The sequence below is a fragment of the Ascidiella aspersa genome, chromosome 2 (genome assembly GCF_963924565.1).
Source record: "Ascidiella aspersa chromosome 2, kaAscAspe10.2, whole genome shotgun sequence".
Taxonomy (NCBI): domain Eukaryota; kingdom Metazoa; phylum Chordata; class Ascidiacea; order Phlebobranchia; family Ascidiidae; genus Ascidiella; species Ascidiella aspersa.
Window position 1 is genome coordinate 22790327 of NC_139448.1, and position 121896 is coordinate 22912222.

The 121896-nt window shown below is 35.0% G+C and overlaps 3 protein-coding genes across 7 annotated transcripts; all 3 read right to left on the bottom strand.

The window, feature by feature from the left end:
- Nucleotides 1–5840: 5840 nt before the first annotated feature.
- Nucleotides 5841–30917, bottom strand: LOC146164346 (cyclin-J-like). The gene is made up of 7 exons (XM_083382379.1): nt 30808–30917; nt 30079–30289; nt 29881–29954; nt 25455–25553; nt 21523–21634; nt 6976–7135; nt 5841–6278 (listed from the first exon to the last, which is right to left on the bottom strand). The coding sequence occupies exons 1-7, from the start codon at nt 30874–30876 to the stop codon at nt 6071–6073; spliced, it is 933 nt and encodes a 310-aa protein (XP_083238505.1). The 5' UTR covers nt 30877–30917; the 3' UTR covers nt 5841–6070.
- A 14992-nt stretch (nt 30918–45909) lies between these two features.
- Nucleotides 45910–46808, bottom strand: LOC146164347 (uncharacterized). The gene has a single exon (XM_083382949.1). It carries the CDS (start codon nt 46806–46808, stop codon nt 46014–46016), a length of 795 nt encoding a protein of 264 aa, XP_083239075.1. The 3' UTR covers nt 45910–46013.
- A 7716-nt stretch (nt 46809–54524) lies between these two features.
- Nucleotides 54525–101603, bottom strand: LOC146164348 (erythroid differentiation-related factor 1-like). 5 transcript variants are annotated; one of them, XM_083383202.1, is made up of 25 exons: nt 101391–101603; nt 99156–99414; nt 89204–89315; nt 88236–88359; nt 87005–87061; nt 84055–84127; nt 81373–81494; nt 77723–77884; nt 76089–76185; nt 75858–76019; nt 73679–73835; nt 73111–73179; nt 71238–71393; nt 70509–70673; nt 67059–67139; nt 65658–65837; nt 64919–65218; nt 64768–64853; nt 64536–64664; nt 58478–58651; nt 57954–58094; nt 57718–57871; nt 57559–57653; nt 56451–56656; nt 54525–54833 (listed from the first exon to the last, which is right to left on the bottom strand). In XM_083383202.1, the coding sequence occupies exons 1-25, from the start codon at nt 101492–101494 to the stop codon at nt 54641–54643; spliced, it is 3558 nt and encodes a 1185-aa protein (XP_083239328.1). In that variant the 5' UTR covers nt 101495–101603; the 3' UTR covers nt 54525–54640. The 5 variants fall into 5 exon arrangements, with proteins under 5 accessions (XP_083239328.1, XP_083239329.1, XP_083239330.1 ...); XM_083383203.1 differs by having other exon boundaries at nt 54668–54833; nt 56461–56656; XM_083383204.1 differs by lacking the exon at nt 56451–56656 and having other exon boundaries at nt 54668–54833.
- Nucleotides 101604–121896: the final 20293 nt, after the last annotated feature.

A 121896-nucleotide genomic window follows, 5' to 3' on the forward strand; every position in this document is an offset into this window, starting at 1 on the left:
CCAATTAGAGATAGAAAACAGTTGTTTTCACTAAACTTCGGAAATTTTATTGGAAAGGTGAATACAATTTTAAACATATGATGAATTTTGGATGTTAATTGCGCAGCCCTTTGAAAACTTTTAGAAAAAATGAGTTATCCTTAATGCAGCTAGACTACTGGGTTCGAGGCAACCTGGGAATAAACTCAAAACAAAGCGAAAAAATCGCCCCCCTGCAAACAATACGAAAAATAATATCAGACCTCAGAGCCATAATACAAATTGTCCATCAAGGTAAAACGCACAGCAGGTCACTGTGGGTTTCAAAGAGCGTCAAATTTAAAAACCAAGCATTTTACTTGAAGCCTTTTATCGATGCGGGAATACTCGAACACTCAGACTTACTCGATTCTTAGGGAGAATACCAAGTATGACCAATTGGCAATAAAATACGGCTTTAAACCGAATAACGAAGACTTTAAATTCTTCATTAAAATAATTACTGCCTTACCACCCGAATGGGACCATACTGACGACGTTTCGAAAACTAAACTATGTTTAGTTAACAAATGTACTAAACTATTTCAAATATGTCACACACCAAAGGCTCTTAACAATAAAATTAAGCAGTATGCATCGGTTAACCCGGAAAAGCAACAAAAACTGGGAGCGGGACTTGGGCCTTTTGTCAAATACAACTCCTTGGCAAAAAGCTGTATTGTAATGCCTTTAGTTCAATAATTGAAACCAAGCTACGCTCTTTTCAAATCAAACTTAACCTACGTGCTATTGTAACTAACCAAACATTACACTCCTTTGGGAAAACTGACCGACGATTTATATGTTTGTTTTCATGATCAAGTCTGTAAAACACTCTGAGTATATCTGTGCTTTAAATTCTAAAAATCTCGAAATTCCTAAAGTTAAGTGGGCTGGCCTTTAGCCCAACCTGTCGCTTCTTGATAGGTGCTAATTTTTATTCTCGTCTGCCTTTTTATTTTATTGTTAAAGTGCTCTAAACATCCATTAAACAAACTGATTCTGAAACTGTCCTCAGTTTCTTGCAGTAGTGAATTTACTTTTCGAGATAAAGAATTTTATAATTGAATAAACTTCATGCCGATGTATTATTGTTGTTTGAACAAGTAGGCTTCGTACATTACACAGGGGTCCGCAAATAGGGGGTCGCGACCCCAATTTAGGTCGCGGGACCATTCAGTTTCGGTCGCGAAAGCCTTATTAATTATAGCTGCCATTTGGTAATGTTTTTAATTGTTTCCATTAGTACACTGAATTATATACAAGAGAGTCGTCTTACTTTGAGCGCGACTAGAATTGTGCGAAGTATATACATTAAGCCCCGTAAAATGTCGTGAGACCTTCGTTCGATCCAGGTGACGGGAAAGAGCGCTTGCAATCCAACACTATTTTGGCCATTAGGGGAAGGTTGCCCTAGATGGGACGTTGCCTGAGTCGGGACTTGGCGATTACATCGACGTTCCATTAGATAGCGTCAATTCTTAATTATTTTTTGAAGCACCCAATGGTAGCCATCATTTTAACACAACCACATTTCTGTAGGCTGACGGCGTTTTTACAACATATCAATCTAAAGAAAATAGGGGTGTTCTTTTGCTAGTTTCATTGTTTTTATATCTATGTTATTTCATATTTGTTGAAGTTGTAAAATATACATTTTTAACTGATATATGGGTAACTTACGAGGCTTACGTATACAAGTAAGTTGTTTATATTATCTTGTACCTATAAGCAGCCAGTAAATCATCTTTATATGGTGATGTGGGGTGCGTAAGATGGGACAGGCCGTTCCCAAGGGATGAACTATTTGTTGCAACCTACATTTTGGGTTATTGTGACAAAAAAATGGACTAGCCATTAGGCTTACCTCTTTTTAAGAAGCTAACATTTTGTTATAGTTCAAAATTTTTCAACTAACAAATTTTAATATAGTTAGTTTTAAATTTTTATTGCAAATGCAGGTAAAACTTCACTAAACAAAAACCATACATATTCGAATTAAAACAAAATTATTGTTTAAAAGTCCACCGAAAAACAAACGAGCAAACAGACAAGATTTGGCCTTGGTCGTGTGAATTGAGAGCTATCAACACAGGCAGAATATTTGTATAATGTATTCAATGTAAAAATATAGACACAACACAACTAAAGTTCCAAGACAGTCACTCTTTGCCACGCACTTGTCCTGTTAATTTAAAAATATTAAATTTCGCTTACCACAGCAAATTCGTTCTAAGATTCTGTGAAATTGTTCTAAACAGGCTAGTTTTAAACTTATGTAAGTGTAGCAGGTGGAGTTAAAGTTGTTTTTATTGCTTGTGGCACAAATTGATCAATTTAAAACAGTGGATTCTTTCTGTCCCATCTTGCGAATCACACTGTCCCATCATATGAAACTCTGGTTTCCAAAGACGGGACACAACAACATTGTTTCTAAGATGATTTAATAAAAAAGTTGAAAAGCTAGAGGCAAAGTTATAAGTGGGCAGAGGTATCACGTAGGCATGATATTGTTTAAAATTATTGTTATAACTGAGAACTATAATCATTTGAAAAAAACGTGTCCCATCACGGGCAACCTTCCCCTAACACACCCAACTGACCTGCTTACCGCAATCTGGGTTTACTTCCTATGAGTGTTTTTAAAAAACTTTCTTTTGTTTACAACTTTTTTTTTGTTTGTTTCTGTAACCAAAGCGTCGTGACCACGTTGTTCTCTTAAAATTTGAATAGGGCCTATGCAAATTTCAATCCAATAAATATTTTTTTTAAAGTTTCCGGAAAATCTAAAAAAAAATCTTTATGTTTCCGGAAATATATTTTTGTGTGGTCAAGCGTCGTCCATCCTCTTAAATGAAAAGTTTTGCCAATCTGGTTGTTTGGCGCATTGAGTTAGGCTGGATAAAGCAGGTTATTTAACCTTCTTGTATTAAAATATCGCGTTTTGGTTGAAATTTGTTACATCGTCTTAAAATAGAGGTCGGCAACATACGGTCGCAGGCTGGATCCGAGTGAAAATCATCGAGCACGCAAACTCTTTTACAAACTGTACACAAGGCCAATATTTTTAACTGTTTTAACTATACGAAAATGCTAAAAATTTTCGCGCCCCGCGCGTATTTCGTTTGACTTTGAATCATATTTGCGTTTTGATGGAATCTTCCCAAATCAAAGGTGACTTGCGCATGACAACTATAAGTAGCAAATTTTTCGTAGCATGAAACCCTCTAAAATCCATTTTTTATCCAAATTACTTCGCTTATGTTATTTTTTTTATGATAAACATTAACAAAAAGAGTAGGCTATAAGAAATATGTTTGTATTTTATTTTGTGTGTGGAAAATGCGTCACGTCTCCTTGTAAATTAAAAGGTTTGCCAATTTAAGCCAAACTAACGCATTTTTTCGCGCTACTCGCGTTGCTTTCTGTTGTAGTATAACTATAGACTCATTTTCACTGCATCAAACATTTAGATCCGTCCCTCATTAAGAGTTATTATATTTAAGTGTTTTGAGCTTATAATGTTGAGTCTCCTAAAACGATTGCGAGACGTCGGGAATTTTTAGTGAGTCGCACTCAAAATCATTATACACCTTGCCAGTAATCATTGCACTAAGTTAAGTAGCGGACGGGGGGTTTAAGGGGTTATGGCGGGGAGTTGGTGGGGCTGCAACCCCTGGAACCCATATGGGTTGCTAAATCATATTTGTCATTCGAATGAGACATCACAAGTAGTAAAACTCAATACTTCTTTTTAGTTGTGTTACAGAACCCTTTCTCTTAAAAAATAAACAAAACGCATAGGCCTAACACAGATTTGTCTTAAAAAATAGAACCACAATAAGTTATTGTGTTTTTTTAGCAAAGCTATTGCATTAAAAACAACTCGAAGTATTTGGGTCGCGAGACCTAGGTACCAGTAATCTTGGGTCGCGCTTAAAAGTATTTGCGGACCCCTGCATTACACTACCGAGAAAAAAAATCAATTTTTGTTTAGTATAATTTGTGTAAGATTTGTTTATTACAGATTTTATCAACAATAATTATTATTTGTCTTGTTTAATAGATGGAATTATGTCATGCTTTGATCGACTTCCAGTGTTGTAATGCTTAAGTCACTGTTTTTAAATGACTTGACTTGACTTAAGTCAAAAAAAATATATAATACTTGACTTGACAAAAATACTTGACTTGAATTAAGTCTTTTGGGCAAATGACTTGATAAAGTCATTTGGACAAATGACTTGGGTTAAAATAAATTGTTTTAATTAAGCAATTAATTATAAAATTGCGTTATTTAGCCCAATCTTTGCACATAAAATAATTTGCTTGTTATATGCTGCTTTTATGTTATTTTTGACTTGAGTTTCTCATAATAATCGGAGGAGTTTGCCGGTTTTCATAATTTAAAGTTTTATTTTTTTAACAAGCGCTGGACTTCAAGTTGACTTGCTCTAATTATGACTTGACTTGGGCAACCGATGACTTGGACTGCGACTTGTTATTTATTCAAAAAGACTTGACTTGTAAGTTATTTTACGAATGACTTGACTGGGACTTAAGTCATTTCAAAATGACTTGTTTACAACACTGTCGACTTCTATTATAAAGCCAAAGAAACTGCTAGAACAATCGTAATTCCCGTCTTTATTACATTTGTGGGACCAAAAACCAGCAACGAATAATCATTGGATATATTGAAAGTTGTAGAAATCGTACCTTTGCTGTCCATTAAGACACGACACGACAAAACATGTACGCGGTTATGCCGTGAATTCTACTCCTGGAGATCTTCAAATGTCCCTGGTAGCCTATATCTAAAGGTGCTAGTAAAGAGGGTTTAAACCAGTGAATCTTGCGAGTCCGCATGAGAGTCAAACGTCAGTACGAAACCAACTCTTTCCCAGAAAGCTTTAAACAACCATATTGTAGAACAGTGGTTCTTAACCTTTTTTTAGCCGCGCCCCCCTTTGGTAATTTTCCTATGCCTTGCGCCCCCCTATGAAAAGCCATTCGGCATTTTTCAATTAAATATCACTGAGGCAACATGAAAATAGTGAATGGTACTGTTGGTCGCGGGAAGCGCGAAAACAATTTTATTTGGTCGAATACCAAAGAGCGTTATATCAGAAGAGATCGGACTATAAAGGAATCGAAAGTTGCGGACATCGAAATTATTTGTGGATTGTTGTACAAAAAAGTCATATGTTGGAAATTTTTCCGCACATCTTTTACAGTTCTGTATTGTTTTAAATGCGTTTTACTGGAAACAAAATTTGACGATATCTTCAAAATGCGATGTTATTGAGAAAACTAAATGCAGGTTCGGAATCGGCGAGAAAATTGCATCTAAAATGAAATTAGTCTAACTTTGTTGACCAGTGTAACCAATAACAATTGCTACAGATTCTTTTTATTCGAATCAACAAACCAGGGATTTGAACATCTTTCAGCCTTTGTACGACGCAAAGCACAATTTGAAAAATCTGCGAAATACATATTTTTTTTCGCCGGTATAAATTTTACCCAACTGTGTGTAACCGACCAAAAAACTAACCACACGACTGTTTCTTAACAGAATTAAAAATTAACTGGTTAATATCAATTACATTTTTGAAAGTGGCTACTTTAAACATTTTTTGACAAACTATATACCAAGTAAATGACAAAGTTAAACAGAAATAAGCAAAGATAAGCATAACAATTACTCAATGTTAACAAACGTGTGCGAAAAAACTACAACTCAAATAACATAACAAAAATGGTGCTTTGTGCAACTGACAATTTCATTAAGCAAAATTTAACAAAATCACAGTGGAGATTAATATTCGCGTATACACAGTGGAGACTAATATTCGCGTATATTTTAAGGAACAAAAACAATAATGGCAGTATATTTAGAAAGATCATTGTCGCTCTTAGTTTCATTACTGCACTCAGCCGTCAAAATGATTTCAACAAAAACACACCGATTTTGAGCAGGGCACACAACGAAAACTTAACGGAAGGCAGTGTAAATTTTCAAAACAAGAATAAATAAAGTACAGTTCAATCATACCAAGTAGCCACGGTTGTATCTGTAAGATGGCACAACGAAGTTGGCGCTGGCGTGCTTTAAATGGTCTGTAGAAAAGGAAGATGGAATTGGAGAGGTTGCAGGCGTATTCCCAGTGCTGTTTAGGCCTTGTTGAAGCAGTGCATTACCGGACACGGTCGCTTTAACGCTGCTATTCATGGCCTTTCTGTCGTCTTCGTGTAACCTAGATAAGAGTTTATTAGTTGGTAGAAGTTTTTTATGAACTACACTCGCGCACCTGGGTATTGTTTTTTCAAAGTTACATTTTTACCAACTTATAACTACGTGATGTACTTTTCGTAATTTGTCCATTCGGGATTTATTACGTTCTAGAGCGCCACAAAGCTCTACGTGCAATTTTTACCGATTACTGTGTACTTACTTTGCGTAAGTTGAAAGGAGTCAGTTTTTCTACGAACTTATACTGCAATGTCAAAATAAAAAAATAATTGTGCAATGTTGTAAACTTACTATTGGTGCAAGATTAACTTGCTTCACTGCTAATCAGTTTGAACAAATTTCATTTTTAAATCTGCAATAGTCACAGATAAATATATTTTTTGATTGTTACAAGCGTACACCTTCGTATATGGTAATCTAGAAATACATATATGGTTTTCAAGCTATGTCATGATATTATTAAAAACGTCTGTGTCATACTTTTGGCATTTACCAAAACAATATTAGAAAAAATATAAAACAATGATTGGCTAAAATTGACTTAAATATGGAGCATAATACTGTAATCTACAAGAACTATAACTATTGTCAATATATACTATGCAATATTTATGTACAAATTGAAGTATATTTTAAGCTGAATTGTTAAGCAAATATCTGCAACAAATATTGTTAATATATTATAAATCAAAGTCACTTACCGTAACAGTACTTCTATACATGGCACAAGATGGTGCCACATAAATGAAGTGACTTTATGCAACTCAATGGTCCACGTTGGAGCAATATGCAAACAAATCCGTGATGCAGCCACACATGATGCTGTAATAAGTGAAGGCTTGAAAACAAGAAATGCTTGGTCTGAAAGAATATAAAAATGTAACAATATGAAGCTGTCTCATTCTTGTTTGGGTAAATAGAGGATATACCTTTTTCAAGATACAAGTCAAATTATTTGATGTGCTTTGTAGGGTTCTGTTTCCTACTACAAACTTATAGGCACAATTGAAATAAAATAAATAAAAAACGCATCGTGAATTGTTTGTCTTTAAAAAAGGACCACATCCGATTTAGAGTGATTTTTTACCCCCTAGTTCTTTTTTGCCTTTCAGATAAATACCACCCAAGGACAAAGCCTATGTCACAATATTCTACCTCAAACTATATAGTAAAAAATCAATCGTTCTTGTAGAGCCATGTAAACTCAGGAACACAATACACGTTTTTTTAGTAATTCCAATAAAAATATCAAAGCCATAATATTCGATAAAATCAACATTTCGCAATTTACAGACGTTTCAACAATAACTCATGCCATCATCAATGCAAAAATCAAGTGTAAACTCAAAACAGAAATAAACAAGTGTTTAAGGAGTTTAAAAAGTGAAAGTACAATTTTAATGTATAGAAAAGCTCAGCTATTGGGTTTTGTTTTGTCAGTGGTGAATTATTTTAGCTGGATTGTTATTTTATTTGTGTTGGACTACAGTCTGACAGTTTGTATGAGAAGGGACTGGGAGTAACATAACTTTAGTCACTATTGCAAGGTTTATGCTCAATAGGAAATTCTAAACCAATAAGGCTCCACAGTGTGAAGATGGAATACCATGAAGAACTGAGTTGCACCCCATGAGTGATTGCTGTATGTACCCCTCTTTTTGAGTCAGGCCTAATGTGGAGATTAGGCCGGAAAGGGACTCAAAAAGTTGGGTAATTTGGCTGAGTCAAATTTAGGGTTGTTTTATATAGATTCCATCGGACTGTATATCTAAGCATATGTTTGACTATTTATCTAAGCAACAACAATGGGCATTTAGAAATAGAAATTCATAAAATTGCAAGAGGCCATGGTATCTTTGTTCCCCTCACTACAAGACCTAAAAAGCAACAATTTACCAAGCAGAAAAATATATAAAACCATAGTATTATGACCAATGACATAAAAAAACAAGTATGAAGTAATTTCCAGAGTAGAATAACATAGAAATTGTCTGAATAGGACCTATCTGTCAGAATAAGTTCAAATTTCATTGGAATTAGGCCCAAATAACCCCTCAAACTGTGGGAAGAGGGTGTGGGACAATCGGGGCCATAGGTCTGACATCAACCATTTTGGAGGCGACGTTTGGATGCCCTAGTTTGACAGGCCCCAATAGGGCGCCACTGTTTTGGCACCAGATTTTTAGCCTTGTTTGGGGTTATTTGTGGGAAATGGGTGGGATTACAAAATGAGTTAAGGTAGAAATTTTTGGGGTTAGTGATGTACTTAGAGACAGGCTTTGGGGTTAAGTTAGGTAAAGTGTTGTTGTTTTGACACCAGATTTTTAGCCTTGTTTGGGGTTATTTGTGGGAAATGGGTGGGATTACAAAATGATTTAAGGTAGAAATTTTTGGGGGTAAGTGTTGTTCAGGCCAGATTTTGACCATTTAGGGACATACAGACGGGTTTAGGACTTATTTTCGATTTAGACCGTACTACAATTATCAGGTACTAGCAGGGCTGGGGAGCCGGAGCTGGAGCCCGGGGCTAAGCATTTTCTCTGGAGCCAGAGCCGGAGCCATTGTTATTATTTTTGTGGAGCTGGAGCCGGAGCCGGAGCCATTTTTATTATTTTTGTGGAGCTGGAGCCGGAGCCCTTTTTATTATTTTTGTGGAGCTGGAGCCATTTTTCAATTTGTGGTGCTAAAGCTACGAAATTATATTTTGTTCCAGCTCCAACGTTAGTTAGCCAAAAGCAATTTTTAAAACTTGCCATTGAATAAGTGACTGGTGGCACCGGAGCTGGAGCCGGAGTCATTGGGTGTGTGTTTGATGGCTCCGGAGCTGGAGCTGGAGCCAAAGGATTGAGTTTTACGACTCCGGAGCTGGAGCCGGAGCCATTTAATAATTGCCTGATGGCTCCGGAGCTGGAGCCGGAGCTAATACTATTTTACGGTGGCTCCCCAGCCCTGGGTACTAGTACTAGGCGACGTTGATGTTTTTCTTATCTCTGTCCTATGGCTAAATTCCTTACACATATGTATGTGACAAAAACACTAGTAACTAGATGGGGGTGCGGTTGTTTTTTTTTAATTTAAAATTTAAAATTTCTTTTTACTTTGTATTTTATTTTGTATTGTATATTTTATATTATATATTCTTTTCCTTAACTTGTTTCTGCAAGCAAAAACAGATATGGGCCGAAAATTTCCCCACTCAACTTCTGGCTTTGATGCGAAAGGGGTTCAAATATGGCGTTGTAGTACTTGGGAAATGATCGAAACATATATTTGATAAATATAATTTACGTAGATAATGCGTACAAGCATGTTATTACACTTTGGCCAGCTAACCTATTTAAACGGCAAATATTATTGTTCTCTTAAAATGGTTTAATGTCCATGGTTTGCTATACTTTTTGCCAACTTTTACTGGGTAAATTTTTACCATGGTTTGGTCCGAGCAATCACAATTATAACAGACTTTAAATCTGTAGTTTCGAGCATTATGCAAAACAAGTTTATGTGCTTAATAAACCACCTTTTAAATTGAAAGTTTTGCCAATTGAAATCCAATAAATGCAGTGTTCTTAATATTTATTTTAGTATGACGCCATGTTATAACGTAGCTTTGTAGCGTCCTCCCTAATAATGCATTCAGCTTTATGTTTTGCTTGCTGCGCCCTTGCACAATTTTAATTTGTTAAGGCCTGGTGTTGATATGTTTGATTGGAGTAACAGGTGCAAATAGAGAGGCGTACACTGCAACCAGATTTCGCATTTATATTTGCGGCAGTAAAATATACTGTTTTGTAAGAGTAGTAGGTTATTTTACTAAGTGAAGCCTCTTTCTTAAATGCAAGTCGCACGCGCCCAGTTTTACTAACGCAGCCACTTCGAACAATGAACGTTGCACGCGCTGGACAATGAAGCGCAGCATGATGCCAGCAGTCACTTTGCGAGCTGAATCAAGGAAGCGATATGAACGAATTATATGGGCCGAAAATTTATTTTCGGGACATATCTTGTTTTTGCCGTTATTATATGGGCCGAAAATTTATTTTCGGGACATATCTTGCTTTTGCCGTTATTCTTTTTAGGTTTCCTATGGTATGTTTCAGACCGAGTTTTGTCCGAAGCTTTATAGAAAAAGTAGACATCGTAGAACCTTCAAATTTTCAGACATGGCGTAGAGTGGTATGTAGGTGCTTTGTAAAAGTTTATGAGGCTGCACTCCCAGGGGCCTTTGCTTGGGAGGTAAAAACTTGAAATATTGCGTTTTAGCACTTTGTAGCTAACGACAGCCATCTAGCAGCAGAAAAACTTTCATACAGAATTCGTTCATATTCGCTTGCTTTGTCCAGCTCGCGTCGCGACGAGGCGGCTGCTGGCATCCCTGCTGCGCCCTATTGTCCCGCGCGTGCAACATTTGTGTTGGAAGTGGCTTGCCTAGTAAAACTATGCACATGCGACTTGCCTTTCATAAAGAGGCCTCTCTAAGTAAAAAAACCTATTGCTCTTACAACACAAAATATTTTACCACCGCAAATTTAAATGCGAATCCTACAGGCAGTGTACACATCTCTGTTAGCACATGTTGTAATTGTTGCACCATTCAAACATATCAACACCAGGTCTAAGCAAATATAATTATACAAGGGCCGCAACAACAAAAAGCTTAAGTTTAACGCATTCTTAACGACGACGTTACAAAGCTACGTCATAACATGGCGTCATAAATAAATAAATCTTGCGTTTATTGGATTTAAATTGGCAAAACTTTCAATATAAAACGTGGCTTATTAGGCACATAAACGTGTTTGCATATTGCTCAAAACTACAGATTTAAACTCTGTTTCAACAGTGATTGCTCAGACCAAGGCATGGTAAAAATTTACACAGTAAAAGTTGGAAAAAGTATAGCAAACCATAGACGTTAAATCATTTAGAGAGAATGAAAATATTGACTTTTTAAACATGCTAGCTGACCAAAATGTAATAACATGGCCGTAAGCATTATCTACGTAAATTTTTATTGATCAAATGTATGTTTCGATCATTTGCCAAAATCTACGCCATATTTGAACCCCCTTCGCTTCAAAGCCATAAGTTATTATATTATTATACACAACTTATAATTGTGTGTAGATATGTTGGATTGGAGTAACATACAGAACAGGTGCAAATAGCAAATATTCTCCAAATACGATGTTTCCAATATTCTCCAAATCGTATTTCATCGTATTGTCGCGGTAATACACAAAGAGGTAAGGCCGTGAATCAAGTTTCACCCACCGTACAATTAACGGAGGGAAGCATTTCGAGTAGGGATGTTCAAGGCAGAATATCGGCGACACATTTATAATGCTTGCTTTAAATGCGGCGTCAGCATTTTTTGGGGCGACCAATTACTTCGCGATAAGCTTCGCCTAATAATTAAGTGTCAATAGGGTGTATTTACCGCCGCAAGTTTAAATGCGAAATCTTAAGGCAGTCTACGCCTCTCTGTTAGCACCTGTTGTGCATCTTGCTCCAACCAGCATACCAACATCAGGCCTAAACTTATCTAGCAAAACTTTCGATTTAATAGTTTGCGTATTAGGCACGTAATAGTGTTTTTCATATTGTTTGAAACGACAGATTTAAAGCCTGTTTTAACAGTGATTGCTCGGACCAAGCTATGGTAAAAAATTACCTAGTGAAAGTTTGCAAAAGTATAGCAAACCATAGGCGTTAAACCATTTTTAGTCTTTAAGAGAATGATAATATTTGATTTTCAAACACGTAAGCTGGTCAAAATTTAATAAAATAGCCATATGCATTATGTAAGTAAATTCTATTTATCAAATATATGTTTCGATCATTCCCCAAATTCTACGCCATATTTGAACCACTTTCGCATCAAAGGCATATTTTAAGTGGGGAAGTTTTCGGCCCATATCTGTTTTTGCTTGCAGAAACAAGTTAAGGAAAATGAAAAACAAAATATATAATATAAAGTACACAATACAAAATATTAAAAAAAAAATTAAAAAAAAAAAAAATTAAAATAAAGTAAAAATTGAAAATAAACACTAAGCCCTGAAAATATATCCCCTGACAAAATATACAACAACCGCACCCCCGTCTAGTTCTTTTTTGGTTTCCTATGGTTTCCTATGGTATGTTTCAGACCGATTTTTGTCCGAAGCTTTATAGAAAAAGTAGACATCGTAGAACCTTCAAATTTTCAGACATGGCGTAGAGTGGTATGTAGGTGCTTTGTAAAAGTTTATGAGGCTGCACCCCCAGGGGCCTTTACTTGGGGGGTAAAAACCTGAAATATTGCGTTTTAGCACTTTGTAGCTAACGACTGCCATCTAGCAGCAGAACAATTTTCATACAGAATTCGTTCATATTCGCTTGCTTTGTCCAGCTTGTGAAGTGACGAAGCGACTTACCGCCTGCTGGGCTTTATTGTCCCGCGCATGAGACTTTCATTGTGCGAAGTGGCACTTCCTAAACTGGGCTCGTGCGACTTGCATTTTAAAACGAGGCTTCTCTTTAGTAAAATTACTTAATGCTGTTAAGAAACAACTTATTTTACCGCCGCAAATTTAAATGCGAAATCTGGTGGCAACTCTAATCCAACATATCAACACCAGGCCTACACAACTTAAAATTGTGTGTTGATATGTTGGATTGGAGTAACATACTATACAGGTGCAAATAGCAAATATTCTCCAAATACGATTTTTCCAATATTCTCCAAATCGTATTTCATCGTATTGTCGCGGTAATACACAAAGAGTAAGGCCGTGAATAAAGTTTCACCCACCGTACAATTAACGGAGGGAAGCATTGCGAGTAGAGATGTTCAAAGCAGAATATCGGCGACTCATTTATAATGCTTGCTTTCAATGCGGCGTTAGTTTTTTTCGGGCAACCAATTACTTCGCGATAATCTTCGCCTAATAATTAAGTGTCAATAGGGTGTATTTACCGCCGCAAGTTTAAATGCGAAATCTTAAGGCAGTCTACGCCACTCTGTTAGCACCTGTCGTGCATCTTGCTCCAACCAGCATACTACCAACATCAGGCCTAAACATCTAGCAAAACTTTCGATTTTATACTTTGCGTATTGAGAACATAATAGTGTTTTTCATATTGTTTAAAACTACAGATTTAAAGCCTGTTTTAACAGTGATTGCTCGGCCCAAGCCATGGTAAAAAATTACCGAGTAAAAGTTTGCAAAAGTATAGCAAACCATAGGCGTTAAACCATTTTTAGTCTTTAAGAGAATAATAATATTTGCTTTTCAAACACGTAAGCTGGTCAAAATTTAATAAAATGACCATACGCATTATCTACGTAAATTCTATTTATCAAATATATGTTTCGATCATTCCCCAAATTCTACGCCATATTTGAACCCCTTTCGCATCAAAGGCATATTTTAAGTGGGGAAGTTTTCGGCCCATATCTGTTTTTGCTTGCAGAAACAAGTTAAGGAAAATGAAAAACAAAATATATAATGTAAAGTACACAATACAAAATATTAAAAAAAAAATAAAAAAAAAAAATATTAAAATAAAGTAAAAATTGAAAATAAACATTAAGCCCTGAAAATATACCCCCTGACAAAATATACAACAACCGCACCCCCGTCTAGTTCTGTATTGAGCTTTTCTGGCGCTGGGTAGGAGTAGATAGCTACAAAGAGCTAAAACGATGACGTCACAATATTTTAGGTTTTTTGTACCCCAAGCAAAGGACCCTGGGGGTGCAGCCTCATAAACCTCGACATCGCACCTTCATTCCACTCTACGCCATGTCTAAAAATTTGAAAGTTCTACGATGTATACTTTTTCTATAATGCTTCGGACAAAAATCGGTCTGAAACATACCAAGCAAACCATAAAACCCAAAAAAGAACTAGACGCTCGCTCACCCAATAACACCCTATTGACACTTGATTATGAGGCGAAGCTTATCGCGAAGTAATTGTTCGCCCGAAAAAACGCTGACGCCGCATTTAAAGCAAGCATTATAAATGTGTCGCCGATAATCTGCTTTGAACATCCCTATTCGCAATGCTTCCCTGCGTTAATTGCACGGTGGGACGGTGGGTGAAAGTTTATTCACAGCCTTACCTCTTTACCGCGACAATAAAATGAATTACGATTTAGAGAATATTTGAAAAAAACGTATTTGGAGAATATTTGCTATTTGCACCTATTTTGTATGTTACTCCATTCCAACATATTAACACACAATTTTAAGTTGTGTAGGCCTGGTGTTGATAGGTTGGATTGGAGTAAGATACGAAACAGGTGCAAATAGAGAGGTGTATATTGCCACCAGATTTCGCATTTAAATTTGCGGCGGTAAAATATGTTGTTTCTTAAGAGCATTGAGTAATTTTACTAAAGAGAAGCCTCTTTTTAAAATGCAAGTCGCACGCGCCCAGTTTTGGCCGAGTGACAATGAAAGTCTTACGCGCGGGACAATAAAGCGCAGCAGGCGTCCAGTCGCTTCGTCACTTCACGAGCTGGACAAAGCAAGCGAATATGAATGAATTCTGTATGGAAGTTTTTCTGCTGCTAGATGGCAGTCGTTAGCTACAGAGAGCTAAAACGCAATATTTCAGATTTTTGCCCCTCAATTAAAGGCCCCTGGGGGTACAGCCTCATAAACCTTGACATCGCACCTTCATACCACTCTACGCCATGTCTGAAAATTTGAAGGTTCTACGATGTATACTTTTTCTATAAAGCTTCGGACAAAAATCGGTCTGAAACATGCCATAGCAAACCATAACAACCAAAAACTAGACGGGGGTGCGGTTGTTGTATATTTTGTCAGGGGATATATTTTCAGGGCTTAGTGTTTATTTTCAATTTTTACTTTATTTTAATTTTTTTTTTTTTAATATTTTGTATTGTGTACTTTATATTATATATTTTGTTTTTCATTTTCCTTAACTTGTTTCTGCAAGCAAAAACAGATATGGGCCGAAAACTTCCCCACTTAAAATATGCCTTTGATGCGAAAGTGGTTCAAATATGGCGTGGAATTTGGGGAATGATCGAAACATATATTTGATAAATAGAATTTACGTAGATAATGCATATGGCTATTTTATTAAATTTTGACCAGCTTACGTGTTTGAAAATCAAATATTATCATTCTCTTAAAGACTAAAAATGGTTTAACGCCTATGGTTTGCTATACTTTTGCAAACTTTCACTAGGTAATTTTTTACCATAGCTTGGTCCGAGCAATCACTGTTAAAACAGGCTTTAAATCTGTCGTTTCAAACAACATGAAAAACACTATTACGTGCCTAATACGCAAACTATTAAATCGAAAGTTTTGCTAGATAAGTTTAGGCCTGATGTTGGTATGCTGGTTGGAGCAAGATGCACAACAGGTGCTAACAGATAGGCGTAGACTGCCTTAAGATTTCGCATTTAAACTTGCGGCGGTAAATACACCCTATTGACACTTAATTATTAGGCGAAGCTTATCGCGAAGTAATTGGTCACCCCAAAAAATGCTGACGCCGCATTTAAAGCAAGCATTATAAATGTGTCGCCGATATTCTGCCTTGAACATCCCTACTCGAAATGCTTCCCTCCGTTAATTGTACGGTGGGTGAAACTTTATTCACGGCCTTACCTCTTTGTGTATTACCGCGACAATACGATGAAATACGATTTGGAGAATATTGGAAACATCGTATTTGGAGAATATTTGCTATTTGCACCTGTTCTGTATGTTACTCCAATCCAACATATCTACACACAATTATAAGTTGTGTATAATAATATAATAACTTATGGCTTTGAAGCGAAGGGGGTTCAAATATGGCGTAGATTTTGGCAAATGATCGAAACATACATTTGATCAATAAAAATTTACGTAGATAATGCTTACGGCCATGTTATTACATTTTGGTCAGCTAGCATGTTTAAAAAGTCAATATTTTCATTCTCTCTAAATGATTTAACGTCTATGGTTTGCTATACTTTTTCCAACTTTTACTGTGTAAATTTTTACCATGCCTTGGTCTGAGCAATCACTGTTGAAACAGAGTTTAAATCTGTAGTTTTGAGCAATATGCAAACACGTTTATGTGCCTCATAAGCCACGTTTTATATTGAAAGTTTTGCCAATTTAAATCCAATAAACGCAAGATTTATTTATTTATGACGCCATGTTATGACGTAGCTTTGTAACGTCGTCGTTAAGAATGCGTTAAACTTAAGCTTTTTGTTGTTGCGGCCCTTGTATAATTATATTTGCTTAGACCTGGTGTTGATATGTTTGAATGGTGCAACAATTACAACATGTGCTAACAGAGATGTGTACACTGCCTGTAGGATTCGCATTTAAATTTGCGGTGGTAAAATATTTTGTGTTGTAAGAGCAATAGGTTTTTTTACTTAGAGAGGCCTCTTTATGAAAGGCAAGTCGCATGTGCATAGTTTTACTAGGCAAGCCACTTCCAACACAAATGTTGCACGCGCGGGACAATAGGGCGCAGCAGGGATGCCAGCAGCCGCCTCGTCGCGACGCGAGCTGGACAAAGCAAGCGAATATGAACGAATTCTGTATGAAAGTTTTTCTGCTGCTAGATGGCTGTCGTTAGCTACAAAGTGCTAAAACGCAATATTTCAGGTTTTTACCCCCCAAGCATAGGCCCCTGGGAGTGCAGCCTCATAAACTTTTACAAAGCACCTACATACCACTCTACGCCATGTCTGAAAATTTGAAGGTTCTACGATGTCTACTTTTTCTATAAAGCTTCGGACAAAAGTCGGTCTGAAACAAACCATAGGAAACCATAGGAAACCAAAAAAGAATAACGGCAAAAACAAGATATGTCCCGAAAATAAATTTTCGGCCCATATAATAACGGCAAAAACAAGATATGTCCTGAAAATAAATTTTCGGCCCATATAACTAGACGGGGGTGCGGTTGTTGTATATTTTGTCAGGGGATATATTTTCAGGGCTTAGTGTTTATTTTCAATTTTTACTTTATATTAATTTTTTTTTTTTTTAATTTTTTTTTTAATATTTTGTATTGTGTACTTTATATTATATATTTTGTTTTTCATTTTCCTTAACTTGTTTCTGCAAGCAAAAACAGATATGGGCCGAAAACTTCCCCACTTAAAATATGCCTTTGATGCGAAAGGGGTTCAAATATGGCGTAGAATTTGGGGAATGATCGAAACATATATTTGATAAATAGAATTTACTTAGATAATGCATATGGCCATTTTATTAAATTTTGACCAGCTTACGTGTTTGAAAATCAAATATTATCATTCTCTTAAAGACTAAAAATGGTTTAACGCCTATGGTTTGCTATACTTTTGCAAACTTTCACTAGGTAATTTTTTACCATAGCTTGGTCCGAGCAATCACTGTTAAAACAGGCTTTAAATCTGTCGTTTCAAACAATATGAAAAACACTATTACGTGCCTAATACGCAAACTATTAAATCGAAAGTTTTGCTAGATAAGTTTAGGCCTGATGTTGGTATGCTGGTTGGAGCAAGATGCACAACAGGTGCTAACAGAGAGGCGTAGACTGCCTTAAGATTTCGCATTTAAACTTGCGGCGGTAAATACACCCTATTGACACTTAATTATTAGGCGAAGCTTATCGCGAAGTAATTGGTCGCCCCAAAAAATGCTGACGCCGCATTTAAAGCAAGCATTATAAATGTGTCGCCGATATTCTGCCTTGAACATCCCTACTCGAAATGCTTCCCTCCGTTAATTGTACGGTGGGTGAAACTTTATTCACGGCCTTACCTCTTTGTGTATTACCGCGACAATACGATGAAATACGATTTGGAGAATATTGGAAACATCGTATTTGGAGAATATTTGCTATTTGCACCTGTTCTGTATGTTACTCCAATCCAACATATCTACACACAATTATAAGTTGTGTATAATACTATAATAACTTATGGCTTTGAAGCGAAGGGGGTTCAAATATGGCGTAGATTTTGGCAAATGATCGAAACATACATTTGATCAATAAAAATTTACGTAGATAATGCTTACGGCCATGTTATTACATTTTGGTCAGCTAGCATGTTTAAAAAGTCAATATTTTCATTCTCTCTAAATGATTTAACGTCTATGGTTTGCTATACTTTTTCCAACTTTTACTGTGTAAATTTTTACCATGCCTTGGTCTGAGCAATCACTGTTGAAACAGAGTTTAAATCTGTAGTTTTGAGCAATATGCAAACACGTTTATGTGCCTAATAAGCCACGTTTTATATTGAAAGTTTTGCCAATTTAAATCCAATAAACGCAAGATTTATTTATTTATGACGCCATGTTATGACGTAGCTTTGTAACGTCGTCGTTAAGAATGCGTTAAACTTAAGCTTTTTGTTGTTGCGGCCCTTGTATAATTATATTTGCTTAGACCTGGTGTTGATATGTTTGAATGGTGCAACAATTACAACATGTGCTAACAGAGATGTGTACACTGCCTGTAGGATTCGCATTTAAATTTGCGGTGGTAAAATATTTTGTGTTGTAAGAGCAATAGGTTTTTTTACTTAGAGAGGCCTCTTTATGAAAGGCAAGTCGCATGTGCATAGTTTTACTAGGCAAGCCACTTCCAACACAAATGTTGCACGCGCGGGACAATAGGGCGCAGCAGGGATGCCAGCAGCCGCCTCGTCGCGACGCAAGCTGGACAAAGCAAGCGAATATGAACGAATTCTGTATGAAAGTTTTTCTGCTGCTAGATGGCTGTCGTTAGCTACAAAGTGCTAAAACGCAATATTTCAGGTTTTTCCCCCCAAGCAAAGGCCCCTGGGAGTGCAGCCTCATAAACTTTTACAAAGCACCTACATACCACTCTACGCCATGTCTGAAAATTTGAAGGTTCTACGATGTCTACTTTTTCTATAAAGCTTCGGACAAAACTCGGTCTGAAACATACCATAGGAAACCAAAAAAGAAACTAGACGGGGGTGCTGTTGTTGTATATTTTGTCAGGGGATATATTTTCAGGGCTTAGTGTTTATTTTCAATATTTACTTTATTTTAATTTTTTTTTTTTTTAATTTTTTTTTTAATATTTTGTATTGTGTACTTTATATTATATATTTTGTTTTTTCCTTAACTTGTTTCTGCAAGCAAAAACAGATATGGGCCGAAAACTTCCCCACTTAAAATATGCCTTTGATGCGAAAGGGGTTCAAATATGGCGTAGAATTTGGGGAATGATCGAAACATATATTTGATAAATAGAATTTACTTAGATAATGCATATGGCTATTTTATTAAATTTTGACCAGCTTACGTGTTTGAAAATCAAATATTATCATTCTCTTAAAGACTAAAAATGGTTTAACGCCTATGGTTTGCTATACTTTTGCAAACTTTCACTAGGTAATTTTTTACCATAGCTTGGTCCGAGCAATCACTGTTAAAACAGGCTTTAAATCTGTCGTTTCAAACAATATGAAAAACACTATTACGTGCCTAATACGCAAACTATTAAATCAAAAGTTTTGCTAGATAAGTTTAGGTCTGATGTTGGTATGCTGGTTGGAGCAAGATGCACAACAGGTGCTAACAGAGAGGCGTAGACTGCCTTAAGATTTCGCATTTAAACTTGCGGCGGTAAATACACCCTATTGACACTTAATTATTACGCGAAGTAATTGGTCGCCCCAAAAATGCTGACGCCGCATTTAAAGCAAGCATTATAAATGTGTCGCCGATATTCTGCCTTGAACATCCCTACTCGAAATGCTTCCCTCCGTTAATTGTACGGTGGGTGAAACTTTATTCACGGCCTTACCTCTTTGTGTATTACCGCGACAATACGATGAAATACGATTTGGAGAATATTGGAAACATCGTATTTGGAGAATATTTGCTATTTGCACCTGTTCTGTATGTTACTCCAATCCAACATATCTACACACAATTATGAGTTGTGTATAATAATATAATAACTTATGGCTTTGAAGCGAAGGGGGTTCAAATATGGCGTAGATTTTGGCAAATGATCGAAACATACATTTGATCAATAAAAATTTACGTAGATAATGCTTACGGCCATGTTATTACATTTTGGTCAGCTAGCATGTTTAAAAAGTCAATATTTTCATTCTCTCTAAATGATTTAACGTCTATGGTTTGCTATACTTTTTCCAACTTTTACTGTGTAAATTTTTACCATGCCTTGGTCTGAGCAATCACTGTTGAAACAGAGTTTAAATCTGTAGTTTTGAGCAATATGCAAACACGTTTATGTGCCTAATAAGCCACGTTTTATATTGAAAGTTTTGCCAATTTAAATCCAATAAACGCAAGATTTATTTATTTATGACGCCATGTTATGACGTAGCTTTGTAACGTCGTCGTTAAGAATGCGTTAAACTTAAGCTTTTTGTTGTTGCGGCCCTTGTATAATTATATTTGCTTAGACCTGGTGTTGATATGTTTGAATGGTGCAACAATTACAACATGTGCTAACAGAGATGTGTACACTGCCTGTAGGATTCGCATTTAAATTTGCGGTGGTAAAATATTTTGTGTTGTAAGAGGAATAGTTTTTTTTACTTAGAGAGGCCTCTTTATGAAAGGCAAGTCGCATGTGCATAGTTTTACTAGGCAAGCAACTTCCAACACAAATGTTGCACGCGCGGGACAATAGGGCGCAGCAGGGATGCCAGTAGCCGCCTCGTCGCGACGCGAGCTGGACAAAGCAAGCGAATATGAACGAATTCTGTATGAAAGTTTTTCTGCTGCTAGATGGCTGTCGTTAGCTACAAAGTGCTAAAACGCAATATTTCAGGTTTTTACCCCCCAAGCAAAGGCCCCTGGGAGTGCAGCCTCATAAACTTTTACAAAGCACCTTCATACCACTCTACGCCATGTCTGAAAATTTAAAGGTTCTACGATGTCTACTTTTTCTATAAAGCTTCGGACAAAACTCGGTCTGAAACAAACCATAGGAAACCAAAAAAGAATAGCGGCAAAAACAAGATATGTCCCGAAAATAAATTTTCGGCCCATATAATAACGGCAAAAACAAGATATGTCCCGAAAATAAATTTTCGGCCCATATAAGAATAATGGCTAAAACAAGATATGTCCCGAAAATAAATTTTCGGCCCATATAATAAAAGTGTCAGATTGGCAACTGTATCAAAAACACACACAACAAATTATCATCTATAACCGAGATTTAGTAGTCAAAATAGTGTTAAGTTTGTTCTGCGAATACCTTGCAACGAAACTTCCAAAAAATAATTGACGTTTTTCTCTAAATACATAAATGCTTGCTCGCGGTTTTCAAGAGGTTGACCAGCATGCAAATCTCTTTCACCAAGCGCTACCTGATGTAAAATAAAATACTGAATTAAAAAACAATAAAAAATAATAAAAATAGGAGTAATCGAAAAGATATTTCTGAAAAACTTGCAACGTGACTGCTAAGTATATATATAAAAAAATGTTTATTGAATTTATAGGTATTTCTACTGTTAAAGAGTACTAATTTCTACTCTTAAAAGCCAATTTTGTAAATAGTTAAACAACCTAATAACTAACTTCCTAACACTAAAGCATGTTTTTGGCCAATTACCTGGAAAAATAAAGTAATAGGACATCCCTATATCTTATCTTCAATTAAGCCATTGTTTAGTAAGAATAAAGCTCTTTGTAATTTACCCACGAATTAAAATTAAACTGCACACTTTTGTATATTTCTGTTAGTGAATATTTTGACATGGGTAAAGATGTTCATGTAGGTCAGACCTGGGCAACATACGGCGCGCGGGCCGGATCCGGCCCGCCGAGCAGTTTAATCCGGCCTGTGGCGTATTTTCCTTGAAATACATAGGCTAAACGAAAACAAGGGTGAGTTTCTACATATGTTTGGTTGTACCGTAAACACTTTTTCAAGGGACGAATCTAGTCATGACCCCACCAAATTAGATTTTTAGCCTGTTTCAAATCCTTAACGGAAATAGTTTTCTCTTCCGTCTTTCTCGTATGTGCCACGCGATTTTTTGCATCTTTACAGACAAATAGCGTCCTCTGCACTGTGACACTCTTTCCAACGAAAGTTTAACAAATTTAGCCTAATATTTATATATTTCTGCACTTCGGTTAACAGGATTCCGTCTTTAAGATATGAACGAAATATTGACCGTTTTCTTAACTCTGAAATATACTGATTCACATTTTGTCAACCTAATTTAGTTAATGCCATTTTGTGTGTTTCTTCCGATTTATATTGTCTTTGCAGTATGGCCGTTCTACCGCAGGTGACACATTGGTAACTTCAAACCTCAAGAAACCAGAAAATTATTTTTTGTGCAAAATTTTTACGTATTTTAATCTTAATTTTTGGGTCAACCAACTTAATAAACGTCAATATATAAAGCAATAGATATTTTTTATCTGTGCTCAATGCGTTTTACCTGTTCTCCATACGCCCGCTAAATCTAAATTAAAGTTTGCATTTTAAAACGAATATAGTCGCAATTTTTTCGTCATGTGGCCTCCTTTAAATTTGACTAAAATTGCACATTTTTGCACAACTCCAAACGTAATAACAAGTTCGTTAGCTTATTTCTTTTATACCGTCAGAGTATGACGTCATATTGCATGTATTTGAGATTTTATTTTGGATCCGGCCCGCCACATCATTTTGAGTTTCTCATGCGGCCCGCGGTTCAAAATAATTGCCCACCCCTGATGTAGGTGCATCAAGCATTCTTTGGGATGTATAAATTTTACTTTCAAATAGGGTAAAGATTTTTTTAATTTGTTGCTTTAATTAGGGCCTCCATTAAACGTACCCAAGAACAATTTGAAACATTTGTATTAAATATTATGTTGCATAATTGCGGCTTTAACACAAGTTGTATAAGTTGTTCTTTTAACACAATTTTCTACCAGTTATAAATTAATTTTACATAAAATTTTACAGGGGCGAATGTCATACAGATAATAGGCGCTGTTTTTGGTTTACAATGTATGTAGGCTACAGTTTCAACACAAAATACAAAAAAAATTCAATATCATAAAATTTCTATTTACTGAAAACAGAATTCTGTAGTGAAAAATTTGGGGATTTAAAACAACTAGTTTTCTTTTGTGGCAAGTAGTCAACTTGACCTTTTGATAGCATGGCAGGCTATTTTTTTGTCTGATTGAATGATTTTGCAATAAATCTAATAAAAAGAATGTAACACTCTATGTAACATAACTTTTGGATACATTTTAAGTTAACACAATCATTTGTTAGAATCATCGACTATAACATGGGGCTTCAGACTTACACGGACACGGTATATACATAATAAGAGTATGGCAGAATGTTGGCGACTTGGCGACTATGTCGGCCGAAGAATGAGCCAGAAAACCGAAATAATTGTTGCAAAAAAAATTATATTAAAAAAAAATTAATTTTTAAATTTAATTTAAAATTTTTTTTTTGAAGGATTATTTTACAAAAAAAACTTGTCGTTTTTACAAACATTTTGCCACATATATTTTTGAAATGTAGAATATGTGGGAACATTACGCACTACAATTGGTAGAAATTAATTTTGTTCTTCCAATCTAAGTTATTGAAGTGCGAAGCAGGTTGTTTAGTGAGGAAAAGCCAGTGTTAGGCATATAGATTGTTTATTATTTTAAAAAATACTCAATTTTGATCATAGAATAGTTGTGTGTTTGCTGTATAGTCGCCAATTCTGTTAAATAGACAGGTATGGCATTCGCATGGGCATAGAGAGATGTACCAGGCAATGCTTCTCCATCTAAGGCTTAAACAACTTTTTGGTGTTAAAAATTAAGTAAACGCAAAAAAACTAGTGCTTTGTCGAACTTTGTCCTGCTTTGCTATGATTGTGTCTCTGTTTTAAGCAGAGCTGTTGAACTCATAACCACCGTGCATACCATGGCATGTTGCACTTAACTGCGTGACTCTAACCTCGGGCAAACAATTTATATTAAATTCGATTATAAATATCGTTATTTCAAGCAACATATATTAAAAATCTATGTTGTATTAAAAAAAATTAACTGATTTTGAGCTGCAGGTTTCCACATTAGTTCGCCTGAAAACAGCTTATCCATGTCCTGTAAAACTGTTAGAGTAAGAAAAGCAGACATGTGCACCCCCAGGCCCTATGTTGCACTGTAGCATGTCCCTTATATATTTGTTTATGTCACAAAAATATTGCGCCTACGTTTTTGTTAACTAGGCGCACGCTTTTGTTAACTAATTAACTTATTAATAGCCTTGTTTCTCGCCTAAACATAGCAAGGTTAGTACATTCCTTAGGCGAACGCATCATTTAAATTTAGGAGTGCAACCAAAAAAACGAAGAATTTAGGCCCAAAATGCTTGTCACCAAAAGGTTGTCAAGATTCTACCAGCCTGCATAATAAACCAGTGGTTCTTAAAAATGTGCCCTGGCACACTGGAATGCCAATTCTCTAGCTCAAGGGTGCCAGAATATATTCTAGGTTTTGTAGGTAAATTGTTTGTTTAGGTTTTGAGTAAAATAAAAAAAAAATTTGTGCACATTGTGTACAGGTATGTGTTGTTTCAATATATTGGAAGGGTGCCAAAAAGCCAACCACTGTAATAAAGCAAGCGCGAAATTATTTTGTGCTGAATCAGTATGTTTTTTATTTATTTGTTTTCTTATTGTATAGATAGGCCGAATGCCACAGGGTGTTTAGGAAATGTTAAGTCACATGGAAGCGGTGTGTTATTCGGCGTATCAAGGTTAGAAATAAACAGGTTGACTTTATGTCTATTTCAGGCTCAGTTAATGAGCTGATGGCTACTAACAATTAGGCCCAGTCACACTTTAAATTACAGCACAACTTTATTATACAGTTCTACAATGTATGCATGTCAGGCTTTTTTGTTATGTAGTCTGGAAAAACAAATTAATTTGGTAATTAAAAGGGATAAATTGCATCCGCCCAAAAACCAAAAAATATGAAGGTGCGAGAACGGTTCACAAAGACTAAGAAATACAGCTCACCTCTCAGTTCCAAAAAAAGTTTAAGTGAATTTTGTATTTTTGTCAATAGTCATATTTACTTTACATCGCCGGACCAGAAGTCCAAGTAACTTTTTTTATCATACTAAATTGAGGATGAAATATTATGAAAAAGTTTTTTTACCTGCATATAAAAATCCTTGAAATGTGAGGCTGTAGGAAATCCAATATCCCACTCAAATGAGGAAAGAAGTCTTATTTCCATAACAAGATAATCACCTGGCTAAAAATAAATTACACTTTATTGACAAAAATTAATTGAAACTTTCAACAATTAATTATTTTAGTTTGTGCTTTCAAATGCTAAGATGATAAATCTTCTACAAAATATATTAAAATGTTGGAGAAATAAGACTATTGATTAAAATTAATAAATCTAGCTGTCGCTGCAGTATGTGATAAGCTGTGACGCGACGGATTTATCCGGTGCAGAATTGAACCGTCGGACAATGAGCATTTATAATGGCTACAATGACGAGTAGATAGCCGGATACCACGAATCCTTTTTGTTCATGGTGTTACAACATTTGTCAATCCATCTAGATCAGGGGTGGGCAAGCTTTTTGAACCACGGGCCAAATTGTTTTTTTATTTTGACAAGCGGGCCATGTGACTAAATGAAAAGACAATAGTGTTAAGCTACAGTTTATTAGAAACATTAGTTACATTATTTAACATGTTTCTGAAATTAAATGACATGATAAACAAAACACGGCAGTCTGAACAAAGTCCTTAAGCAATATTTTTTTGGGGGTTGAAATTTGGGGTTAATTTGGTTGTGGCGATTGTCAGAACAGATTTTAGGCGTGAATCAGACAACTGAGATCTATACTCAGATTTGTTGAAATTCATCAGGCTGAAAGTCTGTTTACAAATGTATGTTGAGCCAAACAAAACCAACATTCTCTGCGCCATTTTTCGAATTTTTGGGAACCTGGCACTTAACGAAGCGTAGAAGTCAATCAGTTTCAGGGCTTCGAATTTGTCTTTTAAAAGGTAGTCACTCTGAAGATCGATCAGTTCCAGTTGTAACTCCTGGTGCAGTCGTAGCAAATTGAGACAGGGGAGATGAGACGATTTGAAATGTTATTTTGAGTTTTTCAAAATCAAGAAATCTACGGCAGAATTCTTGGTGCAGATTATCCAGTAATTTGCTGTGTTTATTCGCATGTTTAGGGGCTTCTTTCATCGCCGCTAGAGTAGGGAAATGCACAAAAGAATTGTTGAAAATCTGTTCTGAGAATAAAGTTAATTTAGATTTAAAAGCCTTAACATTTGTGTACATTTGGTGGGCGAAGAGATAGTTTCCTTGCAGTGTTTAACTCATTCATATGTGTTAATATGTCCACAGAAAAAGCAAATTTATGTCTTCTAGCTCAGGGAAGTCATCAGTTTTTCCGATTAAATTAAAAAATGAGCTAATGGCATCCTTCAGTTCCCAGACACGTTTACATGCTTTCCCTAGACTTACAACCAGCGAACATGAGAATGGTAAAGCAAGTCTTGATGGTCAGAATCTATTTCCTCAAGAAACTTTATAAATTGTCGATGATGAAGTCCTCTCCCTTTTATGTAAGTAATTGATCAGTTGCACCACTGCCTTCACTACATGATTAAGCTGCAATACAGACTTACATAGTGCCTCTTGGTGGATGATGCAGTGTAACAAAGTTATATCCATCCCAGGGCTTTCCTCTTTCATCTTACCTTTAAGTCTTTTCAGCAGTCCAATATTTTTTCCCGTCAGATTTGGTGATCCATCTGTGGTGACATTTGCAAGTTTGCTCCAAGGTAGCTTCAGCCTGTCAATCACACGATAAAAAGGTCCTCTCCTCGTGTTTTCCCCTTTAGCGATTCCATGGCTAAGAGTTCTTCTATTATCTCAAAATTGGTATTAATCCCTATGACAAAAACCAAAAGCTGGGCGGTGTCCTTAACGTCATAACTTTCGTCCAATGCCAAGGAATAAAATATAAATGAATCTGCTTTTCCTTTTAACTCTCTGGCTAAGTGCTCGTCAATTTGTTCTACACGGCGAGTTACTGTTCTTCGTGATAAACTAATTTGTTCGTATTTGCTTTTTGCATCTGGACACAAGAGATCTGCTGTCATTGTCCATTCCTTTTTGAATGTTCTGCGCTCACTATCCACTTTTCGCTTCTTTAATGCACTTATTGAATATCATACAGTGATAATTTAGCTAGTTATCAACAAGTTTAACAACAAATCTTATTTAGCTTTCACACTGAAACTGTTACGACACGTTAGCATAACTTGATTAATGTGATACTCACAAAGCTTCAAAAACTTTACTAAACGAGCTATTCTTTAAATCTTTAAGTAGGCTAGCTCGGCAGATTAATTTGTTATTAAACAAAGTTTCAACAATTGAACTGTGATGTAACAATGAACCAAATTAACAATTAAACGAATTCAACAATAAATGTTTTATCTGTGGGGTTAATGGATACGGTAATCAATAAATATTAATGAATTGGTTTAAGCCAATTGTCAGACGGGCCAGATTATGCAACCCAGCGGGCCGGATTTGGCCCGCGGGTCGTAGTTTGCCCATGTCTGATCTAGATTTATTAATTTTAATATATAGTCTTTTTATTTTTATACTTCTTAGTATATAAGCATAAACTGTGCTACTGGCTTTGAAAATTTATTTTACTTTTTTAAGAAATGGTATTTAAACACTAATTGCAACTATGTCAATTCCCAGGCAAAAAAATGCTTTGTACACCCACATTAGGCGCCTGTGTATCTACCTATTTAACTTTACCAGCCTTATTTTGTCTATTAATTATATTTTGCATCATTGTGACATAATACAAACATTTGAGATATTATTTGTTATTTTAGTATATACATATGTTAGCCAATTGTACGATTTATTGATGTGACTGTGGGCCCTGTAGCGCAGGGTCGGCAACCTTTTGCATACAGTGTGCCAGATTATGAATAATTTTAAAATATCAACAACTCGCATGCCAAACATTTTTCTATGTTTGGTATTGCACTGGCAACGAGGGCTGCGGAGTCGGTTAAAAACAACCCGAGTCCTGCTCAGACTCTACAGCCTGTATTTTACCCATTTACATAACAAAAATAAGAATATATTTAGCAAATCCAATCATTTACGTAACTAAAATAAGATGGATAATCCGCAATCCTTCGTAGAGCTCATGGAAAATATGCCACCATATGCTATTCCACCAACACAATACTGTGCCCACTATTTTGGAATATACTCCAACGTTTTTCAGCCTGTACCTAGAAGTGTTAACCATCAGTTTCGCTTTAAGCTAGGTTTCTCAGTTGCACAAAAACAGACATGCGTACTTTAATGTAGAATGCCCTGCTTTACCGCAGTAAAAATCACGCCAATTTTAGAGCATTGTGACATAATACAAACTTAGTCGTAGACAACAAGTATAACGCCCACAAAAAATAATATTAAATACAGCAGTTAGACACTTATATATCTTATCTGTGACACGAAAGGGCGCTTGTGCTTTTATGTGCATTTTAATTGTTTTCATTTACACTTTGACCTGATGTAGCACGGTTGTGCGAAAGCTTGTCGAGAATCCAATACAAATTGATTTTATACAGTGCCACATGATTCCTCAGTTTAGTTAGCGTTAGTGATGTAATAATAATGTTAATGATGTGATAGTGATGTAATGGTTGCATTTTTTAAAGTGATATAACATGCGCATTAAATCAATTGGCATGCCCTGAAAAATCATCTCGCATGCCACTTTTGGCATGCATGCCATGGGTTGCCGACCCCTGCTGTAGCATATATTAAGATTAAAACCTCCCCCAAACAAAAGCAAGGCTGAATAATTTATTAATATATATTAGGATGCAATATTCTGGATTTGTTATCCTAAATCAGAAACCTAAAGCTCTAGAATACCCTGGGATTCTACTTTGGACACCCCGATAACTTCTAGAACAATTTTTATATTTTGTGATTTTAGCACTTCAATTTATATATCTGCATGTGCAAACATACACTTATCCACGATGTAAGTTTTGTACTTTATTTTAGAGAAACATAAACTGTGCTACTGGCTTTAAAAAGTTATTTTACTTTTTTAAGAAATGGTATTTAAACACTAATTGCAACTATGTTGAATTCCCAGGCAAAAAAATGCTTTCGACACCCAAATTAGGCGCCTGTGTATCTACCTATTTAACTTTACCAGCCTTATTTTGTTTATTAATTATATTTGCATTAAGCTAAGCACAGTTCATTAAAAACTATGTTAAAGCAATCTGCCATAAAAATGAAAGCAAAGAACAAATTTTAAAGTTAAAAAAAAGGAAATTTGCTTTGACAAAAAACACTATATAATATTTTAATTTGTCTATCTCTAATATGGTATAAGCACTTTTAAATAATTCTACAACATTAAATAAGAAAAAAAAATGCCACTTTAGATTTTTTACAACTAAATTATTTAATAAATAAACAAATAGAAAAAGAGGAATTTTACAACATGAACGAAACATAGACTTCAAAGATAACATACATTTAAATTGAGATGAAGATGTTCCATCAGAATCTTAAATTTTGGAATTTTTTCTTCGCGCTCTTCAAACTTACCTAAATAATAATATGAATTAGTAACACCTAAAATATGGCTAAAAATGTGCAACTTATTTTGTACTAACAGAGGTAAAGTCATGATAAATTAAAACTTAATGTTTAATAAAAAAAAAACACCTACTGGCCACCAACAAACAGCAAAGAATCAGCATTTGTAAATCCTCAACGACTAGATCACTTTTATCAGTAAACCTATCATACAAGCACACAGAAAGATGTTGAGCATTGCAATTAAGATGAAATTTCTGACAAGTTAATGCAAGCCAATCCACCAAATATCTTCTCCAGTACATAAGTTTGGAACTTCCTTTAAGTTGCAACATCTCATTTTCCTAAAAATTAAATAGGCAGATAAGTAGTTTAGATAAACCTGCAAACAAAATCTAACGCAACATTTGTTGTTTTCCAAGTTACCAAAGGGTAGAGAAAGAAAATAGAATATCAATCAACATGAAATTAATGAAAACTTGTTTGCACAAACAGCTAGCTACTACTATGCTATTGTGGAAGATTTGAAGGTGGTACAAATGTAATTGGCTAATATAACAGAGTTTTACCCACAGTCAGCCTTTAATGGGTGGCTAAATGAAACAAATACTCATGTAAAGTTACAGAAAAGGAATCAACATCTTGCAATGTTGATGCAACTGATTACAGCTCAGATGAATATGATTAGGACAGTGGATGTGACCAAACAAGAATTGACAAGTATTCAAGTGAATAATTGATTTTATCCACTTGTGTAGAACTAATATAGGGATATATATTGTTAGTGTGATTCCTACACACTAACAATATTTTTCAGGACTGGTGTGTACTTCGCGATATTTAACAATGTTGAGCTACTTACACGACTCTTTAAGGTATCATGAATATCTTTGGCCAAGTCTCCCTTCCATTCCCACCATTCGCAATCCATTCAAGCGTGCTAACGCTTTTTTATGTTGAACTTAATGATGCTAAAAAACAGTAACCAATAAAATTTATTAACTTCACTAACAAAGAAAAAATGTCACTCTTCTTGCTTATATAGAAAGAAGGGTCATGGAGGGTCACAAAACAACATACATGATTTACTGACATACACTTAATACAGTGGTTATATGACAATAATAATGATTGGCAGGTGAGTTTAAATTACAGTACCAAGTGCTACAACACAGTATTTGTAAAGTAATGTGATCCGATTTGATACCAAATAGTCATTACTATGCTTAAACAAGCAAAATTAAAATCAAAAAATAATATATAAGTAGACAGGTGTTCCAGGTTATTAGGCCACAATTTGCCTATTTGACAGGAGCTGAAACCACCATTCCAATTTGTAATTAGATTTAATTTATTACCGTACATCACGAATGTGAGGACATCAAATCACTATTTGTATATAATTATCGTGAAGATTACAGCGCAAAGTGCCATAAATGGCAAACTGGCTGCTTGTCATATCCAAAATTTAACTTTGCCTTCCAACTACCACAATTTAATATCACAAAAATATTTTTGTAATAGGTTTGGTTGTACTTTAAATTCAGGGGGTTGCAAAACAAACATAGCACCACTTGAGGCAAACATGAACAAGATTGCAAGGTTCTATCAACATTGGGTGAATTCCTAGCTAATCACAAATTAGGTAAATGATATTATTTTTATTGTTAATGTTCGGATTTAAGCCTGTTTCTACACTGCCAGATTTGGGCGCTAGTCTAGAATCCTACCACAGCGATAAAACAATTATTAAACCAACGTACAATATTTGGGTTTGGGTTGGTCAAGTGTTATTATTTATATTTAATAATGATACTTGACCCACCCAAACGCTCTAACTCGGACCCTAACTCAAATAATAATGTGCGTTCAGATTCCAGACCAGCCCCTTAATTAACAGACTTATCAATATCATAATAAAAAAATAATGTAAGTTATGTAATTAATTTAGTGAGATTGGTAATTTACCGTAGAAGTATAATAACAAGGTGTACGCTGTTTATTAAAAAACATTCTTAATATCAAAATTCGCTCAAATCACAGCTCCGTGCAAACTGCAAACGACATAATACCGCAATCTTTTCAACACAAACTTCTGCTACGTTTGACGTATTGACGTTGAATGAAAACAGTGGGAACCAAAGTCCATAGAAATCACAAGTTGCGCAGCTAACTCGCTCTTAGTTATAGCGACATGGACGCCATCTTGTTTCCCAAATGACAATAGACGCTTATGGCAGAAAAGCAAAAAATCGCAATTTATTAACGATTTTGCCGAATAAAAAACATTTGGATGAATGGCAATAATTAATACTAGTCAAACTAAACATTTTAGATCAGAATAAATAAAATTTGCTTAAAAATGGCCGAAATATACTCGATATTAGCGTGTCATGTCAGGATCATACTTTGTCGTCCACAATACTTTAGTTAACTATGCAAACAATAATATCAGTAACTAATGTAAAGTGTAATGAAAATAAAGAAAATGTTTGATTGTTACTATTGGTTGAACAAGCATTTACATTTTAAAGTAACTTTCCCACTTTATAGCCTGCATTAAGGATACATCATACGTTAAAAAAAAAACTTTGTTGTCCATTGGAATAGACTCTTAATTACTGGTTTGTTAATTTGGTAATAGATAAGAGCTTTGTGTATGTTGAAAGCAAACATTTATTTCCCATCTTTTTACAGCGGGATTGTAAAATCAATGGATTTACAACTTGATATTAGGTTGATAGAAACAATATTTTTTATATAAAATTTGTCTAAAAATGAAACAATTTTGAAAACTGAATTTATGGACGACATAGGTCTGAAGGTTAATCACACAGTGTCTTCTGTTCCTAGTCAACCTTTGCAGCATATTTTTCTGTCTAACAAGACTTTTATAGTTATTGGCATAACTTTGCCCTTTGAAGTTTAAACTGAGTGGAACTTGCACAGCACAACACTTCTGTACAAGGGTGTGGCTAAAGCAAGCATCAAGTAATGGAACAAATAGACCCTATCACTAGGAAACATTTTCTCAACTGAGGTCTGAGGGCAATGTTAATTTCTCCTACACCAAGCTGAAGTTTCAATTTTGTGGGTTTACTTTGCCAGCTATGCTTGTTGTCAACAAAGTCTGTTGCAACTGACTTTATCCCACACCACTTCTGTAGGCCTAGTCTTTTGGTTTCCCCTTTTTCAGTATGTTTGTGTTGCATTTTGTTTTTATTATTTGTGAAAGAATGAAATTTATAATAAAACAAACTAAAAAAAATGTTTTTTTATTTTCCAAGCACATAGTTACAATTATTAACAGTCTTTGGTAAGTGTTTTTATATTGGCAAGTTTTAATCTTTAAGTAAATAAACAAATTATTATAAATAACTACAAAATTACAATAAAAAACTAAAATCAAGGAAGTTTATTTTTCACATTTACAGTGTAGCTTAAAAACAAAGTTGAACATTTTTTTGTTAAATTATAATTTTCTTTAAAAAATCCATTGGATGCAGTGAAGATATCTTGCAATGCTGGTTCACACTAGACGCGTTAACGTCTAGCGTTAGAGTCTGGCGTCTAACGTCGTCCAGTTCACACATAACGCGTTGCCAGCGTTAACGGCAAATTTTCTAGCATTCTAACCGAAAACGTCAAAGTTGAAATGTTTCAACTTTTCCGCAACCGAAAGCGTTTTCTAAAAACGTTTTACGTTAACGCTAGACGCGTCTAGTGTGAACAAAGAGATTATAACCATGAGGACAAACTCTCACTTTTGCCTTTTTTCTTTTGCCTTTAAGCAATGCATTCTACTTTCGACAGCCGTCATGGTCTGATTCACAATAAGAAAAACATCATCTTTTCCATTTAAGCCTGTTATAAAAATGTACGCTTTTGGCGTAATTTGTTGTTTAATGACCCCTAGTCCTAATTCAAACCGTTTTCTGTTTACAAAATTGATTTGGTAGGACAGGCAAGGTTATCACAAGTTGCGTGACACTTTCTTAGGACCCTACTGTACATTTTTGAAAGGTGTATTACTGTTAAAGTGTACGCGATTGAGCTATGTCGTTGATTTCGGGGCTCTTTCCATTTGGTACGTAGAAAGTAACGCAAAAAACGGTCTACAAATGCCGCTTAACGCAACGCACATCATTATTTTATTATTAATAATAATGTTTTACCAACCCAAACTCAAACCCGCACCGTAACCCAAATAATGTGCGTTGCGGTATGAGGTATTTGTTGACCGTTTTTTGCCTTACTTTTTACGTACCAAATCGATGGAGCGCCTTGGTTTCCACTTCTAGGCGTTAAGATTTATGTGAGGAATTGCCTTATAAATTAAATTAATACCACTTAGTTTATTGTTAGTTTCTTAATGTAAATCATATAGGTATTTTGCATTGTACACTGTACAGAGCCTATTACAGAAAAAGCAACTTTTGGTAAACCAAACCCATAAATAATTTGGCTTTAGTGTACAAATTTTAGTAAAAATTGTAGAATTCCAAATTTGATGAGTGTGCCGCAAATTAAAATTTTTTTTCGAGGGCGTCGCAAAAAAAGTTTGCGAACCACTGCGCCTTACATTACTATTGGAATACAAATGTATCTATTTCTATACTACTGTTTAAGATCCCAAATTTAGCAGTGGGGCGCAGTGGTGCTATGCAGCTTGCGAACAATTTTTTGAAGTGCAAATTTTATGTGCCCCTCGGTGGTAATTAAGCTTAAAAATTAGTAATTTGCCAGCTTTTCTTACATGAAGTAAGTTGGAATAATATTTGGTTGTATACCAATTTAATTTAAATAAACAAATTTGCTGTGCTTGGTAATAGCCATTGCTAAATTAGGAAATGTTCTTTACGCAAATATTTCCTTATCCTTAAGAATACTTTCCATTCGGTAATTTTTCTTTAGTATGCCAGTGCTTCTTGCGCAAATTAAATTTATGCTGTACTGCTGCTCTAAATAGTCTTCTATATACTTGTTCCAGTGTTACAAATTAAGACACATTGAAATTGATACCATAAACTGAAAATTAATACCAAATTCTTTGAAAACATCGTTCAAACGAAAAGTTTTTACACCTCAGTTTGCTGTGTGTAATATTTAACTAGCAAATATTATTGGTGGTGTGCTGTTTGTGCGAGTGAAGCAAGCAATTAGCATTTGTAAGGTAGTTACATTTGAAATCGGTAGTTACCAGATGTCGCTGAATTCAGTTAATAATTTTGCAAATTATATTATATTTGATTGCTCAGTATTGGAGTATGATATTATAATGTTAAACTTATTCACTTGGTTTATTTTTATAAAACTTGCTCATATTTACTAGTTAAACTATAATAACAACACATATTCGTCTATAACTGTGATTCAGCTATTCTGGGATTATGTTGGACATTGCTTAAAAACATATCAACAGTACACTGAGAAAAAAAAAATAGTCAGTCTATTCCTCAAAGATACAACAAACCTCTGGTAAGATTATTGTGACAATGAGATCATAGTGTAATGCAAACCATTTTAGAGTACTTATTTTACTTCAAAACTTTAAACTGTTAACTGTCCATGGGTAAAGTTTTTCTAGTTTAGGGCTACCCAAAGTCTTTTATTATATTAAACTTTTTTACCCACTAGGTTTAACAGTTTAAAGCATAACATTTCTCAATGTCTGTCTGCTTTGGCATGCATTTATTGAAGTAATGTGCGTTACATAATTTGCCATTAATATACCAAACAGAAAAAATAACAATTTTATAAATTTAGCACTTTGTATAAAATTTAACTCCATGAGCAACCCCCAGTTTGGAAAGCCCTGGTCTAGTTATACAAAACTTCCGAGTCATTTTACCAATGTTTTGTTTGTGACTTGCTGGCAGATTTTAAGTATTTATTTATATAAAATATTTTTTTTAATTTAGTATGTTACACCATTTTTTTATTATACAGGTTGGAAAACTGTTTGGGAACCTCCACTTAAAAAGTTCTGGTCACAGAATGAGCAGGTTATTTAAAGAGTAAAACACAATAAATTCCTTCAAATTTTCCACACTTTTACCCTTTCTTTTGCTGTAAGAAGCTTATCAATTAATGTGAAACTCTATTCTCTTGTGGATAACGTATGACACTGCTTTACACAAATTCCTATTGGCAATTGTTTGGGCTTTTCAGTGATTATGATTTCTTAAGTCAGGGTGGTCCAAGGTTGCACAATATTCCTTTCATATTCTTTACGGGCCACAAAGCACATGCGTGCCAGGAGCGGATAAACGATTTTCGTTAGGTCGGAGCATGAAGTGTTTAAAGATGACGGCACAAAGCATTGTCAAAAAGTAACTGTCGAAAGATATATAAGCTGCACAAACTTTATGCTATCACCAAATTTTGCACAAATAAAATCGATCGATAATAATCAGACTGGCAGATTGGTGCGCTCCAAACATGCAAATGTGCATATTTGACAACACTTAATTTTGAAAAAGACTGCATTTATAAGTGAACACAAATATAACTTGCATTGCAAAACAGCCATTTTAGAAAGTTCCATATAGGACGCACTGCGACTTTCAAACCTGTCTGACACATACAAAACATTAGGCTTTTCTGCCAAGTCATAGTAAACTGGTTTATTTGTAGAAGCCATTTTGTCATATTGTGTTTACACAGAGAATTTTTGTTTTAATCGATGTGTCGTAACGGAAAATTTTCAGTAAAAATCTATGGCCTAAATTCTTTGTAACCATATTCTAATGTTTACGTTACTCCTTGCAGCCAATGTGCAAACGATAAGCGGAAAGTTTTCGGTAAAATTCCGTTACGTAGATTTCTTGCAACCACATAATATTTGCAGCGAATTTGCAAAATTCAAATTGTTGACACCAATTTTTATGCGTCAAGTTATTTACATCCGTTTTTTTGTATATGTTTCAAAACACCGCGGTCTGAACATTAGTCGGTTTCCCCGGTTGTGTGATTTTTAAACTGTTGACATTTTAACTGCAGACAGAGGCTGTTTCGCAATCGCATTTTGACGTAAAATTTGTATGTTTCGCGTCAGAAATAAGTGTGAAAAAGGTTTAGACCACGCCTTGTTATCACGTGATATTTTGTTAAGTATTATAAGAATTAATGACGTAAATCTTTCTTTATCGCAGAAATTTTCTTAACTGATTCTCGTCTATAAATAGCGTGTTCAATCAATATGAACCAGAGAGAGAGAGATAGAGGCTTTTATAGCTTCTACTCAGACAGCAAAATTGACTGTTCATGTATCTGAACTAAAGGAAAGAATTGGACCTGTCTGGCCTCACGAAGACAGGCCATCTCAAATCTTGTAGGAGTGTGGTCGATTCATCTTGGCAATTATATAAATGAAGACTCATTAATCCCGACGCATACCCCCTACAAATTGATGCCCGCGTGTGACGAACGAACCACCTGCAAACTACTTTCCCAAGAAGACTGAAGAAACGAAGCTCAAAAAAAAAAAATATGTGCCTTAATCTGTATGGACCACCTACAAACGGCCGCATAAAAACTGTCATGTTTGGAACTTGCAAGAAGCCAGCTTTAGAAGAAAATAATCTCATCGAAAGATACGTGAAGAGACGCTCCATAGCGTCAGCAAAGCATTTGCTTGGAATTCGAAACACGAAATACAAACAAGCGTTGCCGATAAAGACATCACCACCGTTTGGAATCATGGAAAACGAAACGGAATTATGGATTTCACAATAACTGATTCTGCCTGGTTTATCAGGTGAAAAATCTGTTATACTTTTAAAATAAAAACAAAATTATATATATAATAAGTAAATTACCGACTGAAGCGTTTGTAAATTGTTTATGCGACATTTTTTTGAGCCATTCAAATGTGTCCAAATTTTGCCCGCGTCAAAGCACGCGTAGCGGAAATACTTCGTAAAAGCATAGTAATGTCATTCACAAGCGAAAAATATGCTTCAACTCGTGTAAGTCTATAAACACGACTTTAGGGATAAAACCCTGCTCGCGTTCGTAATGTGTTAAATGTTTTATGTAAATATTTTCAATGCATCGCTTGCCTTCGTGCTTTTCAAATGCAACCCCAATTAAATAGGCGTAAATCAAACAACTTCCGTAACGGCACTCTACGTGGAAACTGAACTCGTTTCCAACCGCATTTTCCCTTCCTAAAACAAGCAGCGTTTCTATAAATGGATCCGCAGCTACTTATAAAACGCAAGCCAGTCAAAATGACTAATTTTAAGTGTACACTTCTATACGCTAATATATTATATCTCATGAACCATTTTGTGAAACTCACTCGCAAAAGCTTACTATTTTAACACGGATTGCCAGTACGCGTTAAGACACTTGACCCTACCTAAAAAGTAGCTTGTTCATCTGTAAACTTACGCCCAAGGCGTGCCTGGCTTACAAGGCTTAGTTGCCACTCGATCGCTTTTGAATATGTCGGTAAGCTAGCAACCGACAAACCCATTAGCGGTGTTTCCGTAAGTTAGCGCTTTTCAACGCCGGTACTTAATCCCTCCAAGCGAAATGTAAAGCAAAATTTCTACGTTTCCAGATAAATTTTACTTATCTTTTCAAAAGAATACATAGCATACGCATTAGTTCTCAGCGAGTGCTATAAATGTATTCCGCAAGTTACCAATGATATTCGGTAACGTCAAATATCCTATAGCTTGCTAGGTCACGAGTTTTCATCGCTAACGTGTTGTTGCTACGTTGACCCTAAATATATCATGGTGGTTAATTCTACCATTTCCACGATAAGAAAATCCCCTTATCCGACCAAGACCTATATGCGGTCGCAATTACAAAATAGCTGGATAGAATTTCCAACAATGCCTGTCCTACTTCACAAACCCTAGAGTTGCCACGCCAAAATGAAGTTATGATAAACTTCGACTAGCCAGTCGAATGACGATAACCAATTTCAATGAAAATGCACGTTGCTCGCGAAATGCCCCACAAATGTTCACTTGTTGCAAAATTGTTATAACTATAATCATTGTATGTATCGCTTTTGAAGCGAAGGAATGTAAAAATGTTACCATTATGTATAAGTTACTCTATGTATCGCGTATAATGTAAATTAAATAACCATGTAATTGCTATAAAGTATATGTCATTGTATGAATCGCAAAGAATATAAATTTGAATGAATATATTGCAATAATTAATTGTCTCAAACTTTAAGTGTAACCTGTCGCGCCTATATATATATATAAGTATAGAAAATATGTGTGTCTATAACCAAAATGTTAATAACCTAAGTTTTAAGTGTTGCAATAAAAATGTTCAAGACATACGAACACACATCTGCCGAAAAATATTTCGCATTTTTCAGAATACAAAAGCACGTTGGACAGCGAAAGGTCACAGCACAGCGCAGCGCACAATGAATGGCTTTCCGGTGTCGTCAAAATTACAACGCACCAAACAGGGAGTTTCCCCTGCTGCCGCACAGATCGCCTGAAAAGCTCAATCCACAGCAATGCAATGGTGTGTCAAGCACACAACAATTTCGAGCAACTCAGCGAACGCTGACATCAAAGTCCTCGGTTGCTAATTCAGGCACCAAAGAGAAAACTTTCTCGAGGAATCAGGAATCTGACTAAAACAATTGCGCAAATGCGTTATGTGATCGAACAATTTTCGCGTCCACGTGTCCACACACATTTCACAAACAAATAACCAGCTTTTAATATGCAAGCTGTTCCAAAATCTAGCGTGGGAATATTTGTAGAAGCCATTTTGTCATATTGTGTTTACACAGAGAATTTTTGTTTTAATCGATGTGTCGTAACGGAAAATTTTCAGTAAAAATCTATGGCCTAAATTCTTTGTAACCATATTCTAATGTTTACGTTACTCCTTGCAGCCAATGTGCAAACGATAAGCGGAAAGTTTTCGGTAAAATTCCGTTACGTAGATTTCTTGCAACCACATAATATTTGCAGCGAATTTGCAAAATTCAAATTGTTGACACCAATTTTTATGCGTCAAGTTATTTACATCCGTTTTTTTGTATATGTTTCAAAACACCGCGGTCTGAACATTAGTCGGTTTCCCCGGTTGTGTGATTTTTAAACTGTTGACATTTTAACTGCAGACAGAGGCTGTTTCGCAATCGCATTTTGACGTAAAATTTGTATGTTTCGCGTCAGAAATAAGTGTGAAAAAGGTTTAGACCACGCCTTGTTATCACGTGATATTTTGTTAAGTATTATAAGAATTAATGACGTAAATCTTTCTTTATCGCAGAAATTTTCTTAACTGATTCTCGTCTATAAATAGCGTGTTCAATCAATATGAACCAGAGAGAGAGAGATAGAGGCTTTTATAGCTTCTACTCAGACAGCAAAATTGACTGTTCATGTATCTGAACTAAAGGAAAGAATTGGACCTGTCTGGCCTCACGAAGACAGGCCATCTCAAATCTTGTAGGAGTGTGGTCGATTCATCTTGGCAATTATATAAATGAAGACTCATTAATCGGACCCATACCCCCACATATTTAATGGTGTAATCGGAAAAATGTAACCCCAACCAAACCATTGCAGTATGCTCGCTTATTCTTGGTCATTTATATTTCTTTAAAATAAACCCTGTACGCATTACAATAATTCAACAGTGCTTCGGGCCACAAACAATGATGTCGGTAAGTGTCATTATTTTCCTACTTCTTGGTACACCTTATATGCAAACTCAGGCAAGCAAAACAAAATAATGTTTATTTAAAATTTATTTGGTTAAACATGGTAAGAATCAATCAATTTAAAGAATAAATAAAGTTCTTTATTGACACCAGATTCCAGAGGCCACTTCAGTAAATTGTATTCTTTTGTGTAGTACCTGGTCAACAGCGTCTGTAAGAACACAATTTATCGACCAATATATTACAAATGTTTTTTTATACTTTTATTAAATTATCTCTTTGCACTGATTTATTATCTTTATATTTCAAAGTGTGTATTACAAAGTAAACGTTTTGTTTTATATGAATAAAATATTTATAAACTTTTACTTGATCGTCAAAAGAGTTGTTGAGTTATTACTTATTGTGAATAATTTTCAGGAAATAAATTATAGAAAAGTTTAGTGGCTTAATTTAGAGTAAATAAAAAATCCACACAAAACTAGGTAGCATATTGAACAGGTTTAAAATCAGGACTGCGGAGTCGGTTCGTTTTGCTGGAGTCGGACTCGGGACTCGAGTAAGACCATGTAAAACTACCCAAGTCCGGAGTCTGACATGCGCAGTAAACTAATATGACCGCCAACTGAAAATTGTAACGGTGGAATAGCATGTGGTGGAATATTTTCCAACCATGTATGTATTATGAGTGAATGAATTATACGGCACCCCTATAAGTGGATAGCTGAATATCCATGTTATTTTGGTTACGTAAATTGGCAGAATACAGGCTGTTTAGTCAGGGGTGGACTCAGGACTCGACGAAATGCCACATTTAAACGGAGTCGGTCTCAGGTTATTTTTAACCGACTCCGCAGTCCTGTTTGAAATAGATATTTTTTGTCATTTTCAATGTAAGTTTGCGAAAAGTATTTTTTACTTCGAGTGCATCTCATCGTTTCTCCCTAATAGCTGATAGCAAAAGTTTGGAGCTAACTGCTGGAAGTTGTAGTTGAATGAATATTAAAGCCCATGTATAGAAGTAGGTGACATCTTGTAAACAGCTTAAATATATATATCTTTATTCAGTTTAAATTTGATTGGATAACTGGTTGTAAAAGAATAAATGTTATTTTTACATTTAATTTCAACAGATTACAAAGCTGCCTAATCTGGTGCTTTCCTTTTTTAAATGAACAATATTACATACTAATGTGTTCACCGAACCCTATCCACTAAACTGGTACCAAAATGTGTAATATAAATATTCCACCAAAACTAAAGAATAATAAAGTATATTACAAGATCCCTACTTTAATTTTCTTTAAGTGTTTTACTGTAATGCTAAATTAAACGAAACTGGGGCAATAAAAATAACTTTAAACAATATTGTAATATATTGCGAACACAAAAAGTTGTACCAAAAGGCTTATTAGTAATAATAAAAAAATGTAAATTCCTCTCTGGCACCCCGGTTTGGAACCACTGGTCTACTCTACAGCAACGCGTTGTACGCTTCCGCAGTCATTAACTGGACGACGAGTGTGTTACCATATTATATAGTACTTATGGTCAGCTGATATTGTATGCCATACAGGCTTTTTTAAGTGTGTTTACACGAAACTCGGCAATGAAAGTTTGACACCTAATTCAAACATAACTTTTAACCTGTCAGAAATATCGAAAAAAAAAAAATTTGAGCTCACCAAACATGCAAGTCAACCCCAGTTGTTTACGTTTTACTATTATGCATTAGAGCGGAACGCTGTCGAAAGTAGAACAATGGGCTACGCCACAGTTTGTCCTCATGGTTATAATCTCTTTGGTGTTAACCAGCCTTTATAGGAAGGAGTCCAGGAACAGGAGGATTTTAATTATTCTGTTAAAAACAGGGATATATCACCTTTAAGACAATATGCTAGGTTTCATTTTGAACATATTCCGATATTTAGATATCTCTTTATAAGAAAACTACAAAAAAATTCGCTATTTTAATTTTTAGATGATTGATTTTCTAACTCATTTAAATTAATTTTATTAGCCGGGTAAATAAACAAAAAAGTACCTATTGGCTATTTGCCTGGCACACTCGAGCAAGCATACACTAATTTGTAATTATATATCGATTTACCTACTTAGTAATCCGGGTAAATAGCTTCTTACCTAACAAAATGTCTAAACCTGTACAGTTGCTACCTTTTCGTTCGAACGCTAATTATAACGTTCGTTATATGCGCCCCGGTTTATACGCAGAACGCTATATGAGGCTAAATTTTGTAGCGAAATGCGTCTCCTATTTCAGCCTCTTAAACAACCACACACGGTTGGAATTTGAAACTTGTTGTTGAACTGAAGGAAGAATCAAAGAAGTTGGCACAATACAGGAAGGAGACGGTTTCTAGACAAAGGCAATGTGTCAAAAAACAATTAACTCGTGGTACAATTTCAAATATTATGCTCACCAACTATTTGGGGAACCGGGAGAATGTGAAGCAAACAGCATCAGTACACATGGGCACCCGCACGGGGGGGGGGGGGGGGGCACTTGCCCCCCCCCCCTGGAATTTCAAAATGCGATTATTAGTATTATTTATAAGTGTAATATGTATTACTTAAGAAGGTTAAATATATTATACATTATCCATTGCCCCCAGTGGCATATCAAGGGGGCGGGAGTTCTTACCCCCTTTTTGTAAGTGATATTATCGTTTTTGTCATGGATTAACAAACTGTTCGAAGCGGCGTTCTTTTTAAATAATTGGGTCACGCGTCTTAATCTGATGCGAAACCAAAATCGAGCGCAAAACGCCGTTTTTCGTCTTTTGTTTGGTCGACCGTAAACGCTGGAAGTTTTTCTCTTTCGTTATTTGTTTAGGTTGACTATGATTAGCAAGTGTGTATTCGACAGTTGACAACGCTAAGTCAAACCTTCTTTCTTTTTTTCTCGCTAAAAAACGAGTTATACGCAATATGTTCCTCGCTATTCGGTCTCTGCGCTGATATCCGATGTTGGTGTAACATCGACATTTGTTTAACTGAAGCAGATTCTTAAAAGGAGGTATAATGGTGACTGTCGTGCGCGTTTCAAAGTCTCCATTTTTATGTAATGATGGTTAACGCAAAATTATGCTCTTTAAGCATACTCTAAGACCACGTGCTAAGTGTGCAATGGACACAACTTATTTCCCCTCAACCGCAGCTTGTAATTTAGCTAACTTGGCACACAGCTCGGCGCAGATGTTGCGCTAATCGTGGCATTATAACACCCGGAAAAAACGATCTTCGTTTAGTATTGCAGGTGGTGAAAGACATGCTTGTAATTTAGGGCTCGTTCCGTTCATGGAACTTGAAACCTTCGCTGCTGATAGTCGAATTATGTGTGATTCTACCACAATTAATCACACATATTTCACGGTCTTGGTTGTTTTTTGCCTGAAGTCAACGATTGTACACCGTGATGTCGCAGCTGGCGCCTGACAGGATTGTCGACGACGCACGTGGTCGCTTTTGCTGGACGTATTTGGCTGTTTCTGATTAGTTTTTTTTATCACGTCTTGCAATCACCATTCTATGACGTCATACTGTTACTGTTTTATGACGTTATTATTTATTAACGTCAGACGAAAAATAGGGGAATTCCCTAAGTTGAAAATTCAGGACCCCCCTTTTTGATTTTCTGGTTACGCCCCTGATTGTCCCCCCCTGGAAAATTTTCTGCGGGCGCCCCTGTCAGTACATAACATGTCAAACGCCTAAATAAAACAAGCAATTTAACAAACGATGCTTCATTATGACGTCACACGAATAAACATAAACTTACCAAGAGTCAAATGCAGTCGACAAAGAGCAAATTTACACTCCTTTAAAGTTCACAAGAAAAGGCACTGCAAAACAAGAGCAGCGTAAATACTAGATACAGGAGGTTATTAGGCGCTCTTTCACTATTGTACGTGAAAAGTTATGCAAAAAAATATAATAATACCGCATACCACAACGCATATTGTTTGGGTTAGGGTGCGGGTTAGCGTTTGGGTGAGTCAAGTAATATTATGTTTATTATTAATAATAACTTGACCCACCCTCAACCAAACGCCTGAAGTCATCGATTGTACACCGTGATGTCGCAGCTGGCGCCTGACAGCATTGTAATTTCTATGGACTTTGATAGAAATAATACAAGTTGTGCAACTCAGATTCATGCGCGCTCAAATGTTTCCCAAACTGCCTCAATTTATAATGGGCGCTTATGGGAGCAAAATAGAAAATCATCGTTTTCAACTTTTTTCGGCAATTTTGTAAATTGTGACGACCCAATATACAAACGTATATGTATAATGCACCGAATTAAGTTAAAATATGTTACATTTGTGTGTTATATCGCATTAATTTGGTTAGATTGATGTTCGAACGAAAAAATAGCAACTATAGGTTTAGGCATTTTATTTAGGTAAGAGGCTATTTACCCGGATCACTAAGTAGGTAAATCGATATATAATTACAAAATAGTGTATGCTTACTCCAGTGTGATAGGCAAATAGCCAATAGGTACTTTTTTGGTTATTTACCCGGCTAAGAACAAATTTGGCGCTGATCTAGAATCCTACCACAACGGGTTAGGGTGCAAGTTAGCGTTTGGGTCTGGGTGGGTAAAGTATTTTTATAGTCTCGCACCCTAACCCAAATATTGTGGGTTGATTTCATAACTGGTGTAGGATTCTAGACCAGCGCCAATAGATCAAATGATTTAGAAAATTATTTATGAAAAATAATACAATTATGGGAAAATTAAAATAGCTAATTAATTTTGTAGTTTTCCTATGAATATGTATCAAAATATCTGAATATGTTCGAAATAAAACCTAGCATATTGTCTTACAGCTGATATACCCCTGTTTTTTAACAGAATAATAAAAAATATTTAAAATCCTGCTGTTACCGGACTCCCTGCTATAAGATTCGCAAGATATCTTCACTGCATCAAATGGATTTTGCGAAGGAAATTATAATTTAACAGAAAAATTTTTAAACGTTGTTTTTAAGCTGCACTGTAAATGTGAAAACTAAACTTTCTTTATTTTTGTTTGATTTTTGGTGTTTATTTACATTCTTGAAATTGAGTCATTTTTAATAAAATTATGTGTTTATGTGAAATTATATTAAATGTTTGCAGTTATTGTGATTTTGTAGTTATAATAATTTGTTTATTTTAGTTGAAGATTGAAACTTGTCAATATAAAAACACTTGAAATAGGCTATTGTTGCCAGGCATAATATATAACGGAGTATTGCTCTTCCAGCAGAATATATAATAGATCGACGTGCTATACAGAACGTCTTCATCAGGATACTGACGTTACATGTAAAACAGATTCCTTATAAATCAACAAGTAACAATTCGTGCGATTAAAAACTCGCACCAACGCTCATTGGTGTAAGAGCGCGCGATAGCTTATCGGCATTAGAACGTTAGTTTTTACGTTCATGGTGCTGGCGCGTGAATGGATATTCCACGACTCGAGAAAACCTCGCTTGTGGTAATCGGTTTCCTTCGTCAACACCTGAGCAGCAGAAAAGTTAATGCTGTGCTTGTGGGTAGTTGCATGGCTTGCCAACGCTGATTTCTTAGCATCCTTCTTGCCCACATCCCTTTCGTGCTCCTTCCGGCGCGTGTTTAAACTTCTACCCGTCTGCCCAATGTAAATTTCGTCACACTCACCGCACGGTATAGCATACATCACACCCCTTGTCGCAGTTGCATCAACCGGGTCTTTTGGGTGCGACAGCGTCTGACGTAGGGTGTTAATTGGTTTTATCTCAACCGATACACCGAAATCGGTCAACATACGACGCATAACATCAGTTAACTTTGGTATGTAGAGTAAGGTGACGAAGGCTCGTTCTTTGCACTGGATCTGCTTCCGCGAAACATTTTTAGGATCACGAAGAATCCAGTCCGAGCAGCCATTTAACCGTAGGGCATCATGTACCCTGCGCAATTCGGTTTGAAGCATCGCAGGGTCCGTCGTCAAGCGTCTGGCCTGATCTTTGAGTGCTTTGACAACAGCTCTTTTCTGGAACAATGGATGACTAGAAGTAAAGTTCAAATAGCGCATGGTACTGGTCGGCTTGTGGTACACACGCGTAGAGAGTTTGCCATCCGCCGCTTTGAGAATCTCCACATCTAGGAGGGGAAGTCGATTCTTACTTTCCAGTTCCATAGTGAATGCAATTCCTTGTTGCACGTTGTTCAAATGATGCAGAAACTCTGTTACCTGACGTTTATCGATGATACAGAAAATATCATCTACGTAACGTCACCACCACGTTTCTGGCGACGTTACGTAGATGATACTTTCTGTAAAGCCACAAAATAGGAACTTCAGCTTGGTGTAGGAGAAAATTAAAATTGACCTCAATTGATAATTGTTTCCTGGTGATAGGGTCTATATGTTCCATTTCCCATTACTTGATGCTTGCTTTTTCCACACCCTTTGTACAGGAGTATTGTGCTGTACAAGTTCCACTCTGTTTAGACTTTGAAGCAAACTCATGCCAATAACTATACAAGTCTTGTTTGACAGAAAACTAAGCTGCAAAGGTTGACTAGGAATAGAAAAAACTGTGCGATTAACCTTCAGAGATATTTCGTACGTAAATTCAGTTGTCAAACTTGTTTCCTTTTTTGCCAAATTTCATATAACAAATATTGTTTCTATCATCCTATTGTCAAGTTGTAAATCCATTGATTTTATAATCCCGCTGTAAAAAGATGGGAAATAAAATTTGGCCCACAACACACGCAAAGCTGTTATCCATTGCCAAATTAACAAACCAATATTTAAGAGTCTATTCCAATGGACAACAAAGTTTTTTTAACGTATTAGGTCTCCTTAATGCAGGCTAAAAACAGGAACACTGGAACAGTTACTTCAAAATTTACATGCTTGTTCAACCAATAGAAACAATCAAACATTTTCTTCATTTTCATTACACTTTACATTAGTTACTGATATTTTTGTTTGCATGGTTAACTAAAGTATTGAGGACAACAAATTATGATCCTGACACGACACCCAAAATCGAGTATATTTCGGCCATTTTTAGGCAAATTTTATTTATTCTGATCTAAAATGTTTAGTTTGACTAGTATTAATTATTGCCATTCATCCAAATGTTTTTAGTTGGTCAAAATCTTTAATAAATTGCGATTTTTTGCTTTTCTGCTATAAGCGTCTATTGTCATTTGGGAAACAAGATGGCGTCCATGCCGCTATAACGAAGAGCGAGTTAGCTGCGCAACTTGTGATTTCTATAGAGAGTTTGGTGGGAACAACAGAGTGACACCGACTTTACGCATGAGTAAGGATAAAGTAGTTCTTTTACTTCCCCTGTGGAATACGAAAAATGTTGTATAATTTTACATTGGTATTTCGAGCGTATGGATAGTTTTCTTTTTCGCCTTGGCTTAGACATTTAAAATCATTGTTGAATAGTTTAAACAAAGAGACTTTAACAAATGAGATGCAACTCCTAGTCACGTGATCATTTTCCCCGTTTAACCATAGAATACTAATTAATTTAAGCCCAATAAACGAATTTTCGCTTCACGCAAATTTTTGATAAACTATATAGCTAGAAAAACAACCACTAAGCCGAAGTAAGTGTCATTCATGCGGAACAGTATGCAAATGAGGCAGTGAGCCTTCTATGTAATTAGTATTCTATGGTTTAACCGGTTTAACAAATGCATTTTGGTTTGGTCGTATGCTACGGTTCGCTGCATATGAAGAAAGCCTTGGTTACGTCTTAGTTACGCAATATTTCCTGTTATAAGGAATAAGCGAGTTTTTCATTGCTGTTAAAATTGTTATGCTGTTTGCGAAAACCACTTCTCTGGTTTATATACCAAGCGGTTAAAATTGTTCATTAAATTGTTTTGAAGGTTTAGGTTTATTATCACTTTTTTCAAAATGAGCAGTGTTGAGGGTAGTTCTGGTTCTGATATATTTTTGGACTCAGCTACAATACGGCAGCTAGAAGCTATCTCAAACGAAGTTGAGGATGAATTTTCTGGAGTCGTAGAGATAAAATTTGAAAGTGAGAGTGTGGAGGAGGTCTACGAAGAATTGTTAATGAAGGAGATAAAGATGTGGTGGAGCCAAGTTGGGGGAGAAGCTTTAAATATGCCAGATAAAGTTTGGGAATATTTTTTTACTATTTTCAGATCAAAACCAGACGGCAATTTTCTTCTTTTAAAATTCAGCATAGATGGAATGTTTGTCATTCCTAACCTCCTCCAACATTTATGGAGAGATGACAGTTTGGATTTAACAAGAAAATTGTTTGATAAATACATAGCAAAGTTTGAGAAGTTAGATCTGGAAACAAATAAAAAAACAAAAACTATTTCTGTTGATGACCGGCATATTTTGGAATATTGGTGGATATATTTTGCACAAATTATCTAAGGCATGCAAAAAAGAGTCCCATTTACAGATCATTTTAGATCTCAAAGACCCAGAAGCTAATTTTTCAGAAGGCTCACTTATTTCAGCACTAAATAATGACACATATGGAAAAAAAATGTTTAAGTATTCTATGTCTACAGTGACACCCTGCCCTTTTACTTTCACTTGCTTTAAGTTTCTACCCATATGGAAGGCTAACGGCACCAAAAGCATGCATGACAGATCTTTTAGCCTATTTTGAGGTTCAGTTTCGGCGCAATTATAACCACAATGGTGTTTTGCAGAAAATTTATAAAAATATTAATTGTAATGTTGTTAATAGAATACTTTGTGACTTTGGAAATGAGGACAACAAAATTATAATAGCAGTTGCCAACAAAATTTGCCATTTCTTTTTAAAAATTAGATGTTATCATAAAGCCAAAAAAATTAATTCAGATCTTCAATTAAAAAAAGATCAAAAGCTTACGAAAATCGCTAAAAAAATAGGTCACCTGTAGCTTTATTATGTTTTTGTATACATTTGTAGTACCATTTATTTTCTGTTTACATTATATTTTTTTTTGCAGTTCTGTTGTGCTTGTATAGTTTTTATGTGATTTTGGCTGTTGCAAACATAATTTTATATCTGGTAAAGATAACATTAAAAAACTATATTAGTAACATTAATTTGCACTATCTCTTATCTATAAACACACTTGGGTACACTATGCACGGATCTGTAATGTAGCTTAATAAATTTTAAAGCCAACAAGGTCGAGTAGATCGGCATCTTGATTAAGACGTTTCGATACGAACTTGTATCATCTTCAGTTAGTGTGGCTGAAAAGCAAATCAAAGCATCACTTATAAAAGGTGCCTTTAGGTGTTGAACAGGTCGGTGTAGATAAGGTGTCGACGTTCAGTTGAGGGCTGCAGTCTTGAATAGATAGCGACTCGAGTAGCCGCAATCTAAACACGTCTGAAGCCCCCGTCTTAATCAAGATGCTGTCGATCTACTCGACCTTTTTGGCTTTGAAATTTATTATTAAGCTATAAACACACTGTTTTACACATATTCATGTTAGCACCATCTTTCCAATTGATACAATGATGCACATTTGAACCCTTAACAGACTTAATCTGTTTTTGACAAGAAATTATATTTTCAAACTGGCTGTATTGATTAATATCACGCATTTCATTGCGGCGACCAAGCTGGCGCATCTTTCCAAAATAGGCTTCCAACGGATCTTGGTTTATTCTTTTTGTTATTATGTATGAATTTTTAGGGCCTAACAGAATAAGGAATTTCACTAATTCAACCATACTTTTTGTTGTCATGACAAGCCCTTCATATGTTTGTTGGCTTAAAAACATTTTCTTTCTTTCTAACGGCGTCAAGTTGCTACTGCTCTCCTTCCACCTAGTTAACTCTTGCAAAAAAATCATTACTAAGCCAAGATAGCCTATCATCATCTACTGAACGATAAGGTTGCAAATCTTTGTTATACCCTCCACCTAATCGAGTATTCATTAGGTCGAACCATTTATTCATTAGCCTTGCAAACCAAGCACTTCGCTTCATTTCTTCGCCACCTCTGCTTTCCATTAAACTTGTGACACTACCAGACAAAAGCTGGGCAGCATAGCAAACCCGCATTTTTGCATAGCTCTGACTGGAAAAGTGGCCCGTGTTTAACTTACAACATCTTAGCTCATCAGAATTAAATAAACTTGGAACACGACAAAAATGGTCCCACAAGATAAAATGTTGATCATATTTTAACATTTTGGTACCAGATGGCTTACTTGATCTTACATTGTTACAAGCTTCCAATTTTAAATTATTAAGCAGTGAAATTTGTTCATTCCAAAAAAATTGATGAAATTCATCGAGTTCATTGTTTTTGCGAGCTAATAAAAATATTAAATGTTTGGAAAGTTTTAAAAGTGTTGCACACTTAAATCTTGTATATATAAAATACACTATAGTGTTAAAAGTTATAACTCTGTGCGTAATCTTCCTGTCTTACCTACATATACAACAATTTAAACAATAGCCTTTCTAAAATAGTGTAGAATGAAGTGTTTAATAGAAATGCAATTTTATTGAAACTTTTTACATCTTTACCTTTATCAATTATTATTTTGAAATCGTTAGACAAGTCTTCTTCAACGGTAACTAATTCATTTTCTTTTCTAAGGTAATTCTGGACTTCCTCATGTAAGCGTTCGATTCTATTAAAATACATAAAATACACAAGCTGTACCTTCGCATTATTATAAAATATGCTAGAGACATCATTATACTGGCTAGCATGTCCTTTAGATTTGTCTAAGTTTGCTTAAAACGGTGTTCTGGTTTTATTTTGCAGCTTGTACCTAGCATCTTTTAAATTTATGGTTCTCTGCACCCTTGATGGAACATTGTGACCATACTGGACACGCTGGACTGGTGTCTTTCCAACTTTTTTCTCATACCGCTCCCTGCGTTGTTTTCTTATTATAAATTTGGAATCAACCTCCTTGCAAGTCCAACACTGGTCCACACCTTGTACAAAAACCTTGCATGCAGAAGATCTAATGTAACACCAGTCTGTTGGTTCTTTACATGTAATAAGACTTGAATAATTACAAAAGTTGCTAACCGTTTAGCAATTATTGACACTTCTGGTGATAGTTTCGGTCCACATGGGTTGGCTGCCACTGTTATATAGTGGGCAGTAATATCAGACTCAAGAGTGACACCTTTACATATTTTATACTCCGAAACAGAGTACAAAACATTGTAAATAGTGGTTTTTGTAACATCAATAAGTCTGACATTACTTTCTGGTGATGCACCCCACCCATAATAACTGGCATACAAATTTAAGTTCAGTCGACTTGAACATGAAACTTAAACTGATCATGGCCATCTTCCAATTTAAATGAAACAAATTCAGATTCCACAAACTTTTTCCAACCATAGGGGATTTTTTGGGTTTTACCAACAAGATTAGCAAACGAATTATTATGAATAGTTGGCAAAGTGCTTCTCGCCTTAGGAGCAGGTCGTTCTTTGGGTATTGAATTACCAATTTGTTTTATTGGCAATTGTAATTTTGGAATTGCTCCATTTTTCAATTCCCTGCTATTTCCTCCTATATAATAGTAAAAAAATAAAATTAATTAATTTTATAACTTAAAAAGATTACCATAGAGCAAATGTCTAAACTCCTATTTACATACCAAATAGTTTTCTTTTGATAAAAATTTTTAATTACCGAAAAAAAAATCTTGCTTACTTGATATTATATCTGATGAATGAAAGTGACTAGAACAAATCCTTACAGCATCTCGTTTATATAAACCCAAGATATGGCAGTCGTTCCGAAATCCTAATATAATCTTTTCCAGGTTAGTAGCCCATTCAACTTGATCATTTTTACAAAACTTTTTGCAAGGGACATGAAAAAGAGACACAACAGGTGCTCTATTGTCACAGTTTGGCAGACAGCACATTTGTGACATAATTTTTCAATGTAGATTTTAAATATAATTGAGAAGATTCGAGTATTTCTATCATAAAGAGTAACATTAGGATATAGTCTACTGATACATACTATTGGTACAAGAGCGTTTATTTAAGAACTATTTTACAGGGCCAAGACACATTTTTTGATTAGGTAGTCAACTTGAAGCCTATGAGGGATTTCCACAATAAACTATTTACACAAATTGGAATTAAAACAGTTTCTTGAGGAAAAAATTGGGCGCTGGTCTAGAATCCTACTAGTTTTTTTACAGTAACGAAAGAGTTGTGCAATAAAAATTGCAACAATAAATAAATTTAATAAAAATACACCCACCAAAACGCTCACCCTTACCCAAATAGCAATATCACCCCCAGACAAAATTGTGGTAGGATTCTTCTTTGAATATTTTAATTTCGGCTCGCTTCGTTGTGGTACGATTTTGGGCGCTGGTCTAGAATCCTACCACAGGTATTAAATCAACACACAATATTTGGGTTAGGGTGAGTGTTAGCGTTTGGGTGGGTCAAGTATTATTATAGTCATTAACTCATTATTTAATGCTAATTCTTGACCCACCATAACCCAAACGCTAACCCAAATCATTTTGCGTTGTGGTAGGATTCTATACCGCGGCTAAATGACTTAGACCTGAACTCAAATCAGGGTTGAAAAGCCATACCAATCTGTTCAACACTTTTTTTGGCGATCCTAGGCAAAAAAGGTGCCTAACCCTGTGCCAATCAGAGACTGTTTATGGCACAAACAGAACTACCAGTCTACTCTACTTAAGTATCTACCCTACTCTACAACCTTGAAACTTTGTTGTTTCTTCATATGCACCAGAGCGTGACAGACGACCAAACAAATTCGCCATTTTCCTCAACTTTCCACTCATTGGTTTAAATCTCTTTGGTTTAAACTAGCTAATCGCCTGTTTGTCGAAAATAAAAGTTGGTTTAAAAATATTTAAATAGGGAATGGCAATCATCATTTTATAGTATACAGTCAAAACCATTGCTTAGGTGCACATTTTTGTCTTAATTTTTCAAATTACCAAAAAATGCAACGGATAATTTAGCTTCTGATCAAAGAATCTCTAAAACAAATTACATCCACATTTGATTTGTTTCCTAAATAACAGACATATTAGCCTTGGCGCAAAAAGTCAATATAGAAAGTTACTTTCTGCATGCTAGTAGCCTAATTGTAGGATACGTGACGGCTATCTCACACCGTTTAAAAGGCAAGAAGGCATAAACGGAACAGAAAATTATAAGTTTATATTACCCAGAGCTTGTTCACGTGCAGTCACAAATGAGATAAATCTCAAAAGTACCGACTTCTGAAAGTAGTGGAGATAGAATCTAACCGTTTATTGGTTTCGAGATAAATATTAGAGGTGTTTAACCTCGATTGTAATATTTTTAACTTAAAAACTAGAACAAAGGGCCATAATTTTACACCAGTTAGCCTACTAAAACAGTCCTGCCCTTTAAGAGATTTTTCTCTGCATTACGCACGGCCGATGCCAGACCGATGGTTCCCAATGGATTCCCCTACAGTTTCAGGCGTTATTTTGATGAATTTAGGGATTTAATTATGACTAGTTTAGATCTTTTATTATGAGTTCACAGGCGCCAAAATGGGGCTTACAAATGCCAAAATATGGCTGCTTCTTCTTTAATTCGATATTCGATTAAAATTTAAATTATTTTCCGCATAAAGTAAGGTACCGGTATAAAGATTTTTGTAAAATATGAGGCGTTTAATTTCTGGAGGATTGGCTTATTGCACACCGGTTTGCGTTATGCATTTAAACGGGAGTGACTAATGTGTCCCTTAACAACCAAAAATGGCTAACGAATTTGGACCGCCTCTTGTTGTTTTAGTTCAATTTAAATATCTTATTAAATCTCAAACACATACAGTAGGATCAGAGTTGGACATTGACGAAGGCTTGCGTGTATCTTACATTTATTTTGTGATATATATTTGGCGTTGAAAATGACAAACATGTTGCGTCAACAAAAGGCAAACACTTCACATGATGAAAAAACGCAGTGAAAAACAAACAAAAATAATTTAACACAGAAATCTAATATCATTTATTATTTTTATAAGCGTTTCAACTCTGGTTAAAATTGTGTTTAGTGTATTTTTATTAATTATTGTTTTAATTTCAGTTTCAAAACTTCCAGAAAACTGTATGCTTCGTAGAGTTGAGCTGTATGCCGCCTTCAGATCTTCATAGCGGTTTGTATTCAGTCTTGGGGATCTGGCAAAAACAAACTTTCATACGAATCTCAACAAAATTATTTGTTATGTACGTTTTTATTCAGTTTAAAAAACAAACTGATGATGTCTATTTAGACGGCAAAATAGCCTATATATTTCTGTAAAATTTTGTGGAATGATTTTATGTTTTATACTTGGTTTTATAAACAGTCTAAATGTCATCTGATTCGACATTTTATTGTCTGCGAGAGATTTTTTACATTCGAAAGTTATTCAGTTTATATCTGCGCCTATTTATATTTGAAAACTATTTCCTTTAGATCAATAATGATTTTGAAGTTAGAAAGAAGTCTATACGAGTCGCTGTCAATGGTTTTGATTAAATTCTAGAATAATTTATTTTGGCCCTATGCACATGGCGGAAAGTATCATGCAATTCAAGGGTATTCATGTGAGCCTGCACAGTGGCCCGCGATCTTTTGTTTGAAGTCATGCCCATTCGCGACAGGGTGGAATCTCACAAAGCACGCTATAACGTGACGTAAAACTCCCCAAAACAATAAACCTGTTTTGCCCCGGCTAACTATGACCTGTAAAAGGGTGTAAAGTAGAGATAAAAGTTCTAACCAACTATCTGAAATATTCTGTCAACTCTGCGCGAGCGTTGTCAAATGTTACATAACGTTTCCAAGTTAAACGTCATCGCCGAACAGAGAACATTAGACAAAGATTTCCTTATTGGATTAACAGATAACATTAGTGTATTTTTCATGAATAAAAGCTTAAACAATCAAACTACTATGTCTTGATTATAAGTTAGACCTCGTCAACAAAACATAAACGCTCTGTTTGGTGTATTTGGCTTTGTTCAACCTTCTAGTAGTAAATGTGCATCCATGCATCAATAAAAAAATCCATAGAAATGGGCAAACCGTTTTTGTGAAATTAAAACCAAACAAATGCATTTTTTCGCCTTTGGGGGAGAATTTTGTAGCGTTTCTTCTAAAAAGAATTGATTTAAATTGTGAATTAGTGCACGAGTTCAACCACAGTAGGTTTCTAAAGGAATTTTGTCTTATAGCCGATGATTTAAAAATATAATTGCGATAATGGCGCTACGGCTATCTACACGTTCTATAAATTTCATATGGAGTTAGTGTTTTTGCGTTTTGTAGATAACGGACAACATGTTGCCTACATTGTAAAACAGCAAAGGAGCTGGTCGTCCCTATGATGCTTGCCACTGATTATGTCTGCATTTAATCGCCTAGCGCGACATTCAAAACAAGTACACAATCCCAGTGCTAAATTCCCTGCTTTACCATTAAAAGGGAAGTGTACTGTAGGTTACTGTGAGCAGCCTAAATTTATAATTATAAATAGGAAAAACGCGAGCGCACGCGGTTCAATTCTAATCAAAGACCTCAAGCTTTGGCCTCTTAATCGCTATTACATATGTTGTACTTTCCTTGTGTAAGTTCGCTGGAACCACGTGTCATGATAACAAACAACTTGTGGTTGCAAAGGATGCGTTGAGCTGTTTTGTCGAGTACAATGGGAGTACTTACATCAACTTTTCAAGTCGAGTACTTATTGTACACTAAGCATATCGTACTCAATCTATTTACATTTAACAAAAATTTAATTTTATACTTACCGCTTTTTACCGGTTTGCTTGCTTTGACCAAATGACACACACTTGATAAGTTGATGTAACAAAGATTTTATGATTTTTGCCAGAATCCCAGTCAAATTTAGCCAATCAACAACAACTTCATCGTTTAAAGTTCTATTTGCGTGTAGGAACGAATAATGTTTAAACTGTCGTAAATCAATGGAAAAGAATTCTTGCGAAGCTAAAATCTGAAACAATTTTATTTTTTTAGTAAAAGGGTATAGTTGAGTCAGCAGGGCTTTGACACACGGACATCGCCTCCTCACCCAATTGTATATTTTGCCTATTTTAACAACGACTTTATTATATTTAAATTTTCTATTTGAGAAACATTTTTATTTTTCTCGCTAAAAAGGCATTTTTGCCAACTTACGCGAAAAAAGCGATACTCTGCAGACTGCTAATGATTTTCGTCCTTTGTATATAGAAACAATATCCAATATAAAACGGCTACTATTTTGTAGCTTTATTAAACTAAATAAATATTAAAATTTATCTCGTTCTCCCGGCCGTAATTTTCTCGACTTTTCTATGACCAGATAGCAAAACCGGCTACAAAATTCCAAAACGCAATTTTGACTAAATTAATCCAATTAAAGCACACTTTTCGTGCTTTACGCGAATCAGGAACATTTTGGTAATTTTACTGTTGTTTAATAAGTAAAGGGTTGTGTGGAATTTTGCGATTCGTGCGAACTTGTGGTTTTTGGGACAAAACAAATTGCAGAAAATATAAACCAGTAACAGCACAATTTGGTAAACATGTCAAACATTTTTGAAAGATGCTGTCAAACAAATTCAGTCCAAAGTGTGTTTGACACAAGTCAGGTGTTGCCTGTTGCACAAAAGCATTTGAAATGTGAGGTTTTTGCGTGATTACGCATTTAAAGAACTTTATCGCTTTAATGTAGCTTTTTTTAGCATACAGTTATAGAACAGAGGAATTAGTAGACAGGTCATTTATACTTTGGCACGGTTGTGCGAAAGCTTGTCAAAAATCAATACAATTTGTCTTTGTATGGTGCCACCTGATTCCGCTATATAGAAATAGACAAATACGGTCATTTACAAAGAGTTATTGAACACTTACTGACAAAGGCAATCGTATTCTTTGTAATGGATGGATAGCGTCTTTTATTAATGCCAATCCTTCAAAAAGTGACTTTGTTTTGTTTCCTGTGAAAACTTAAGAAAAGCTACAATTTGTTACATGAGATACAAAAATGGAAATATATTTTAAGATAATTACATGTAATGTTTTGTTCGACTAATGCCAATCTTTCAAGTTGGGTTCTGAGTAGTTCACTCGGGTGTTCACCCTCTAATTGTTTATACATTGTACATGCTTTCGAATAATGCGAATCCGCAAGTGCTCTATAATGCCGCTTTTTAGTTGAATCGATCTGTAATCAAAATTAATATTATACTTGTACTCTGTTAATCATTTTACCAATAATAAAATCTACCAATAATAAAAAAACCTACTGAATCTCGAAACGAACTATGATGAAGAGAAGCAAGAGAAGAATGAATTTTTGCACAACGATAAACAGCCAACGGCCTTTTACCGCTGTTTTTCCATAAGGTTAAACAAATTTTGAGAGATTTTGTCATTAGGTCGGAAATCTGAAAAATGAACGTAAAGGGTAAATAAACTCAGTTTGGAACAACCTAACTGATATAATGCGCTATTTGAACTGTGTTTTGCCTATAATGTCACACGGTTAACAGTTTTATTGGGCGTTGAAAAAAACTTTGTTCGCACAGAAAGTCGAAGGTCCACAGTGCACTGCTGACAAAGGCCGTGTTTAAATTTGCTGTGAAGCGAGTACCATCAATAAATTATTGGTAAGAGTTGTATATTAAACACTTTATGGTAATAAAAACTTTATTAAGTAATTAGTTACAATGGGATCAAAATATGTTCGCCATTATTGTATTATGGCAGTCCAGCAGTATCATAACGGTAGAGGTTTCTGGCGTTTACTAAAAAATTATCTTTACACTACCTGTCTCTCTGTTTCCTCGCGACTTTTGCTACTTGTGACACACTCTTGCAACCTATTCGCCATGGTCAGGTAAGCACCACTTAACTCCCATCGCACATTGGTATACACTAACGAGTTGTTGCAATGGCTTGCTGTAGCAATTTTGTGCCCGTGTTTTTGTGCAGTCATAAGGGCCTGTTGAAAAAGGATTACATTCAAACACAACTAAATAATATTGTAATACGGATAATCAAATTAGGATGTAACGAAAGTACGAGACAGAATAAGCCGTACAGGAGAAGGCTGATCGTTAAATTTTTTATTTGAAATACCTGCGTCATAATGTCATCATCCGTTTTATATAGGGCAAAAAAACGAAAACATGACTTTCGGTACTTATGATTGGTTTCGTAATAATACAATAACATATGGAAATAGTCTTGTTTGAAAACAATAACGCGAATTTTAAGGTAACTGCATCTGGGCGAAGGTGTAGTGTCATGATAAACAATATAATTAGTTGCAAACTGTGGTGTTAGTTATTTTGCATACCGTAATAGAAATACAATGCTGGTAAGTTGTATATTGTATACGAACAGGATGCAGCGGGCAACGGTTGTGTCGTTAAGCGAGGGTCTCCGTGTGTCCAAACTTTACCTCCGGCAATATTTCTTAGCCTTGCCTTGCTTGCACTACAAACCTGTTTAAGCTAAAAATATTATCATGACTATGCTGTAATTGCTGCTGGTCATTACTACTTAAGAAGGGCGAGATCACAGTATATACCGAGTGGGTTTCATGACCTAATATAATTGTCAACCTTTAAAACTCCAGAAAAGTGTATCCAAATAGCTGGTAAAGCTATTACCACTTAAAGGAGGCTCTACTTCCATAACTATGCTGTTGCTGCCAGGCATGGTAACTAAGTATATGCTCGTCTTGCAAGTTGTTGTTGTATGTTCAGCACAGGGGTGCAACCGTTTAGCAATCGACGGTCGCATTAAGAGAATTTATCTTTCTTACGGCCACCAATAGGAATGTAGGAATGTCCGTTTGGAACCGATGCCAAGTGATAGAATTGGTACACGATTGTAGGTTTGTATAGCTGCCGATCCGATTCCAATTGGCGACGACTTATATACTTCAATCTCAAGAAGCTTGAATATCTCAAACAAACTTATGTTCGATTGCGCCTGAAGTAAGCAACGCTTTGGTTTGGTCTAAAAATCGTAAATTTTTTTAGGAGACTTGACGCATTGGCCACATGAAAGATAAACACTATTGACTTGACAACTGAATAACCGTACCCAAGCGTAAAAATCATACATTGCGTTTATATTGTTTGGAAAGTTGAATTGATGTCACTCACAAAACAATGGGCTTAATGCAAACACGTTATAGATTTGCATAAACAGTGGCAAAAGTTTCATTCTGTAGCAAGGTGGTCCAAGGTTGGCAGCATGGGGAACCACAATATTTCTTCATTTTCTTGAATATTCTTTGCGGGCAACATAGTCACAACATAGTATCATACAGTATCTTTGAAATGTCCTAAGATACGGTACCAAGCCTCGTTGAAACGACATATACTTCCAGAAACCTCGTTGAAACGACATATACTTCCAGAAAGCAAATGTACAAATAAAATCGATTGCAGATAAAACAAGGTGCGCGCGTAGCGCGAAAAAATGCGTTTTGTTTAATTTGTTCGAAACAAATTTTCGGGCGTTTTATTGCATCTGTTGGACTTTACAGCTCGCAAAAATTATTTCCGAATCTTGATAATTTCGCAATAAAATTTAATAAGTTGTTTTAAATAGTGTTTTTTCGAAAAGTTTGTCACACACACGCGTAAGGTATTTCGAAAAAAACGAGAGTTTTTCTGGCTAAATCCCCCCAAAATTGAATACAAACAATTCCCAATCCACAGGCTCATCAGATTTGTCCATTTTAAAACTTGTTCATAAGCTGTCTTGCTATCCAAATAATACCTCGCCTATTAATAGTATTTACTTTTAAGCCAATTGAAAACCAGCAACTCAAAGCTGTCTAGCCCATAACATAAAAATCTGCTGATTATAAGGAGGACTAAAAGAACCGCATAAAAAGGAAAAAAAGTAACCACATATTATCTTCTATATTCGTCGGGTTTCGTTGGTTGGTCGCAAAAAAACAACAGGAGCAGAAAAAAGATATTTGTCACAGGCCATATCGACCAGCTTCGCTCGCTCCAAAAGAATATAAAGAAAAAGGTTCATTTCAGGCAAATCATGAAGAGCAAATTTTTGTATATGAGTGGCGTGCTTAGCCAAGTGTAGTGCGCAATAGCCAAGTATTTTTGCGATATATTTCAAAAGCACAACAGGAAATTGCTCTTTTACATATTAACACTGTTTCAAAAAGAAACAGCAAGTTTCAAAGTCATAACATAAAGAGTCGATCCATTTGACACAATACTAAACACTGCTTCATAAGTTTCAAAGTCATAACATAAAGAGTCGATCCATTTGACACAATACCAAACACTGCTTCATATGTTAAACCGCTTTTTAACTAAGTGGAAAGCTCAAAGATTTCGCCAATCGCACACGATTTTCACAAGACTGTTAGCTTAAAAAAAAAAAACGTTTAATTATATATGTTGCGAAACTTGATGAAATTGTTTTATGAAAGCGAAAATTTTAATTCCATTTTTACGGTGACGCAGCTATAATTTTATCACGCAGTCGACCAAATGGCACTTCCACTCGGGCCGTACATTTATAGCGATTAATTTAAAGAGGCCTTAGCTTGGTGGCTTTTTAAACCGTTCCTGCTCGCGTCTTCGCATGGTTTATTGCACTAAACAAAACTGTTGTTTTATTATTTTTCCGAGCTCCCAATAAATTCATGCTAACCGTCTTTAGCCGTATCGATAGACCTACAAAATTGTTGTAATGTCACTGGCCAAAAGTCTTCGTATTGTTGCCAATGAATGTTTGATACGTGGCTGTACACGGCATTCTGTGCTGTGCTTTTATAACAGGTTTCTTATAAGTTGGATCAAAATTGATTTTTTTCCTTCAATAAGATATCCAACTTTAGTATTAAACCTTTTTTCATAATCGTTAAACGAGTTTCCTGTTGGGTCTTAAAACACTTAAAAGCTTTTATTTGCTAATCCAAAGGACTATTGTTTGTCCAACGGCTTGGCCTTGTCATTCGTTTGCTAGTTTTATCGTAATTAGAAGATGCAAAATTAGGACGTTTAGCCTGTCAAATAGTAAAAAATTGTACACGGTTTTCTACAATTTTTACAACAGTTTGTTAGCCGTCTAAGTGTTCGATGTTAAGTTATGTAGAGGTAAACTAAAATGTTGCTTTTTTGCAAAGAAACACTTAGGGTGAAAGCAAACATTAAGCCTTTTTACACACTGTTTTGCATTATTATTTAATCCTAGGTTGACATCTTCGCGGACAAAAATTTGTGAGTGTGTTATTTATGGGCCACACACAGAATATGCTACATCAGTGTCACGAACAAGCAAAATTTTGTTGAACAGTTTACCTTCAAAATTTAAAAAAGCCAAACCACATAAAAACACATTTGCTGTTCTTTGATCACCTATTCTCAATTTAAGTACTATATATGACCAAAATAGCCAAAAAATGATATCGGCCTGGGTTTGAATTACCCTGGGCTATATATAGTAAGGTTTTCGCAAACTTACACGGGTTTGAAACAACATAATATGTAATAGTAATTTGGAGCACACAGGTTGATGGATTGTTTTATGCTGCTTAACCATGCACAAATTCAGTTAGATTTGGCAAATTTACGTGCTTATTGCAGCGTTAGTTAATTTAGTTCGCCGGAACAATGCCAATAGCCCAAGACATTTTTGTATTATACTAAGTTTAAAATGGTAACTATACCCAGACTGCCAGACAAAAAAGTCTCTCTGAAAGTTGGAAAACTTGTAATCATTGAACTCTGTTGACATTAAACTGTAGAAACACGACACCCTAAAGATAACACAGAGAAACACGACTAACGACATTAAATTTAAGGTCGCTTTAAAATATTTTTAGAAAATGCTTCTGGTTTTATTGGCTCTAGTTTGGGAGATATTTGAAGCATAAAAAATTTGTATATCGTTATCCAAACGATTTTTTGTACATATATATTTTTTTGCCAAATCTCTATTTAAGTAAAATTTGACCTAATTCAAAGGTGGGACAGTTAGACAGTAACATGAATAGTTACAGTAGTGATGATGGTAGATTCAGAAAGAAATTTTAGAACAAGGAATATTCATTTACTTTTTATGGGTCACGAGTTCGCTTTTTAGGTATCTCTTACAATAAATAGCAAAGTTTGTCCGCCGGTCGGCATATGTAAGCCTGTCGGCCGGGGTAAAATAGAATTAAAGTCATATGCCCCCAGAAAGAAAAAAAGTTGTCTCTTTCTATGAGAGAAAGTCGGATTAATGAGCGCGCAACTCAAGCGAACGTCGTCGCAAATCAGACACGGGTAAGCAATTTTTGTTTTTAAACTTTTTTTTCTTATGACTCAGTTAGGTGCCGGAATTACGGGTTTGCTTGAATACCACACAAGTCGAAATACATCTACACGACACGGGTCGTATGCTAATCATACTTTGATTCAGCATCAGGAAACGTATACGGATATCGTACAACAAACCCTTCCAAGAAAAATTTGATAGTGATTTTGGCCAAAGCCTAATGGCTTCTTACAGTGTGTTTAACCACGAAAAAGTTAGGCAGAGTTCGTTGGCTTTTGCGTGACCGTAACCAAACGAAGTTGTCGCGTTAAGACTCGTTACGTGTGTCGTCCTGTAGTGCAACAAGGGCGATATACGTTGGAAGCCGTATGCGTTACCGACTCTTTAATAAACCTAGCCAAAAATAACATAAAATGTGATGAAGGGCCCACAGCAAAATAGATTGTTTCTTTTTGTTTAAACACGTAAATTTGAATTTCGCGAATTATCGCGCTTTAATTTACACAGCCGGTACAACTACATTAGTCCTTCATCAGTTAGAACTGGTATACACTCTATTTAACCTAGGAAAGGCCGGGTTTTTTATCTAGTATTTCGCTGTTCAACGTTAGAGTTTTTGATCCCTCGCCGGAAAACAATTCCAAGGGTGACAAATCACACAACCCCACAATATATATTCACAGCTATACAATACAGCAAGAGGAAAACTTAAGACAAAATTGATCAACCAAAACATATCAGGTTTGCAGCTCTTGTGTAGTTTTACTGAGAGGAAACATACAACCTGCCTTCCCAATTCTAGCTCGAGGTGCACCTATTTTATGTGGCCGTCATCCAATAAGTAGCCTTTTTAACCATCCTATTAAATATATTATTTCTAATGAAAACATTGGCATTTTAGACTTTGTATTACCGTCACACTGCTATTAAGTTTGGTTTACTGTTTCGTTATACCTTGCACTTATTTCTTTGTGGTGAAATAAATTATGCCATTGTTACATTAAAGCTAAAAAAACTGTAATATCTCAGCTTGCGGTATTGGCATTTATTGTAGTTTATGCAGATTTGTTGTGTGCTATAAGTTAGGTTCTAACATATGGTGACTCATGGAACTTATTTTGTGAGACTTATAAATAGTGCAGTTTTAAGAGATTATTACTAAATTTATTATAAAACCAACATGGCCTACGTTAACGTTAACAGCATTAGAAGCTCTTTCAATTTAGTTGCCCAGTATGAAAATGGATAACATCATTATAACGTTAAGACGCGCAGTTTTTGCAGTGACAGTGTTTGAAAGTTCTTGGCACCTTTTCCGTGATAAATATAAAAAATTGTTGCAATTAGTTTGAGGTTTAAGCCTTTTTCACCTAAATTTCCTGGTCTAGTCATGCCTTGTGTGACTGGTATTAAGTCAAACACTTATTAAATGGTAGCTTCACAAAGAACAAGTATAATAAAACGACTTATTTAACAAATAATAGTATTTTTACTGTAATTCTTTAGCAGATGGGTTGAGAGACACTTATATACCACAACACAAACAACAAGTGCAAAAAATCATTAACCCATACTTTGTTGTAGTGATCAATTGCATTTTCGTAAAGTTGATGTTCATTGTCAGTAAATACATTGTTGTTTTCCTGTGCTACAGATTGTGCACTCACTCTCATTAATTTTCCAATATTAGAAAGAACCAATGCCTAAAATACTTTTGGTTATCACTACGCTTTTCCAATCAATAATTTCACAAGTTAACAAATTTGTGAACAACATAAGATTTATACAAGAATTAATGTACTTCACCTCATTAGTTATGTCTGAAACAGCAACAAAGAGAGTTTGTGCGTGTTTCAAATTTGCATAGCAAGATTTCCACAAGGACTTGAAGTCTACATAAAAACAGTTAAATGAACCACAAATTTACATAATAGGTACCGCCAACTATTACACTAACCATTGCTTTTATGTGTAATGACCTCAATGGCTTTCGATAAAGCAAAAGCACCTTGTTCATTGCAAATATGACCTAACTTTCTTGTAACAGAAATTTGCAGCCCTTTATAAAGTGAATCATTTAGGTCATTTTGCAATCCGGAACTCTTGTCTTTAGTTTTTAACTGAGATTTTTTGCTTACATTACTTTGGAGCAATTGGTTTACAGCTTGTAAAGCCATTTCATAACACTCTTTGGATATTTTAAGTGTTTCTTCACTGCAATCACTTGCTTTGCACAAATTGCTATACTTCGTTGTTGCTGCAAAGAAAGTATTTCGTGACAAATATTATATAACACTATTTAAAATAGGTAACTTAAACATTGGATAAATACAGCTAAACAATGAAACTGGATGAAAACAAGAAACGTTAACTGGCATCCTAGTTTCACTTGACAAAAATTATTTTCTTGACATAAATCATTAGAAACACACATCAAAGAAGGTGTTTATCAAAAATAGTTAAGATGACTAATGCTTTAAATTCTGTTTGAAGGGCTAGACGTAAATTTTGTGGTTAGTTACGGGCACAATTTGTTATTTCTTTAATTAAGCCAAAGTTGTAATTTTTTTAGCAAATTGATTTATCATCACTCCATATTTAGCTTCGGTATTCAGATTTTGTCAGGACTCAAAATGGCTACAGGAGGAAGTGCCTAATTTAGTATTTAAAATTGCTAGTTTAGAAAACATTTTTACCAGCAGGATTTAAAGGTTTTCCCAGAAGTTGCATCAATTCAATGTCATCATCAGAAAATACAAATAAACTTGTACAAGGAAGAGAATGTAGCTGCGATAGTTGAAGATCTCCACAAATAACAAGTAACTTAGGAAATAATATTTCAAACTTTATTGGCAACATATTTTCCATAAATCTATCTGAAATCAAATTCAAAATTTATTTGGTGTACATTTTGTATACAGTAAAATGATCACATTTATTGTTGGGTCTCAACTCTGGATGCATGAAGCCACAGAATGATGTGTTGCGTTGCAATTTAAAAAATGCAAAGAAAACAAAGGTTTCTAAACATTACATAAATATCCCTCCATAATACATGGCATCTACAGATTAGGGACTATCCCGCAATTTGGGTTTTTCAATATTTTGCACTATGAATAACATATTATTGTCTTAACGTTATAGCATGAAATCATTATTACAGAATAATTCTACTAACGGAAAATATTTTTATATAACTAAACTTATTTATTTTAATTCCACTGATCAAAACTATTTTTTTGTTACTAAATCTTTCCTAAATTATTTTTTAACTTTAGCAATTGACTCCAGTTAAGACATTACTTTCAATAAATAGAAAAACATGATTCTCAGAAATATAAATTTCAGGGTAGATTTAGAAGCAAAGAGAAGTGAACAAAACTGTTAGCTTCAGATTCAAATCGTTGGTCGCTGGCCTGAAAAACTATTAATAATAAATGTTTTTCAAGTGCTTAAATTGAAGCACTAGGTGTGGAATCTTGCAACTGGTGTTAAAGGGCCACACAACAAAATATAGCAGTCAAATTTAATCATTTTAAAGTGTATCAAAAACCTGAAAAACCAATCAAAAGTTGAATAGACAGAAACAGGACTTAATTGAATGGCAATAGTAGCTTTTTCAACAAACTTCTGTGTATGATTTTTACGAGGTCTTAAATATATTAACAAGTGTTGTTTTATTGAACATGAAGATTTAAAATGGATTAATGTTAACATGATTCAGGCTGAATCTTTTGTAGAAACAACTTTTAAATGTAATGTTTTGAAACAAAAGACGAAAATAAAGTGAATATAAATCGGAAATTGCACTAAAAAATTGCATATTTTAAGTTAAAATGAAAAACTATGAGTAAATTAAGTAAAATGAGTGAAATGAGTCAGTTTTGGACAAAATTTTATTCTTCTTTTATGTTTAAATTGTAGATTTTGAATGTAATTTCAGATTGAACTTGCTTTCTATCATGCTATCGCTAAACCAGCAAGACAAAATATACATAATATAAAGAGTATTAGTTTGAACAAAAACATTGTGTGGTTCAAATTCTACAACATTATTAAAACCGGTAGATGTTATGCATTACAAAATAAAAACAAACCTATCACAGTTGACTCCTCCGTTTTAAATATATTGTTGACTTCAAAATCGATCTTTGTTGCTAGCATTACATCCAAACACTCTAAAATAACAAACATGCATAATAAATACTTCAATCATAACTTAAAAATTCATCTAAATCAATGGTTCCTAACCGGGGGGCGCCAGCTCTACTATAATATTTAACTTTTTGTAGTGATTTTAATAGTTTTGTTCCGTGTTCATTTTGTTTCTATGATGTCCTATGCTTTACATGTAAATTACACAGGTCTAGTTAAGTAACTGAAGAAATAGTTTAAATGTGGTTATGCAATTTGCGAGCTTTGCTACTAATTTATAATAATTTCTTGGTTTTTGGACTATAATTGCTTGTTTTTATGACTGTTTTGGGCCAAGTTTAATCAGAACAATATGATGTAGTTGCATATTGTGCACATGTGATCTGAGTTGTGCAATTGGGTTGGACACCACTCCTACAACAAACTCTGTTTTTAACTTTAACATAACTGCAAAAAAGTTCTCTTTTCTAGTTACAAAATTGCTGAGTAAACAGAATGAATGGCAAAAACCTAATACAGGCAGAGCAAATTTTGAAATAGGAAATGTGAAAATTGCAAATGTCCACCAAAAAAGCCACATCAAACACTTTTGCCAGGGATATTTTAAACCAAAATTTCAATGATATTTTAAACTGACAATTTAAGCTTATAAAGCTGACTAAAGTTTTTTTTTGATAAACAATTAAAAAAAATTACCGGCCACATTTGTCAATCCTTACAGTATTCCGGGCATGATTGTCAGTCCTTAGTTATCTGTCCCTTTATGAAAATAGTTTAGTGAACCCTTGGGGTCAGGGCATAATCAGTTGAAAGTAACAGGAGTCAGACTCCAACCAAAAAATGTATGTGTTCAACCCAATTACGTAACACAGGGTGGATATACAGCAATTTACAATAGGGGTACTATATAATTCATTCATCATAACATGTGGAGGAAATATTTCCACCATCTATTTTAGCTTTACAATTTACAGTTTGACGCCTTCTCAGTTTTAAAATTTGGTACTGGGTACATGCATATCCAACTTGAGTGTTAACCGTGTTATGGTAGCTTTATGAGGTTTTACTTAAGTCCCAAATTCAACAAAGGGTTAACTCTACCGGCCAGCGGCATATTTATTTAAAGACAATAAAATACTATTGAAATATGTTCAGATCCAACACCAAACAATTTTTTTTTTCTTTAAACCGATTGACAATCTATTAAAGCTCACTAGAATTTCCGTTGCATAGTAGTTTATATTGCCCACCTTTAACTATAATCAAGTTAATAAAGTGAGACACAATATTTGATGTCCAAATCCTAATACAATTACTATTGCTCTTTAAAGACATGTAAAAGGTTAGCCTGTCGTGTGCAATGTTTTATTTTGTTTTTCTCAGAATCATTTACAACCGTTTTTTATTAAATCCTGCTGCGACTTATTAAACTTATTTTTTGAAAAATGTTGTTAAAAGACCGAAGTCACGTCCTTCTAGTGCAGTGGTTCTTAACCAGGGTTTGATTGAACCCTTGGGGTTCGACGAAGATGTTTCGAGGGTTCGGCGAGGACGTCCTGTGTAGCATAAATGCTGTTATTTCAAACTAAATTCGAATCTCTTTTATGCGCCAAGGTGTCATGGTTTGTATGTGTATTAACAACAGAATCTGGCCCTCCAACAAAACACATAATGCCGACGATAAAAGTTCAAAAATTCATTAATAAAAGCTTGAGAAGCGCACCGCTCCGAACAAAAATCAGTCAGTGTCATGGTACGTTATAAATTAAAAGTTTGCCCAATTTAACCTCTATAAATGCAAGTTTATAAATTGATTTTGCCCAGTTTCAGCTGCTAGAAGAGAGGAAACGAATACTGTGCCAAAATTTGGGGTTCGCCAACGCTGGCAAATTAACATAGGGGTTCGACAGGTTGCCAAAGGTTAAGAACCACTGTTCTAGTGGCTGATGCTTAACAATCTCGATATGGTCAGATTTACTATTCTTAGTATAATTTAGTGAATGAGTATAATTTAGTGAATGCAAGGTGAAGCCGCACACAGCTAAAAGAAATAAAATACTGATTTCTCAGCATGCATTCTTTTAAGGCAGACTTGGGCAACATATGGCTGGCAGGTCAGGCCCGGCAAGCGATTTACTGCGGCCCGGGCCTTATTTTTCTTAAAATACATAATCTTAGTGAAAACAAGGGGGAGTTTCTACATGTTTGGTTGTTCACTCTTTACGGGGGCGGATCTAGTCTTGACCTCACCAAACTCTATTTTTAGCCTGTTTTAGATACTAAAATGGTCATTGTTTTTGCGCTTCTCTTCTGTCTTTCTAGTTAGTTTCATGCGACTTTTTGGCTTCGTTAGAGAAAAAAAGCATCTCTGCACTGTAACTTTTTCTCTTACGAAAATTTAACAAACTTAGCTTAATATCTAAATATTTTTTGGGCTTTGGTCGAATGTATTCAGTCTTTAAAAATGATTAAAATAAGTCCGTTTTCTAAACTGATTCATTTTGTCAACCCAATTTATTTAATTCCAGGTTGTGTTTTTCTATTGATTTGTACCGTCTTTGCAATATGGCCATTGTACCGCAAGTAACATATCGGAAAACTTAGGCCTCAAAGGCAAAAAAACATGCAAGTTTTTGGTGTGCAAAATATTTACAGATTTTAACCTTAATTTTAAGTGAACGTGCCCCATAACTTGACAAACGCCAATATATCAAGCAATGTACATTTTTTATCTGTTCTCAATATGTGACATTCCCCTCTTTATCTAATTTAAAGTTTGCATTTTAAGATATATAGCCTGTAGATGCAATTTTTCCTTTTTTTAAAAATTCGACTTTAATTGCCCATCTGCGCACAACTCTCTAATGTAAATAGAAGTTCATTAGCTTATTTGTTTCATAGGGTCAGAGTATGACAGCATATTGTGTGTATTTGAGATCCTATTTTGACCCGGCACGCCACAACATTTCAAGTTTCTCATGCCGCCCGCGGTTAAAAATAATTGCCTTTGAGGTGTACCATATCTTGTTAGCCTTCAACAAGTCTTCCTTTCGCCTACATTTGCCCTCACTATAGAAAAATTTGCAAATATCAAACCAGGGCATCCCATTGTTGATTTAACAACAAAATTTTCAGATTAGGGGATACAAAAATATTAGTCGTTTTTCACTAATCATATTTGCCACACAGTTTTCAAGGTGCAAACCATGGGAAACAGTTCAACAATCGTGGATTTTTGAAATATTTATAACCTGAACAACCCTAACACTGGTACATTGAAATTAATCATTCATAAAAAAGTGAATATAAAAAGCAACAACTGTAAAAAGTTTGTTTTTGAAAGTAATGATAAATAAATGTTTAACCTTATTTTATTGACTATTAAAAATTACCATAGCAATGAAGAGCAAGTCTGACATATTTTATAGTAGATGAAAAATCTGAATCTAGAAACAATTTTGTTTTGGAAAAGTATGCCATCAGCAGTGTCTTGGTTAGGTGCAGTTGCTTTGTCCATAGGTAGGCTTCCAAATCTCTTGAAATATTTTTTCTTATGCCTTCAAAAGAGAAAGAGCAAACAAACATATGATTAACCAAACTAATTTACTGACAACAAAACTGTATTGTATAGTTAAGGTTAAAATGTTCGACTGATAACAAATTACAAATGGTTGTTTACCTTAACTCATGCAAATTATGTACCACTACCAAAAGTGGAGTAATTGTTGTAAATTGCACATTATTTATCTTGAAAATCATGTTATATCATAATACATTGCTATGTCTTTTCATTTTGCTGATATTAGAAAAATATTTTGTCCCCGTAGCAACCCTTATTTATTTTGCTGTTGTTATTATTAACAATGTTTGTTTTCTAAATTTTAGTTTTATATTTTTTTTGGTAATGAGAACATCTAATTAATTGGATTACTGTAACAAAGAAAGTCTTAGAAAAACTGTTAAAAGGGCAAGTTTGACAGAAACACGTAAGCATGATGTCTATTAACAGTAAGCTATTTTAAAGCACATACTTTATTTTAACGGAAGATTTTTATAATTTTTTAAAGAGGAATATAGTTTTCAGGTGGCTTACAAAAAAACAAAAATTTATTAATTCCTACCTGTTAACTGCTTTAAAACCTTAAGTCCCTTTAAAGCATAAAGTAAAACTTGTCTGTAAAACCTTTTGTGCGTAGGTTGTTCAGGTTCACTTCTTTCAAAAGCTAGATCACTGCTTTTAGAAGTGGTTACAGGTGGATCCAGGCGACACTTGCTGACTGTAATATACAAATACAGTTTTAGCATATTTAAAGTGTAAGGTTTTTCAAGCATTTCCAAATATAATCATTAAAAAGAAGCGCTTTTAAGCAATTCTAATTTATTTATTCAATGTTTCGGCTATGTATGCAGGATGCCTTCATCAGGAAATGCAACAACACATACACAGTTAAACAACAACAAAAAGAGATAAAAATGAAACAACCTACAAAAAAGCCAAAAAACACCTGTTTGTATGAAGCTGAAAATAAAACGGCAGTTTTCACATCAAAAATTGGCTTGTTTATTTTTATGAATTGGCTCTGTTTATTTGGTTTACTGCCTTATAGTGCACAGTTTACCGAAAGCTGAGGAAATGAAATGCTTTTCAAAGCTAAACTTGTACAGTACAACATAAAGAGCTTGCATCAGTGTTCAGCTAAGCAAATTATTTGTTTAAAATTTTGGAAATATCATACTTTTTTACACGGATGTAAATAAACCGTTAAAGTATTTTTGGCATTTTTTTGTGGGTTAGTGTTATTCATATTAGTTAGATTAAATAATCTATCATTGCTCCAAACAGTTTTAAAAACAATGGATCAAGCTAGTAGGTTGAAAAATAACTTTTATAGGCAACAAAAAATATGTTTCCTCCCTGAACTTTTTTTTCTAATTTTAGGCTATAAATGCTTAAACACTGTTATGTGTTATGCAGTGGAGAATTATTGGTTGACACACTTTGGGCATCTGCGCATAAAATAAAAACAGAATTTTTAATGGAAAAAGGTCTGAAACCTTTTAAAAATGTTCTAAAAGTTTAACAACCTTGGTCAATGGACAATGATTTATTAAATATTATGCCATGTTAATGATGATTGCTTTGTTATTTAAGATGTGGTGCAAAATAGGATATATTTTGCATTAACATATTAAACAAAGAATATATTTTCTTGAAGTAAGGTACAATTAACACAACATTGTTTAGTAAAGCACAATGCAGAAGTTTATCACTTGGTAAGATGTATTGAAAGATTAGGTCCTTATTATTGGTGAATACCCTCCACACTTGGTGAAACAAGGTTTATGGTAAAGGAACATGATACACTATCTCTTGAAAGGCTTTTTACAAAACCTAGGTTAATAAGTAAATGGAAGGTTAAAAAACTAAATGGAAAAAGTTAACATTTTTCAGTTTGTGAACAATGCCTTTCAAAGACTTAAAGGATGAGTTGCTGTACATCCTGTGTGATTGATGATGAATGATAAGTGTTTCATTTTTTTTATCTTATCTGTTTCATTTTTTATCTGCAGCATCTTTCAATATGAAAAAATGGGTATGAAAAATTAGCTTTGACTACTGGCATTGGCCAGTAAGGTAACTGACACTGCTTAAAATGTTCGGTAAAGTGATATTCTGAGCTTACATCTTGCCTAAAACTCACATAGGTCTGGATGTCACACCTGCCTGACAACATTAAAAAAAAGTCATAAGAATAAAAAAAATTCTGTCATACTGTAATACAGACCAAATCTGTGTATCTTTTGTTTAGCTGTCACTACTGCTGTACCCTAGCTTTGATCCGGAATACCCGGTTGAAGAGAACTGAAATAGACGCATTTCAACTAATTATTAACATACTTCTAGAGATTCAAACCCAAAGAAAGTAGCATATTAAAATTTATATACATCTCAATATTTTTGCACTACAGACAAATCAAATACTATAAGCTTACCAGTTGAAACAATTGGTGGTTCTTTTGCAGCAAATTCAACTGCAACAGAATGTTCTTGATCATAAAAATCTGTAATAAACATGTGGTCAATAATTTAAAAAAGGCAGAAATGTTAGTTTAATTGCCTAATAAAAGTTAAAAGGTTTTTTAATAGTAAAATTATAAAGTAATTTTTTTAAAAAGTGGTGGGTTAAAGTATAAATGGGCTTGCTTACAACAGGACCACAGATTGGAGTCTCAACAGATTTCGACTTAGGACTTGAATAAGACTCAGTATAATAACTAGAGTCCGTAGGCCGACAGGCGCACAACATAATTTGAAATTGGTAAGGTAGTCAACTGTTGCATGAAATATTTTCAAATTGGCCAGAGTTGGACTCAGGATTTGTAAGTCTTACTTAACCGACTTCGTAACCCTGCCTAAAACACTCTTGTGTTATAAAAAATGCATATTAAAAAAAACTTGGTAAAAAGCAGCATTTCCTATTTGATTTTTTATCTTGACACATATTAAACGACTCTAAATTTCATAAAAAACATTTGCTATGAAACAGACAAATAAGGTTACCTCTATAGATCTGCATGCTAGATAAGTGCAAGGTTGAGAGAAGACATAAAACTCCTATTAGCATTACTGGAGCTGCTTCAACTCTTGTCTCCAACAATTCAACACAATTATTTAGTAGCTTTAATATAGTTTCTTGTGAATAGGTCCAACCATTTTCCTTAAAAATGTGAACAAACTGATCAACATAAAAAACACATGGAAATTTTTTTTAAATAGAAAAAGCTTAATAATTTTAAACGGGTGTTTCAAGTTGCCACACACTTTTTAAAATCATTCAAGGACTCTTAAAAGTTTTTTTTGGTTTTTACAGACCTAACATTATATCATAATAGGTGTTTTGAACACGAGAGGCAATTTAAATCTGTACCTAAAATAAATTTGAATGATTCAAAGACTATAGGAAATATATGTTTTTTTTAAAGACATTAAAGAATACTTTCTTGCAACCATGGGTCTGTACACTAAACAGGCAGAAGGAAACAGTCATAACAAGCAATACTTTATAAAAATATATATTAATCTTCACTTTTTGAACACTTTTTAACATGCATAGCTATTTGGCCTTGTTGAGTTGACGTGCATTATAAAAATTTTTGTTTTTATGCACAGCACAAACATGAAAAGATTTCGACATTTTTTCACTTTTTACTTTCAGTTCTGAATACAAGAAATAAATTGGACTTAAATTGCGACCTTGTCCTTTAGAAGTAATGACCAACAATAACGGCATACATAATATGATACACTGAGGAATCCACCCAGGACTTTTGTTGAGGGGTTAAATATTTTGAGAGAAAGCATTATAAAATTTATGTCATAAAACAAGTAAACTTACAAAATTTTATTTGTCAAACTTGTGTAAAAATGTGCAAATAAAATGAAGTAAAAATTTTCTTCAGGATTCAGGGCTCGTGCATGGCAAAAGAGATATTAACCAGACATGGATGTTTGGCAAACTAGTTGGGAGCCATTCACTACAAAAATAGTTTGGCAAGCATGGCCTAAGTTTCCTCCTGGATCCGTCACTGCTTAAGCCATGTGGTGAAAAGTTTTGTGAAATAACTCCATTGTTATTATATGTGTCGTGAAACTGAGTTGAAGACAAATCGTAATAATAGACCACAAATACAACATGCGAAAAAATTTTATAAAGCCTTTATTGAATTAATAACGCACAAAACCTATCCTTGTTAATTGCCGCATTGGTACAAATATTAGGCTTTCCTCAGTATTTACGGGACTCTTAGGCAGTCCTAGGCTTTACGAAATGCCAAAGCGCACAGAGAAGTAAAAAGGGATCAATTTGGACATATAATGCCAATGTAATAAGTTGGCATGCAGTGTGGAAAGTAGTAAATCAAGCTACATTCAGTTCGTTTTGATTAAATGAAACAAAATGGAGAAGAGGTGTGAAAAATCAATAAGAGTATGCAAACCCTACTTAATTAGGGTCAGTACCATTTTTTGCACATTAACGGTGACAAAAGTATAACATTTTACATGCCAGTAATGAAGAAATGTTGCTAGAAAAAAAGGCTTAATTTGGACTTAAAATGCCAACATGATAAGTTAGCATTCGATGTGGGAAAATAGCATGATAAGTTAGCATTCGATGTGGGAAAATAGGAAATCCATCCACATTCAGTACGTTTTGACTTGATGTGTGACATCTGTTGAACTTAATTTCTATTGTTAGGAAGGAGAATATGTGATTGACATGAGATACGCTATTTCTGTTTGGAAAACCTCATGTAAAACACTTTCTTTTGTCTTAGTGTATTACCTATATGCAATTACTTCACAATCTACACTTGTTGAAGCTGATTTACTTTTAATTAAAAAAAGTAAAACTTTTGGTATACAAACTGCAACTGGGAGGTAATAATACGGTATGAGAAGTATGAAGCTTACAATTTTTATAATATTAATCTTTTGTTTCAACTTTGTCTATAATTTTCAAAAACTCTTTTGTATCATGACAAGCGACCCAAAATAATTTGGGGCAACCCAACTTTGAGTTGCGCCCCATACATTGGGAAACACCGCCCTGGCACACCTGTTGGTAGTACTTGAAAAAGTGCCTGTAAGAAGTTTTACATGTAAAATCCTAAGAAAACAACCATAGTTTACACAACAATTAAATCTACATACTGTAAATTGAACTAAAAAATAAACATACCTGTTGCAGCATGTTAAGTGCCATTTTATACATCAGGGAAGCAACTGGAATGGTAAAAGGATTGTATCTATTGTGGCATTCATTGTCACAAACTATTTTGTCATGATCACATAACGTTGTTGTGGTGAGATCATATAATTTAACAACATCCTCATTACTTCCCTTAAACGAAACGTTTTAAAATAAATAGGAACAACAATGTCAGATAAATAGTAAATTACAAGTAAATACCTTAAAAAGCCAGTAAGTATGTCCTTCTTTGGTGCAATTGGACTTTAAGAATGACAAAACATTTTGTGCAATGTCTTTGATCACTTGAGGATTAAACCTGGATTTTAGATAAAAATAAAACATCCATAATACACACATAGTTTTACAACAATCAAAATGTTATATCAGTCAATCTCTAGGTGATATTAAATTAAATCAAAAAATTGCCCAATCAATTATACACTTGCCAACCTGCTTTTATACTTCAGTGTATTTTTTTGTGTTTGCGTAAGCGTGTATCATAAGCGCTTTAAATGGGATTGCACCTGCATTGGCGAGAGAATGGTGGCTTAAGGATCAGCATGAAACGGGAAAAAAATTGGTGCAAAAAATTATATGTTTTAAAAAAAAATAATTTCTTAAATATTTATATTCAATCTGATATATTTTTTAAAAACATGTATATGTAGGAACATTCCACACTACAGATGGCGAAAATAAATTTTGTTGTGCAATACTGAAAACATTATGGAAGTGTGAAGTACGATGCTTAGTTGAAAACAGGCAGAGTTAGGCATATAGACTGTTTTTTGTTTTCGAAAGTAGTAAAATTCAATCACAGAATTGTTGTGTGCTTGTAGTTTTACCTTGCCTGGCAGTGCTTTTCACCAGAAGGCTGGCAAGATTCTAGTACAAACTCAACGCTACAGATGCAAAATAAATATGAAGGTTCCATCATAGCAGAGTACTTTAGAAAAGTTGGGAATTTAGGTCAGACACTATCAAAACATCTTAAAAGATATACATATATATATTTCGCCAGCAAAGGAATTGTGAATATATTTGAATAAACCAACGCAACAGTACAGGTATTAGTCAGATACATTAAAAGATGAATAAAACAAAGTAATATAAAACAAATAAAACATAAAAAATATAAAAATGTAGTAACATCCAACATGTAGAACCCCCGTCTAAAATTACAAACACAGGTCAAGAGACGCGGCAACCCACCAACCGTACAAAAAAATAAAGCGAAAAGAAAAAAATGGAGTAGAGGCGTAAGAAATCTATAGGAATATGCAAATGGAAAATGTTGCCAGAAATGGGATATTTTCTAGTTATATTAACCAGTGTTGTGTTATAAAAATAAAACAGAACAATTAAAACTATAACTTCTCTAATATATAACAAAAACGCAACACATAACAAGCGAATTATTTTATGTGCAAGATTAAGACAAATAACCCAATTTTATACAAAAACTGCTCACTAAAAACACCTTATTATAACCTAGGTTAATCGTACAAAAGACTTCAGTCAAGCCGAGTCAAGTCATTTAAAAAACGTGATTTGAGTGCACCTTAGTCAAGTAATTGAATGAAGTCATTACAACAACGATATTTACCAAAAAAGACAATACCTGCAAAACCAAATTATATTGTAGTAGTACCATTTAATGCTATCTTAGGAAGTCTGTTATTTATTATCATCAACATATAAAATTATGACAGCTACCCTGCAATACCCAATTATATTGTTGTTACAACAAACATTTCACAATCTACATCAAAAGGTGAATGTATTACCATTATTTGGGACAAATATTTATTAACTTCACCCACCCATATTTAACAATTCTTTGCAACACTTACTTTGAATTGCTCATCTTTGGAATATCCTCAGTTTTAATTACTTCATAATTTTGCACAATACCATTTACATGGAAGCACATCACCAATTCTGGCACATTGCATATCAAATTATCCAACCAATAATCCAAACCAGTCAAGATATTGATTGGTTTCTTGAAATCACTGTTAAACACAATTCTTATTTACATTTTAAGCATAAACCTAATTATACACCAAAAGTTGAACTCATTAAGTTTTTTAATAAGATTTGTACAATGCAGGTCAATTTAGCTAATTTTTAAGAAATTATTCACATCAGTTTTTTACTAATCTAAAAAATATACAAAAAACAGACTTACACATTAAAAAAAAAATTATTGCTGTAACAAAATATGACTGCATCAACATAAAAATCATAAATGAACAAAAAACATTGACATATTGTAAGGAATTATTAGGCTATAAATGCAGGCAAATAATTCCACAATAAACACCCTGTCTTCGCAGAACAGGTGTTAAAATTTGCCTTACTGTAATGTTGACAATTTTCTGTTTTTTACTGATATCTCTAAAAAACAATATAGAAAAGTTCTTTTAACAATGATTTTTGTATTTAAGTAGTTAATTTCCAGATGTAAAAACAGCATCTAAGCTGAGTATATATGTTGTAAGTTCTCGTACTATAGCAGAAAAAATCAAAATGAATAAATGTTCGGTAATGCCAGATTTTAATCAGTAATGCTGTTAGATATCTTTATCGAATTAGAGTAACCAACGACAACCAATGAATCACTTCAGATATCATTAAATTGGACATAAGCTCTTAGATTTAGCAAGTAGACCTATACCACAGAATGCCCCAATGCATGTTTCACTTCCTCCTCATGAAAGTCTTGAATTGTCTCTGATTGAAGATTGAATGGGGTTAATAAGAACAAAACTAAAGTTCATAACCAATTCTTACCAGACAGATTTAAACAGCCTTATAGTAAAGGGGTGTTTTTAAAAAAAAAGTCATAACTGCTTGTATTACGATAAAAATCGCTGACACTGAACTACAAGGCTACATTTAAAGCAGGCACTATAAATGTTTCGCCACTCGCGTATGTACAATTAGGCGCAAACATGAGCAGTGAAACATCAAATTATATTGGTTCCAATTACCCGAAATAAACAGCAGTATTGGATATGAATACGAATCTAAGGATCAATATTCTGCTTTGAACATCCCTAGTGGCAACCCTGGAGATATTACAATACTCAATGAGCAGTGCATGAGAAGAATTAGTATAAAATATGAAGGTCAATCAATATAAAATTAAGGCATGTGACAGAAGTCTATTACATAGAGATGTTCATGAATAACTGTAATAAAGTATGTGATAAAAGTAAAAAGTGTGTACCCATGTTATTGTAACAGTAAAAGCCTCTAGAGCAGTGGTTCTCAACCGAGGGGGCGCCAATTAATTTTCAGGGGGCGCAAGCTCTACTCAAATATGACATTTTTTATAATGGTTTTATTGGCATTATTTTGTGTTTGTTGTTAATTTTGCTTTCATGCTGTCCTGTGGTTTAGATCAGTGGTCTCCAACCTTTTCAATAAGCGACCCCAATTTAAACAAAATAAAATCAGAATTTACATTGAATTTTTCACTTAAGGAATTTCCCTATTTTTCGTCTGACGTTAATGAATAATGATGTCATAAAACAGTGACAGTATGACGTCATAGAATGGTTATTGCAAGCCCGGATAAAAAAAACTAATCAGAAACAGCCAAATACGTCCAGCAAAAGCAAACACGTGCGTCGTCTACAATCCTGCCAGGCGCCAGCTGCGAAACCACGGTGTGCAATCGTTAACTTCATGTGTGATTAATTGTGGTAAAATTACACATAATTTGACTATCAGCAGCGCAGTTTTCAAGTTCCAGGAACGGAACTAGCGCTAAATTACAAGCACGTCTTTCACCCACCACCTGCAATGCTAAACAAAGATCGTTTTTTTCGGGTGTTATTATGCCACGATTAGGGCAACATCTGCGCCGAGCTGCGTGCCAAGTCAGCTAAATTACAAGCTGCGGTTGAGGGGAAATAAGTTGTGTCCATTGCACACTTAGCACGTGGTCTTAGAGTATGCTTAAAGAGCATAATTTTGCGTTAACCATTATTACTTAAAAATGGAGACTTTGAAACGCACACGACAGTCACCATTATACCTCCTTTTAAGAATCTGCTTCAGTTAAACAAATGTCGATGTTACACCAACATCGGATATTAGCGCAGAGACCGAATAGCGAGGAACATACTGCGTATAACTCGACGTTTCTTAGCGAGAAAAAAAGAAAGAAGGTTTGACTTAGCGTTGTCAATTGTCGAATACACATTTGCTTATCAGTCAACCTAAACAAATACATTTGAATTTAGCACACAAACGAACACAAAAAAAAACAATTTATTTCAACTGTAAATTGCATTTAGTGTTGTGGTTGCGCCTGGCTCCACTTGGCATAACCGCATTTTATGCTTAACCAAGCGATTTACGGTGTTTCGTTTTTAATGTGCTAAATTTCGTTTAACAAAGACATGTGGTTGAAAGTGAAAAGGGGAGTTAGACAGAGTCGGAAAGGTAAATAGCATCAAAGTACAAAAGTAAATATTTATTTGCTGAAATCTTTGTAACCTACAGCAGCTCTTAAGAGCTAAAAACACCTATTTTATGTAAAAAAAAAAGCTTATCTTTGCTATTTACTCAGGCACGTTTATATACTTGGGGTCGCCAACCACAGGTTGGAGACCACTGATTTAAATCAAAATACACATGTGGAGAAGATAAATTATAATTTTGCGATTTGCTAGCATTTGGGTTACAATGTGTTAATAATTTCTCTTTTTTGGACAATATTTGCTACTTATAATGGCCGATTTGGTCTGTGTTTAGTCATGATAAGGTCGGTGGAGAACTAAATTGTGCAAAGGGGTTGGGCATGATGCCACCCTCTCCACAAACTGTGTTTTTGCAAATTTTAACAACAAAACTGTAATAAAATTTTGCGCCTTGCATTCATTCATATATCACAAAAAATTAGAGTTTTTTTGCACGAATTCGTAGTGTCATCCGGCTTGTGAAAGTCGATTAACGCAATGTGTATTTTTGCAATTCGGGCAACATTTTGACATGATTTCTGTGCAGCCTTTTAACTGTGGAATCAATGCCTTCACAAAGTGTTTGTCAAAATCAGCTTGATGAAAACCAATATATGAAGCACAAGCAATTTTTTGTGTGTCTTCCAGATTAAAGTTTAATTCAAACCAAATAAATGCAATTTTTTCGCGCTTCCTGTTATTAAGAGTCAACTTTGGTATTTTTATGTTATTGCAATGATATGTAACCCCAAAATGCCGATTTTCTTTTAGTATGATACATAATTATGTGATATCTGAGGGGTCACAAGGCACAGGACAAATACTAAGGGAGGTAGGTTGAAAAAAGGTTAAGAAACACTGCTCTAGAGTCTAGACATCAAACGTACAATCAGTTTTTTAGTTTAATATAAGCTGCGCAACTGAGAATTTTCTCCCTATTGTTATTTATTTCAACATATAGGCAAAAATAGGAACACTTGTGTATTTTCTTATGTACATCATCTAAATACAATAAAATTGACACATACTGTAATCTTAAACTGACTGCTGGATATTTTCCATCACCAAATATTGGCATGTTTGTCCCAAGCAGCATTTCCAAATCTTCAAAGCTCCATAAAATTTTGCGTTCAAACGATTCCGCTATATTCTAAGAAAAAATATTACACACAATATTGGTATCTCATGAGGGCGATTTATGTTTTTTGATTGTTTTTCCAAGCTGAATAAACTGTGAAAGTAAAAAAATAGAATGTATAAAACACATCTGTTGTGCTGTTTGCAGGCTAAAAGTGCCTAACAGTAAAAAGTAACATAGTGATAGTCAAAATCAGTTGGTTGATCAGGGCCAGCCTGTTAGCCACTTTTTTAAACAAGCACATTTTTAAGACTTCTAATACTACTATGAGTAAAAAACCTTCAGAAGTCGTTTTTTGATCAACAAATGCCTTCAACAAAATGTTTAGCACCCCAACAAATGTTTATCTTCTTAAAATATATGAAGATTCAAAACAAAAATTGCCAAAATCCCCCAAAGTTTAAGGCCCACATTGGGGTGAGAATTGTTGCAGCAACATTTGGAAGACACAGTTAAAGCATTGCAGTTATAGCTACTGGTTAACCCAATTTCAAAAATAAAAAAATAAGTAGTTAAAAAATAATTAATACATTTTGACTTGCAAGTTGGACTCTCTTAAGAATTTTATCCTCATTAACCTGATGCAAAAACTTGTAATGCATTTTAGCTTAATTTTATGTTCTGCATGGTTAAAATCCAGTATATATTGGTGTAGCGCTTTATTGATTTTAAGCTAGTGATGCAGCAACCAACAACCTACAAGGCATGATGGTATTTGAATGAGGAAACAGTGATTCATCTCTTTTAAGATTTGTTTTAACAAAGAATTTGTAAAAACTTTAAAGTGGCAAATGATGCAGGAGAGAGGGGTGTAAAGCTGTATTCTAAATACATTGCTGTTCTGACTGACATCCAAATGCAATATGCAAGCCTTTTGCAAGCAGTTTAACAGCGCAGAAAATAATAAATTCCAGAAAAAGTACACAGAACAAAGCATAAAATTATTTCAAGCAGCCATCCACAGCAACAATATGAAATATGTTAGACCGCATCCAGATCCAAGGAAATACAAAAATGTATATTTGGCCTAAAAAACAAGGTGTCAATGTGATGTAACTTCATACTTAAAGCTTTTTCTGTAATCATGTATGAATATTACTACGTACAGAATGGAACATGCAGTTGATACTTCTATGTAAAAAATTAAGGCATCTAAAAAATTGAAAAACTAATATTTCGCAAAACAATCATAAAAGCAACCCAATATTTAACAATCTAGATCAAAACAGTTGAACTATTTGTCTATCAAGCTTCTGTCATTTACTACTTTAACAAATGACAGTCTAACAAGTACATTGTTTATCTAGCCTTGGGGTTCTTATATACGTCTTTTTTTTGTTGGGGGTGTGCAAGTGTTGCAAACAAAAACAGCCCAAACTTAAGTATTCTTAAATTATGATCGACATTGAGGCAATTTAAACACCAGTTGCTAAGTAAGTAATATGTATGTTCATGTTGGAAATTTGGAGACAGTGTAATAATTATGATTCTGGGCACATTTAATTCAAACCCAACTTAAATATTTAAAAATGTAAACAGTTCTTATAAATGCAGCTCAAATAGAAGGAAATTTGCCAACTTTTTTTAGTAACACCAAGCTAAAATTCAATTCCCTTTTTTAAGTACATATAAAAGGTGTTTCACTAGATTCAGATAAGGAGTTGGTAAGAGATATTCAAACATGTAAGAGATATTTAAACAGCTTCATTCTATGTTACTGCAGACAAGAGCAGTCAATAAAACAACTGCTTGAATGCTTTTGAAACAAAATGCAATGTAAGAGACCTTGGATGTTCAGGAATACCAGAAGAACATTCATTGAACATGAAACCTACTATTTGATATTTTGTGAAACAAAGAAAAGTATCAGTTCATGTAAAAAAGCAGCAATGTTCAATTGCGTCTGTTAAACATACTGCACTACAAAAGCATAGAAGAAAAAGCAATTCCCATGCTTATTCACAAGGCAACAACCTATTTATTTGAAACTGGATATTCATATTATGGGAACTCGGACTTTATAAGATAAATTTAATAACACACATTGATCCTTTAATAGGAGGGGCAATTATAACAAAAATAATTTCTCAATTTGAGTTGTCCTTTAATAACATGAACAATACAGTCATAACACAATATTTCTTGTTTAGTTGTAATGTCTTTGCAGGATGATTTTCACATCACTTATCAACTAGTTTATCATTTCAAATACATAGGGATGTATTCGTCAAAACATTTTAAGGGTGCATTGTAACAAAAAAATTGAGAGCGCTGAGCTAGATACTGGCCTTACAATCATAAACACTGTTTTAAATATAAATCAAAGAGATTGTCCTGTGTAAGAAGCAAGATTCATTCCAAGAACAGGAAAACACAGAAAAGTACTTTATAAATCCAAGAAATCCCAAAACACTCTGCACAACCATGTCAGTGCCTATTTTACATAATATCGTAAAATATTTGTTTGGTTAAAATTTTATAGTTATTGTCATGTTTATAATTTAAAATGATTGTCAAGCAATATAGAAAAAACATATGACTATTAAGCAATTTAAAAATAACAGTTTCTTACAAATGGTTCTTCAAGTAGAGATTCTTCAGAATTCCACAATTTCCATCTTTGTTCAGATGATTGTAATGCTTTTCTAAATAAAAATAAAGAAACTAACACATTCTCCTAAAATTTTACAAACACATTTGATTTTCGTTTCAGAGCATCATAGTATAGTCTAGGGCGGTCCAAACCCAGGCCCGCGGGCCACATTATTGCTTGTGGCCTGCAAAGCACTGTTGAAGTACTCAAATGCGTATCATTAAGGGTTTAATTAAAGAAAGCTAAGTGACCAACGAACAGTAAGTATACTGCAATTGTTTGGTCATAATTACATTTTTTCGAAAAAGGCCTAATTTTTTGTATATGTTAGACCAGTTGGAGAGAAGTCGCAGTGCGTCCTACATGGAACTTTACAAAATGGGTGTTTTGCAAACCTAAAACGTATATTTGCATATGAACATAACATAAAAAGTTCTACCGTAAAAAAAATTACTCTTTTGCCACTTAAATTAAGTGAACACTACAATATATCGCGTTGCTGGAAAGTCTTGTTTTACAGGTTTTCACTGTACTTTAGGCTAACACCCTGATCGTTTTCCAGTGGCAATTTTAGTTAATTTGAACTAGTAAAAACCTATTTGCACGAAACGCTAACGTCTTGGTAATTTGGCGATAGTGTAGTAGGCAACATCTCTCTTAAAACTTTAGTAAGATTCACATGATTCCTACGAACATTCTACGCTTATAAAATGCAAAATTAAAAGTTTTGTCTAATTTGCCAATTTTTCGCGCTTTGCGTGCACCAATATTCCCAGTAATGCTCAATTTCATCTGCGCACAAGTTTGTGGAGCTTGTTTGTCTTTGAAAATGCTTTCTGCTGTCATGTTTAAACATTTAATGCCCCAAACCTAACAAAAATCCGTGATCTGCTCCTCATATGCATGTAGCCTATGTGGCCCACAAAGAATATGCCAAAAATATTGCGGCCCAAAATGCTGTCAACCTTGGACCACCCTGGTATAGTCGTTGGTAATTAATAGTCGATTATGTGGGCTAAAATATTTTTTTTATTCTATTCCACATAATTAGTTATTCTTCGCTATTGCAAATTTGTTCTGGGGAAAGCTGCACCAATCACATAGATGAGTCCAATTATTATTTATATTGATAAAAGCTAACTAACTTTATTAGTTATACTACAGTCATACTAGGGATGTCCAATACTCAACATTAATTTACGATACCCAAACCCAATATTTTGGACAAAAATTACCGCAATCTGAATCAATAATACATAATTTCCCAAATGAACTTAATTAAAGCTATTTATAAAGGACTAAAATAATAAAAAAAAAAAAAATGCTACAGTTTGTTTTTAGTAATGTAATTTTCAGTGTGTATTAATTAAAGCAGGGGTTCCCAACCTGTGAGCCATGAAAAAATTGAAAAATATTAATTTTTTAGTTTATTATCTACTCCACTCTAATAAACAAAAATTAAATGAACTCTTGAAAATGCAAGAAGAGACGGCAACCCGATTGAGCTTTGAGAAAGATAGTTGACCACATTTTGGGCAAAACTAAGCAATTCATACCCTTAGCCTAATGAAATGGTCATGCCATTGCTGTTGTTTTTCCCATCAACATATTGTTGTGAATGTGGGTTTTCAACCATGTTACTTCTGAAGACAAATCAGCGCAGTGTCTTGGATATTCAATATGACATGCGTAGGGATGTTCAAAGTAGAATCCCAAGGTATTCTAGAATAATAGGTTTTGAATCTAGAATAACGAATCCAGAATAGCGAATCCTAGTATATTTTTATTAAATTATTCAACCTCGATTTTGTTTGGGGTAGGGATTAATCTTAATCTACCCTACAGGGCCTACAATCACAGCAATAAATCGCCCAAACAATTTTCTAACATGTGTACATTATAATAAAAAAAATCTCCCATATGTTTAACATTTTTAACAACTGTAATTTGAAGCAGTTGTGTAAACTGTAATATGTCAACTGTCCAAGTTGTTGCCTAAACTTATATTTTTGCCAATAGTGAGTACAATGCAACACTGCATACAGAAGTCTTAAGCAATTTGGTCCTGTTTTTTTCAAGCATTGTTGGGTCTTAGGGCTTATTTTATTACTAACGTTATCTGTTATGCAGTCAAATAATGTACTGCAAAGAATACAAAGTTACTATTGACTTAACGAATTCTTGACAATTACACTGCGCATAACTGCATAACCTCGCTGAATATTGGCCCAAAGTTGACCCTAAGTAACCCTATAGCACATTTTGTGGACGACCAGCACGTTTTACAACGTAATGTTACTTTTGCAACTTAACGCACTTAGGGAAATTGCGAACTCCACACCAGACATTACACGTTAGTCGTTCGCCCAATAACGCTTGATTGACACTTAATTATTAGACGAACGTTATCGCGAGACGCGGTAATTGGTCGACCGAAAAAATGCTGACACTGCACTACCAGGTTACATTTAAAGCAAGCACTGTAAATTGGTCGCCGCAGCGACGTGCCAACTTACCACACACGTTTGTGCAATCAGGCGCAACAATCCGCGGTAAAACATTAAATTATATCGGTTCCAATTACCCGAAATAAACGGCAGAATTGGATTCAAATTCCATCTGGATTCGAATCCAAGGATTCAATATTCTACTTTGAACATCCCTAGACATGCGGCTGGCTCTTTCCACCACCAAACCAGCATTAAGACATTGTCATTAATTTCCCAAAATTTTTAAAGGGGTGTAAAAAAAGTGTAAAAAAGGTTGGGAACGCCTAAATTAAAGTAGTATTGGCTATATATACAGTTACATAGCAGGTTACAGAATTGGCAGTAGGAAAATAAGTAATAACCAGGAAACATATCATAAGATAGAAATCGCTCTGTAAGCAAAGTTATAAACTAACGTGGCGTTTTTTGTTTCTACATACCTTTTTGTTTCTACATCTTGAACTTGAATTTTTTTAGTTGACACTTCTTCGCTTAAGCTGAAAACAAAATAAACAAAAATAATTTCAGATTAAACTAATAACACAAAACTTCTGCGAGCTACTTAGTTTATGATGTACTACACCTGAGCTATTGAAATGGTGGAAACATGTTTATGAAACCATGGGCGTATCCAGAAAATCAAAAAGGGGAGGGGGGATTCCCGAATGTTCAACTTAGGGAATTTCTCTATTTTATTTTAAGTCTGCCGTTAATGAATAATGACGTCATAAAATAGTGACTGTATGATGTCATAAAATAGTGATTGCAATGACGTCATAAACAAAAATCAGACACAGCAAATTCACATCCAGCTAAAGCAAACCTTTAAGATGCAAAGCTAACACTTGCGTCAAAACTGCTTAGTGTGCAATCGTTAACTTGAGGTGAAAAACTAAACCAAGACGGTGAAAGTGTGTGATTGATTTTGGTAGAATCATGTTTCAATTATCACCTGCGTAGTTTCCTAAGTTACGTGTACGGGAGCACGCTAAACAAGCATGCCTTTTGTCACCTGCAATAGTAAACGATGATCGTTTTTCCCAGGTGTTATTAAGCCACGATTAGCGCAACATCTGTGCTAAGCAGTGTGCCCGATTAGCGCAACATCTGTGCTAAGCAGTGTGCCAAGTCAGCTAAAATACAAGCTGCAGTTGAGAAAAACAAGTTGTCAATTACACACTAAACACTCGTGTTAGGATATGCTTACAGAGAATAATTTTGTGGTAACTACCATTACATAAAAAAGGCGACTTTAAACAGTCACAACTGGACCACCTTTGAAGAGAATCTGCTCCAGTTATAAAAATTCCCTAGTTACACCAACATCCGATATTAGCGCAGACAGCGAGAATCATTAGCAGCGGTAAAATCAAAGTTTTTAGCTAGAAAAAAAGGGAAGAAGGCTGGACTTAGTGTTGCCAATTGTTGAAAAAAGTCACCCTTGCTAATCAGCCAACCTGAACAAATAACAAAAGGTGCAAGAGAAAAAAAAAACAAGAAAAAACATCTTGCCTTTACGGCAGATCAAACAAAAGACAAAAAACAGCTTTTTGCATTTCATTATGCCAAACCCCCCTGGATACGCCACTGTCTGGTAATCATATTTCTCCAACACTTCGGCGACTTATAAATGTCTCAGTATATTTAAATCAGGGAATTAGATTTACTTACCTATAATACAAAAACTTTGAGTTCATTAGCCTCTCTAATTGTGCTGATGGTAATTTCTTTTTTAAACTTTTGGGACTATGAACAAGCTTCTTATATACATACTGGTACCAATCTTGTAGTTCACCTGTTTTAATAAACACACAAAATATTATATATATGCCAGGTTGGGGAAAACTTTTCAGCATGCAAACTACAGTTTGAATTAAGTTTAGTTTAAAGAGCCGTCTAGAGTAGTTAATTTTTGTGCAATTTACATCAAGGTAATACACACAGTCTATTATGGAGTCTGATGTGGAACAACACAATAGTTTTTAAAACACAGTTGTAACAGCCAAACATAGTTCTAGTTTTTTATGATTGTTTTTACAATTTGATTTTTAAAGATAACTGATACGTCACATAGGCCACTACAATTTCACCACAATTCCACAGCGTTCTAGAGTACTGGTTATTCTGTCTCTTGTTACATTGTATCTACTATGGCAAATTATCAAATAAAAATGCCACTATATCAGGGATTCTTTAAACTAAGGGGCATTAAAAAATTACTAAAAACCATGACTAGCAACCTGTCAATCAATCACCATGTTTGTTTACCTGAAATAAATCTAATGTAAAAGGGGGCTACTCACCTTACTGTACATAGTGTTGTCAGATGAGGCCGCTTATGTCCAATTAATCTATTTTAACATCATTGTGCCTTTTATATTGTTAGTCACTAGTGACCACAGTAACTGCACTTTAGTTTGTGAGCATTTTTCAAAAGGCCCATAAAGATTAAAATAGAGGAATTGAACATAAACATTCACTTTATAGTCCGCCAGTAGGTCAAGTAAAAAATAAACAATATTCATTCAAGACACTTGGCCAGGAAATCACCACTTGCCAGCACAATTACAGTTTCATTAGCATTTGGGCAAAAACAAAGTATGAACCCGCAGCAATACTTTTAATTAAACGAAACTTACCAGAATGGTTTAGTTTATCAAACTGTTCAAGCAGCAAAGTTTTTCCAATTCTGTGAACTGCCATACTAATGTGAGACTTGCTGTAAGGTACTTTCAATAACTTCTTTATGTTCTGTGAAAATAATGTATTATAAAACAATAGAAACATATTTTGTTAAAATAGTTATGAAAAATTGTTTTGCGGACATTTGTTGTGCTTTTAATTCTCTATAGTGCTATGTTTATATTGGACAAGGGGAAAACCCTATATTTAGTTATTGAATGAAAAGAAGGCAATTACATATTTTGTCTAAATGGTTGTGTGCTTTTCCATATCCTACTATGCTTTCCCATGCCTGCTCATGCAGCACATACAAACATAGACTATTTGTTAACTATTCAGTATTATGCACAATTTATTTTACATTACCAATGCCTTAATTTGTCATTCAGTATAATATAAGTTATAGTTGTCGCCATTCTTCTGTCCAAACAAGTATTAACCCCAATTTTGTACAAATTCAACATAATTAATTAACCAAATATTAAGCATTATTTCTTCTTCTTTTAAACCCCTTGATCAGGCTGGCAGAATCTTGCCAGCCTTCTGGTGACGAGCATCTTTGGGTTAAATTCTTCGTTTTTTTGTTCGCGCCCTAAACTTAAATGATGTGTTCGTCTAAGGCAGTGGTCAGCAAACTTTTTTGGCGCGGCTCAAATTTTTTGCTGTTGAAGGCCTACTACGTAAAACCACTACAAAAACAGTTTTGTTTTTAAGGTAAAATATTACACGGCGCCCTTATGCCCAAAACACTGCCATGGCCTAATGTAAAACATACTGTATAACGAACAATATATTCAAAAATTTTGCGCTAACATACAGTTAAAGTTCAACTGGCTCGCAGGACCACATTTGGCATGTGCGTCTGAACCACGCTGAGACTAGATAAAAATTCTTAGCCACACAAACTTTAAAAATAAAGTGCAATGAATCTACGGCTATCATGCGGCCCATAAGTACATGTTAACATTAGCTATTGAAAAATTACTCGTGGCCCACTAAAAATGGCTCTGCGGCCCACATTTGGGATTGTGTTTGGGCACAGTTTGCCAACCACTGGTCTAAAAATTGACATGTCTAGATGACAAATAAGACTATTAACAAGTAAATGAATTAGCAAAGTTTTGTGATGTAAAGAAATACATAAGGGGTATGCTGGAGTACAGCGGGGACTGGAGGTGCACATGTTTGTATTTCTTACTCTAACACTGTTACATAGATAAGCTGTTTTGGGGCGAACTAATGTGCACACATGCAGCTAAAATCAGATCAAAAATCGAGAAAAAAATTCTTAAAATTGGGAGAAAATTTTTTTTTGTTGAACGATATTTATAATACAAGTTAATAGAAATTGTTTGCCGAAATTAGAGTCACACAGTGAAGTGCATCATACCATAGTATGGATAGTGCCTTTGGGCTGAATAGATATGCTTCAGAGACACAACCATAGCGAAATGAGGCGTGAGTTGGGGCGGAGCGCGAAAATTTTTTGCGTTTACATAATTAAAACAGCCTAAAATATAGTTTAAGCCGCGTTATAGAGAAGCATGGCCTTGTACATCCTTGATATGCCAATGGGATTGTCATACCTGTCTATTTAACAGGAATGGCGACTATCATGATGGCTTTTTTAACTCAATAAAAGAAGTACTTGTCAAATCAAAGTAAAACTGCAAATTTAATACACAACAGTTCTATCGAAATTTAGTACTTTTTAAACTAATAAACAATCTATATGCTATATACACTGGCTTTTCCCTGCTAAACAACGTGCTTCATACTTTCGGTTTTTTATTTTTTTTCAAAATGGCACAAAAAAAATAATTCCTGCCAATTTTAGTGCATAATGTTTCTACATATAAAGCATTTTGAAATTATATTTGATTGAATATGTGTAGAACAAGCACAAGTTATTTTTGGAAAATTGATCTTTCAAAGAAAATTATCAAAAAAAATAAATTTTTCAATTTAAAAAAAAAAATTGTTTTGGATCGATTTCTTCGGTTTTCTGTCTGATTTTTCGGCCGACATAGTCGCCAAGTCGCCAGCTTTCTGCCATACTGCCCATGATAATACTGTTCACTGTTTGTCGAAATTTTCTATGGTGTTTCTATTGGAATCCTAAAAAGATATGATAAACATTTTAACATTTCCATATGATTATAAACATTTTTAAAATAACGCTAATAAAATTTTCTAGCTGCCACCCTCTGTTTTCATTAACCACTAAATGTAATTTGGTTTGCATTTCTTATACATTCATATTGTTCTTAAGTTTTTAAAAGCATTCAATTCATGTTTACATGTTATGAGTTAGTTCCCATTGCTTTTCAAAGAATGAGTCTTTAAATTTCAGCACAGTCTATATAGCATAATGGCATTTGTTATTTCCTAGTGCAGTGGTTTTTGAACTGTGGGCAATGACCCAGAAGTTTGCCTTGAGACCATTTTCAATAGGCCATACAGCTACTCAAAAATATTGCGATTATGCTGTTTGGTGTACAAAAATATTTTTTAGGACATTTAACGTTTCTTATCACCGCTAAAAAAGGATATACTCTTTTGTTCTTAGTTGACCGGACCCCCTGTCTTACAACAAAGGTCATAACTTTCCTGGAAACTTTCCGGGAATTTTGAAGGACTCGGGAATAATGGGGAATTTTCAAATTTGGCATTTATTATGTTTAAAACATTGGTTAAATATTTTATTAACCAGAAAAAAATATTAAAAACCTGTCTTGAGCATTTCTAAACGAGCAGGAGGACATGCTATCCGGCAGCAGCTAGTACAGGGGTCGGCAACCTTTTTCTAGTCGCGGGCCTAAACTAAACTAGAAAGATCTCTGCGAACCGCACAATAAGTTAACTAAGAATTGTGTTATTAAAATGTTAGAACAACTGTAAATCAGGCGGGTATCGTTTTTTGCACTTAAAGACGTATTTAATTACATTTAAGGAGACAGTAAAGTGTTGCGCAAAGCGCAAAAAAAGCATTTGTTTGGTTAAAATTCGAATCCACACGTCGTCATCCATACTACTAATGAAAAGTGTAATGAAACTACTTAGAAGAAACGCGATAATTTTATTGGTTAGTTTAATTCAATATTTGCTAAGTTTTTTAAAGTCTGGGCCTGGCGAGCCAAGCGAGCACGTTTTTTTTTGGTATACCGGTATTTCTTTTAAATTTCGTTCCAGTTTTTATTACGAAAATATGTTTTCCGAATTTCACGCGCGATACAATTCACGAGCGATACGGCCGGAGCAGCGATGGGTCCAATGGATCTTCCAGTCAGTTGCACGGTAAAGGTAAAATAAATTAACTTGAAATAAGGCAAAACTTTTTAACAAATATATAAATAGAGCACATAAAATGTGAAAACAGTACATGCGTTTTATACGTATGAAAATAACAACGAAGCAACTCGAGGTTTCAGAGACAAGGTCCAGAAGCATAACAACAAATCGAAGCAATCAAAGGCTATCATAAGCAAGGAAAAAAGACAAGAAATCAGTGGCGGCTTATCAGTTGTCTTACAGCAAACAATGAAGATTAGTCTTATCATATAAAAATTAGACATAACAAGAAAAGTAGACCAGCAGTAAACGGAGAGAGTAATTAAATCAGCTGGTGTTTACAAACAAAATATAACACGTACGAATATAGACCATCTCTTAAACTTCCATTTATGGACTCATGGCATATTTTTCAAAGTAATATTTTTTCAATTTACGTTTGAAGCTCCACGTATTACAAGTTTTAATTTCATCAGGTAATTCATTCCAGGTTTTAACTCCTTTGAACCGTAGTGATTGTTGCGATCTCGTGCTTTTTGCCTTCGGTAAACAATAGTTGTTACCAGTGGCAAATCTAGTTTGGTGAGTATGAGTTGTTACGTTGAAATAATTGTTGAATGTCCTGGGCAAATCATTCTGATAATATTTGTGGACAAATTTGGCAATTTGAGTAAGTAGGACGTCTTTAACTTTTAAAATATTTGTTTTTATGTAGAGTGGAGCTGGGGATGAAAAAAATGAACTACCAGTTATCAACTTTACTATACGGTTTTGAAGAGAAATAATTGGTTTTAGAACGTAATCACATGCAAATCCCCAACATAAAATGCAAAGAGTGAATGGGGATGTACCAGGGCATAATATAGTTTGGTAAGAACTTGAGACAATTTTTTTTTCAATTTTACCTGATATATGCTTAATGTGGCAATCCCATTTTAGTTTGTTGTCTACAATTACCCCCAAATATTTTGTGGAATGTGTTTGGTCAATGGTGAAAGTACCCATTTGCAATTTGAAATTTGAATATTGGCTACTTAACTTGGAGTTAAAAATGAGGTATTTTGTTTTAGAATAATTTAAGGATAACTTGTTTGCCTGCATCCACATTTCAATTTTAATAACTTCTTCGTTTACCTGCAATTCTAACAATTGAAGTGATTTATTGGACATCCAAAGGCAAGTATCATCAGCAAAGAGCCTCGTGTTTAAGTTCAAGGCATTGGGTAAATCATTTATATACAATAAAAACAACAAAGGCCCAAGAATGGAACCTTGTGGAACGCCACATGACAAGTTTTCCCATGATGATTCCTTTTGGTTGACAACAGTATACTGACGTCGATCCGACAAGTAACTTTTAAAAATGTTATTTATATGACCACGGAATCCATAAAAATGTAGCTTATTCAGCAATATGTCATGATTCACAGAATCAAAAGCTTTAGCAAGGTCCAGGAAGATTGCACAAGTGTTTAACTTTGCATTATTCATTGCATGAAGTTGATCACAAATTTCAGCTAATGCCAAATTGGTAGCATGTTTAGCTCTAAATCCATATTGAAATTTATTGATAATTTGAAATTTCTGAAGATATTCCTGAATTATTCCATGCAAAAGCCGTTCAAAAACTTTGGCTATGATGGGCAAAAGTGTAATTGGGTGATAATTGGTTAGTAATGTGGTGTCACCACCTTTAAATATGGGTTTCACTTTTGCCTTTTTTAGACAATCAGGAAAAACACCAACTTTAATACAATTATTGAATAAGCTACATAAGATAGGGGATAAGGTGAATGCTGCAATCTTTATCATTTGTATTGGCATATCATAAGGCCCTGTTGCTGTTTTTTCAGACAGCATAGTGATACTATTTAGTACCTCCGTTTCATCAAATGGCATGATAACAAAGAGTTTGGTAAAGAGTTCTTCAAGAAACAGCTATAAGAAATGTTGGATTTTGCAATTTTTTGTGCCATCTTTTGGCCAATCTGGAAAAAATGAGTGTTCAGGACATTTGCTTGGTCAAGTTTATTGACTATTACCTTGTTGTTATATGCCAATTTATCAATTTCATGTGGTTGGGATTTTTTTTGTGTTGTTAATTCTCCTATTAATTTCCAAGTAGCTCTTGGGTTTGATGATGATGATTTGAAGGCCCGATGATAATAATTTTGTTTTGCAATTTTTATAATTTTTTTAAGGAGATGTGTATACTTTTTGTACTTTATTGTTGCGGCAAAATTTGTTATCCTAAAGCTTTGCTTGTATAGCTTGTTTTTAGTTTTAATTGATTTTAGTATGCCTTTGGTGATCCAGGGATTAATGGGTTGTTTATTTTTTGCTCGTGAAAGTTTAATGTATGGTGCATGTTCATCTATTATATTTTGTAAACTGGTCATAAACTTTTCAAACTGTTTATCTATTTCAAGATTTTCAGTGTTTTCTACAATACCTTGACAATTTTTTTTCTAAATCAAACAGGTACTGCTCTATATTTTAAATTCTTATAATTCCGAATGTATCGGAAGGTTGGTTTAAAACAAGGAAGAGCATTTTTTGACAGCACAAATGATGGAAGATGGTCGCACATGTCAAAAGTGATTAGACCGGGTGTGCTGTTTGTTGTATTGCTGTAAATGTGATCAAGGGCTGTTGCAGTAATTGATGATGCTATTCTTGATGGTAGCGATATTAAATTGTTTACACTTAAACTTTTTAGCATTAAACTGTACTGTTGTATTTGATGCCTGGTGTCCAAAATATTAATGTTGAAGTCCCCAAGTATGTAGTATTTATTATTAGTTCTGTTTAGCTCAAAGACACAGTTTTTAAAATCTTTAGAGAAGTTATCAATGTTTTGAGTGGGATGTCAATAAATTACTCCAAGTATCATTTTTTTTCCGCAATGAGTTGATATCTTTATCCATAAGCTTTCACAATTTGGCGACGCAAATATGCTGGAGGTGATAATATGGAAGTTTAGACAGGATTTGATATAAAATGCATTACCACCAGCTTGGGCAAGTGAATTTTCATTTATAAACTTAAATCTTTCAATGGAGATATTGGCAACTGTGTCAGACTTAAGTTTCGTTTCCGTTATGGCAATTACATCTGTGTTTTTTTGGCAGTAAGTCCAAAAAATCTACGAGCTTGTTGTGGTTTTTAGTCAGACTTCTAACGTTAAAATGCATAAGTAGTAAATCATTCGGATTTGTTAAGCTAATTAATGCTTTAAATTCCTGGACGGAGTAATATTTAGCCAGTATCATTTATTTTGTAAAGATCATAAAAATAAATATATAGTTTAATTTTAACAACATATTGACATTTAATATTAAAATAAACAACAAAAATCTCTCTCTATGTTTGCAACTTTCGTTCATCATTGTTTGGCAATGAATTAACAGGGAGGACCACGTGAAGGTAGTTGCATTCCCCCCCAACACATATTGCGTTACTTCGTCTGGCGGGAACAGGCTGGGGTGCATGCGCTTCAACATTGCGAACAGCAACTCTGGCCCTGGTTTACTCAACCGCTGAGTACTGTGCACCTGCCTGGTGTCGCAGTGCTCACACTCACCTCATCGACACAACGCTTAACGAAGCCTCGCGTATTGTCACAGGTTGTCTGAGGCCAACCCCAACGACCTGTCTGCCAATCCTTGCAGGTATTCCACCAGCTTATCTTCGCCGCAAAGGAGCAACTTTACACCCGGCCTGTCGGGCACTTGATCCTAACCATCTGCTTCACTCCGTGTTGGCCTTTCCTCCAAAGGGAGTACCCCGCCTTAAGTCTCGACACCCATTTGTGCAAGCTGCTTTAAAGCTATAGAAGACCCTTGACGAGCTTGGTACCAACGCGGCCCACTGGACAAACCACACATGGAATATGGAATGGCATTCAGCCAACAACCGCCTTCAAAACTTCATCCCAGATGCTGGATCCCTACCCATGGGAATGTTCCTACCTAGAGCTTCATGGATTAGGCTTAACCGGAACAGGTGTTGGGCGTTTTAGCTCAACAATGTACAAATGGGGCCTAGCCCCATCAGGAGACTGCGAGTGCGGAAGAACAAAACGTAGATCACGTCATTGAGGAGTGCAGAATTCTCTGAGCACCGCATGGAGTGCATGGTCTGAAGAATTTGGACGACCAAACAATATCCTGGCTGGCCAACATCTGCCCCAAAATCTAGCCCGGAATAATGCAAAATCTTGGCTCAAACGAAACAACAACAACAAAAATATATATATACATACAGATTGTAAAGTTGACATCAGACCAAGGAGCACTTATTGAGAGTCAACTTGCTTGTCTTCTTGTGGCACTGGAATGTTGTGTTTCCGGAGGTCTTCGAAACTCCAGATCGATACAGACCTGGAATCATCTTCCTTTCTCAAAAGTGTTGCACCATTTCTTGTCCATAAATACTTGGAAAGAATTCTCCTTCTTGTATTTTAAACAAATGTTGAAAAGGTTTCTGTTGTATCTTGTTAAACTTTCATTGATGTATATGGTGTTTTTTTTGTATGTTCCTGTTTTTGTTTGTTCTGGAGTGACACAAAGTTTGGATTAATTGTCAAATATTATATTTTTGATTCTTCTGCTTATAAATTTTGTGATTATTGCTGGTGGTGTTTTCTTCGCTTGCTGTAGACGGTTTGCCTGTAGTCGGTGCGAAATGCTAATGTCAGCCCTGGAGATGGTTATGCCAACACGTTTAGCAACCGCAACCACAATATCATCAGTGCATTCATTGTCCTGAACTGAAATACCTCTGATTTCCAAACATTCCCTTCTACTATATTGTTCTAAATCATTTATTTCTCTTCTTTGAACTTCAACCATTTGTTCCATTTTTTTTGCATTTTCTTTCAGTAACTCATTTTCTTTTCTTGTTGCTTTAAGTTCTTTAATCGTTTCTGTTAGCTTTTTTCCCACTGCATCATATTTTTCAGCCAAAAAGTTTTGGCTTGCTTTTATCTCTTTTAAAACTGCGTTTATTTTGCTGTGCATTGCTTCTTTGAAATCGTTAATTTGTTCTGTTAAAGAGTCAACCTTTGTTGCTAGAGCAGTTGTAGCAGATCTTTTTGGAGTGCTAGGTGACATATTATTTAGTTTATATTAGTTTTCCTTAATCTTATTCAAATAGAACCTTAATTTTCCTTGAACTTAATTCGAATGAACCGAATTGCATTTATTATACAACAAATTAAAGAGACGGAAAGCAAAAAGCCTCAAAGAGTCGGTTGGTAGTCTCTTAAATTATGTTTTTTATTCGCTATGCAGTTCTGTAAAGCAAAGAATTATTTTTTGCAGTGCCCTTTTGCAGTACAAGTTTAACGCATCAGGTTAAATAAAAAAGGTAGAGTATCACCCCCAAAAAGTGTATGGTCTATGTTGCTGCTGCCCAGCAGTGCCAGGAAAAAGTGGATTTATGTGCCTAACATTCTATACAGGACACTCATCGCTTCATTCAGAAGCTTTAGCTTCCAAAACTTTACCCTGTGTGATTTAATACATTCTTAATGTTACTTTTAAATTAGAAAATTTAGGTAAAACTAGCGGATAACAAACTCATCTGTTTAGAAACTTTGCAAAGACATGGAATCAGTGGATAAAAGTCTTCTAACACAGCGATTCTGATACTGTGTGCCTTGAAGAGTATTCTGCTTAACTGGCCCATTTGCAATTCAGAAAAAATAAACTATTTTTAATCACAAATACGCATGCAAGCCACCATGTGAGACTTGAATGTACCCTATCCATATATTTTGTTTTTCTGTGTATTGCCAAGCTATCCAACATAAAAAAGATGAACGCAATGAATGCCTCTTTCGGCACTTTTCAATTACTTGATTTCATATAAGATATTTAGGTGTTGAGTTAATATAGTGCAGAATACTGGTGACTTGGCAATTGGCCAAATGGTGCAAAAAATATTTTATTTTATAAACAAAAAACATACTATTTAATTTTTTAAAAGATCCATTTAAAAAAAAACCTTGTGGTTGTTTTGATATACATTTAATCTCTTATATTCCCAATATCATAAATGTGTTGGAACATTTTGCACTATGGAAGTGCAGGCGTATAGATTGTTTTTTGTTATAAAAAAGACTTAAAGCAGTTATTACAGTTACAATTCCAGTAAAATAGACAAGTATGGCATTCACTTTGGGAGTTTGCAAGGGTTACCATGCTATGGTCCTCCACCTAAACCAGAGGTTTTCAACAGGGGGAATTTTCCCACTGGGGGAAAATTTGAACTTTCAAGGGGGAATCTTATATTTCTGTTAGAGATCATAATTATGTAAAATGTTAACGTTTTGGTCGCATGTAGCTCAAATATTTTGGTCGCATGTAGCTAAAATATTTTGGTTGCATGTAGCTAAAATATTTTGGTCGCATGTAGCTCAAATATTTTAGTAGCATGTAGCTCAAATAAAATAAATTTGGGCACTTTTGTTCTGTTCGTAGCTGGGATTTGCTTGTGCACTTCCATAATAAAATAGTAATAATGTGGGTTCAAGAAGATGACTGAAAATAAAATTGTAAAAAAATATTTTTAAGCGCACTGAAATAAGACTGAAGCAAATAAAAAAAATAGTACCTCAGCATCTGATACAACATCAATATTTTCCAAATTTCCCATATAATCATTAGCAATTTTAAAACTGGAAAACATGACTTTTCTTTTAAGATCCATGCCTGCAAACTGTGATTGATTTCCTGAAATTAGCATATTTGGACGTAAACCAGCAGCACTTCGTAGCCAATTTGATGGAGTAACATTTAAATTGGTTTGTGGAGCAAGCTCTTTAAAAAGAGTTGGTTGTTTTGTTGCAGAATATTTAACAACAGCTGAAGACCTAAAAACAAACTAAATCAAGTTAATTCAGAATTGGCTTAAAAAGTAACAATAACAATATTAGGTAAAATACATTACTCTGTATTTTTAATTAGTAATACCCAAATTGAGTACTAACATAAAAGTATAAATTTCATTACAACCAGGATGGCTTGACTTGCCACCATGTCAGCACCATTTAACTTTATATTTAAGGTCAAACACGAAATAGAACATAAAAACTAATCTTATATTCGAATTCAATCATTTTAACAAGTACTGAACAATTCAATATTCTAAAATTGATGTCAATACAATAAGACAAAGGCGGGGCAAACAGACCCCTGAGTTTAAACAATATTTTTATGGGTAGGGCAGCAACCAAAAGGTCATCACTGCAGGTTACTTCAATGCTAAAAAAACAACTGAAAGAAGAATAAAAACCTTTTGTTGTTTTTTGCACGGGGCAAAACAGCCCACTGGCGGGATAAAACAGACCCCATTAATAAAAGCTTATTTAATTGCTTAGTTGTGTGCACATGCCAGATCAAGTATTTTTGTTTGAAGGGCGGATACCAATTTCCAGTGATATTGTCACCAGTTGCCTCAAAGTGCAATGTCATAATTCAACTAATGGTTTATTTAGAGCCTTATAGGCTGAATATATTTTATAAAAGTAGGCCAAAACATTCTACAAAACCAAAATAGTTAGGTGAAAGTCACATTGCATCAATATATAAATTAAATAGTTAAAAGTACATTGACTGCCTTATATTTTTCTTATCCTATACCAACTTTTTAACATTAAAACATATATACAGGAGATCTTCTTAAAATTTCTGATTGGATATCTAGCCTTCCTGCCAAACTGATCTAAACATAAAATAATGAGATGTTAAATAATTTTATTCCAGTTGAAATGCCTTATTGGAAAAACAATAAAAAAACAAACAGTTAAGATTTAGAGTTACACTAGTAACAAGAGACTACCTTGTGTGGGGTCCGTTTTGCCCAAACACTACGACTCGATTTTGCCCTGTAATTTCTTCACAACCTCGAAAAAAGTAACTGTCATGGATTAATAAGCAGGCCCTTATCTACAAATTATAGTAAAAAAAGTAACTTCACCATTACTAGAACTTTAGTAGCTTACATATAATTTCTCCAGATCCTTATATCAAAATCCCCCAAACACAATCATGACAATCTCCCCTCTCTTGTCTTGTGCGAATTCGAATCAGGCTCATTTTTGGCCACAAACATTTTGTCAATGACGGTTACTGTTCAGCAAACCATGATTGATGCTGGCAAATTTTGTTGATAAGATAAGTGAGTGATCCGTTTTGCCCCGCTTTTCCCTTCCACTTGATTAATTGCAGGTACAGATCAAGGGTGTATGAGTACATTGCACCCAAAATTATATGTCCTTCCAACTTTTACAATGTACAAAATTTCATAAATTATACTTGAATTGATATTAGGTTTATATTGCTTTAATCTTTTTATGCAAAAAGTGTTGTATGTACCTTGCCATCTCTAAGACGAAGTCATGCTAAATCAATCTATATATATTCATTCATGCAAATTTTTTATGTCTTATGAATAGCAACATAGCATAAGGAATAAAGAGGCCTCATTCAAATTACAATTTTAACCAACATAAATTTATGCGAATTTGGAATTTTACTTATGCAGTCAATGAAATTGACTAGCTTCTAAAAAGCAATTTTGCATTTGATCTAGTTATTGCATTTTATTTGCACTTTGGGGCATTCTATGTCATTGCAACAAGCCCAATACATCGCTGTAACACTCTTCAGATTTAACATGCCTAACACACTATGTGCGGTATTAAACTTTAAACAAATTTATTATAATTTTTTTAGTGTGACCTCTTTAAAAAAACAGTAAGACCTGCAGAAATTAGAAACTTACCAATAGACACGTTCAAAGTCAAATTAAACACAATCATATTCCAAAACCAAATAAATTAACAACCTTATTCTTTCATTTGAAGATATATTGTCAATGTCCAGAGTATCAGTTGAAGAACACGTGTCAATAAGGTCACCAAATGAGGTTGTTGTGACAGAAGCTTTCATACTGATTCCCTGTGATGTATTTATAAAATTGCAACACTTGGTACTAGGGATTTTGGTTCCGTGTTCATTTTTTTTTTAACGAATGTTTTTACATTCTTCAAATTAATCTATATCTATATAATTTGTATTATTAATATATAAATATATATCATAAATAAATTCAGGTATATATAAATGATCAATACATTGTTGTTTGTCTCAGGATTATATTTTAGCAGCAAAAGTAAACTTGTACACCATTTTACAAATAAAACAGAGGAAAACATTATTTTAAACAAGACTGCACTAGACTATAAGAATAAGTATCTAAATTACCAAAAATATTTAAATAAGCTACACTGAATAAAAAAATTAAAACTGATTTTTTTAAACTAAAACAACCAAAAAAGATGACAATAATTGCTACCCAAAATTCAAACTCGTGACTCTAGCTGCAATCAACAAATACAAAATAAACAAAGAAAGCTTATAATATAAGTGAATAAATAATCTAAATTACCTATAACAAAATAGAAAAACATTGAGCAATTAAAAAACAAATTTTGCTCAACGATGTTTGGTTTCTATATTTTACAGTATACTATCAATAATTCCTTTTCATGTATGTCCAATTTTTAATGAAAACAAAAAAATAATACAAAAAAAAAATTAGTTTTTTTCCTAGACCAGTGGTTCTCAAAAGCTTTTTTCGAATTCCTCCCTTACAAGCCCAAATACTATTAATTCCTCCCCGGAAAAAACACAAGGTATTCTGTATTTTTTATTCATCACTTTGATGTAATTGTGATGCGCGAACAGTTTGCAAGTTCAGTTTGTTTGAACGTATGTATAGCGCAGTATTTCTTAACCTTTTTTACTCGGGGGCGCACCTAGAGATATTCTAAAACGTTGCGGCGCACATTGGGAGCGAAGCGAGCGCAAAATTTTTGAGGTGTACCTGTATTTCTCTGAAATTGCTTGCCATTCTTTATTATATAGGTTTATAGTTGTATATCTTTAAAGAGACCCCAAGCCTTTAAGACCAAATCGGAATAAAAGACAGTTAGGAATAACTCGAAAAATGACGAAAGCGGAAGATCTAAAAGGCCAATACAACCTTTTATCTCGCCCCAAACACCACCCATAACTAACACCAACTCCCCGAATATTTTTCACCCTAGCCCAATTGCTAACACCACCAACTACCGCCTATAAGCCCAAACAGAGGCAAAAAATCCGGGGCCAAAACAGCGGCGCCCAAATGTTGACAGCAAACGGCCTATGCCAAACAGGTGTCCCCCAATCTTCCCATACCCTTTCGCTACAGTCCTGGGCGTAATTTTGTCTTATTCCGATTAATTCGGAGCTTAATTCGACATGTTGAGGTCTTATCTAGACTATTTTAGATCTTATTCTGTCGTGGTCATTGATGCGAATTTGGTGTTATTATGTCAGTGGTCTTAGTAATATGGTATTATGGAAATTCTGACTTGCTTTGTAGGTATTCTTGTGTTTTCTACTTGAAAGTACTGTAGAATCTATGAGCTAAGCGTAATAGAAAGTAAAAATACATGTTTTACATATTATTTTTTTTCTTTTGCTCGCGGCGCACCTGGCAGCCTTCCATGGCGCACCGGTTAAGAATCACTGCTATAGCGTATTGATTTAATACCTATGTCAAATGCCTGCAACGGGTGTATATTTCGGTAATGGCTGTTACTGTGAAGAAACAATATAGACTAACCTGTAACTGTAAAGAAATACAAGACTAATATGTAACTGTGAATAAACAATGGACTTAGATTATGGGTCTGATAGACTTTTTTCAACACCAATTGTTACAGTTAAATAAGGTTTTTATTGCATTTAACCGATTTAGTAAGTTATTTTTATTATCCATTTTTCCTCCCCAATTCCTCCATCAAATGTCCTCCCCCAAATTGAAAATTCCTCCCTAAAGGAGCCAAGTGGCCCACTTTGAGAACCACTGCCCTAGACTAAAAATGGTGAATCACTACTTTGTGACCCACCAAAGATTTTTAATGACTCACTTGTCAAAAAAAAAAAGTTGTTAAAATTTGTAGATTTTAAGAATCTTGCTATAACATCTGTAATGACTGTTAATCAAGAACGAAACTAGATTTTTTTAAATGCTCTTAACAATCATACCACATTTTCATCCAGGGATTTATTTTTCTAACGTTATTTGGGTTAGGGTGCAAGTTGGCATTTGGGTTTGGACCAGTCTGCATTCCATAGTACCTCACCACGAGATTTGGGTGTGTAGTGCCAAATTTTGGGGTGTGCAGGTGTGCAACCAAGGTTTTATTGTTTTATGCACACATTAAGTATAGAAATCTAGCACAACTTATCCTTTTTCTGTAATTTAGGTTGGAAAATTACTAATTCAAGTGTGTCCAGAGATAGCTTTAAAAAAACTCAGGGGTGCACCTCCAACAGAATGCAGACATGGATTGGGTGGGTCAAGTATTATTATTATATGGGCCGAAAATTTATTTTCGGGACATATCTTGTTTTTGCCGTTATTATATGGGCCGAAAATTTATTTTTGGGACATATCTTGTTTTTTTTCTTTTTTGGTTTCCTATGGTATGTTTCAGACCGAGTTTTGTCCGAAGCTTTATAGAAAAAGTAGACATCGTAGAACCTTCAAATTTTCAGACATGGCGTAGAGTGGTATGAAGGTGCTTTGTAAAAGTTTATGAGGCTGCACTCCCAGGGGCCTTTGCTTGGGGGGTAAAAACCTGAAATATTGCGTTTTAGCACTTTGTAGCTAACGACAGCCATCTAGCAGCAGAAAAACTTTCATACAGAATTCGTTCATATTCGCTTGCTTTGTCCAGCTCGCGTCGCGACGAGGCGGCTGCTGGCATCCCTGCTGCGCCCTATTGTCCCGCGCGTGCAACATTTGTGTTGGAAGTGGCTTGCCTAGTAAAACTATGCACATGCGACTTGCCTTTCATAAAGAGGCCTCTCTAAGTAAAAAAACCTATTGCTCTTACAACACAAAATATTTTACCACCGCAAATTTAAATGCGAATCCTACAGGCAGTGTACACATCTCTGTTAGCACCTGTTGTAATTGTTGCACCATTCAAACATATCAACACCAGGTCTAAACAAATATAATTATACAAGGGCCGCAACAACAAAAAGCTTAAGTTTAACGCATTCTTAACGACGACGTTACAAAGCTACGTCATAAATAAATAAATCTTGCGTTTATTGGATTTAAATTGGCAAAACTTTCAATATAAAACGTGGCTTATTAGGCACATAAACGTGTTTGCATATTGCTCAAAACTACGGATTTAAACTCTGTTTCAACAGTGATTGCTCAGACCAAAGAGATTATAACCATGAGGACAAACTGTGACGTAGCCCATTGTTCTACTTTCGACAGCGTTCCGCTCTAGTGCGTAATAGTAAAACGTAAACAACTGGGCTTGACTTGCATGTTGGTGAGCTAAAATTTTGGAGCAACCGGCTTATATATATTAAGGTTCGACATTTCTGACAGGTTAAAAGTTATGTTTTGAATTAGGTGTCAAACTTTCATTGCCGAGTTTCGTGCAAACACACTTAAAAAAGCCTGTAGGTCATACAATATCATCTGACCATAAGTACTATTTAATATGGTAACACACTCGTTGGCGCGCCAACGTCGTCAAGTTAATGACTGCGGAAGCGTACAACGCGTTGCTGTAGAGTAGACCAGTGGTTCCAAACCGGGGTGCCGGAGAGGAATTTATATTTTTTATTATCATTAGTAAGCCTTTTGGTACAATTTTTGTGTTCGCTTATATAGTACAAAAAACAAAATATTACAATATTGTTTAAAGTTATTTTTATTGTCCCAGTTTCGTTTATTTTAGCATTACAGTAAAACACTTAAAAAAAATTAGAGTAGGGATCTTGTAAAATATTCAATTATTCTTTAGTTTTGTTGTTAAGGAATATTAACATTAAACATTTTGGTACCACTTCAGTGGATAGGTTTCGGTGAACACAAACTTTTTAGTGTGTAATATTGTTCATTTAAAAAAGGAAAGCGCCAGATTATGCAGCTTTGTAATCTGTTGAAATTAAATGTAATAATAACCTTTATTATTTTCAACCAGTTATCCAATCAAGTTTAAACTGAATAAAGATATATATATATTTAAGCTGTTTACAAGATGTCACCTACTTCTATACATGGGCTTTGATATTCATTCAACTACAACCTCCAGCAGTTAAGCTCCAAACTTTTGTTATCAGCTATTAGGGAGAAAAGATGAGAAGCACTCTAGGTAAAAAATACTTTTCGCAAACTTACATTGAAAATGACAAAAAATATCTATTTCAAACAGGGCTGCGGAGTCGGTTAAAAATAACCCGAGTCCGACTCAGGTTAAATGTGGCATTTCATCGAGTCCCGAGTCCGGCCCTGACTAAACAGCCTGTATAACAATGGATATTCAGCTATACACTTATAGGGGTGTTGTATAAATCATTCACTCATAATACATGGTTGGAAAATATTCCACCACATGCTATATTCCACCTTTACAATTTTCAGTTGGCCGTCATATTAGTTTACTGCGCATGTCAGACTTGGGACTCGGGTAGTTTTACATGGTCTTACTCGAGTCCCGAGCCTGACTCCAGCAAAACAAACCGACTCTTTGAGGCAGACACCGCAGTCCTGATTTCAAACCTGTACAATATGGAACCTAGTTCCGTGTGGATTATACTTTTACAGTCTATAATTTATTTCCTGAAATTTATTCAGAATAAGTAATAACTCAACAACTCTTTTGACGACAAAGTAAAAATTTATAAATATTTTATTCATATAAAACAAAACGTTTACTATGTTATACACACTTGGAAATATAAATATAATAAATCAGTGCAAAGAGAGATAATTTAATAAAATTATAAAAAACATTTGTAATATATTGGTCGATAAATTGTGTTCTTACAGACACTGTTGACCAGGTACTACACAAACGAATATAATACTGAAGTGGCCTCTGGAATCTGGTGTCAATAAAGAAATTTTTACTAAAATTTGTACACTAAAGCCAATTCATTCATGGGTTTTGGTTTACCAAAAGTTGCTTTTTCTGTAATAGGCTCTGTACAGTGTACAATGCAAAATACCTATATCATTTACATTAAGAAGCTAATAATTAACACCGCCATACAGTTAAGTTTAATGAGTTCGGCACCTTGAGATTTACAACAAACTAAGTGGTATTAATTTAATTTATACGTCAACTCCTCACATAAATCTTAAGGTAGAAAGAAGCGCAAAAAACGGTCAACAAATACCGCAACGGGTTAAGGTGCGGGTTTGAGTTGGTCGAGCATTATTAATAATAATAAAATAATGATGTGCGTTGCGTTATGCGGCATTTGTAGACCGTTTTTTGTGTTACTTTCTACGTACCAAATGGAAAGAATCCCGAAATCAACGACATAGCTCAATCACGTACATTTTAACACTAATGCACCTTTCAAAAATGTACAGTAGGGTCCTAAGAAAGTGTCACGCAACTTGTGATAACCTTGCCTGTCCTACCAAGTCAATTTTGTAAACAGAAAACGGTTTAAATTGGAACTAGGGGTCATTAAACAACAAATTACACCAAAAGCGTAAATTTTTATAACAGGCTTAAATGGAAAAGGTGATGTTTTTCTTATTGTGAATCAGACCGTGACGGCTGTCGAAAGTAGAATGCATTGCTTAAAGGCAAAAGAAAAAAGGCAAAAGTGAGAGTTTGTCCTCATGGTTATAATCTCTTTGCTCAGACCAAGGCATGGTAAAAATTTACACAGTAAAAGTTGGAAAAAGTATAGCAAACCATAGACGTTAAATCATTTAGAGAGAATGAAAATATTGACTTTTTAAACATGCTAGCTGACCAAAATGTAATAACATGTCCGTAAGCATTATCTACGTAAATATTTATTGATCAAAAGTATGTTTCGATCATTTGCCAAAATCTACGCCATATTTGAAGCCCCTTCGCTTCAAAGCCATAAGTTATTATATTATTATACACAACTTATAATTGTGTGTAGATATGTTGGATTGGAGTAACATACAGACCAGGTGCAAATAGCAAATATTCTCCAAATACGATGTTTCCAATATTCTCCAAATCGTATTTCATCGTATTGTCGCGGTAATACACAAAGAGGTAAGGCCGTGAATAAAGTTTCACCCACCGTACAATTAACGGAGGGAAGCATTTCGAGTAGGGATGTTCAAGGCAGAATATCGGCGACACATTTATAATGCTTGCTTTAAATGCGGCGTCAGCATTTTTTGGGGCGACCAATTACTTCGCGATAAGCTTCGCCTAATAATTCAGTGTCAATAGGGTGTATTTACCGCCGCAAGTTTAAATGCGAAATCTTAAGGCAGTCTACGCCTCTCTGTTAGCACCTGTTGTGCATCTTGCTCCAACCAGCATACCAACATCAGGCCTAAACTTATCTAGCAAAACTTTCGATTTAATAGTTTGCGTATTAGGCACGTAATAGTGTTTTTCATATTGTTTGAAACGACAGATTTAAAGCCTGTTTTAACAGTGATTGCTCGGACCAAGCTACGGTAAAAAATTACCTAGTGAAAGTTTGCAAAAGTATAGCAAACCATAGGCGTTAAACCATTTTTAGTCTTTAAGAGAATGATAATATTTGATTTTCAAACACGTAAGCTGGTCAAAATTTAATAAAATAGCCATATGCATTATCTAAGTAAATTCTATTTATCAAATATATGTTTCGATCATTCCCCAAATTCTACGCCATATTTGAACCACTTTCGCATCAAAGGCATATTTTAAGTGGGGAAGTTTTCGGCCCATATCTGTTTTTGCTTGCAGAAACAAGTTAAGGAAAATGAAAAACAAAATATATAATATAAAGTACACAATACAAAATATTAAAAAAAAAATTAAAAAAAAAAAAATTAAAATAAAGTAAAAATTGAAAATAAACACTAAGCCCTGAAAATATATCCCCTGACAAAATATACAACAACCGCACCCCCGTCTAGTTATTATAGTTATTCTACCATAGTTGTTTCTTGCTTGCAATTCCCATTTTGAACTCGTTTCGTTACTGTAAAAAAGTGGTACGATTCTACAGACCAGAACCCAAATAAGTTGTAAACTAACCTCAAGGCATGCACCTTTTAAGTCACTATGGCATTTATCGGGTATTTTATATTATGATCACGTTTATTGTATACCACCCAATGTTTACAGCAGGGGCGGGAACATACGGCCCTCGGGCCGGATCCGGACGGGATTTTGATCGGCCCGCAGACAGATTCCGGTCTTACATGATAATATGGCCTGCGCAATCCCCCACTAATACATCAAATAATAATGATTGTTAGGTATTATTTAGTTCTTTATTTTGGGTTAAAACTGGAGAACTACAGCCATACGATCAAACTAGGAACCACATCAACGTTGACCAGAAGCTACACAGCACCAAAGCGCTAGCACAAAAACAATAAAGTAAAAATAAACGTATTTACGACCAAAATTTTGAAAAAAAAATTATACCACAATACTAATACTGGCCTATACTTTCTGAATATAAAAAAAATATAAAAATTATGAAAAATATTAATATTCAATATTAATATTCGTCATAAATGACAAGATGAAAAAATTTCCGCACCGTTTAATTAACAAATTGTTGTAGACCTTGATTGCACCTTTCCAGTGATACCACACTCGATGCAACTAGTATGGGGCATAAGGGTTTAAATCGACGATAACCGATATTAATATTCATAACATATCGCGATAATTTTTAAACGTCTGTAGCATCCTCAATTCGAGATGGAATCGAACGAAATTTCGCCACGGCGCTTTAGACTATCCTATCTGGCCAAAGAAAGAAAAATTTTCAAAAAATTCAAAGATTAAAAAATTCCATATTTATCACTGAATATGAACAATATCGCGATTTTTGCTCCCAGCAAAACACCCCCCAAAAAACATTAAATTTTCAATTCCGCACCGTTTAATTAACAAATTGTTGTAGACCTTGATCGCACCTTTCCAGTGATACCACACTCGATGTCACTAGTATGGGGCATAAGGGTTTAAATCGACGATAACCGATATTAATATTCATAACATATCGCGATAATTTTTAAACGTCTGTAGCATCCTCAATTCGAGATGGAATCGAACGAAATTTCGCCACGGCGCTTTAGACTATCCTATCTGGCCAAAGAAAGAAAATTTTTCAAAAAATTCAAAGATTAAAAAATTCCATATTTATCACTGAATATGAACAATATCGCGATTTTTGCTCCCAGCAAAACACCCCCCAAAAAAGATTAAATTTTCAATTCCGCACCGTTTAAGTAACAAATTGTTGTAGACCTTGATCGCACCTTTCCAGTGATACCACACTCGATGCCACTAGTATGGGGCATAAGGGTTTAAATCGACGATAACCGATATTAATATTCATAACATATCGCGATAATTTTTTAAACTTCTACACGGCGCTTTATTCTAAAACCTTCATCCGTGAATGTAGTGTCAAAGAAACATGGCTTTGTTCGAACCACATCCTCGCATTCATTGTCTTTCGTGAAGCTTTTAGAAGTCTCTGCGTCAGACCATTGTTCTCGTGTTAAAGGATCTATTATCTTTTCGCACAACTGCTCGTGCCAACCATGTAAACCGAAAAAAGGTCCTAGAATGTTACTATCTTTAAACCCTGTTTCGCTGTCAATTTGTTTTAGTATTAAAAAACTAATGCGCAGTTATTTTATAAAACAAGATCGACATGAGCAGAAATTGTTTTGGTGAAAACACTTCAATGATAGCTGTTGCTTCAACTCTTAGTATTCCAGGTTAATGTGCGCTAGATGGCATATTCCGCAATTTTTTTGTCAAGTTAAACGTGCATTATAGTTGTAATTTAATAATTCAAACTTGCTTACTCCACTGTAGCTTACTAACAGGTTTTGGCAGGAATACGACATCTCGGCCATCTCCTAAAATGTAAAAAATCATATTTTTAAATAACATTTTGGACTTTTCTATACATCCAAAACAGTTCAGTATATCCCACCAAAGGAAATTTATGTTAATCTTTGAATTGTATTACACATCTTCTAAATGTATTTCATTGTTTGAGAGTTGTAAATAGTTGTTTACCAGAAACTTGTTTACCAAAAAGTTGTTTACTCCGAAGTTGTTTACCAGTTTTTAATTTGTTTGTTAGAATTGTCGGCATAAACCACTGATCGGCCCGCTCGGGCTCAAGCGCCTGTAACCAATGGCTCAAGCAATCAACGAGACGCCTTCCATATAACGCGTGTGTAAGCACGTTCTAATTCTAGTCTTCAAGACAATCTCTACAGTACAACTATTCTGTCAAAATATTCAAAGTCCTTATTTACAGTACAAAAAATGTATTTTCAAACCGACGAAGGTACTTTCCGCTGGAGCAAGGTAAGAGTAAATTAAAATTTGTATTATTTTTTTCTTAAAGTAATTTATATTTTAAAAGTAGCTTACATCCTGTTGTTTATCACAGGTTAGAGCCTTAGTTAAAGGTATTCGGCCTCCAGTGAAGTCCTATGGCAGAGGAATTTGCGGGAAGCAAGTGAGCTGGAAGGTTCCTTTACCGAGCTCCCGCAAACGGCTCCTCTATGTTTCCGACAACAATGCTCGGAACTTGGTTGAGCCCTGCCTCGTAAGGCCTTTGCCGAACTTTGCATTCGACGTGTGTGGCCTCAGTATTCCGGGTGGTACCACCAGGGTATTACCGAGCTGTCAAACAGTCGAATACTGGATGGAGTTGCTGCCGTCGTTATTGGCCTTGGCACTAACGACGTGGTCAACAGCAGCCCGGAGGAAGCATCAGCCTATCCTTCGAGGTATTGTTTCATAATGTTTTATAAGTTTACCCTATACACTTATTTATTTTCACTATATTTCCTTTTAGACTTATTTCTAAGATCTTGGAGGATACAAGAGCGCTAATCCGCCTCACTAAAGTGTTGTATCCAGGAGCGAAGGTTGTTATATGTCCATTAGTGCGTAGTTTTAGTGTGTAGACAGTTTCATATACAACTTATCATTGTAATTTGTTGCACTTAGATCTTTCACACCGGAGTGCTGCCCCAGTTGACGCCCCAGGGCTGCATGGTGCAGCAGTTGAACAGCGCGATGAGGATCAGCGTCGAAGAAGAAGGGGCGGAGTTCCTCGGCCTGGACGTCCCCTTCGCAAATGGGAAGTGGTCCGACAAACTCCATATTTCCTTGAGTGCTCTCCGTGTTTATTTTTTACAGGTTGAAGAGAGAGTCACCAGGAGCTTGGCGGAGGAGAAGAAAGCTGTCCCGACCCCCCTGTTGTGGACCCTCAGCAACTTCCCGGCTCTTCCCACAACGGAGGTGAGAATATGTGCATGTATATGTGGTGTTTATTTAATGCCATTGCTTAGCCTTAATGTATAAAAAACGCCTAATTATACATAAAACAGGATCATTATAAACTTACATATTTTTATCTTTATTTCAGGTGTGTCACAAAGCGACCAAGGTGGTTGGTGTCGTGCACACCAAACAAGATGGGGCTTTGTCTGTGGTAAGTGAAGCAAATATATTTTACCTATCTTTTTCGCAAATATGTTATGATAAGCTTTATATTTGCAGACCTTTCCGAAGGCACTAAGAGGTAGGACCCCTGTTTCGTCGATGCTGGAATTTGGTTTTTCCACAAATGAGGTATGTTTTCAGATAACAAATTAGTTCCACTTTATGCTAATTGGAACATATGTTTCTTAAAGTCGAAGGGCGGAGAGTGGAAAACCATGGCAGCGAGAAAGCCAGCTGCATCGACCACCGTTGCTAAGAAGCAATATTTTGTATCACATGGTGATTTTATTTACATCTAAAAATGACATCCAGGTTAAAATCAGCTGGAAATGGTTAAAATGTCAAATTGAACGCAAAGATGATATTTCTAAACCATTCGTTCTGACCGAAAGAGATACGGGGGAAAACGCACTTGAAAACACCGAATCAGACACCATTTCAACAAACCCTTTTGTTGCTTATTTAGATAAGACTCTTAGCAGAGCAAGACAGGCAGTCAAAATGCAAAAGGCGTGTGGACAAAACGAGTTTTATTGTCCTGAATTTTTTGTAAAATTTACGAACAATTGCTTGCCGAAAATTGCGCTGTGGACAGGGCTGTTGCTAAGCGATTTGGGGCGGCCTGGAAACGACGAGTCGTACAAACGCGCGTCAGAATTTTTCGAACGAGTATCTAAAAGTGAAGAGCAAAATTTATCTAAAGACAACAGGACGCAAGGCGTTATGGAGAAAAGTCAGCAAGAATTAAAGCGAACGCGGTGCTTCGGAAAGCGGTTTTGTAACGTCGCTGAGTTCGCAAAAGTGTACAATGATCAGAGCGTTGCATTAGTTCGCGAGTTCAAAGATAATATAAGACTGGCGCAAAAGTCCAAGCGTAAAAGAACAGTCGCCCAGCCACAGGAGGAGGAAAGCTGGGCTAAAAAACCCAGAACCACCGGGCCAGATAGGACGGTTGGAAAGTATCTTCAAGCTCCTTCAAAGGACTTGAGAAGCTCTAGTCCGAAAAAGCGCGGAAAACTAACGATCAAAAACACGAATAAGGACCACGATTGTAATTCCAATTTGCCTGTTAGTTCTTGGGGACGCCGTTGTTGTGGTGTAAAATATCAACCTAGTTATAGCATAGATCAAACTGATCATAAGGAATTAATGTCAAAAGACACTTGGCTAAGCGACAAGCATATTGATTCATTAATGAATATAATGGCAACACAATTCCCCCAAATTGGAGGGCTACAAAGCATTCATGCTTATGAAACTCCGTTTCATTTTCCTTCAGTACATTCTCCTGTCGGAAAGTTTGTTCAAATTTTAAATGTTCATTCAAACCATTGGGTAACGGCATCTAACATTTTTTCAACAAAGGGTAATGCTGTACAAATTTACGACAGTTGTTATAGCGAATATAGTTCGGACGATCTATTCAAATTGTCAAAACTTGTCTACTTTAAAAATAATAAAAACATTGAATTTGAATTTCCAAAGGTATCCAAACAAAGGGGAAGTTCTAATTGTGGTCCTTTTGCTATAGCCTTTGCAGTTGCGGTACTTTCGGACATCAAACCAGAACAGGTAATATTTAAAGAGGTAACATTGCGCAGTGAAATTCAGAAAATCATTTTGAATCGAACTGTTGCTCCCTTTTTTACGCGTAGGAGTAGATCAGGCTTACAAAGAAAACCTTTAGCTTTACAGACTAACATTTACTGTAATTGTAGATTAGCCGATAACAGAGCGCTTTTCTTAATAGAATGCAGCAGTTGTAAGGAGTGGTTCCACAGGGAATGTGTTCAAACACACGTTCCTCGAGGAGCAATTGTAAACAACGAAGAACTATGGTTTTGCAAACAATGTTAAATACAACAAGCGATGAACAAATATTTGGTAAGATTCTATTTATAAACTTTTAATTTGTTTAAAAAATTGCCAAAAAATATGAAAAACAATCCAATTGGCTTTACAACAATTAACAATAACCCAAATTTAAAAGTATGTTAGCTTATTTCTGTTAATATTTGGAAATAAGTGTAATATATATTTTATATTTGTGGAAACTATCTTCAAAAATACAAACCGATCGGTTGTGATTCGATTCCATCTCGAATTGAGGATGCTAAAAAAACAAAAAACAAAAACAAAATCGCGATATTGTTCATATTCAGTGATAAATATGGAATTTTTTAATCTTTGAATTTTTTGAAAATTTTTCTTTCTTTGGCCAGATAGGATAATCTAAAGCGCCGTGGCGAAATTTCGCTCGATTCCATCTCGAATTGAGGATGCTACAGACGTTTAAAAATTATCGCGATATATTATGAATATTAATATCGGTTATCGTCGATTTAAACCCTTATGCCCCATACTAGTGGCATCGAGTGTGGTATCACTGGAAAGGTGCGATCAAGGTCTACAACAATTTGTTAATTAAACGGTGCGGAATTTTTTTCATCTTGTCATTTATGACGAATGTTAATATTGAATATTAATATTTTTCATAATTTTTATATTTTTTTTTATATTCAGAAAGTATAGGCCAGTATTAGTATTGTGGTAATTTTTTTTTCAAAATTTTGGTCGTAAATACGTTTATTTTTACTTTATTGTTTTTGTGCTAGCGCTTTGGTGCTGTGTAGCTTCTGGTTCAACGTTGGCATAAGATCATCAAAATACAATGCGTTGGCGATTATCGTAGCCTTAATTTAGCCACTGTTAAAGACACTTACCTAATGCCTTTCCTGCGTGACTTTACTTACAATCTTTACGGAATGAAGTTTTTTAGCTCGATCGATTTGCTATCTGCGTACCTAATAGTTGTAATACCGTCTAAATTGGAATAAGTCATAAACCCGTCGGATTGAGACCTGAATGACCGGAATTAGATCTTTAAAAATTTTTACCTGACCTTAAACCCCAGTAGGGTTCCTCTTTTTTCCGGATTTTTTCACTCTCGGCAAACGGGATTGAAAAATTAAACTTCCCCACGACGAAAAAATCATACCTAAAATTACATCATTATGGCGTTTGAAATTATTTTATATTAGCTCCAAACATTTAATTACGCTCATTTATGTTCTGTAGTATTGCTTCTGCCGTCTTACAAGACCTTCTCGTATTAAAGTCAGGACCCCTTAAGTTTCAATTTAAAATCAGAGCATGCAAGGCGCATTTTATGGTAGAATAACCAGGCCGAAAATTTATTTTCGGGACAAAGCTTGTTTTTGCTCGAATTATATGGGCCGAAAATTTATTTTCGGGACATATTTTGTTTTTGCTCGAATTATATGGGCCGAAAAATTATTTTCGGGACATATCTTGATTTTGCCGTTATTATATGGGCCGAAAATTTATTTTCGGGACACATTTTGTTTTTGCCGTTTTTTTATATGGGCCGAAAATTTATTTTCGGGACATATCTTGTTTTTGCCGTTATTATATGGGCCGAAAATTTATTTTCGGGACATATCTTGTTTTTGCCGCTATTTATATGGGCCGAAAATTTATTTTCGGGACATATATTGTTTTTGCCGCTATTCTTTTTTGGTTTCCTATGGTATGTTTCAGACCGAGTTTTGTCCGAAGCTTTATAGAAAAAGTAGACATCGTAGAACCTTCAAATTTTCAGACATGGCGTAGAGTGGTATGTAGGTGCTTTGTAAAAGTTTATGAGGCTGCACTCCCAGGGGCCTTTGCTTGGGGGGTAAAAACCTGAAATATTGCGTTTTAGCACTTTGTAGCTAACGACAGCCATCTAGCAGCAGAAAAACTTTCATACAGAATTCGTTCATATTCGCTTGCTTTGTCCAGCTCGCGTCGCGACGAGGCGGCTGCTGGCATCCCTGCTGCGCCCTATTGTCCCGCGCGTGCAACATTTGTGTTGGAAATGGCTTGCCTAGTAAAACTATGCACATGCGACTTGCCTTTCATAAAGAGGCCTCTCTAAGTAAAAAAACCTATTGCTCTTACAACACAAAATATTTTACCACCGCAAATTTAAATGCGAATCCTACAGGCAGTGTACACATCTCTGTTAGCACATGTTGTAATTGTTGCACCATTCAAACATATCAACACCAGGTCTAAGCAAATATAATTATACAAGGGCCGCAACAACAAAAAGCTTAAGTTTAACGCATTCTTAACGACGACGTTACAAAGCTACGTCATAACATGGCGTCATAAATAAATAAATCTTGCGTTTATTGGATTTAAATTGGCAAAACTTTCAATATAAAACGTGGCTTATTAGGCACATAAACGTGTTTGCATATTGCTCAAAACTACAGATTTAAACTCTGTTTCAACAGTGATTGCTCAGACCAAGGCATGGTAAAAATTTACACAGTAAAAGATGGAAAAAGTATAGCAAACCATAGACGTTAAATCATTTAGAGAGAATGAAAATATTGACTTTTTAAACATGCTAGCTGACCAAAATGTAATAACATGGCCGTAAGCATTATCTACGTAAATTTTTATTGATCAAATGTATGTTTCGATCATTTGCCAAAATCTACGCCATATTTGAACCCCCTTCGCTTCAAAGCCATAAGTTATTATATTATTATACACAACTTATAATTGTGTGTAGATATGTTGGATTGGAGTAACATACAGAACAGGTGCAAATAGCAAATATTCTCCAAATACGATTTTTCCAATATTCTTCAAATCGTATTTCATCGTATTGTCGCGGTAATACACAAAGAGGTAAGGCCGTGAATAAAGTTTCACCCACCGTACAATTAACGGAGGGAAGCATTTCGAGTAGGGATGTTCAAGGCAGAATATCGGCGACACATTTATAATGAAAAGCTTCGCCTAATAATCAAGTGTCAATAGGGTGTATTTACCGCCGCAAATTTAAATGCGAAATCTTAAGGCAGTGTACGCCTCTCTGTTAGCACCTGTTTTGCATGTTGCTCCAACCAACATACCAATATCAGGCCTAAACAACTAGCAAAACTTTCGATTTAATAGTTTGCGTATTGAGCACATAATAGTGTTTTTCATATTGTTTGAAACTACAGATTTAAAGTCTGTTTTAACAGTGATTGCTCGGACCAAGCCATGGTAAAAATTTACCGAGTAAAAGTTTGCATAAGTATTGCAAACCATAGGCGTTAAACCATTTTAAGTCTTTAGGAGAATGATAATATTTGCTTTTCAAACACGTAAGCTGGCCAAAATGTAATAAAATGGCCATACACATTATCTACGTAAATTCTATTTATCAAATATATGTTATGATCATTGCCCAAATTCTACGCCATATTTGAACCCCTTTCGCATCAAAGGCATAAGTTAAGTGGGGAAGTTTTCGGCCCATATCTGTTTTTGCTTGCAGAAACAAGTTAAGGAAAATAAAAAACAAAATATATAATATAAAGTACACAATACAAAATATTAAAAAAAATAATAATAATAAATAAAATAAAATAAAAAAAATAAAATAAAAATTGAAAATAAACACTAAGCCCTGAAAATATACCCCCTGACAAAATATACAACAACCGCACCCCCGCTATGGCATGTTTCAGACCGATTTTTGTCCAGAGCATTATAGAAAAAGTGAACATCGTAGAACTTTCAAATTTTCAGACATGGCGTAGAGTGGTATAAGGTGCTGTGTAGAGGTTTATGAGGCTGCACCCCTAGGCACCTCCAATTGGGGAACAAAAAACAAAGGGTTATGTCATCTGTTTAGTTCATAACAGCTATCTACTACTACCTAGCGGCAGAAAAACTTCAATACAGAATGCTTTCATATCACTTGCTTTATACAGCTTGCGTCGCGACGAGGCGGCTGCTGGCATCCCTGCTGCGCTTTATTGTCCCGCGCGTGCAACATTTGTGTTGGAAGTGGCTTGCCTAGTAAAACTATGCACATGCGACTTGCCTTTCATAAAGAGGCCTCTCTAAGTAAAAAAACCTATTGCTCTTACAACACAAAATATTTTACCACCGCAAATTTAAATGCGAATCCTACAGGCAGTGTACACATCTCTGTTAGCACCTGTTGTAATTGTTGCACCATTCAAACATATCAACACCAGGTCTAAGCAAATATAATTATACAAGGGCCGCAACAACAAAAAGCTTAAGTTTAACGCATTCTTAACGACGACGTTACAAAGCTACGTCATAACATGGCGTCATAAATAAATAAATCTTGCGTTTATTGGATTTAAATTGGCAAAACTTTCAATATAAAACGTAGCTTATTAGGCACATAAACGTGTTTGCATATTGCTCAAAACTACAGATTTAAACTCTGTTTCAACAGTGATTGCTCAGACCAAGGCATGGTAAAAATTTACCCAGTAAAAGTTGGAAAAAGTATAGCAAACCATAGACGTTAAAACATTTAGAGAGAATGAAAATATTGACTTTTTAAACATGCTAGCTGACCAAAATGTAATAACATGGCCGTAAGCATTATCTACGTAAATTTTTATTGATCAAATGTATGTTTCGATCATTTGCCAAAATCTACGCCATATTTGAACCGTTTTCGCTTCAAAGCCATAAGTTATTATATTATTATTATACACAACTTATAATTATGTGTGGATATGTTGGATTGGAGTAACATACAGAACAGGTGCAAATAGCAAATATTTTCCAAATCGTATTTCATCGTATTGTCGCGGTAATACACAAAGAGGTAAGGCCGTGAATAAAGTTTCACCCACCGTACAATTAACGGAGGGAAGCATTTCGAGTAGGGATGTTCAAGGCAGAATATCGGCGACACATTTATAATGCTTGCTTTAAATGCGGCGTGAGCATTTTTTCGGGCGACCAATTACTTCGCGATAAGCTTCGCCTAAGTGTCAAATAGGGTGTATTCACCGCCGCAAATTTAAATGCGAAATCTTGAGGCAGTCTACGCCTCTCTGTTAGCACCTGTTGTGCATCTTGCTCCAACCAGCATACCAACATCAGGCCTAAACATATCTAGCAAAACTTTCGATTTAATAGTTTGCGTATTAGGCACATAATAGTGTTTTTCATATTGTTTGAAACGACAGATTTAAAGCCTGTTTTAACAGTGATTGCTCGACCCAAGCCATGGTAAAAAATTACCGAGTAAAATTTGGCAAAAGTATAGCAAACCATTTTTAGTCTTTAAGAGAATAATAATATTTGCTTTTCAAACACGTAAGCTGGTCAAAATTTAATAAAATGATCATACGCATTATCTACGTAAATTCTATTTATCTAATATATGATTCGATCATTCCCCAAATTCTACGCCATATTTGAACCCTTTTCACATCAAAGGCATATTTTAAGTGGGAAGTTTTCGGCCCATATCTGTTTTTGCTTGCAGAAACAAGTTAAGGAAAATAAAAAACAAAATATATAATATAAAGTACACAATACAAAATATTAAAAAAATAAAATAAAGTAAAAATTGAAAATAAACACTAAGCCCTGAAAATATAACCCCTGACAAAATATACAACAACCGCACTCCCGTCTAGTTTTTTTTTTGGTTACATATGGTTTGCTATGGCATGTTTCAGACCGATTTTTGTCCAGAGCATTATAGAAAAAGTGAACATCGTAGAAGTTTCATATTTTCAGACATGGCGTAGAGTGGTATGAAGGTGCGGAGGTTTATGAGGCTGCACCCCTAGGCACCTCCAATTGGGTGACAAAAAACAAAAGTGTTACGTCATCGTTTTAGTTCATAACAGCTATCTACTACTACCTAGCGGCAGAAAAAGTTCAATACAGAATGCTTTCATTCACTTGCTTTATTCAGCTCGCGTCGCGACGAGGCGGCTGCTGGCATCCCTGCTGTGCCTCATTGTCCTGCGCATGCAACGTTTTTGTTCGAAGTGGCTTGCCTAGTAAAACTAGGCGCATGCGACTTGCCTTTCATAAAGAGGCCTCTAAGTATAAAAACCTATTGCTTTTACAACACAAAATATTTTAACACCGCAAATTTAAATGCGAATCCTTGAGGCAGTGGACACATCTCTGTTAGCACCTGTTGTAATTGTTGCACCATTCAAACATATCAACACCAGGCCTAAACAAATATAATTATACAAGGGCCGCAACAACAAAAAGCTTAAGTTTAACGCAATTCTTAACGACGACGTTACAAAGCTACGTCATAACATGGCGTCATAAATAAATAAATCTTGCGTTTATTGGATTTAAATCGGCAAAACTTTCAATATAAAACGTGGCTTATTAGGCACATAAACGTGTTTGCATATTGCTCAAAACTACAGATTTAAACTCTGTTTCAACAGTGATGCTCAGACCAAGGCATGGTAAAAAAATCTACCCAGTAAAAGTTGGAAAAAGTATAGCAAACCATAGACGTTAAATCACTTAGAGAGAATGAAAATATTGGCTTTTTAAACATGCTAGCTGACCAAAATGTAATAACATGGCCGTAAGCATTATCTACGTAAATTTTTATTGATCAAATATATGTTTCGATCATTTCCCAAAATCTACGCCATATTTGAACCCCTTTCGCTTCAAAGCCATAAGTTATTATATTATTATACCCAACTTATAATTGTGTGTTGATATGTTGGATTGGAGTAACATACAGAACAGGTGCAAATAGCAAATATTCTCGAAATACGATTTTTCCAATATTCTCCAAATCGTATTTCATCGTATTTCATCGTATTGTCGCGGTAATACACAAAGAGGTAAGGCCGTGAATAAAGTTTCACCCACCGTACAATTAACGGAGGGAAGCATTGCGAGTAGAGATGTTTAAAGCAGAATATCGGCGACTCATTTATAATGCTTGCTTTCAATGCGGCGTTAGCTTTTTTTCGGGCGACCAATTACTTTGCGATAAGCTTCGCCTAATAATTAAGTGTCAATAGGGTGTATTTACCGCCGCAAGTTTCAATGCGAAATCTTGAGGCAGTCTACGCCTCTCTGTTAGCACCTATCGTGCATCTTGCTCCAACCAGCATACCAACATTAGGCCTAAACATCTAGCAAAACTTTCGATTTAATAGTTTGCGTATTGAGAACATAATAGTGTTTTTCATATTGTTTAAAACTACAGATTTAAAGCCTGTTTTAACAGTGAATGCTCGGCCCAAGCCATGGTAAAAAATTGGTGTTCTTTTCGGCGAGTCTTAAATCGACCTTCCGGTTTCCCCGATCCCATCAGTTCCTTTAAATAACGGGTTGTTCTGTATTCAATCCCCTATGACTAGCCTATGTGTATTGTAATTTGGCGTAGGCCTATATCGGGGAGATCGGAAGGTCGTTCAAGACTCTCCGGAAATAATACCAAAGCGATGTTGCGAGCAACGACGCAAAAAATTCTGCACTTTCGAACCACGCAATTTCCCAAGGCCACCAAATTGATTTTGGTGCCGCGTCTGTAACACTTTTAATTATCATGCATTACACTGCGTTTTTTAATTAGATGTCATTCCACACGTAGGCTAGTGCAGGGTTTCTGGCGTTTCGTGTTTCATGCTGCTTTATTCGGAATTTATACTAGCGGCTTGAATCACAGTGTTCTTTTATCGTTTATTCTGAGATTTGTGAATATACAGATAGCCTACTCAACGAGCAATATCGACTGAGTGCAGTGACTCTTTCTAGAGTTCAAAAAGTAGAGGACAGGTATTATAGCAGCCTGCTCTTTAGTGTTAGTCGTGACAAGTATAGCTTACGGTAACGTGCAATTAAGGGACTTAAGCAGTATAGGCAGCCGTCGGCTCTCGCCTTAAGCCAGCGCCTACCCGTTGCAACCCATACACT

Coding starts and splice junctions, on each gene's coding strand:
- LOC146164348 (XM_083383202.1), bottom strand. CDS start 101,494: ATGAAAGCTTCTGTCACAACAACCTCATTTGGTGACCTTATTGACACG. Junction 77,885..81,372: donor GCAGTCAGTTTAAGATTACA/GTATGTGTCAAT, acceptor TGTGTTTAACAG/TGATTTCAAGAAACCAATCA. Junction 76,186..77,722: donor CCAAAGATGAGCAATTCAAA/GTAAGTGTTGCA, acceptor TCTAAAATCCAG/GTTTAATCCTCAAGTGATCA.
- LOC146164347 (XM_083382949.1), bottom strand. CDS start 46,808: ATGGAACTGGAAAGTAAGAATCGACTTCCCCTCCTAGATGTGGAGATT.
- LOC146164346 (XM_083382379.1), bottom strand. CDS start 30,876: ATGGATTGCGAATGGTGGGAATGGAAGGGAGACTTGGCCAAAGATATT. Junction 30,290..30,807: donor ATGATACCTTAAAGAGTCGT/GTAAGTAGCTCA, acceptor TTTAATTTTTAG/GAAAATGAGATGTTGCAACT. Junction 6,279..6,975: donor TGTATAGAAGTACTGTTACG/GTAAGTGACTTT, acceptor ACTCTTATCTAG/GTTACACGAAGACGACAGAA.